Below are 112,160 nucleotides of genomic sequence, written 5' to 3'. Positions count from 1 at the left end.
TGCGTCCTATACACGGTAACATAGAAAGTGCCAACATTTTACCCTAAAATAAAGGGTGCATCCTATACTCAGGTGCGTCCTATATTTGCGGGATTACGGTAATGGAATTGTTTCCAGTATGTGCGACATTACAAAATGAGGGGTGTTTTACCTGGGAGATGGCGATGGGATAAGGACCCGGGAGGTTCTCCTGCAATCGCACGGGGTCAGGCGAGGCCCACGTATTCCCCGTCACTTCGACGGTGACAATGCCGGTGGTGAAGAAAGCGTTGGATTTCCCGGCCATGTCTTTCACCATCACTGACAGTTTATATCTGCCGCACATCTCAGGGTCCAGTGTGGAGGATCCTGTTGATAATGCATCGTGATGTATTCAGCGAACCTATTTGCAAGTACGTTCTATTCGTCTCATTCCATCCCAAAGACATATTTTTATGGTTTAGTTACGTTCGGACATTCAACTCCAGGTACTTTTCTACATCTCTTTCAATTTTCACAAGTGTTTTGTTAGACGAGTGTCTAAAAATAACTTGCACTAGATGAGCACTAAAATAATTGTTTACGTTGATTACATTGAGTGATTAGGTATTAAGGAAATCAATTAATTTAACACTAAAATACCTAAAGTAATCAATTACTCAAGTTTTTGATTACCAAGGTAAAGCAAGGTGGGCACCTCAGGTAAGTTAAGTAGATGGGCATGTAAGATTAAGGCAAGGTGAGTAAGTAGATAGGTAAAATAAAGTAAGTTGGTAGGTAAGGTAAGGAGAGATAGGTACATGGGCACGTAAGATAAGGTAAGTAGGTGGGCATGTAAGGTAAGGTAGGTAGGTAAGGTAAGGTAAGTAGGTAAGGTAAGGACGGGAAAGTAGGGTTCCTCAGAACACCGAGCTTTGATTTGACCCTCCATCAAGCTAACCTAAGCATAGTGTAACAGATATGACTTGTGTTTTGAGTTATGGATGATGTCAGACAAGTTTTGATTGGCATGCATGTCAACTGAAATACATGAAACGACATTAAAATGTCTTTAACTTTAATCTACAGTCGTACTACAGTGTCTTTTTGTTGGTGCATGTGTGGGGTTTTTTCCAGACTTGAGCCTTGCCCTCTGTTTGGGGCATGGATGAAGACTGCAGGTGTAACAAAATAAAGCCTATCTATCTATCTATCTATCTATCTATCTATCTATCTATCTATCTATCTATCTATCTATCTATCTATCTATCTATCTATCTATCTATCTATCTATCTATCCATCCATCCATCCATCCATCCATCCATCCATCCATCCATCCATCCATCCATCCATCCATCCATCCATCCATCTATCTATCTATCTTACCTCTGCTATTTTGTTTGACGTGTCATTGAAAATGAATAGGCTTAATGGTATAATATATGTACGAAAATGACACTTGGCACGCGGCAAGGACTGACCGTCCTCGGTGAGGGAAACCTCTCCGGTGACAGAGTCAATGAAGAACATCTGAGGGGAGGGGATTCGGGGTGTCTGTTCCATGAGGCGGAAACGCAGCTCGGCGTGGGCGGTGTTGCGGTCATCACGATCCAGCGCCTCCACCTGCATGAACGGGATCCCTGAGAGACATACGTGACAAGTACAATGTCAAAGGAGTTGTTTAATCTTAGGACAAATCCAATTTACACCAAGAGAAAACATCAGGCTAACCTTCGACATTCGTAAATGAATGTTGCACGATCTAATTACAAAGGATTCAAATAAATGATCCTCACACGGTGTCAAGTACGGAGGTGAAATCATTTACATGTTATCCCGATTCTCTTATTGTTTTAACTGTTGTTTCAACTCACATTATGGGATTTTCACCGTTTCAGAAAAACGTAAGTCAGGGATGCCGTAAGGCAGTGGTCCACTGTAATAGAATGCTTTAGGTACTCAAGTACTAAAGTGATTGCTTTAGCTTTTAAAGTACTGAAGTAGTCTATTACTTTAGGGGTAGTAATGAATAATTTCAGGTGCCAAAGTACTAAAAGTAATCAAATACTTTAGGGGTAGTAATTATTTATTTCAGGTGCCAAAGTACTAAAAGTAATCAAATACTTTAGGTGCTAAAGTAATTGATTACATTGGTTTACTTCAGTAATCTATGAGCCATGTCAAGAATTATTCTTAGCACCTGCTTGGGACCGCAAAAAATGGAAGATGGACCACAAATGGCCCCCGGGCCATAGCTTTGCTTAGCTCATCTCGATGACGAAGCCAAACAATGTCAATCAAGCCGCCATTCACTGTAACGAGCGCCATTCAAGTTGAAAACGCGCCCGGGGTGAATCAGACAGCAAGTACGTCATACTTAAACGAGACCTTCAAATAGCATCTGGATGTAAAGTGGCCGGAGTTCTTGTTGCCGTGACCCGGAGGATCCTCGTGGGCGGGGCTCTTTTTTACCTTTGAGAAGGCCCAGCTGCACACTGCCCCGCATGCTCTCCTGAATGAAAGCGGGCACGTTGTCGTTCTTGTCGATGACGCACACTTCAACCGTGAAGCTCTGGCGCTGCCCTGACGTTCTGAAGGACACCTTGCAAGACCCACAAACACAACCTGTGACTTTCATACTGCATGTTGTGTGACTGGCAAAACCGCAAGGTGGCCCGCAACCCTCAATCGGATTCTTAACGCATCTCCATGGAAACTGAGTGCTTTTAGAATACACAGCTGTGCTTTGAAATGAAAGCGAATCGCATATTTCTATACGTGATGACGAGATAACCTGCAGCGAGTAGGACGGCTGCTTCTCTCGGTCCAGTGGTTTGAGAGCGTAAAGAAACTGCGAGTCCACACCAAATATGCCTTCGTCATCTCCTGTTACCGCCAAGTCACTGTAGTTGCTTGGAAGACTGTGGAGCTGAGGAACATACAATGTAAGTCTGGAAAGCAATCACAAACTTGAAATTTTAAAACTTCATGTACTGTATCTACAGGGTTTATATATATATATATATATATATATATATATATATATATATATATATATATATATATATATATATACACATACACACACACACTTGGATTAATAGAATAGGGCACCACCATAAGAGTAATGCACCTGATGCATTTACATGTCACTATTCTTGTCACAAAATATGATTAAGGTTTGCTTTTGAACGTCACAGTTTGTCTTTAAGCCCTATATTTTGTCTAGTATATAAATGGAATTTCTTGTGTGAAACCTCTGGCGAATTATAACAGATTCTAACAAGCACTCTCCTGGACAGGATGTTTGTGCTAAAGTTTTGCTTTGTTTTTGTTATTAAAGAACAGAAATTAACTCTGTGCCAGAAGTTGCTTCTAGATCCTACTACATAGGATACAATGTGATACAATGTGGTGTACATTGGGACATTACTTGTTGAGAGTGCCCCCTGGTGGCGAATAAAACTCTTCTTCTTCCATCTCCTTTGTTTTCTGGGATATTGCCCCCAGTGGCAAGTAAAAAAACTGCTCATACGCCGTTATATAATATACCGAATAGAAATGAGAATAAAAGCGTGTATTCCATTTATAGAACATCAAGTGGGTTTATTATTCTCATTTAATAATAATAACAGCACTTCTTCCCGCAAAGAGTGACGGTTTGTTGACATGAGATGGCAAAGAAATGCAAGCGCGCTCCTCCAATTTCGTTGCACACAATCCAGGGGCCGTTTGAGTGACACGCATGCACGAACACGAAATGCCGCCTGCCGACCGGACCAGCTGGACTGAATGAAAAGGCGCAGTGTGAAGTCTTCAAAGCAATTGGCAGCCAGGTGATGACGCCAGCATGCGCACTAATCTTCAACCTTGAGTGCAGCGTGAGAATAAAAGAGGCAGAATACTTTAGACTTTTCCATTTGATTTGTTAGAAGGTAGGATGCTCTCACTGTTTGAGGGATGGATGGAAATATTTTATTCTTTTTTTTCTTACTTTTATTCATACTGACGAGGTCTAAATTAGTTCATTGTAGTAGTATGTGTGTATATATATATATATATATATATATATATATATATATATATATATATATATATATATATATATATATATATATATATATATATATATATATATATATATATATATGTATATATATATGTACACATATATATCCACATACTACATACACATCCATATATACATATAAATATTCATTTACACATTTATGTATATATAAATATGCTACACATGCTTGTACATACACACATGCATAGATAGAAATATATACATACATTAACGCCCATATGTACATAAATATATGCATATATACGTAAATGCATACATATATACATGTACTGCAAACATGCATACAGTATGTACAAATATATACATACAGACATATAGCTATGTAAATATATACGTACATAGACTAGACATGTTTTGTACATACATACACAGTGTAAGTATATAAATACTGTATGTATATACAGCATATATGTATACATATATTTATATATATGTTTTAAATATATATACTGTATATATACATACACACATATATCTATATACAATACACACAGTTGATAATGGTGCTTAATGTATACCCTGTTCGTATCGGTCTTAGTTCTTATCCTGCTGACACAAATTGCCGCTTTTTACAGTTTTACAAAAATAGACGCTTCTGTGTAATGGAGGCACTTTTCTCTTGTAAAAGAAAATCGCCTTACCTTGGATAAGTACCATGGGAAAATGCCATCATAGTTCTCCGGGACGCCTATTTTAACATTTGCACCCGAACAGAATGCAATTATGTTCATTGAAACCTGGAAAACAAGAACAAACATGTTTGTTTCCTTTTCTATTGCATGGGGTACAAATGATTTTTTTCAATTATATTAGTTTCGAAGCTTACTGTGATGGCAAAAATGAGTGTAGGTCCAGTTCCGCAGTCAGCCATGATTGCCTGCCTATGTAATAGCACAGTGAGTCACAATCATTTTTCAATGATGTACCCCCAGTCAAGAAGACTCTAACCACCAAAATGCATTGCCAGGAAATTGCGTCGCTGTGCATCCGTGCGAAACTTAACAAATTGCATTCATGTTTTGCGAAGGAGCCACTAAAACACAATTTAACAAGAAGTTGCTTGGTTTTCCAATCAATTTGCTCTTAATTTGAAAAGGAAAATCTCCCACATCCTGTTGCAACATAAGAATGCATTAAATTAGATTTGGCGATACCCGCAGAAAGACTTAAAATCTCATGTATCCTGTGCGATCAAATATTCGCAGGAGCACACGAGATGAAATAAAAAACCTTAGAAAGCGCTGCACCATAAGCTTCCGATTTAATAAAATTTTGGAAGTATTTTACTGGTCAATTCCGGAAGATTTCAAGCTTGTCCGTCAGAAAACCATACGAGTAAATGACAATGTGTATCCATGAGATTTGCGTCATGTTCCAATTAATTTGCTCTCAACTGGCAAAGAAAAATAAATTGAACAATTTGAATGATGCCAAGTTGAAATCCCGAGTTTTAGAGACAAACACAAGTTTTTCCACATTCATCTACGCATCTCTTACTTTCATACACTGAGATTACAATTTGAACCTTGTAGAATTTATATGTGTGTGTGTTTGGCTGAATCCTACCTTCAAATGATGAGCGTGTTCCCTGTGAGAGGTGCGAGCAGAGTTTAAAATGTCCGGAAAAAGAGTCTTGTTCTTGTACTCCTTGACTGGATTAATGGTTAACATTTTCAAATGTTTCCTTTCTGTGAAACCACAGCCGTTATAGCAGCGTTTCGCTTATCGCCCGAATGAATATTCAAGACCATGCAAAATCAGCGCACTCAATCCCACTCAAGCGAAACATCTCATCTTGGAGGAAAAACAAGAGTTTTTATGTTTTCCTTTGAAAATTTATTGAAAAAAATGTCATTATTGAAAACAAAGAAATGTCTACAAGACAAATATTGCTTGACAAACTGAATTCGGTGCTGCTGCTTCTTTGAACTCGTCTGAGGCACGAACCTGCGTACCGGCCTTCAAGTCAATCCCGCTCCAGACTACGTGTGATGTTTTATGTCCTTGAGCATAATGAGATGGATGTATGCTGCATTCAGCATCCTTCATGGCACATTTTTTTTTTCAGCATGAGTCCTTTCCAGTCAATTAGGAAAGGCATGCTCTGCAATCCATTTGGGCGAGAGAAAAAAAAAAACACCTTTTGTGGATTTCTGACTCTTGCTAATCATTGAGTGACAGCAACGTTTTAAGGCAAAGGAAATCAAATAAATATGCAAAGCATGCACGTGAACACCGTTAACATAATGACAAGTCCGTCTATTAATCAAGACTTTGCTTTTGGTGTCAAGAAATCAAAAAAAAATATTTTCTGTACAGCTCAGTCCATTTCAGGAAGTGTTCAAATAAAAAAAAAAAAAAAGAAAAACACACAGCGTTGGGTCTTCAGAGGCCAAAGAAGTCCATTTTAGCGTCCCATCTGGTTCTCAGAGAACCGTGAGGTCATGGCAGGATTTGGACTTCTGGCGAAAAGCCATTTTCTTGTTCTTGCGCGCAACCATGCGGCCCAGGAACCTTTTGGCTTTCTTGCTGATGCTCTCTCGACGCCTGCAGTTTGCCATGCGCCGGGCGTTCTCCTCCTTGCTGTCCTTCCTCAGGCGGATTTGCCTGACGATGCCCTCGAACAGGGCCTGCACGTTGTGGTGGAGCGAGGCCGACGTCTCGATGAACTTGCAGTCGAACACCACCGCGCAAGCGCTGCCCTCTGGAATAACAAAGCAAGAGGAAAACGTGACTTATTTGACAAGATAAACATTTCGTTCCCAGAAAAGAAAAGGGAGACTATTAGTAGCGGCGGCTTTGTAATTCTTCTTTTAAATGTAAACATGGAGGGAACAATGTGTCCAGATCTAACAACTTAGCACAACGAACGTCCTATAACATGCTGCCGGCGTGGTGGAAAGACCGACTTCAAAATAAACCGTAATCTTGGAAATGATACATTGACGTCAATCTTACTTTTATTTTGAAATATATCACGGCCTAATGGCGACATTGACTCGACATTGGCATCAACAATGTGTGTATGTTGTCCGGAAATCAAATTGCTAATAATGCGAACTAAGAATGCTTAGAAAAACAATAATGCAAGAGGCTAGCAACACTAGCGGCTAGCAGCATTCAACTACCCCATATCGGCTGGTCAAAGGCAGTTTAAGAAACATTCATGACTTAACTGACACGATTGCTGTTCCTACTGATAACTTATGATTTTCAAACGTACCGTTTTAGCTAGCAAACGCGCCTAATGTGGTGTTGACTTAACCTCACGAATCAAATGAGAAAATATCCGTCTCGATTAATGATGGCGCCAACAATGCCAGCAGTGGCGAGCAGCACTAGCGGCTAGCAGGAGTCAATGACCTCGTATCGACTGGTAATAGTCGTCGAGCTACTTTTAAGGGCGGTTTAATGGATGTTAATGACTTTACTGACACAATTGCTGTTCCTGCTGATCACTTTTTACGATTTTCAAATGTACAGTTTTAGCTAGCAAACACGCCTGATGTGATTTTGACTTCGTTTCAGAAAGCAAATGCTAACACGCCAAAATGCTAACAGCAGCGAGCAGCACTACAGGCTAGCAGCATTAGCGACTATGTTGTTTACTCAAGTGACACGGTTGCTGTTCCTACTGATCACTTTTTAAAAAAACAGACCTAATCAAATGCACCATTTAAATCAGCAAAAAATCTCTACTGTGTTCACTTAATTTAATTTTTAAATAGGTCACTTTAGAAGAATTTGATTTTTCATCCAAACACCTGATTATTTGATCGAACTTTCAGTAGTATTTTTAAATCCCAATTGGACCCAGTTTGTCTGCTTTGTTTGGAATTAATTTGATTGACTCACCATCAACCGACACTTCTCTGGACCTCACCAGGTCGCTCTTATTGCCCACGAGGATGATGGGAATATCTTCAGACTGCCTGGCCCTGCGCAGCTGGATCCGCAGCTCCGACGCCTTTTCGAAACTCGATTTGTCCGTCACCGAATACACAATGATGTAGGCGTCGCCCATTCTCATGCACTGCTCCTTGAGCCACTGACTGTTGTCCTTCAAAGTGCCAGAAAAAAAAAAAAAACAGTTTTCAATTTTGTGCACAGATTATGGGGACGGATAATTGGATAATTGTGAATTATCATGAAACTCACCTGCTCCCAAATGTCGTACAGAACAATAGCAGATTCTTCTTCATCAACCACAATACATCTGTCATAAGTGTTTCCTGAAAAATAGAGAAGAAAAAAAACATTTTCAGGTATTTTCTTGTGCAATGTCTCACCGATTAGCACAGATTATACAGGCCTGGCCTCGAACAAATGTTCTTTCGTTATACACTGCTGTGATGCATTTGTGACGACTGAGTGCAGCGCTGGTGAACGGCTGGATGGAAATAGCAATAATCAATATGTGTACACTCTTGCGTGCAGAAATAAGAAACCAATCAATGAGAGCAATTTGCCAGCGCCCATTCACGCAATAGTTAGAAGCATCCGTTTTCTATACCGCTTATCCGGTTATCGGATAAAATATAAAATAAAAATCTATGAGCTATTACCGCTCTGAATTGAAGCAAAAGATGAACTCGCTAAAACTTACAATTTCATTCCGCGAACTACTCTTTCTCCTATTACATTTATTCTATTTATTGAATATATTTAACATGCGCAATCCTTATTTCAGACGAAATATATTCTATAGTATACTGTAAGTGTTTTACTCGTCAAGAAAAGGCAAAAATCAGAGAAATTATGTACAAATAGAAAGGCCCTTCAATTCACACTTTCACTTTGTGTGACTGCACATTGAGTCAGGCAAGTAAACCATCGGGTGTTGTATTTGGGAAATATTACTAAATAATCAAATTTGACTGAATTTACTATTATTGTATAGCTGGTATACAACTAAAGTGTGCATATTAAATATGAACAATAAATAGACCAAATATTATAGTATAAAAAACACAGTTTCAGAGTGCAATTGTTATTTTCGGTGTATCCTTGTTTTGTTATAATTCTGAGTCTGTTTTTCCGTTTTTTTTAGCCCTTTAGCACCGAGCAAAACACTGTATAAAAAATAATTTTAAAAACTGTACGAAGGGTGAATGAGTCAGTGCGAAGGGACCTTTGGTGACACAAAGAGCGTGAGAATGAGTCATCCTCCGCATGCCATCATTTACCTGCTTCATCACAGTCGTGACCGGGGTCCTCCAGTCCGCCAAAAACGCGCGCCAGGCTGGACTTGCCCACGCCGTGCTCCCCGAGGAGAACCACCTTGTGCACCTGCGAGTCGACCTCGCTGCCGGTAGAGATGACCGAATCGGAGGAGTCGGAGGCGCAGCTCCCCCGGTGCTGCTCGTTTCGGCGCAGCAGCCTGGACAACTCGTCGCTTTGTCCGTTGGCGTGGACCGCTGCGGCGCGCAGGTCCCTGTCGTCCACCGGCATGCTTCTCCGGTGCAGGTGGCTCATGTTCATCGGGAAGGGCGTGCTGCATCTCCTCTTGTCCATGCTCCGCAATTTATCGCTCTTGTTCAAAGTCATCGCGCTTAACAGGCGACCTGTAGATATACAACGGAGCGAGTTTTAATCGCTGGAATCCGGTAGCCTTTTTCGCGCTCGAACCGAACGATGCGTCGAATCACTTACTCGGAGTAATAAATCCGAAGATGTCTGGTCCGGTAATCCAGCAGTTGTGCTTTTCTCTCAGCGGCCGCCGCTCGGTGTATTTATACAGGAGCGAATGTGACGTCACAGGGAATCGCGGCCCATGCTTATTATAGTAGTGCGTAATGGCACCATCACCGAGCGGAGGGGGCGGGGGGAGTGACTGGAAGAGCGGAGGAATTTCCCTTCCGTCAAGCCAAATGGAGCGTACGCCTACGAGGATATTTTGTGAAGGGAAAGCCCGCTAAAAGCTAGAGCAGATAAATATTTAATTTCCAGAGGTGCATTTAGAGACGCGCGAGTAGGTATCTCCTGATGATTTGCGGGCAATCCATAAAACGCAATGTGCACTCGACTCGTGCGTGCGCTCCATCAGCATGTTAATGACAACAAAAACAGGCCTTAGTAGATCTGCTCGGAACAGAACTGTGCAACATGCGTAACCGGAGGGGACAGTGACAAATCAGAACATCTGGTTCTTACAAGCATTTGACAAAGATTACTTCTGGCTTGGAGAGTCGTCCCGCAATAAAGATTTTACGAGTTCTGTCGGCCTTTACAAAATAATAATGTTCCGTTAACGGCGTAATATAGGAAAGTCCGGCATACGGAAAAAAGAGAGATGAGGGCCACTTTATTTTAACTTCATTGAAAACGGTAAAAAAAAAAAAAAGGTTCTGTTATTTTTGCACCCCCCGCTAGAAATAGAACACATTCGGCACCCATCAGTACAGGTGCATCCTTTTGTTTATAACATTAAAAGAATTGAGCTACATAAATCAACTTTCAACAAATATTAACCTTACTTTTCACAGAGTTTCTACAGGTAAGTCTGAAACAGAAAAAAATAAGTGCATCAAACTGCCTGAAATACTTTAAAAAAACATCCTTATGTAAACTAGAAAATTTTTTGACTAACTCAACCATTTAAAGCTTAAATGAATCAAATCAATACATAAATGTAAATTGATCTGGAACGTTAATACAGGAGCACCGATTCTTAACCCGGAGAAAAAACGTAGAAAAGTGCTGATTTTTTTTTTGTATATCACATGAATCATTCATGTGATTTAGATTAAAAAATAATGTTGACAGTAAATTAAAAAGTTGATAACTCCAGCACAGACAATGCCTGTGCCACTGCACCTCCTGGTGTCATAGATGTGTAATTACACTTCAGACTGCAAAAGCAAAGCTTGTTTCCCTATGGCCTCACAATCTCCAGCTAGAGCCAATTAATATCATTTGGAAATAAAAACTAGCTATGGCAAGGCAAATTCTTTTTTTTTTTTTTTTTTACATACGAGGCTGCCTCCCATCAAAGCATTGCGGGCCATGTAAAAATGTATTTTTAGTTAATGTCGCGGGCCGTTAAAATGTGGACGGTGGGCCACAAATGGCCCTCAAGCCGTAGGTTGGATTATCTGATGGATAAAGTGTCATGTACAGTGGCTGCTTTGTAATTTTAGGATCAAATAAACCTCGCTCATGTCATGTCATATATCTTGCAAAGACTGCATTATGAGCACCTCAGGATCTCGAAAGCATAACGTTTAGTGGCTGTCATTTTTTCTGCTGAAACGTACCTAAAGTTTTCGCTAGTAATATACGTCATCGTTTTTCACGTCCAACTCTGAACTTCACCACTGGGCGGTGTGAACGGTTTAATATCAAGCGTGAGCGGCTGCTGCCCTCTACTGGCAAAATAATACATTATTATTATTATTATTATTATTATTATACTATTATATATATAATAATAATATAATATAATATATAATATATATATAATATACAATTATATATATTATAATTATTATAAATATTTTATAATAATTATAAAATATTATATATAATATAATATTATATTATTATAAAATATATTATCAATTATTATTTGGTTTAGATTTACGTTTTTTTCCCCTAATCAATTTTGCTTCCATTTCATTGTTGGTAGCTTTGACAACATGAAGCATCCAAAGATATATAGCTTGAGAATAATATTTGTTTGATATGAAATACATTCATTTGTATACCCTATCATAATTCAAATCAATTCCATTTTTTAACCGCTTATACTGAAATTAATTTTTACTGATCTGCTGCAAAAAAAGGGTGAATTTCATTTCTCAACTCGTCTCAAAAAGCTCCATAAGACACCAAAACGCTCACACGAGTTCACAGATTCAATGTTTTCTTTTGTTATGAGACTTTTAACAAAAACATTTGATTAAATATACAAGATCGTTTCACGAACCATTATAAATGGTTTTCTTTGCCAACTGTTCACAATCATTACAGACAATGAGGACTAAGCACCATGATTTGAGTTCTCGTACAATTCATGGACATGCAGACTTCTCATTCTTGGGAACATTGTGACACGTCCCCCGGCTACAGATATTTTCAATTGGGTTACATGGCAAAGAGAATGAGGAACGCGACCATCAGACAGAAGAGACCCATGGCCTCGGAAAGGGCAAATCCCAGGATGGCGTAGGAGAACAACTGTTGCTTCAGAGAGGGGTTCCTGTGGAGAAAAATTGACATATTCAGATACACGTTCCCAAATAAACACAGATCCCTGACAACTATCCAATTTGCAGACTTTTTTTTTTTTTACATTTGTTAATCATGGCACAGTTCCAATAATGTTGGCAAAAGATGTTTTACCTGGCATAGCCAATGATGAGGCTCCCAAACACGGTCCCAATACCGGCTCCGGATCCAGCCACTCCTACGGTGGCAGCTCCAGCTCCGATGAACTTGGCAGCGGTGTCGATGTCGCGGCTGACCGCGCTGGTCTGAAATCCGCGCAGCGCCGCCTGCTGCTGGAAAGCAGCTACCCCTTGTGGTGGGAGGAGCGCAGCGCTCTAGGATATGATAGATATCCGGTTAGTGGAAAACAGAGATGAAGGTTCATGAAGAATTTGGGCTATATATATATTTTTTTACTCCTCTAGAGGGTGCTCTTGGATAATAGATAATGGCGAGAAAAATGAAAATTTATTACATTTCCTATGCAACGTCAAATAGAGTGAATCTAATTTTTGATAAGAAACTTTTTTTTTTTTTTAAATGTCTAAAGAAGAAAATTGGCACTACATTTGCAACTCCAGAAGTAATATTGTTTCATTTCTGTTCTGTATGTGGGAAAAGGGTGTCTTAAACTCAACAAAATAAAAGGCATACAACATTTTACCAAAGAGACCCTTGTTGGACATTATTCATCAGTAATTTGCTTCGCATTCCAATTAATTTTCTTTTAAATTGAAAAGAAAAAAGGAAGTGATCCTGTGTGATCCTTAGATTTGCTGATTCCTGTAGAAAATGTTAAAATCTCACGTATCCTCAGAGATACCTGCACCCCAAATTTAAAAACCACTGAAAAAGAGGAGTAAAAAGAACTATCCCAAGTGCTTCATGAAATTTCCTTTGTTTACTACTAGGAGAAAGTAGTGATGGTGACAAAGCACTTTATTTATATATTATTTCAACCCGACACACTTTCATTATTGGCCGCTGCTCACCTCTGCCCTCTTGGCATCTGACGCTACGGCCGCTGAAAGTGGCCTATACAGAGCCCGAGATCCTGCACGGACCTGCATAAAAGAGGTCAAAATCAAAAGGTAGAGTTTTCGTCAAATAATACTTTTCACCACCAAATAAAGTCTTCATAAACATATGGGCCGCCGGCCGGTTCTATCTTGCAAATGGGTGTAATCCAGCAGAGTTGATTTAAAGTATGAAAATGAGCTTATTTTTTTTTTAAATAAATGAAAGACTTGAAATATTTCATGATTAATAGTAACGTTAATGTTCATAATTAATAACAATATTGTGATACCATGTGTACTATTTTGGATGTGTTAAAAATGAATAATAAATCTGATGATGTTGTTTTAAAGGCAAGTAAATATATACCCTGATTTTTGCGGAATAGATTTTCTTCTACGCTGTGTGCAAGCTAAACCACATTTGACATCTCTGTAGCGAAAGGGTCATTGACAGGGCAGTACAGCTAACGAGCTTATAAAGAGAGTGTTCACAAGATCAAACAAATTGATCGGACACTTAAAAAAACTAAATAAATAAAGATCATTCACGCGTTCGCGTTGTCAATTGCATTCACTTTGTGGAGCCTCACCAGAGAGGGCGTTGAGACGAACTTAGCACAGGCATACATCACGACAGGACGTCCTCGCCGGGTCAAGCACTGGAGTTAGGATTTGAGATCTGCGGAATGACAAACGAAATCCTTCAAATCAATTACAGCGTGCACATTGCTGAGAGCGCAGGTTACTTGCAAAAAAATATGAAAAACGCTTGTGTCGAGTAGGCACACACAAGTAAGGTCAGCGTCGGGTGCAATCGAAAAGATGGCTAACAACAGCTAGTGAGTTAACCAAAAAGAAAAACGCCGCTTGCACAAAATCATTATGTAGCGTAATGGCGATCAATATGATTTTTGAATAGTCATAGTAAAAGCGGTATGACAGAGAGATTAGCCCTTACCGGTGACGAGTGGAGGTCGAACGCACGGGAGGATTGCACATGCGCAATGCCCCCTTTGAGGTTGACTTCCGGTGTTTTGTTTTCGTTTATTTGATTTACTTTTGAATTTAACAAAGCGTCTATAGTATACAAGGAGAAGAACAAAAAATATAGACGAAAATAAATACAAAAATAAATCAGATTTCTGATGACGCTATTTGGCGTCGTGTTGCCTGCACGCATGCGCGCCAACAAGCGCCTTTCAAGAATTCAAACTGAGCCGTCGTCTTAAAATGAGAGTTTTCTTTCTCTTAACATTTGTTTGGACCAATTGGATTCTTTGTTTTTTATACTTCTTTTCTGACTTGTACATGGGTGGTTTGTTAACGATTTATGTTTTGTTTATGGGATATGAATGAAGTAGCTGAACGGGACATTTAAGCGGACATCCATCCACTTGGAGACGCTGTTCCCTGTAAAAAGGCTCACCGACAAGCCGCTTTTAAAGTAGAACAAGAAACGGTGGCATTTTTAGTGGTTGATGTAAAAATTATTTGGTCAAATTACCCCTTGAGCTTTTGAGGGCTTCATGGATGAATCAAATGTTTCATTTTCCAGTGTACCTACGAAGGACGTTAAACGACAGAAGTGGGAAGCTAAAGCTGAGACTTCTGTGTTCGTCACTTGATCACGATGCTGTTGTAAAACTAAAACACAAGAAGCAAAAACAAGCCGCAAGCCAGCAGGTATACGACTTTGTTTTCAATGTAGTTCTATCACGACAAACGTTAAAATACAGTAGCGTAACTCTGTTTTTTTTCCTGAAAAATATGTTTAATTTTATAGTAAGTCAGTGTAACACGATTCGATTTCATTGGTGTTTCTGTATTTAGGGGGAAAATATAAATAATGATTTGATGAATGTAATGTCATGCAATTTGAAGTTAACAAAAAATTGTAGCACAAAAAAAAAATCAAATTAGGTCTGAAAATGAAATGCAAATGACCTTTACTCAAAAGTTGACTTAGCTTTTAAGTCATAAAACGTCATTATTCTGTCTATTGCTAAATGTTTTTTTTTCCATGTACAATTATTACCTTTCGAAACACATTTCCACTCGCAGTCAACTGAATATGACGTCACGTGTGATCAGGGCTCACCTGTTTTTTGTTTTATCTGAGCATTGAGCACATATGATGTCGTTTTCGGGTAACAGAGAGACACAAAATGTTTTTCAAGGTATTAAATGTACGCGTAAAGCAATTTAATTTAATTATGCTTGTAAATGCATTTGAACTGAACTTACTACTAAGGCAGTGATTCTTTGACCCTCCACCAGAGGGAGCCCGCGTACCGCTCGTTCTAATATTAAACTTTTGAGCATGTCAACCTGAGAAGTGCGCATAATAATAAAGTATCCATTGTCAAAGGTCCGATCAGTTTATGAACATATATTCTGGATTTAAATACCAAAATACCGGACTGTACTTTCTGGAAAATTCTCTAAATGTTAGAAATCTTTTTGTCTCCTCCTTGTAAGGGGATCAAATAAGGTTACGAGGATGGATGACTCATCCCTTTATAAACATTCTGAGTTCTGTTCTTATGGGAGTCTGCTAGTCGTACATCTGATATATCTAAATAAGAATCTGTTCATAACAGGTAATCAGAACAAATAAAAAGGAACGAACTTCATGCCGGCTAATTTTGGACCATTTTGACCAGCAGTACAGTGAAGAGCTCGGGGACTTGTGGACATCTGCGAGGTTAGTATTGTCTTCTATAAATTGCTGTTTTAAAATGTCAAAGTCATTTTGGCTCAGGGGGCGTATGGAGGAAACTCTTTTTCTCAGACGGTAAAATCTTGCTACATAACTTTAAAACACTTGGTTTCATTATGTATGCTAAGCTATGCGCGCCGACCTGGTCCCAATTCATCACGAGAAAACAACTTTAAAAATATTTAAATGATTACAAAGTAACTCCCTTTTTTTGTGCCCTACATATTCCAAATAGCATCTTACCTTAAATTGCATAAAATGAATGGAAATGGTCTTTTTTTTCCATTCGGTCATAAAATACAGATTTTAGAACACATAATAAGATGGGTCCAGCCATCTTATCCAACATCTTGCATGAAACCTTTTTGCGGGCCGTATCCGACCCACGGGCCGCATATTTGACACCTCTGTGTTTTCCTACTGGATCATTTTCCGTTTCACAGATCTGTGCTGCTTGACCCTCGGTCTTGGCAGTACGGGGTATTGCTCAATCGCTTCACTGTGGCGACAGACATCAAGCGTGTCCTCTTGTCAAAAGGCTTTTCCACACTACTGCCTCCGAAAGAAGCCCTGACATCGCCCGGTGCTTTGCGCGCCGCATTCAAGGCTGAATGTCAAACGTCCGAAGAGTCTCTCTCCAAGCGTCCGATTGACACCTCCCGTATCGGGCTCGACGGCAGCTCTCCGGCCCCCGTTGAGTCGCCCGGATCGGGTCCGCCTCCTTCGTCGCCGCAGTGTTACATCCACCCCTATCCGCTGCGTTTCCCGTCGCAGGCTCACAGGCCCGGGCAACTGAAACAGTACTACCTCCTCAACGCCGCCTCCTTGCTCCCGGTGTTGGCTTTGCAAGTGCAAGATGGAGAAAAGGTTTTGGATCTTTGCGCTGCTCCCGGGGGCAAAGCTTTTGCTATAATGCAGTGCGCTACCCCAGGTGATTCCGCTTTACTTAAGCAGCCTTTTAAGAATTAATCCTCAAACAGAGCAACTTTAATGCCACTCGGTTTGTTCACTTATTTTGAGATTCATGACAGTCAGGCGCGGGATACGAAAAACATCAGCAATTAGAGGATTACATTTTTGTTTACCAGAAATATATGCAAGTGTGCCTTATTTTAGTTGAATGTCGTGGAAATTTTCATCTATTTAATTAGTTCTATTCAAAAAGTGAAACTTATGTCTCATGCCGATTCTTTAGTCACATGTGAGAATACTTCCTTTCAATTTTAAAAATCTTAGATCTTTTTCTTGTATGGGATTCTCAACAGGTATAAAACGTTGGGAAAATAAAGCCTCATTAAACACTTATTGTATTTGTTTTTTCCTCTAGAGGGCACTCTTTTTTTCAAAGATGCTTTGGAAATGTAATACATTTCCATTAAAGGGACACTATGTAAGATTTGACAGTTTTTCATTACGGACAGCAGCAGGTGCTGCATTTACCATTGTCCGTAGCTATAACAAACATGGCGGCCTCCGGAGGAGTGCCACCCCCAATGTAATATCATTACAGTACATTGTATATAATCGAGATGTAAAACATTTTCACAAGTGCTTCATGAGGCTGCATTTCCCCATCACTAAAAGCATAATCATCAAAATCATGAAAAAAATGATATGCAGGTGTACCTATCTTAGTAAATTATAACGTGGAAAAGTTCATTTAGATAACTATGCAAAAAGTGAAACTCATGTAATGGCTAAAAAAAAAAATCAGAGCACCAAATAAAATCTGTTATGAGTGTTAAGTTTTGAGACGAACTACGGAATTAAATTACATGTTCTACAAGAATCTAATGCATTAAGATGCACCTGTTCAAAGTTGAACACAGTAGCAGTGTTTCTTTTTGAATGCTGAAAATGGAACATTTCTGCATTGGCAGCACGCAAAAAAGTTGTCCTGTTTTCCAGCTCTCCTTTGCTGTAATGAACCCGATCACGGCAGACGGGACAGGCTGTCCAAAACCTTGGAGTCTTTCCTGCCGCGCTCATTAGGCAGCAGAGTGCTCATCTCGGCCCGAGATGGACGCTCCTTTGGACAAACTGAGCCGGGGGTTTACGATAAAGTAAGCAAAGAAAGACGTCTTCAATGGATTGTTTTTGAAAAATAAGGGAAACCAAACATGAAGTCCATTGATGTCATTAACACGAGTTGTGCAGTGAAATTGTTATAAACTTGACATGAACTTTTAAACAGGATCTTTCTCAAATTACCGCATTTTCCGCAGTATAAGGCGCACCGTATTATAAGGCGCACCCTCAATTAATGACACGTTTTAAAACTTTTTCCTTATAAAAGTTGCACCGGATTATAAGGCGCACCCTCTATTAATGACATATTTTAAAACTTTTTCAATCACAAATAGTAATACTCAATGTAATAACAATAACTCAATAACTCTAAACTCTCAATAGCATAATAAGTCAATGTAAATATGATCAACCTTCTTCAACTGTAAACACAGAAAAGAAACAGGTAAAGCTTACTTTATCACTTCATTACCCATCTACGGATCCCAATCTCAAAATCGATCCATATATAAGGCGCACCATCACCTTTTAAAAAAATTAAGGCTTTTGGGTGCGCCTTATAGTGGAGAAAATACGGTTTACATAATTTAAATATTTTTGATACTATATTTTCAAAACTTTTTTTGAGCAGAGTCATCGATTCACATCTTTTCAGTTCTATTTCATAGTTGTTCTATAAATTGACACTTTGAACAGATACCCACATTGGCTTTACTGGTGGATTGCCTCCTGCCAGCTTGTTTAAAGAAAAAAAAAAAAGACTGAACTATAAGCCGTAAGGGTTCAAATAATGAGAAAAAGTTGCAACTTATAGTCTGAAATTGACAGCATTTAAATAGACATATTGTTCCATGCTTGCTGAGCTGCCCTCAATATCCTGATTGTATAGTCTACTGGAGACATTTGAAATGGCTAACAATTTCTAAACACCCTAAATTCCAGACTTCATTGAACACCTCTCTCCTTGTCAGTCAAAATGAATTTGTTTTGGTTTTTGTCAGATATTTACTCCTACTTTGGATCACTATATTTTCAAGGTTGTATTGTTTGTAGAGGTCTTGCAGAGAAAAATGTATCCTCAGATGTTGCATGAGATTGCATGCACTAAGGATACAGATCAGAGTAAAAAAAAAAAAAAAAAGTCGGGGGATAAGAGAAATGCGGCGGGTGGGTTCTGATGGGGCACGGCGTGTCATATCTTTTCACGTCCGCGAGCCGAGCGCGGCTTTGAGCAAAGCAACGGAAAAGCTGGATCAGCAGCCGAGCATGAACAACATCTCACTTGCATATGTCGTCGTGTGTGTGACAGGTCCTGGTTGACGCTCCGTGCTCCAATGACAGGAGCTGGCTGTTCTCGTCTGCTGGTCAGCAGGTGGAACAGAGGTTAAAGGAGAGAGGCGGGCTTCCGCAGCTCCAGCTCCAACTTCTACGGCAAGTCCAGATGTCTCCCCAAATGTCATTTCCCGGACAGGAGCCGTACTTTTCCGACTAACTGCTCATGAGGCTTCGGTCCCTATGACAAATCGTTTTACCTGTACGCCAGGGAGTCTCACAGAAAGAAAGATTTGGGAGAAAGTGATTGAGCGAAATTACATTAGAGTCGCTCAATTGTAATCACTGACCGTTCCGTTAATCAAAATAATTAGAAACATGTCAGAGAGGTAATAATTTAACGTAATGTGTTTATTATCGAAGTTGCATTTCGCAGTGCTGTATAACTGCACTACATCATACCGGGAGTTTTTAAAATATTTATCCGCACGAACATACAGAATGTTAGAAACAGCTCGGGCAGTGCTTCTCAATTATTTTATGCAAAGCCCCCTCCCCTAGGAAAGAGAAAACCTTGCACGCCCTCCCGTTTGCAGCGCCGACTATAAATAAGATTATCTGTTAAAATAGTTTACGTATATTTAAAACTGTGTCCTCACAGAATAAGAATTTCATTGTATAATACAACTATACGTATGACACTAAATCTCTTGACTGTTGAATCTTTAACATTAACAGAGGGAAAAAAAACAAATTAAAATTAAAATTCAGCATATATAATTGCTGTTTTTCAACATTTATACAGGTTAAAGGTTAGTCTCAAACTGAAAAAAATGTTTTAGCCAATTTCATCAAAGTACCCAATCCTTATTTTATTGCAATTCGCACAGCAAGAACAAAGCTCCACTATTTGAGAAGGAGCAAACTAGGAATCCTGTCCCCTTTTGAGCCCAAATCGGCTTCTTTTTTGATCCAGCTTTTTGGATGAACCCAGCTGTTTTAGACTGTGTATTTGGTAAGCATAGGATAAAATATCGTCAAAAGTTTGTTGTCAGACTATTTGTCTTGAAGTGCGGCGTTGATCCCCTCCCCGCAGGTCTGCACTGTCAGCGGTGCGTCCGGGGGGCTCGGTGGTCTATTCAACATGCACCATGTCCAGCTCTGAGAACTTTGCCGTGGTTGAGGCTGTGCTCAAAGAATGTCCTGAAGCTGAACCCGAGGACCTCTGGGAGGAGATTGCTCTTCCCTTATCGAGCTACTTCACATTTAGCCCCGCTCGCCGCCGACCGGTACGTAACAGCCAATCTCTGCAGCCGCAGCGTGGCCGCGTGTCCTCGTCTGACCACAAACTGGGCATCCTGGTGATTCCCCAACCTTGTAAAACCTGGGGGCCAATGTTTTTGTCTCGGCTTAGAAAGAGGAAGTAGTGTCCTCTGCGGAAAGTTTATTTAACATGCCATTCTACTGTTCACCCGTTTTATTAAAAAGTCTTTTATTCTCACACTTTTTTGGGGTGTGCTACTCTTTCCACATTGTTTAACCTGTTCTCAGCGTTCCGACTTGAATATCTGCCTAATGTTCACAAGGTGTTAATTCCCAATGACACATTCAAAATACCGTATTTTCCGCACTATAAGGCGCACCATCAATGAGAGGCATATTTTACAAGGTGCATCGCATTATAAAGCGCATAGAATAGAAGCTACAGTAGTGGCTGTGGTAGTGTTACCCATCCACTAAAGGGAATGTCAACAAAAACAATCAGATAATTCAAAAGTAAAGTAAAAAAAAAAAGTAAAAGTAAGGTATACTGTCAGCTTTTGAGAAAATGTCTTTCAGGTGCTCCTTATAGTGTGGCAAATACATTAGCACATTCAGAATGTTCACATTCGAAATTTAAATCATCCTGCTCATTCAATTCACCTTGAGCATGCTTTCCAACTAGCCAGAATTTTGCATCTAAATTTTGCATTTTCCAAAATTCCTCTATTAGGGCATATTATACATGATTCACCTTTTCATTAAAGTGAGCTGACCAATACAAACTATTCCGATTTCAACATGTTTTGGTGATTGTATATCATTCCAAATAATTCTGCAAATTTTCATTTAACCTCTTAGACTTGACAGGCAATTTTTTTCACAATTTGTTTTTTCTTGTTTGACTAATGTTTTTCTTCTTGCTACATATCAAAATATTCACATCACTTTTAATTGGTCCCCGTGATGACTAAACATCAAAGATCTTTTTTTTTTTATTATTATTTTTACAGTGCTCGACTGATAGCTAATAAATCAAGTATGCATAAAACAAATAGAAATTAATTTTTAACTGGGATGGCAGTAAATGACTTAATTAACAAGTTCACTTAATTACATTTAATTCAGTTCCAATTTTCCTCAATGCAGCCATTATTTTATGTAAATCAATAGAGATGCTGCATGTTTCCCCTTTACTCACAATTAAAAGTATGACATTTGCAGACAATAAACGGACATTTCTTATCGTCCTCACCTTTATGCGCTGATCATTCCCCAAAACTAAAAGGATGCGGGCATTTACTCCCAAATCTGAGGCGCACTTTTATCAAAACAAAGTGGCTTGCAAATATGCCAAGCTCTTCACGGGGTTTTCGAAAACATGTCGTCTAATTCTACCTGAAAATGTAAGAGCTGTAATCATATCAAGAAGTTAAAGCTCCCCTGTGCTGTCCTACACAAAATTAGCAGCACTTTTAAGTAGCACTACATCAAATTATACACCCTTCAACAAGTCATCAAGTTCTATCATCCCCCAGAAGCTCGTTACCTGAATGCTGTCATGCCAGAGTGGTCAGTACAACTCTTAGCCGCCTCGAAATGCTCACACCTTAACTACTAAATGTCCTTGAATGCGGCATGCAAGCAAGCGCCGGCCTGCGTTTTATCTCCTCAACACTAAACTGGCGCCGAGTGGCGCGGGCAAGGCCAAACAGTCCTACTTTGAATAAGCACCAACTACTACACCTTTTTAAATGCCTTCTGCATGTGGCTGATTTATGCCGTTAAGATTCACGCTTGAGGAAATGAGTACGATTTGGAAAAATGTGCAGAAGAAAAAGAACCTGAATCCAAACAGCTTTGTAGGTTGGCTTTGCACGTTTTTTTTTTCTTGGTCCCTTCACCCTGCATATTCTGCCTGGCAACACCTTTGTCTTGTTGAGGAAAATAAGTAAAAAATGTACGGCTGAAATGAGTCCTCGATTAATTTGAGTACCCTGATTAAAAAAAAAATGCTTGAGGCATTTCTTTTTTCTTGCTCGGATACGCGCTTATCAGTGTACCCGCCAGCAAAAATACGTTGTGAGAAATGCAATGAGAAAGCCAACTTCAAAATAAACCTTACTTTACAAATCAATACATGGACACAATTGCATTTGAATGCTTTTATTTTGAAGTTGGTCCCAATGGAACAGCTTAACTTGTCTCTCTATTGCAACTGTTGCTCCCCATTCACGATACAAACAACACCATTTTCTTATGAAATCATGTTCAAACACCAATTAGGAGACTAACGAACGATGTAATTACTCCAATATTGACTGCACGTGTTGTCAGTGTTTATCGGCAGCTTGGACTCCCACATAGCGAAATCTGCCATAAATTAGCCACTAGCTAGCATTGCGCGGGTTAGAAATATGACAATTGACTCGTTTCTCCCATTTTTCACTTCGACACGTTTCTACGTTTATCGTAGGCACGGAATTACTCATTTTTGGATGTTTTTTCTTTAAAAACGCAAGACACCAGTCCTGCTTATTTACCGTACAAACAAATGTTGTTTTTTTGTCACTAATCGTGTGCTCGATATAGGCTGGCTTGGACGTAATTGACTGAGAATTTTGATCCTGACGCCGTTCGTACTGATCACTTTTTAGAGAACCTTGCTGACTCAAACGGCCAAATCTAATGTTTCTCCAGAGTAGTAAACTGCTAAGCAGTTCACATAAAAAATATCATCAAAAACGGATCAAAATTGTTCATTCATAATGAAGTGGAAATGTTTGTAATTGTTATAAGAAAAACAGTCTTTTGAATACTTGATATTTGATCGTAAATGTGTTATAGGCTATCCGAATAGCGAAAATACTCGATAGCTGCAATGGTAGAAACCGTTCTGTTGAGTACATTTCTGCGGCGATTTTTCTTGGCTGTTCTTGGCTACTTTTGCTGAGCCTCTTTGAAATCTACTAAGCACGTCGTACGCAAAGGCGCCGAATATGGCGACCATATGCGTCGATGAGTGCGGGTACAAAGTGGTCGGCCATCTTGCTGACCTCCGTGTGAACTCTGGTTTGTTGATGTTCCCCATGTTGCCGCGGTTCCTCGAGGGGGGAATCTCTAAGCAGCTTTGCCTCCACTTCAAAGAGAGAGAATATAGGCCTGCTTTGCATAATCAGGTGGGGAACAGCTTTTTGCCAGAGAGGCAGGAATTAATTTGTGGCACCGCCAGATGCAATCATTAACACCCTAGTCATCGACAATAACGAGAGGAGGAGGGGAAATTAGAGCAGGAAATGTAGTTTGAGTTAAGGAGAACGCGAATAACAATCACTTGCCTTGCCAACAAAGTTGATTTTCATTGCTCATACGCCTTCATGTTGTTTTTAAGATTCTTCAGATTGTATTTTAATACGAGATCTTACCTGTGGTTCTAATGTTTTTCTTCACTGTCCTTAAGTTTGTTTGACATATTTGGGTCGATTTGAAAAGTTGAATGTAGGTGTGGATAGAGACAAAACATATATTTTTGTCGCGTTTAAAATTCACAGCTAACCGCATGTCTTGTGAAAAGGAGAGTTTGGACCGAGGAGCAGACAGGACGCAGGAGTGAAAAAGTAGAATGTCAGACTCAGAAAGTAAACTCTGGAGACAGCTTTACATGACAGCTTGAGAGCTTGACTTGACTTGATGTGACTTAAGGACGCTAATTAAAGAACGAAAGCTGCTGCATGCAAACGAATGAATCTCGGAACAAACCTGTTATAAGCGGTAAATCAAGTAAAAAAAAACACATTCAAATTGCTATTACGACTAATGGCGATTACAAATACATGACCATAGCACCCGACCAGTGTTTGAATGACCATTACTTTACTTTATAGGGCAAAAGGAAGACGTGAAAATGGAAGAGCTTGTAAGATTTGCGGATCTAATTAAAAGATCAATTTAACTTCAAAAACTCGCTTACAATAAAAGCAATCAAGTTTAGTCTGCCGCATCAATGCAAAGCACCTAGCAGCGACTGCCGCTACAGCTAATGTAAGCAACTAAGGCGCTAATGTAGTGAGCCACACCCCTTTTGTAATATTTGTTGGTCTGATTAAAAGATAAATTTAACTTCAAAAACTCCTCTTTTGTAAGAATGTGCTGGCTTACAATAGAAGCCGTCAAGTTTAGTCTACCGCATCAATGCAAAGCACCTAGCAGCGACTGCAGCTACAGCTAATGTAAGCAACTAAGGCGCTAATGTAGTGAGCCATACCCCTTTTGTAATATTTATTGGTCTGATTAAAAGATACATTTAACTTCAAAATCTCCCCTTTTGTAAGTGTTTTCTTACGATAGAAGCAGCCAAGTTGAGTCTGCCAAGTTCTCCAGTACGCTTCATCCGATTTTCAGAATTCTTTCTGTGTTGTACTCAGGTTAAAGTAGCCTTTCCAATGGCACTGTGTATTTTAACAGATTTTATGATGATACTAAAATAAGTCATTCAATCCCAAAGACGTGTATTTACGTATATTTCAAGAGTAGGCATTTTTTTTTCCGATGGCTGTTCAGTGGCTGAGTGACTGAGTGAATCTGAACATCAGGCACACTTGAGTTAGTTTGATAGTCTTTACTTGTCCAAAAGGACCACAATATGATAAAGTTTCAAAAGATTTGTTATTTGTCTGTCAATCCAAGATTTTTCCAGCCGGTGAGTAATGCTTGACTCAAAGCATCGGGAGTGGCTTGGATGGTGCTGGACACTTAACAAGTGGCCTCATAGATTTACAACATTTCAGGGCAGCCATCATTCTTCTCAAACGTCGTAATTTGTCAATATTCCATCAGTGGATGTGAGAGACAGAGCTGGCTTCTGGTGATTGATCGTTACATGGCCGACCTCAGAGGGGATAAACAGCAAGAAATCAATAATGATAGGACTCCAGTCACGCCACATTTTGATTTCTGCCTGGAATTAAAAAAAAAACACAAGCCAGTTATTCACTAGGTCGAGTTAATTACCAAAAAAGGATGTTTTAGTGCCGCGTGCCATTTCTTAGTGAAAAATCCACTGGGGGACCGTCATACTGGGGCCTGGAGCTTGGACAGCCATGATGAATTAGCGGCGTGACGTTGTCACTCGGACGGATGCTGGATCATTTTTAATTTCGTGCAGAGGAAAAGAGGAAAAAAAGAAAAGACACAATATGGTTTGGGTTTACCCACAGCGAGCGGAGCCGTGTTTTGCGCTTCCTTTGGAAGAAAACATTCCTCTTGTGTTTTATTATTGAGACATCAGGTAACATCAATGTCAGCGGTGACAGGAGATGCCAGAGGAAAATTAATGGAGAGGGGGGAGAAAGTTACTGATGCAACTTCAAGTTGAAGGAAATGAAAAGGCAAACCCCCTCAGTTGGTGTCTGTCACACGCGATATACACACGCGCTCGCACAAAATAGATTCAAGATCAGGGCTATGCAAATTTTTTGCAACAAGGGAGAGATTTGGGGAAATTGTAGGAGCCAGCTATTTCGCCGAAAAATTTTGGCCTCCTTTTTTTTTCTTGCATTGAACACCTGTTAATCGAAACAAAGTTGAGCAAAGCAGTCCGTCTTTCATATTTGACTTTCTTGATTAAAGCTCAAGGTTCGTAACACTTTGAGTGCCGCTGACGTGAAAAGACGTCAGCGGGAAGCGCCATTGACTTCCAACTATTTTTTGGGCAGTCAGAATACTTCAAATTGCCTGGAAGGTTCTCGTTTTTTGTTTTTTTTTAAACGGCCGTCTTTGAGTTCATTTGAAACATAAAATCGCCGGGAATTTAGATTAAATAACCAAAAGTATTCATCAAATACATTTACATTTCAAAAATGAAATATCACCATTGTCAAAAGTTTTCCGAACTTTGTAAGTCGAGAAATACATGCAACTCATACCACTACTACAACTGATAATAATAATATTTACAAGTGGAAATACCAGTAGAAATAAGCGATGTTATTCAGAAGTGCGTTTCAAACCTAATAAAACAAAAACAAGTCAGATATTTTGAAATGATCATAAATGGCCGTCTTTAAGCTAGCCCGTTGTCGTTATTAATATTCGATCGATATTCGATCCTCGCACCTCAATACGCATTAACACCAATTGAGTGTGTGAAATCAACTTACAAGTTGGGTTCAACGTTTTAATGGGGGAGGAGCTAGGAACGTTGCAATTAAGGGACTTTAGATGAGCCTAGATTCGCTGCTGCCCTCTTGTGGTCGAATGTGAAATTGCATTTAGCTTATATTTTTTTTTAGGCTGGTCAACTGGGCGACTGGCAATAAATCTTTATGATCGAGAATGGGGGCTTGATAAAATTTCACCACGGGCCGCATTTGGTCCCCGGGCCTTACTTTGGACACACCCTGCTTTCGCTTATTTATTTTTCTGGTCTATTATATGTCCACTAGACATTCTGTCTTTCAATTGCTTAATGGTCGAAGAGAATCATTTACTCTTCTGTATACCAAACAAACCAAAAAAAAAAACGTAATATTTTTATCTAGGTATCCTGGACACCGAAATGTTTTAATCAAAATCAACACTGAAGTTGGAGTGGTTTCAAGTGTAAATCTGCATCCTTAATTAGCATAATTCATGCCTACTTTTACTCATCCTCTGCTCCACTTTGCATTTCATTGTGAAGAGATGGCCTACACTTCAGTATAAATGTGTTTTTTTTTTTTTCTTGCTGCAATACTGCTTACTTTTTTTTTTCTAATCAATTTTGTTTGCTCAATACATGAATGAAAGTGTGGACTGTGGTAATGTGTCCTAGCTTTAGGTCTGCACAGTGTGCGCTTTGTCTTCTCATGCAGCTTTTATGCATTGTTTTCACTTGCACTCTCTGTCTCCACTCTCTCTCTGGATTTAAAAAAAAAAAAACAGTTGGGGCACTCCATTTCTGAGTACACTTTGTCAAGTACAACTCTACAGTTAGCTTCGTACGAGCACTCCAAAAAGTTTCTGTACTGTACTCAGGTGTGTTGTGATGGTATTTCTAGAAGTGAAATTACAAAAACACAAAAGTACTTAAATTTGAATCACTTTTGAGTAGGACCGTGCTTCTCAATTATACTTTGTAAAGCCCTCTAGCTAGGAAAGAGAAAACTTTTGCCCCCCCCCCCCCCCCCCCCCGCTGCGCCAACTGTAAATACGATTAATATATATAAAAATTCTATTAGTATTCATAAAACTGTGTCCTTTTTAACATTAATAAACACAATGGAATATAAATCAATGTTTAACAACTGTTAAATACTTTTTACAGCGTTTATACAAGGCTACAGGTTAGTCTAAAACTGAAAAAAATAAACAAGTGCATCTAAATTCCAGGGGGTAAAAAAAAAAAAATCTGTATTTTTTGCAATTACAGTTTACATGGGAAAACAAAGCCAAGTCGCTGGGGTCATCTGCACCTGTCATTCAAATTTTGAATTTTTATAACACCCTGTTTTTTCCCCCCAATTTTGAAGCAATTTATCCTGGGACAAGGCACAAAAAAAACATGTGTTTTTGTCAAAGAAAGCGTGATTTCATTATATATATCCAGAAACAGTTTTTAACTCAACAAAGGAATGTATTTTAAGGTTTTTGGTTGCAATTTGATTAAAAATATAATTTACTATTTAAATGAATCATAACTATATTCTTTTAAACTTTTGATTTGTCTTGGCATTGATTTAAACAGTCTTTTAATGTAATTAAGAGATATTTTTCCCCTCGTTCTTAAGATATTGTGTTCCACAAATCATCTTTATTCTTAATATCTGATTGAAAAGTATGACTTACTTATCTGATTGTATCATTGACATTCCCTTTAGCGCAGCTGCATAACGCAACCCCAGCCACTACTGTAGCTTCTATTCTATGTGCCTTATAATGCGGTGCGTCCTATTTATGGAAACAATATTTAAAATACACCATTCATTGAAGTTGCGCATTATAATCCGGTGCTCCTGATAGTGCGTAAAATACTGTACGAACACTAGCCGGTCCAAACTGAAAGAAGAAATCTCCCAATTTTGTTCTGCTAGGCCTTTCACGACCTGGCACCTTGATTTTCAATTATAAAATTTTTTGCTGCAAAAACACGAATCCGAAATATGAAAGTTCAAATTCCATGTCGTTTGAATGTAAGTTTGAAGCCTCGGAACTTGACTTGTGACGGTCTCAAACTTAATAATGGCCATTTAGAACCAAAGGCCACCCTTAATGATGTCAAATACATATTGTAAAAACGGGAACCAGTTGATTAAGTGCACCCGGACTGCTGCGAGCTTAGGTCATTTTCCTTTTATCTCACTTAAATATGAAACGTCTCTCTTAGCTGCAGTCCACGTGAAGCTATTCTGGACCACACGAGGAGTCTTGCGTGTAAGATTTTATCCACACTGTAGATTCACTCACAAATAACGTATTCACGCAAAGAAGATGCCTGAAGATTGAGTTCTTGTGTTTCACTTTTTATTTCATTTATGTCATACTTGCAGACTTCAAACATTCTCGGGCTGAGCCCTCCTGGTGTGAAGAGAAAGTATGAATAATAGATTCCTAACCCAAAGGGGAAAAGGCGGAAAGGAAGTCAAAAGGGACTCTTTTATAGACTGCAACTTTCAGTTTTATGTAAAATGTTTGAGAGGGGTTTAATTCATAATTAATTAGGAGAAATATAGCATTGTTTTAATATGATATGCTTATTTTCAATCACACGCGTATATAAGTACGCCCATGTACGTAATATCTTATTAAAACGGGAACTCGCCTCGATAACGGGTACAGAAAAAAAAAATCGTGTTTATTGAGTTAGCAGAAAGCTGACCAATTGTCAATCCTAGAAGAAAAAATAAAATGAATCAGTGGGTTGGGAGAGCACCACAACAACATACGATGCATGCTAATTGGCGCTAGCAATATTAGCTAAATCCTTCGTGTGAAAGCGACTCCAAAACGCCACCTTGATACAACAACATGAGCCCAAACTCCAGCTTTCGTCATGCTAGCTTAATCCTTGGACGGATAGTGTCTTCAAAACAGCACCTAGCGACTACACGAGTCCGATATCCGGCGTTAGCCGTTTTTGCTTATTTCTTCGACAAACAGCAGCGACGACATGAGCCCAATATCTAGCGTTAGCCATATTCGCTTAGTTTTATAGTAATAGAACATAATTCTGTTATAAAAGGTTTTCTTGAACCTAATAATAACCAAAGTGTATTTGGTGAAACGAACAACTAGCGGTTAGCCTTGTTTGTGCCTGTTTTTGTTTTGTAAGTTACGCTACCAATAGTATTTTAGCGCATTGAGCACCCCTGGTCTTAGGTCGTTTGTGAAACTCCGTGGAGATAATTTCATGGCTAGTAGATGCATGGCTCCTTTTGAGCTCATTAATCTTCATTGATGTAACACATGATGGCAGCAATGAAATCAACTTCGAAGTCTCTGGAAAGATCAAAGGAAGATTAAACGGATTGGAAGTTCCTTCATCATGCCGATAGTAATAGAACTGAGCAAATATCAATGCAACAGTTTTGTTTTCTCTCTTATATTCTGACTGGGAAAACGTGGTAACCCAAAAATCTTCTTGACAATGACATTCGATGTTCACCCACTAGTTTATAAACTGCTTTCTGATTAATATTAAATCAAGCGGCAAAATTCTGATATTTTTATGCATCTTGGGAGACGGCCATTTTGCCACTCGTCGTCGACTGAAAATGACATCACACTTTCCTGTCCCTGTCTTGGGAATGTCACATGACAATACTCAGAAATAGGACAACCGTCGCAGCTAACAGCAGCTCGTGTTAGCTGAGCTTGTAACGGTATTCTTTTTAACAAAATAAGCAAGCAGACTGAACCAAAGCCCGAGTTCAGTGGTATGCTTCGAGCGCATTCAGTGATACACTAGGAAAACTGAAACCCACCTAACTTTACGCTCAACAAATACATAACTTATGGATACGAAGGCAAGAATATATAAAGTGTTTATGAAGATGAAATCTACTCTGTTTTGCTATTGTTTTCACATTGTCGCCAAAGTGTCAGTGCGTCCTATACACGATAACCTAGAAAATACTGTCTTTTGACCCCCAAATTACGGGTGCGTTTTATACACGGTAACCTAGAAAATACCGTAATTTGCCCCCCAAATTACGGGTGCGTATTATACACGGTAACATAGAAAATACCATAATTTGACCCCCAAATTACCGGTGCGTCTTATACACCGTAACCTAGAAAATACCAAAATTTGACCCCCAAATTACGGGTGCGTCTTATACACCGTAACCTAGAAAATACCAAAATTTGACCCCCAAATTACCGGTGCGTCTTATACACCGTAACCTAGAAAATACCATAATTTGACCGCCAAATTACGGGTGCGTTTCATACACGGGTGCGTCTTATATTTAAGGAACGATGGTATTTTTTGACGGCTCAAAATCACAACAGTTGCATGTCAATTCTAGTTGCCGGGGATCCAAATTTGGCCTCGCTGGGACCAAGCAAAAAAATGTTGGATCATGGTGAGTTCGTGGACCTGTTTAACGTTGCTGAACCGTCATCCGAGATACCATTAGCTAACCACCATATCAGCTAGCGATCAGCTTTGTTAGCAACACTTCCCGCTGAGAATGAATTGCACATTTCATCGTCATCAAACTAGTACGGTTTTTAGTTTTGAAAATCCGGTACCCCTAACCAGACACATCCACCATAAAGTTTCCTTCTGTATATGTTTCCTTTCCCAGAAAGTTTTGTCTGACTGAGTTGTCAGCATCCTGGCCATATGCATTCACTGGCTGGCTTTTGCTATGTTTTTCACAAGACACACGCAAGGTGACACGAGGCCAATGAAGCGCATAATCTGGAGTCAGCAAAGGCAAGTGGCAGAAGGAACATGTCTTCTATTTATCCTCCCTCCCTGTCACTGTTTTCTTTACCGTCCTGCCTGGCCCCTTCTGTGCTTCTCCCTCTGTCTCCTTGTCACCAGCTAACTTTTTTTCCCTTTTTATGTCTGTATCCGCCCGCACCCCTGCATCCCCGCACCCCGCCCCGTCTCCGACTCTCTGATCTGGCAGGCCCTCGCACGCCGGCTGACATTGACGTCGCCTGGCTTTTCTCTCCCCATTAATGTCTTAAGTCTTACCCGGCTTTGCGCCGCGGCTTTACTAAGACATCACTTCCCCATGCCGCGCTGTCTAATGACAAGCCGGGGACAAACTTGGGAAATTTGTCACGGGCCGCATGAAAAATTCGTTTTATAATCAGGAAAATTCATATTAGGTGTTCACACTTTTTTTATCAGTTGGGGTTCTATATTGAGATGTTAAATTTTATATTATACTTCTCATTATTACCGCTGTACCTGACTTGCAGTGTGGAGATACGGGTTATTACATATGAATCAGTCCGTCTATAAATTCCAGAAAAGAGAGTTGCAAATTATTAACACCTCCTTTTGTGTTAGATTGCAAGGAACAGCAATAATGTCTCTGGGTCAATATGACCCGGGGCGTAGTTAGTCCCCCAAACTTGTCAGAAATGATAAAATCCAAATCCAGTACTTTGTTTTAACCAGTGATTTATGTTCATTTTCCAAGAACAGGAATAATATCTCTGGGTCAATATGACCCGGGGCGTATTTGGTCACCCAAACCTGTCAGAAATGATAAAATCCAAATCCGATACTTTGTTTTAACTAGTGGTTTATGTTGATTTTTCAAGAACAAGAATAATATCTGTGGGTCAATATGACCCGGGGCGTAGTTAGTCACCCAAACTTGTCAGAAATGATCAAATCCAATCAATCAATCAATCAAATTTTATTTGTATAGCCCTGAATCACTGAAGTCTTTCTCTGGGTCAATATGACCCGGGCCCTATTTACTCCCAAAATTGTCCGAAATGTGTAAAATCCAAATCCAATATTTTCTTTTAACCAGTGATTTATGTTCATTTCTCAAATACAGCAATATTATATCTGTCAGTATGGATCAGAGGTGTATGCATTTATCCAAAAGTGTGAGTCCAAAGAACCTCATTCAGTGCCAGCGACGTATATTTTGGACAGAGTCTTGACATTGTTAATGTTAAAAAAGGATATAAATTTAGGCAAACATAACATTTTTTAATAGATAATCTAATTTATTGGCAGCGAATCTGGGGCATGAAAAGTTTTCTTTTTAAAATATAATTGAAAAGCACTGTATTAACCCAGAAAAGCATAGTATAGTATAGTACACAGTATGTAGCATATTTATTTGTGAACAACCATAGATTTTCCAGTAATTGAAGTCACTCATTGAAGTTCCCGAGTTAACATTCGGGGTTCAAAGTAAAGTCTTTCCCCCCCGAATAATATCAGCAAAGTTACTTTTCCGACGTACTGTATACTTTTAAATGGCACCTCCGGTTTGAACAAAAGCCATCTATTATACACGGCATTTTTCATTCATCTATTTTCAAACTTCTCCTTTTTTTTCCCCCCCTAATACCTTCAGTTCCTTTCCTCCTTTCCCTCCCCGGATCCCCTCTTACCCTAAGTGCTGACTCCCGGCCGCGAGCCTCAGGGATCCGCGCAACTTGATTGTGTTTTGATGTTCTTGTGAAACTCACAAGTGCACTCAGCACTCAAGACCCATAACATACATTTTCAGGCCACGCACCCAGAGGAGATGAGACCGAGGACCAAGGAAGGACTATTTACTACGACTCCGGTCAGAGGCGCGTACGCTCTCCGTACCATAAATACACTCAACTCCCTGTATACGTGTATACACGCGAGACACCGTGTACCGTATAATCATTTACAATATGCTGCTGGATGAATCTCTGTCACTCCCGTGTAAATAGTTGCTGCACTGTAATCCGAACTCTGCACCCTCAAGGCTCAGGTAAGTCTTCTCAAACGTCACAACTCCTTGATTTCAATCAAAAGTTCGTGGATAGTTTTCCATGGGGCTCTATTCTCCTCGTTGGGCTCACGTATTTTGATCATTGAGATATTTGAACGCGTCCTCATGATGGGCGATGCGGTTTCACCGCTTATGTCTCCCAAAAAGAAAATTGAGAAATAGGTGTGGTCTAATTGCATACTAAATTCCTTTTAAAGGGTCTATAACATAATATTTAAAGGGACGGTGTTTAGGATTTCGACTGTTTTTCATTAAAAAGGAATAAATTGGGGACATCATCAACTTGCAAAGGAATGTGTTCTTAATGACTATATGATTATCATTAAAATATGTCACATGAGGGGTGGCACTTCTCCGGAGGCGGCCATGTTTGTTATAGCTACAGACAATCCCTTTAAGTGTTTTCCATGGTGTAATACGTGCGTATAAATTACGTTTGCCACATTGGTGATTTAATTTATTGTTAATATGAGTTTATATTAGTAAATATGAGTTACTGATCTTTCTAAACAGGAAGTAAAATGTCTCTGGTAAGTAATATGGTAAAAATAACCATGCAATTTTTACCAGGAACCATAAAAAAACCATGTGCAGTCAACAAGTAGTTTTTTTTTTTTATCATTTTTATCATTTTTTTTTTATCATTTTTTGATTGCCGTATTATTATATGAGAAATTTGTACAATACAATTCCTTCATTTTGTGAGCTCAGTACACAATCAGAGCCAATAATGCAGTCGAACTACAGATAATTACTAATTTATTTTTTAGTCATTGTTATGCATTACAATTAGCATCTGATCAGGAAGTTTTTATTTTTAAATCGATGATTGGAAAAGAAAATTCGGATTGCTGATTCATCAGCCGGTTCATTTTAAAAATGACAATGAACAAATCGCCATATTTTTCCTCCCAATACATTTTAACAGGGGTCAATTATGTATGAATTTTCACAATTGCCTATTCCCCGCAAAACAAGGGGTCAACAGTTGTTATTGTTTAAAAAAAAAAATCCTTTTTTGAACAGCGTTTACAGTACTTCAAGTGATTATTTGAATGGAAATAATGTAGTATTTTGGATTGTACCTTTCCGAATAATTTTTTTTTAGAAATTCCAAGTCATTCGCGCAAATTTAAAACGTAAAAATGCACCTTGTACCAAAACGCATCTTTCGACAAACCGCAGTGTTTTTGCTATTTAGGTTTTTCTATCACAGACACAAAATTACAAGCAGCGGACGGAAATCAAACATGGTATTAAACCGCAAATTTTCGGTTTGCGTTTTAAATTTTGACGGGAAACTAAATCAGACGGTTTGAAGAAGTGTCTCCTTGGGGGTAGCGTAATCAAAAGAATGGGCGTGAAAACATAAACAGAAGCTTCTTCTCGTCGCCGCTGATTTGCCACATTCATTATGTGCAGCTCGTTATATGAATAATGCATACGAATAAATGCTTCGACACAAGTACTTCAGTTATCATGATGAATAATAAATTTATAATCAAAAGGTGCTTGGAGATTTTAGTGACACACTTAGGCAGTGTATAATTATTCCCAGCCAGCCGTATCTGTGTCAGCTTTACAAAACTTTCCACCTGTTGCAAGGGAAAAAAAATAACCTAGAAAAGAGGAGCAAAAAAGTCGACGGGAAAGTAAAATATGTCAAGTTGCTTTCAACTCTTCTCACTGAGTCACTCGCTTTGTTTATTTGGCACGGATGCCTTTTCTGACACAGTTTGTCTATTTTTATTCATTTTTTAAATCCAAATATGGCACTGGCCTTGGTTGGGTGTTGGACGTGAACCAAATCCGCACAATTTTTCAAAAAAATATCTTAAACTTTCTTCTAAAAAGAGACAGATTTTTTGTGGTGACCATGCCCGTCATTTTGTTACTTTCTGTCCATTCTGTCGGACGTTGGTTCAGCCCGCTCGCTTCTTTTCGTGAAAATAATGTTGTAACGATCTCAGCTAGCACGAGCTGCTGTTAGCTGCAACACGCCCGGTCCGCTAACAGCTAACTGACGTCCACCCTTTAGCTCATACCGTTACGGTAATTACGGTAATTACGGTAATTATTAATAAGTAAGAATACATCCGATATAAAAATGCACATCTGTACGCCAAAACTCGGCTTATGCGACGGATCAATCTTCTTCAAATGGCGTCGAATAAGAAAAAAAAAATACATTTTAATGATCGCGTTTATAGGATGCACCCATACTTTTGGTATTCATTTTTGGGGTAAAAAACGGCGTCTCATTTTGAGAGGGTTACGGTATTTATTACACGTAACGTAAGACACGAACGACCTTTACTAGTCCTTGGTCGCATATACAAACAGACAAGCACCCACTCTCGCGTTCACACCATCACCGAGTGGGAACTGAACCCTGTCAAGTTAAGCAAATCGACCGTATTCATATTTTGCTGTTTTGCGCTCACTTTGCCGTCTGGGATTTGAGCATTGCTCAAGGGTCCCTTGGCAGAAACAACCCAAGCATCCTTGGATGTTAATTCTACGGCTCGCCCTTACCAGCATTTCGCTGGAATGACTCTAGATGCCCTGCGGAGCGTGCGAGGGATAGATAGACGCTATACTAAATCGTTTGATCTTTTTTTTTTCGTGGAAAATAAAAAGCAGCTGCAATGCTTTCCTGTTTGAAGAGCTAAAATATTGAACAGCTTGACTCCTTTGGTGTAGGTAGGAGCCGACTGCGTTGGCAGTCCATGTGGTCAACGAGAGGGCAGGATCCTGCTGCCACCATTTAAAGCTCCCCCCCAGAGAACGGATACACGTGTCTCGCCGAGTCTTCTTTATCAAACCCAGGCTGCGGCTTAATCCTCGACACAACACATTGCTCGGAGAGCAAGAGAGTCCAAACAAAGAAAAAACAATGCTGCCAGGGAAGCTTTTCAAAACGGAGTCTATCTTGCGGTCTCTGACGTTCGACTTTAAATAAACAGACCCGCTGTGAAATATAACGGCGACGGCCCGGGATTGGCGGAGGATTGCCGAAATACGCGATTTGACAGATAACGCATACGATGGAGATTAATACATAGAGAATTGAGCTAGTTAGAACCAGGAAGTGAGCAGATTTTCCAAATTAAAAATCTTCTGAATTTGGTTCAACAAATAAATGTTTCCACATTCATGCCGTTAATACAGTATTTAGCTAAAAAAAAAATTTATCCCAAATTTTTAAAGGCTTGAAATGTATAATTACCATAATCCCCCGAATTTAAAATGTATAGGGCGCACCCTTAATTTTGTGGTCAAATTCTGGAGTTTTTTACCGTTATCTTTTCAAATTGAGAGCAAATTAATTGGTAAAGGAAGCAACCCATTGCTTATCTTTTTTTAGACCGTCTACTATCATGAATATATATCATGTTTAGCATGATGGCGCCCGCTGTGGCTGCCGTCTTCCGTTCGCTGAGGTGAATAGAGTAAGAATTTCACTTTGTGGTTTCATGCAAAAAAAAAAATCTGCGATGCACTAAGGGCGTGATAGGGGAGGTGCGAAATAGCAAGGATCACTGTTTGTTTTTCACCCATCCATTTTTTTAGAATATCCGATATGTCCTACTGTGTGAGTGTTCGTGAATGCATTGCGAGTCTTTTCCTTATCCACACAGCTAACGATCGTTTAATGCAAGTACTTTTATTTCAAACCTTGTGCATCATCCTAAAACTCAGGCGACACCTTTGGAAAAGTGCCGCCAGAAATGTTCAGTTTGAGTTTGCTCTGATGACATTTCCCATGATTATTAGACACGGACACCGGAGCTAGCTCTCATTCCAGTTTGACGCAAAGATTGATTTGAAAGTCAATTCCACAATTAAATTCCTTATGGATCGCCACGGCGACCGTGTGATCGACATACACGAGGCCTAAACATTTGGCTGGTTGACTGGACGAAAAAAAAACAACAAACGCAACATCGGAACGCGCTTTACGCAGAAGACAAAACAACAGGGCAGGCAAAATCCGCCTGGAGACAAAGGTCAAAACCGGGACTGTCCCAGTTAAACCGGGACTTGCGGTCGCCCTACCAGAAGTTACCTATCGTTTCTGTCAAAGATTAGCGTGTTTTTCAACTTTTGAAGGACACCAAGCCTTTCATATCCCATAATGACCCAAAGAATTGAACATCCTACTGGGCAATTTGGACACAGCGTCAGTCAAAGTCTTTAACCAGCAATCTGGCCTTCCTTCCCGCTACCAGAATCGATGTTCAAACAACAGGTGCTCAGATCTGCTCGCGCGTCAACCCGAAGCCTCGCTGGGCTTTAGAACAAAGGCAATCAGCTCGGTGGGACGCAAAAAGGGAGGATGGCACTTTATATGAGGTCCTGACCGCGTGTCACCTTGCCGCTTCGCTCTAGCTAACGAGTCGAATACCGAAAACGTCCTCTGGCCACGAGAAGAATAAAACCTATAGAATTCAAATCTAAAGTCAGAGGATCCGGTTTTGAATTCTGACCGGCTCGATCCGAAAACATACAGAACTTCACGCTCGCCCCCGCAGGCGCCAATGCGCGGTTTGTCTATACGTGCCTCGTGATTGGCTGGCAACCGAATTCACTCTTGGACGGGCTCCAGCCGGACCGTGAACCCGACGAGGACAAGAAATTGCAAATTTTGTTGCTTATCTTAAAACGCCGTAACGTCACACCCTTAAAACGCGGATATCTCACGTTGACGTCCGCGCACCGGTTCCCAAAATAAAAACGTATCAAACATTCACAAAATGTTAATTATGACCTTTTTGTTTTCAAGGGAACTGAAATACAACCCTCGGGGGTGCTAAAATACACTGTATATTAATCAAAGTCTTCGGCTTGGCGAAAGGGCAGCGTGATCCTTATGGATATGAAACTTAACATACAGATGACTTTTTTTTTTTTTTTGGGATGCATGACAATCACATTCTAATGAGAACAGCTGCAGATGCAGAGTCTTAGTTCTTGCCGAGAGTCGAAACAAAGATCATTATTGCTGGAATAAAGAGCGTGGCTTTTTACACTGTAATTTGGTCCAATTATGGCCTGATTACTTAATTGCAGTGGAAAGAAATCCATATGCGATTCAATGGCACTTTTGTGTTATGCAGTCTTTTACAGTATATGAAATAAAAATTTGGCTGAGGTAGCGGCTCATATTCGATAATGAATTTCTGCGCTTGCTTGTGAGTGACAGTTCCTTATCAAATGTTCAGTTTTGATATTTATTACTGCGTTTACAAATGTGGCTAGAGCGTAGGCCAAATTGGGATATTTATTGGACTTCCGTGACAAGTTTGCAAAACTCTTTTTTTTTTTCTTGCAGAGCGGTTTTGTGAAGCATTTACTTCATTTGAGGAGCCTTTTTTGTTGTTTTTCGTAGGTTAATCCCAGGGGCCTGAATCATTTTTTATTGAATAATAATAAGCACATCATTATGATAATTATTATTTTTCTTACAGATATTATTGTTATATGCATTAATGGCCTTCATTTTCTGTCTGCGTTTGAATTGTCTGACTACATTTGAATGCACCGTATGTCGCACCCTCCTCACATTAAGCAGCCAGCGATTAATGCGTTCACGAAAATTTTCATCGCAAACAGCGAACCGCATATTTCGATTTTCTGTCTGCGTTTGAATTGTCTGACTAAATTTGAATGCACCGTATGTCGCACACTCCTCACGTTAAGCAGCCCGCGATTAATGCGGAAATTTTCACCGCAAACAGCGAACCGCATATTTCGATTCTTGGTTCAATTCCCAGTCAGAGACCTTGTGAATGTTTGTCTCTATAAGGACTTTGATGGCTGGCGACCAATCGGCGGTTTAGCGTGTGAGCAGCTGGGATAGGCTCCAGCTCCTCACAACTCCAAACAAGATTAGCAGTATAGAAAACGGATGGACGGATTTTCATCTGCGCTCGCTTGATTACTTTTCTGCATAATAATTTTGGATTGCCTGTATTATACCAGACAAAGGGCTCTATTTTTGTAGACGGCACATCTGCTGCGCGGCGCGGAACCCGACGTGTCTTCATTTTTGTGCAAGTTCAAGGCTCACTGCATGTGTTTACCTGTTTGGCAGACTTGTCTCTGGCAAGCTGGACGGCACTCTGTCGCTGCAAGATGTACGCATGGAGATGCACTGGGTAGTGACAATTTGTTGGCAGAAAAGTCAGTCCGAGGTCTAAAAGAGCTCCGGAGTCCAAAGACGCCATATCCCGTACGCGTGCAGTGAAAGGAAAAATGTCTGAGTTAGACGCTTGACCTTTTCCCAGCCAACCATTTCATGTTAGATGTTACTCAAAATGACTCATGTTCTCGGACGTGGCGGAATACTCAACAATAATCCGTAGAAGCACCGGTAGTTCTGACAAGAGCCCGGATCCCAAACCTTTACCCCGTCTAGCACTTTGTTACCTACGTCTGTAATAGTAATCTAGAGGAGAAAGTTTTCCTTCAATTTAAAAGCAAAGTAAGCGTCGATTGATCGGGCATTGTCTCTCGTCGCATTTGGACTTGCAGGTGGTGAGAATATGAAGCCTGGGGATCACCAATGTCATTAGCATTCATTCGGCGGCCACCAAGGGTATCTGCTCTGATGAAAGTAAATCCACTTTATAATGTGATGAATCTGTAATAAACTTAAGCCGACCTATTTTCTTCTTTTTGCTCGCACATAAACCAAGACATGCCATCCAAATGATTGCTCCTTTTCCATCACTTCTCCATTAATAAAATACAATTATTTCTCGGAGCTTCTCTGTCAACTTCCCCAGAGCCTCCCTCTCTTGTCCTTCTCTCTTTGCCTAGCTCCACTCCTCCTTGCGTGTCCTCACTCTTCTGCATCACCGCTTCCATGTCAGCCCTTAATTGTGTTTTGATGTTCCTCCAGACCTGCAATTGAGCTTCACTTTTGCCTGCCAAAATAGAAAAGACATTTGCCAATAGGAGGCTTTCTTTGCCCTCCACAACAATTCTTGTCCTCTGACCTACTCTATCTATCTATCTATCTATCTATCTATCTATCTATCTATCTATCTGTCTGTCTGTCTGTCTGTCTGTCTGTCTGTCTGTCTGTCTGTCTGTCTGTCTGTCTGTCTGTCTGTCTGTCTGTCTGTCTGTCTGTCTGTCTGTCTGTCTGTCTGTCTATCTATCTATCTATCTATCTATCTATCTATCTATCTATCTATCTATCTATCTATCTATCTATCTATCTATCTATCTATCTATCTATCTATCTATCTATCTATCTATCTATCTATCTATCTATCTATCTATCTATCTATCTATCTATCTATCTATCTATCTATCTATCTATCTATCTATCTATCTATCTATCTATCTATCTATCTATCTATCTATCCATCCATCCATCCATCCATCCATCCATCTAGCAGCTATATGGCTCGCTAGCTAATATCTATCAATCTAGCTAGCTAACTTGCTCACTCACTGGCTAGGTAGAAGATAACTAGCTAGGTAGCAGCTAGGTAGCTAGCTAGCTAATATCTATCTCTCGATCTATCTACCAAGCTAGCTAACTTGCTCGCTGGCTAGGTAGAAAATAGCTAGGAAACTAGCTAGGTGGCAGATAGTTATGTAGCTAGCTATGTAGCAGATAGCTTCTTAGCTAATATCTGTCGTTTTCTTTTATCTATCTATCTATCTATCTATCTATCTATCTATCTATCTATCTATCTATCTATCTATCTATCTATCTATCTATCTATCTATCTATCTATCTATCTATCTATCTATCTATCTATCTATCTATCCATCCATCCATCCATCCATCCATCCATCCATCCATCTCCATCTTGGAGAGGGTGAAATGGAGCTGTATCATCAACAATGTATGATGGGACCAAAGTTGTCCTTTCCCCTCTGGGAGCCATGTCACATGTAATCATTGTTACATAGATGACACACGCGCGCACACATACACACCTACACGCGAAAACACACACACAGTTTGTCCCGACACTCAACTAAGCCCAGTTCAGAGCGTAAATATTTGTGCTGTGCAAGCTCTAGACAGGCTCCTCACCTCAGCACTTCGCCACCAAATCATGAAATATTCAGAGCGAGAGAGAGGGAGAAAAGAGCGGCGGCACACCGAGCGAGAGGGAGAGAGTTCATATAGAAGAGAATAAGATGGACTGAGGGTAAAAAGTGTGTGGGCAGGTGCCTCGGCGCTGCAGCAGAGGATCTGAGGGGAAGGAATGGATTGTTTGCGGATAGGAAGAAAGGAAAAGAAACGCAGAGGAAGGTGCTGAGGGAGGCAGAATGAGCGAAGGCTGTAAAGTGAGAGAATAAGACCCAGCGAGGGGCAAGGCAGAACAAGGGAAAGAAGCAGAGGGAGAGGAAGGGTTGCTTCTTTAATAGAGATATCGGCTGACAGGTCGAGGAAATTCATAATAATCAGGCTGCGCTTTGGTGAGGAAGCTGTGTGAACAAAGAAGGTGAAGGAAAGGAAGTTCTCAAACCTGCCCTGGTCTGCAGCCGAGTTGTGATCGTACCTTTGCAGGACTTGTCACCGGTCATCTTACACTGATGTCTTCAGAGACTTCTAACGCTGTCTCACTGACGCCGAGTCACCTTTGTCAAATCAGAGTCAAGTTGGACCCACAAAGGTCCGAGTCCAAGTCGAGTTATTCCAAAAAATCCAAGTCGAGTGTGTTGTTAGCAGACTATCTCACTGCAGCCAATTGCACCTCTATCAAATCGGTCAGGTTCGGCTCGCTAAGGTCCAATTCGGGTCTGTCACAAAGGTCCGAGTCCAGATGTCATTGGCAGACTATCTCGCTGTAGCAAGAAAAAGCTCTTAAAAAAAAAAAAAAAATCTGTCTTAATGGCCATTGTTCCACAATCCTCCAGGTTTTGGAGATTTTCAAACATGTTTCTGATTAGGGCAACAACAAAAAAACCCTGATGCATTGAGTAGGGCTTCTGTTTACGCTTGCTCTCATATAGACTTGGACTCTGATCCGGAGCTTGTGGACTCTGACTTGTCTTGGCTTTGTTTTGCTTGGATTGGGAGCTTTGTGCCTTTGACTCAACTTGGACTCAAACTTTTGTGACACTGACTCAACTTGGACACAGACCTTTGTGATTCTGACTTGGACTCCGATCTTTGTGACTCTGACGTGTCTTGGACTCGGACCGCTGTGCCTCTGACTCGACTTGGACTCAAACCTTTGTGACTCTGACTCAACTTGGACACAGACCTTTGTGATTCTGACTTGGACTCTGACCTTTGTGACTTTGACTTGACTTGGACTCGGACCGTTGTGCCTCTGACTCGACTTGGACTCAAATCTTTGTGACTCTGACTCAACTTGGACACAGACCTTTGTGATTCTGACTTGGACTCCAACCGTTGTGCCTCTGACTTGACTTGGACTCAAACTTTTGTGACTCTGACTCGACTTGGACACAGACCATTGTGATTCTGACTTGGACTCCGACCTTTGTGACTCTGACTCGACTTGGACTCGGATTGTTGTGCCTCTGACTCGACTTGGACTCAAACTTTTGTGACTCTGACTCAACTTGGACACAGACCTTTGTGATTCTGACTTAGATTCCGACCTTTGTGACTCTGATTTGACTTTGACTCGGCCCATTGTGAGTTTGACTTAGCTTAGACTCAGATAAGACTCGGATAAACGAAAAAGTTGTGTAGTTTTGGTTGACAATTATTTTTGAGAAAAAAAGCAACTTTTAAGGTCATCGTCAAGGGATTTTACTGTCAGATTAGTGTGAATTGAGGATTTTTAAGGCGCCAGAATGCAAAAGTAAAACTGTTCGAATAAGTTAGTATCGAAGGAAAGACAAGTCTTACAGTTAAGTACTGGCTTGTCTGAACAGAAAATAACATGGTGATCTTTGAAGAGCTTCCTTCTTTAATAGTTTACACATTAGTTCTAACAACATCTACTATGGATAGACACATTTGGATCATAATATCTCTGTGCTGAGAATAAGAGCGCCTTACGGAAATGCAAATGCAGTGGTTGACATTTGTATGAAGTGGCTGGTTCTATGATGCACTGCAGATGTCTCGCATAGCTCCTGAATTGCTCAATTACAGCTAAGCTGTCTGTCAACAACTGCTTCCCACACAACGGTGTATGAGAAACATGTTCGCAATAGGCAGGTGCAAATGCTTGTGTAATTCTGGAGCGGGCGGATCCAATTTCAGTTCAAAGCTATGACGCCGCTTCAGCTACGAGGGTTTTGCTGAGCTGATGTAAAGTCACCGTCAACCACTGGGAAATGCGGGCTCGCCGATTGACGCGGCTCCTCTTTTAAACGTGGGAATTAAGTCTGACTTTGCAATACGGTCCTGGAATGGTGAGGCCGCGGCCTTGATTTTGGCTTTTTTTGACATCGAGAGATGATGAAAGCAATAATGAGGTCAACAAAAATATTGAAACGTTTGACTTTTTTTCATCCATCCTTCCAATGCAATTTTGCAGCCAACTGATTTTTATTGTTGTCCACCCGTTCATCCGATTTTTGTAGTTGTCCATCTGTTTATTCTCCATCCATGCATGCGTGCATTCGTCCGTGAAATTTTGTAATCTGATTTTCATTGTCCGCCAACGCATCTGATTTTTGTAGTTATCGTTATCCAATTTTTGTAATCCATCATCCATCCACCTACGCATCACCCATGTTGTCCATTTGTCCGATTTTGTAATTGTCATCCTTTCATCCGTCCATCTTTCAATCTAGCCATCCATCCATCCGTCCGTGCAATTTTGTAGTCATGATCAGATTTTTATTTCCTGTCTCTCCATCAAGCCATCCAGTTTTTGGAGTCTCACCTTTCGTCCATCCGTCCATTGATCCAGCCATCGATCCATCATCCTGTGTTTTTTAGTTATCCTTTATTACATTTTTGTAAGTATTCTTCTGTCCTATTCATCAGTCCCTCCGTTTGTTCAGGACGTTATTCAGCGAAAAAAGAAGACAAATCTCGGTTCAACTTGCGAGTTCTCATGTATGTGAAGTAAAAGGGTATTTTTAACAAAACCGCGCGGTAACCAAAGTGTAACGTTTTCCATTTCTGTATTAAAACATTATATACGATCCGGTATATCTTCAGTATGCAAATGAGGCTCTTGTCTGAACACCGAATACAAAGTGAGGCCAAGGTGCGGTAAACGCAATAGGAATAGAAAATGTTCTTTGCTCCAAAACAATAACTAAATCCCTGCTTGTAGTGGTTGAGGGCTGCGATATTTGTCTGCTAAGAGCATTATCAGTCGCAAGCCTCAAACAACTCCATGGTCAAAAGGCCTCCACAGAAATCATCTGGCAGTCTGCCTGTTTCTTTTGTTTGTGGAAAAATGCTATTTTGTTCGTTTTTGCAACGGGGAAAACTCATGCGGCGTTTGAAATAGAAATGTGCTCATCCTCCAGTAAGCACAATTGGCCTTGCTATTGATGCCCATTTGCTTTCAATCACAAATTGTCCAAAATCTAATCAAATTGACCGCCGCGACAGGTGACTTGAAATATACTGTATACGCCTGCTGTTCATGTCCGGCCGCAGTCCGTTACGGCGTCACGCTGTTCGAAAATTCCAAGATTCGGCCACTTTAAGAGCAAAAATAGAAGTCGACGCATGTAGTTATGCTACACAGCAGGACTTAAATGCTTTGCAATTGGCCATTAGAAACAGCAGGTACTCCATGAAGGAGCTGGTTTTTTTTCAGTGAGATAAGCAGATAAAAAAAATATCATTTTAAAATGTCTGCAAAGTGTTTTAATCATATGGCGGGAATTTTACTCCGTCTAAAAGCTTCCAAAGTGTTTTAGAGCTATGTTCAGGCTGAATTTAATTGTAGCCAACAACAAGTGATACCGTTGCAGTTCTATTTGCCTTTTGGCTTAACACTGGGTAGCGAGTTGGGTGTTAATTTTCACACATGACAGGTGGACAGCCATTTATATATCATGTGTGGGTTTTATATATACATTTTTCATATATGGCTGCGTGTTTGTGTGCATTGTGTGTATTTCTATCCATGCATGTGTATATATGTGTATTTATGTATATAGGTTGCAGCTAGTCGGCTCATAAAATGCGGTCAAACAGACTGAGTGACAGCTTATTCCCAAGACCTATAAAAGCTCAGAACTGCAAAAAAACAAGAACAGGCTGAAAGCGAAAGATTGCACTTTTGTGAATGTATAATTCCATTAGATTCTATTTATTTTATTTACTGTTGTTTAATATGGATAAATCAAAGCAATGCTTTCAAGTCTACTATATATATATATATATATATATATATATATATATATATATATATATATATATATATATATATATATATATATATATATCAAGTCAAATTCTAGCCGAACTCGCCATACGTCACTGTCCTTGGTGCTGAAAGAGCAAATGTTTTCTGAGTTGCATAACTAGATACGTAAAAATAAGAACGATAATTAGGATAATTAGGGAAAGATAATCTACCGATACGTTGATCCATGAAAAAAATAAAGCTCAGTAAGTTAACAATACACAAAATAGCTCAGGGGTTCAGTCCACTGCAGTATTTAGAAACTACACATCAAAAACAAGTCCTGAATAAATATCAGGGCACTCAATAAGCACTTTTCACAGCAGTGGTCCTACTGACCTGCTGGCAAGTCAAGAATGTTTTCTTTGACAGGAACATGATTAAGTAGCATATGTAGTCTATGTATATTTAGGATTATCGCAGTAATTTGACATCAAACTTTGATTTGATTTGATTTTTTTTTCTTTCTTGAACTTGCCGTGCCGGTGCTGGTGACGGCATGCATCATATGCATGACTTCACATGCAGCGCCGCGTTTTAACTCCCGGGTGAACACACAATGAGTGTTTGCACACAGAAAGAAGCGTAACTGCTTTCAGCAATTCAATAATGGATGAAATACTGTCATTATTTGCGCAATCTTTATTGGAAAGCGCGGTGATTAATTGCCGTGAATACTCGCAAGCACGTTGTTCGTTTGATTTTTTTTTTTCTTTCGTCAAAATCTCTAACGCGGCGATTTTTGACTTTGTGTTTCTTATGTGCAAAATAGAAGCCCGTCGCTTGTTATCGCACGCAGGAAAGCCGAAAACACGAGACGGAAAGAAGATCGCACGTGCAGCCGACTTGTTCTCTCCTGTTCGTGTAGGAGAGAGCGAGAGAGCGGAGAGAGAGAGACAGACAAAGAGACAGACAGTCAGAAAGCGTGAAAGACAGACAGAGCAGACGAGAAGCACAAAGTCTGCATCTTCTTCCTCCCTCTGCCTCTTTCTCCTTTCTTTTTTTCCAATGACAGACGCTGAAAAGTTCGCTTGTGAACAAGAATCCGAACGAGCCCGCTAAATCTTTTATTTTGGAACTTTTTTTTTTTTTTTTAGCTTGTGCAATGGCATCGCGAGCCCATCGCCAGTTCGCGCACCTCCACCAAGATCTCCAGATGGACGAATAAGCGAGGAGAAGACCGGACGACGACATCGTGAGAGCGTGGATACAACGGCTTGTTTTGATGTGAAATTCCGCAGCTTTTATTTTGGAGGGTCGATTGAGGGCTCCGAGCGCGGCTTTGGCGCCTCCAGAGCGCACCTGTCTTGACTCAAACATGCTCTCCTGTGGGAAATATTGCCTGCTTCTGGTCCTGCTCGCCAAAAGTAACCTGGCCGACCCAGGAGTCTCAAATCAAGGTGAGAACGCGTGCCCTGCACCTTGGACAACCGACGACCTCATTAACGCCCACAAAACATGGAGATTCCATTTTAGATGGACCATACTGTAGTTCATAAATAATGTTATATGTTATATAATCCCTCTGGGGCGTGTGATTACTTTTAATTATGATCTATGGGTTCTCTTTCCACGACACCACTCGTGGTTACGTGATACATAATGTATGCATATACTGCACGTATATACATGCTTTTGTGTTTATATATATAATATATATATATATACTGAGCATATAAGCACATTTCTAAATTAGAGAACAACAAAAAAGAAGCAAGTACATGTGTGTGTGTATGTTTGTACACACACACAAATGTGTGTGTGTGTATATATACATATATATTTGATCTTTCACAAGAATGAATATATATATATATATATATATATATATATATATATATATATATATATATATATATATATATTCATTCTTTTGTATGTACTGTTTATACATATATAAAATTGTAAACAAAAGTATGCACCCACACATCAACATACACACACACTCACACATACTGTATGTGTGTGTTGTACACACAGTATGTATCTGTTTGTACATCGCAATAATTTATATTATTGTTGAAAGGTTGATTTCTCTTGTTAAATTCAAAAAGTCCCTCATAAAACTATGAAACAAAAAAAAAGACAATTCCCATGGCTAATTGTTGTTTCCAACTACAAATGGTTCTGTTTGTTTCCAATGTAATGCTCTTTAAATCAAAACAAAGTTATAAACTGCATGTTTTTTTGCTGTCAGCGATAATGAAACTAAAATAGAAACAGAATATTTGTTTTGGTCCAGTGAAAGAAGTTGATTTTTTTTTTAAATACATACTATATTTAGGAGCAAAATTGAGTAGGTGGTACATTGTTACTTAAGCATTTACGATTATTTGGACTACAATTTCTAATTTTCATTACCGTTGGGCAAGTTTTCTCCATACACAGTTTTGTACACATCCCTCCCCCAAATAACTTCATAAACTTCAGTGGTTTTCAACCATTCTTCATGATGAAATATTGTTTTCAGACGAGTACCCCCTAACCAGCGCCGAGCAATTTTGGATGACAACAAATTACTTTGCCGTCCATGTCTAATTTAATCATTTTTGGAACTGCATTTGTAGTGATATCTCCAGGCATAATTTATTCAGCAGCTCCACAAAATATATTGCGTAAGGTCATCTGTTTTATATCTGGCTCGCCTGTTGAAAAATTGCATCACTAATGGTGAGATGCATCTGTATAAAAATGGACAAAATCAACGCAATTTCACCACCTCTCACTTTTAGCCACTTGTGTACTGGAAATTTTTTACAGCGTACCGGGACTTCACATGAACCCATATAGTACCCAAGATGTCTCATTTTTCCCCTCCCACCCCCCCAAAAAATAAATATAATTAGAAACCCTTCAAGTTAATAACATTGTTGGATAACTAGCTAATGGCTAACGCTAAACTGTTGACGTCTTGCTATGCGGACGAGAAGTGCGGTGCTTTCAAATGCATCCTGACATTTCAAATTTAGGCAGAATTAATTGTATAACATGTATAGTAAAAATAATGTTGATTTTTATTGATTAATGACCTTTATGACCTATGGTACCCACTGCTTAATCTACCCGGCAACAGTCAGACTGAGGATCGGCACTTTTTTTTCCCCTATATAAAGCAATGTGCAGAAAATGTGCAGAAAAAATAACAATCCGTGATAACCAACCATGATTTGTTGAGGAAAAGGTATATAATCACTTGCTTCATGTTACAGTTAATTTGCTCTGAATTTGAAAAGAAAACCATCTTATTCCTGTCACAACATTAGATTAGAATCGCTGATACCTGCAGTAACCTTATTAAAATTTTATGTACCTCCCGAGGTGCGTTCATGCACACTCATAAAACCACACAAACCTTTACGTGAGAACCACTGGATTTGGTTAGTTAGATAATTTATTTATTATTATTATTATTATATTATTATTATTTATTATTTATTATTATTATTTAATATTATTTATTATATTTATTATTATTATTATTATTGTTTATTATTTATTATTATTATTATTTATTATTAATATAAAATACAGTGTTCCATCGCTGCGGTTTGGTTATTGCAGCTTCACTCTGTTGCTGATTTTCATTGATGACGATTGATATTTTTTCCCAATTTTTCTTCCTTTTAAGTCAGACGAGTCAAAAAAAATTGCAGTTTTATATTCTAAGGAAAAAAAATCACCTTCTACTACATGGATTTTTATTCATGACCAAATCCATTGCAGGTACACTTTTGCAATTTTGCTTGATATTTTTCCTCCTTTTATGTCAGACCAGACAAAAAAAAATGTTGCTTTTCTGTATGTTTGGAAAAAAAAGCAAAGCAAAAAAAAAAAAAAGGATTCTCTGCGGGTATTTTTGGGAACGTAACCCCTGTGATAAATGAGGGAAGACTGTATTTAGTTAATTGTTTGTTAGTACGGTGCCTCTCGCTCAAAAAACGTCCTGAATAGTCCCCCAGCTCTTTCCTGACCCGAATAAGCGCTATAGAAAACGGATGCTAAATCTACCTTTCCACCTGCTTTGTTTCTATGAAATATTTGTAAGAGCGCGCTAGATAAAGTGCTCGTCAATCTCCGCAGAGGTGCCGAGGGTTAAATTATGAAAAATGCAATGACATTATTCTCCACCTCCACGGTCTTGGGGCCAGAGAAACGTCGTTCCGGTGACAGGGAGCGTGAGAGTAAACGCGAGCCTCTGGCAACTTGTCAGGCTCGCCCGACAATTTTGGTGCTATCAGACGCGTCGGCTTCTGCGGCCCGAGCCAATCCTTGGCGAGCTTCGGTAGAGGGGAAAAAAATGGGAATGTAATGCTAAAAATCAGAAAATATAAATATGCTACAAATATATCCACAAAGCTGAATAATTGCGCAATACCTTCATGCTCCATTTCCATCAATAATAGATATTTGTTTTATTTTCGATATTTAGGTCACACTCTACAAATATTACTCACCCGTACATTGCTGTATCTCGTGTTTTTTTTCATTTTTATTCATAAAAAACAAGTGAGTAGGACTAGATACCTTGTGAATTTCTCCCTACTCCTTTGAACATACAATTGCACTTATACTAATATGTATTGATCCGTTTTTTTAGATCACAAAAAGCATCAACAGTTTTTTTTAATGAAATCTAGTTGTATTTTTTCCCTTTCCTAAAATAGTACTTTCCACAAATCATCTTTATTCTTAATTTCTGAATAGTTTAACCGATTGATCTGATTACTTTGTTGACGATCCCTTCAGCGCAGCTCCATCTAGTGGATGCATAACGCAACCGCAGCCATTACTGTAGCTTCTATTCTAGTTTCCTTATAATGCGGTGTGCCCTGTATAAATGAAAACAATTTTGAAATAGGCCATTCATTGAAGTTGCGCTTTATAATCCAGTGCGGAAAACACGGTATTAAGACTTTCTTCTGACTTTGTTAAACTTGCTGAAATTTTTGTTTGTATATGTTAAAAAAAGGACTGCTGAGCGGACGCGATACGAGCCGCATATGTATGAGCAAAGTCGGGATATCGTAATAACGTTATCAGCTTTGACTCGTGCTCATAAGCCGCACGGGTAAACGGTCTCCATGCAAATCTCTTGAAATCTTGCGCTTCGCACGCGGACAGAGGTCAGTTTCATATTCCCGGTCGAGGGTTTGATGTTTGGGATAGACGTTTTCAAAGAGGACAGACAGCTCCTTTGGCTCGCCAAATGTCAGAGTCTCCTTCACTTCATCGCAGTGCGCACATCACTTTATGTAAGTGCGCTGAGTTTTCCCCACAGGATGCGTGTCTGCCTGCCTGCCTGCCTGCCTGCCCGCCTGCCTGCCTGGGCTGGAGACAGGCTTGAAGGGGAGGGAAGGCATATGGGGGAAACTTGAGAAAACTACAACGTGAGGAGTTTCAAATGTACTCACAAAGAGGCGATACGGACCAGGTGCAATGGGGCCGGAATATCAAGTAGGGCGCAAGCATTGGGCAAAACAGTTGAGGATTAAAGAAGCTCCCGAATCTATTCGAAATGTATCTATCGTGCATGGGTAACGTATCGAAATGGACAAAAAAACAACAACAAAAAACAAAGAAATGTTTGCAGTTTTATGTCCAATCTTTTCACTCAAGACATTTCATCTCAAAGAGATAAGCATTGAAAGAAGACACTAGGGAGCTGAAATTTCACCCACACCTCGATAACATGTTCAATATGGCACGACCACTTAGTTATCGCAGTCAGGAGTGTGCCATCCCTTTGAGGCTAAAATATTGCGAGAATCACGTGGAAGAAAATGAACAAAAATCCCTTGATTTCCGAGGTTAATGGGGACCGGAACCCCCCGCCATAAGTGAAAAACCGCAAAGTACACTATGACTATGCTGCACTATTAATACCACTGCAACTATATATATATATATATATATATATATATATATATATATATATATATATATATATATATATATATATATATATATATATATATATATATATATATATATATATATATATGTGTGTGTGTATTGCATTTCATCTACTTTAGCAATATTGCTAAAACTAAAGCAATATTGCTGGACATAAAAAAAGAATACTTACAAGAATACCCATTTGATCTTTCAAATAAAAACATGCCCTCTTGATTTAGTTTGGCATAAATATTTGCGTGTCGCAGCTGCAGTTCTTAAATGAGACTATAACATATTTGAGCGCAATCAAAATTTGGCAAAACACAGCAAATATCTGCTGGTGCCCACATCTGTTCCAAGTCGTTATTTTATTGCCTCTATGAAGCTTTTCACGCAGATTATCTGACACAAAACACTTGGCATTTATTGAAAATAATGTAATAAACACATACACTATATATATATATATATATATATATATATATATATATATATATATATATATATATATATATATAGATATAGATATATATATATAGATAGATAGATAGATAGATAGATAGATAGATAGATAGATAGATAGATAGATAGATAGATAGATAGATAGATAGATAGATAGATAGATAGATAGTTATATGTATTAGTATAATATAATATATAATTGTAGAATGGGTTCGAGTGCAAGCCAGCGGCCACCCTCGCCTCGCTCGCTCTCGGTAAATATTCCCGGTCCGATTTGGATCCCGGTGTGCCCTTGCGGTTTTGGGGTGTTTTTGTTTAACCTTTGTTTAAGCAGAAATGTCCCATTGAGATAAAAAACAAACAAACAAAAAAAAACCTCTCTTCGAGGGAGTCCTGGCTCCTGGCCAGGAAAATGTACACAGTGAGTTTACAGTATTCTTAATTATTTCCTATTCAGGATCTGCGGTTGTGTATTTTTGATTGGACCAACGTAGTCTTTCGGACAAACATCCCCGGTCAGGAAAGATCAATGCCAGCGTTCAATGATCATTATCAGTGAGCGTTTCTCCCAGTTTGTGATAGAAGGCGACCGGCCCACTTTAGGGAGTCCGAATCCTCCCGATGTTATTTGACTTGACTGACAACTTTTAAAGAGCGGGGTCATTGTAGGATAAAGGATGTCATTGATTGGAAGAGGGCTATAAATTGGCTGAATGTTAGCATCTTAATTGCATTGATTTTCCCCGTCTTCAACATGGCTGTGTAAAAGTTCGCCTGACTCTGAGAACAAACATTCGGGCCCTCTCTTTTTTTGACTTCTTCTTTCCCGTTTGCCCTCTGTGAATGAAAGTTGTTTTTTTTTTTTAAACTGTCTTTCTGCAGCGGCAGATCCGTGTGCAGAGGAAGCATTTCGTCAAGGACATTTACTTTGACGAGGGATGACAAAAACATTTTAATAACGACTAAGGACTAAGCCCTACTTATGCATACAGTACAAATGCTTGTTCAGTACTAAAAATATTATCCATAGAAATTGCATAAGTATACATTAATCTGTATACTTTTAATATACCTGTAATATATATATTTATATATATATACAATACAATACAATACAATACAATACAATACAATACAATACAATACAATACAATACAATATAATATAATATAATATAATATAATATAGTCTTTTACATTAACAAAAAAAAAAAAAAACAACTTTCAACAAATGTTTACTGTATTTTTTCTCATGTTTTGAGCCCTGCGGCTTATAGTCCAGTGCGGCTTATCTGCGTTTTGTTGTTGTTGTTTTCTAACAGATATCCATCCATCCATCCATTTTCTGTAAATATGTTGGGACTAAATATGCAGGCATGTTCAGTCTGTTAAAGAGAGGATGTTGATTCCAAAAACGATTAAATAACGAAAAAAAAATCATGAACTTCATATACCATCTTTTTGCGTAAAGATCTGATGTTATATACGGCTTATACACCAGTGCGCCTTATAGTCCGGAAAATACGGTACTTTTTAATTGTTTACACGGGTTACGGGTTAGTCTCAAACCGAAAAAAGTCACCAAGTGTACCAAAGCGCCTTAAATTGAAAAGAAAACCAAAACCTAGCTGAAGACACCACTCTGTGTCCGGTCTCCGAAGTCATGCGGTCAAGTGGGACTAGCGTTATTGATAGAGATTGGAGTTAACTGTGTGTGTAAAGACAAGGGCAATTGCACATTCATCATATTAAAAGGTCTCACAGGGCTCAGTCACGTAACCACTCCCCTCAAACCTGAGCCGTGACCGGGGCGCACAGCACCAGATTAGTCTTGTTTGTACTCATGCGTTAAAAAAAAAAAAAAGCGATCAGTCAACTGATGAACGGGCTCATTTTGGAAACTCGTTTGGATTCATGCACCTGCGCGATTAACATGAGAATCTCCAGTGAAAATATGTGTCATGCGTTTCATTGAACAAACTCGACTTTTGAGGGCAAATCGCAAGGTAATTACGATCTCTATTTACGCTGGCAAATTCTGATTGGACGGCTGATTGCTTTTTGGTTTTGGTCCAATGTGTCGCATTTTCCCAAGAGGAGGAACAACAACAAACTAGCCGCCAAGAAAAAAAAACTATAGCGGATTTAGTGCTTGGTATTAGCACTTTTACAACTTTCCCATTGTCAAACACTGTGAAAACAAAATTCTTCAGTGCTATTTAAACTTTGACTTTTTATGTTACATGATGTAGACCTCCGCGGGCCACATACAGAAAAATATTTAATTCATCAAGCAACATGTCATAATCATAAATCTAAATACTATACATAAATATAGGAATCGAGAATTGACTTGAGATGGAACAGAAAATTTTGAAATGTTAAGAGTTGTACTTTGGTTTGATTTCTGATACATGATGTATACAATTAAATTAGTGTGTGAATTTGACAAAATAATAAAGAAATAACAAAGGAGAGGACGTTTTTGAACTTTGTCCCACTCATTTTGAACATGTAAATCACAGGTGTCAAACTCAAGGCCCGGGGGCCAAATCCGGCCCGCCACCCAAATCATGTACATATTCATGACCCTTGCAAAATTCAGTTCTACAATTTTTAACTTGTCCTGTGAAATAAATAATAAAGATGGGAATTTGTAAAATCGATGGATGGATTGATGGATGATCAATTAAAACATGGGTGTCAAACATACGGCTCGCGGGCCAGCTCTGGCCAGCAAATGGGTTTAATTTGGCCCGTGAGATAATTTTGTAATGTAATTTTGAAATGTTTTACGATTAATAGTAATGTTAATGTTTTACGATTAATGGTGATGTTGCATCTGTACTATTTTAACTGTATTAAAAAAGAATAATAAAAGTTTTAAAAAGTTAAAAAAATACATATCATGATTTTATTGGTACGGCCCACTTGGTAATAGATTTTCCTCTTTGCGGCACCCCTGATTTAAGATCATTACAAAAAATGTTAAATGGCCCATATAACCTTTGCTTATTTTTTTGGTTGTAGCCCTCAGAGGCAAACATTTAGACACCTGATGAAAATTTTCTTCTTGTAGCAATAATGAGAAAATGAGGCGCTTTATTTGTACGCTTTGTTTAATTAGCAAGAGAAGGTTGAAACTTATGAAATGTCAATACGTCATATGCAAAATATATATACATGATGTTCTAATGGGAATTGAATACGAAAAACATACACAAATAAACATACTGCATTTTGTTTATTTGCAGTAATTTGATCATTTTTGGGACATTTTCTTCCACGTGATTCTTGCAAATGGCACAATCTCAGTAATGTGAACCCTAAGTGGTCATGTCATGTTGAACTTTGACATGATGTCAGCACTGGGCGAAATTTCAGCTCCCTAGTGTCTTCTTTCGATGCTTTCCCTTTGATGTGATCCGGCTTTGATGTAATGATCAAAGGAAGGAAAAAATACTGCACAAGGGTTTTTTTTTTTAAACACAATGCAGAGGATATTCACAGTCATAATAATCACAGAAAATCAATTAAAAAAAACTCATCAGTGTGAGTATTGGCGGGTCCTTTCAGGTGATTGCAGGAGGCCAATTTTGCAAATGTGATTTGCAGGAATGACCTGGGAGCGAGCGAATGAGTGTCATTTGCAGTAATTGTCAGTGTAAACGGTTAAAAACGCAAAGTGCTACAATCTCATCCTGCTTTGCAATTTCGGACGAAAGAAGTCTCAGCATGGATTGCGTACGCGGGCCATAGTGGCTCTCTTCATTTCATAGCGCCGGGATCGGATTTATTTTTAGCGGGCGACTCATTCAGGCACAAGTGGCGTCTTTCTGCAGGCTTCTACCGCAGATGTTTGTGAAATGAATTTTTTCCCAGTCTTTTCATTCAAACGTCAATCTCAAAATTTGCCAATCAACATGAGAAATGTTGGAAATATGAAGTATAATACTAGATTAGAGCAGCAACCTAGCAGCAAATATTGAAGAAAATTGTATTCAAATAAATTGTTGATATTATATGAATTGGGTATTCCAATAAAGAACTACTTTAGGAAATTAAGTACTCCAAAATGATCGATTTTGTTATACATTAAAGAAATCAATATTGATATATTACTGACCTACCTAAAGTACTCAATCATTTTAGTACTTATTTCCCTAAAGTTATTGATTAGTTTAGGTGGGTACTAAAATGTACATATATATATATATATATATATATATATATATATATATATATATATATATATATATATATATATATATATATATATATATATGTATATATATATATATATATATATATATATATATGTATATATATGTATAAATAAATGACTGATTAATTAGGTACTTAAATAGCTATAATCCTGTCAAAAATGTAATGTAAAATCCAAGTGTTTAATCTGGTGGCGACATCATTACAAGAGAGTTTGGTGGTTAACATGGCTTCCTGTTAATTACTCTTCATCTTCCTTTAATGAGAACAATACTTGTCAAAAATGTTGCTTATTATGCACCATGGAGGTCATAATTAGGGAGTAGAACAAACTCCGTGTCCCTCAGGGAGTCTCTCACTTTTTTTTTCTCCACTATCCCACTTCCACACTGTCACGTATAAAATGCGTATATATATATATATATATATATATATATATATATATATATATATATATATATATATATATATATATATATATATATATATATATATATATATATATATGTAATTTACACTTGACAAAAATTTAAACATACATTTATATATAAGATCTTTTTATACAATATTTATGTTTTTAATTCTATATTTTAAAACTTTTTTCTCCTACAGCCATTGATTCACATCTTTTCAGTTCTATTTCATATTTGTCCCCCAAAATTGATACCTTCAACGGATACACACAGTTGCTTTACCGGTGGATTGCCCCCTGGTGGACAGTAAAAAAAAAAAAAAACTGCAGATATGGCACACTGGACTATAAACCGCAGGTCTCAAATCATGAGAAAAAAGTTGCGGCTTATAGGACGAATTTTACGGTAATCATCGACCAAATTCTTTCAATCTTCTCATCTTTTGTCCTCCAATTTGGACAAATCCCCCACCTCTTCCCGGGAGCCTTCATATATCTTCCCAACTTTCTGTATAGATGAAATCCAGGTGTCTAATAGAGCTGTGTTCTCGACCTTCAAAAGAGCTGTTATTTCACCCTTGGTTGAATCTGTTAAGGCCGTTACCGTTGCTTCTGCTGCTCATTGACAGCTTGATAAGTATTGTCCGTCCTCTTCCCATTTTGTCGTGTCCCTTCCTTTTTCTCTTTAACTTCCACAGCAAACCTCTCCGTATTTTTTTTTTCCGGCGCAAATTTGCCGCTCGCTGCGTTTGTCCCGCCGCGCTCGGGCTCTTTCTTCTCCATTTTACATGACTTTCCCTCTCGCTGCTCTGCTTTTTCCAGTGATTCTTTTGGACACCACAGCAGTGCTGGGGGAACTGGACTGGAAAACCTATCCTGTCAATGGGGTGAGTGTTAGTAGCATCGACTCATCTGAGAATGAAACATTTCTTGAGGAACATTACCCTCAATAGGCTGCAAATGATGAATATACAGTGCACGCAGAAAGTATTTACAGAGCTTCAGTTTCTCCGCATTTTGTTACAAAGAGAAAATGAAAACAAATTTGCATATTTTATAGACTTTCCTTAATACTTCGTTAATCTACATTTGGCAGAAATTACAGCCTCAAGTCTTATTGAATATGATGCCACACACATCATTAGGAAGTTGAGTCCATTCTTCTTTGTGGGTGTCCTCAATCACCATCAGGTTGGATGGGAGATGTCTGTGCACAGCCATGTTGAGGTCTACAGAGATGTTCAATCAGATTCAAGTTTGGGCTCAACCGTTCCGGGACAGTCACATAGCGGTTCGGAGGCTAATTCTTTGAGATTTTGGATTGTTTGAAGTCAAGAGCGTTCTGGAGCAGGTTTTCATCTTTGTACATCGATTTTTCCTTCTATCCATATTATTCTGCCAGTTCCTGCTGAAAACATCCCCATAGCATGATGCTGCCACCCCCATAGCATGATGCAGCCACCCCCACGCTTCACTGTGTGGATGATATACGTTCCTCCAAACATAAAGATTATCAACAAAGAGTTCAATTTGTGTCTCATCAGGCCAGAGAATTTGTCTCTCGCGGTCTGAGAGGCATTCAGGTGTCTTTTGGCAAAGTCCGGACACCTCTCTGAATGTATGTCTCAAGGCAATCCCGTCTCGCAGATCAACAGACAATTTGTTTGCATTCATGCTTTGTGTTTGTTCTCTGACATGCACGGTCAAGTGTGCGACCTTACATAGACAGGTGTGTGCCTTTCCAAATCATGTCCAATCAACAGAATTTACCTCAGTTAAGCTCATCTCAAAGATGATTGGTGGATGCTTCATGTCAAAGCCGGTGAATACCTATCTAAATAATATCTTTTTTTTTCCACAACGTGTGTAGAATTTTGCAATAAGTGATATAATGTATGCAATTTGGAATGAGGTGTAAGATCACGAGACGTAGAAGAATAAAGCGGCGCGATTTCTTTCAGGACGCACTTGTGGACGACTTCCCTTTGATGTCAAATGATAGGCTGCAAACAAACAAACACTGGGATGTTTAACAGTCATCTAAACTTGCACTCTGTTTTGTACATCAAGAGCAAACAAAATATCCAGGCATCAAGGTGACCTCCCCGCCTCCTCTCCTCTCCTCTTCTCTCCTGTATTCATGCACTGATTGAGATGAAACATTTGCGGAATATCACATGTCATATCATCCATCTCTAAACAGCGGAAATCCATTAGATCGTGATGCAACGCCACATTCAAACAGCAAGGCGGCTTAAATTCAGCTGATTCAGGAGATATTGCAGACTTGATGAATTTAGCTCCTGCCGGAATGTTCTCATCATCTGTACATATAAATGTAACATTCATTTATTGGATGTACGTTAAGGATAAATATGCAAAGTTCTGATAATATCAAATACAAACTTTGTGGCAAAAATTATGAAGGGATGAGTATCACTTTTTTGCCACCCTAGTCACAATCCCGATATATATATATATATATATATATATATATATATATATATATATATATATATATATATATATATATATATATATATATATATATATATATATATATATATATATATATATATATATATATATATATATATATATATATATATATATATATATATATGGAACAGAAAACATCATGTGTTTCACTTTGCGCATTACCCACCTAACTTTCACCCATGACAACAACGGAGACTGAGCTGAATTTTTTTTTTTTTTTCTTTTCATAAAAGTGGCTCCAAAATGTGACATGGCTTTACATGGCTATACAGGTGTGTAATAATAAGAATGAATTTTTGAAACCTAAAGACAGAAAAAAAGGACCTCATGAATATTTTTTTTAGTAACTTTTGATAAGCTAAATGAGAATTCATAGCTGATTTCATTCCCATCAACACATAAGATGAAACTGCGTGGCACGGAGTAGCAGTCATTTTTCTAAAATGTCAGGTTTAATTCAGGGCATGAAACGATAGCTGAATATTTTGTGCTTTGGGCTTTTACTTCAAAAAAGAAGCTGACAGGAAGTAACAACATTGAGAGAAAGTTTGTGGCCGACTGCTGCAGCCACCTTTGAAAAACTTCAGTCCAAAAAAAACAAAAAAAAAACTCAGGAGGTTTGGCGTCGGCTGTAATTGGTTGAACAATAATAAGACAAAACGTCAGCACGCAGATTCACATCAAATCAATAATTCATCACCATAGCGGAGATTTAACGTTATTTTCATAACGCTTCTCTCTCTCTAGCCTGTAGGGAGACGATGACAAATTGGGCTGTTGTAATTTAAATCTCGCTGCTATTTGCCAGGTTGACTTTCTCCTCTCTTGTTATTGATATCGCCGCTGTGTGAGTTTGCCAAGCTGAATACGCATATTAACTCATTCATAAGCTCTTTATCAATTAAATGTCTCACATCTTAATCACCTTTTTGCGTAATTAGGTTTTTGATTGATAATCTGGCAAAGTTCACATTTTATGCCTTTCTTGCCATGTTAGTGATGCTTTTCATATCGTCACAGATTGTTTGCTAAAAGGCAATCTAATAAAATATTCCATTTACCTCATCGGTCTAAGCAAGGCATTAAGAATTGCGTTAGCCATCTATTTCTTAGTCATCTCTGGTGGCGGCCATGTTGCCTTTCGCTGTCGACTGAAAATGACATCACAGTTGGTCAGGGCTCACATTTCGTCACGAGATCTTAATCAGAAAACCGGAATGCTGTATTTGTGATGTCATTTTCAGTCGACAGCAAAGAGGCAAAATGGCCGACCCTCAGTTGGATGACCATACGCGGATTTTGCTGCTTAATTCAGATTCCAAATGCTTAAAGCAAATTAATGTAAACAAGATTTGTTGGTTGACTTCCCTTTTAAGAGAATAAACTACAATATATATATATATATATATATATATATATATATATATATATATATATATATATATATATATATATATATATATATATATATATATATATATATATATATATATATATATATATATATATATATATGTAAGTAAAATAACTTCCTTTTTGGTCCCCTATCTATTCCAATATAACATTTTTCCTTAAATTGCATTAAACAAATGTAAATCTCTTTATTCCATTTATTCATAAAATATATATGTATAAAACGGATAAGATGCACTGATAATAAAACAAATAAATATTATAAATCAAAAATTTCCATTGGTAGGTAAAAAGTAATACAAGGCTTATAATATAATAATATATATAACATGGATAATATAACAACTTATAATATAACATGGACCACAAACTATAATGATTTGTCTGCTTTTGCAATTGATGCTCTTAGTCTGATTAACTTGTATTCATTTAAGAAATAATGCTATTAAATCATAGTCGTTGTTCATACCGGGTTTCAAAACTTCATCCGAAAAACCCCCAACAACAACAACAACAAAAAATATTGAATGTTGCTTTAAAGCTCTCATCCACTTTTTAGCCAGCAAGAAATTCTCTTGTTTGAGCTCAGTTGTCAAAGACGCTTTTTCTCTAGCTGTATCCAGGCCCTTTGGGGGAAAAAAAAAAAAAAAAAAAGTGCAACAAGATCAGTTCGAGAGTTGCCAGAGCTTATAGAAAGTTTGCAGGATTTGAATGCTTGCACAATGATCGGACTTCACGCGGGCTTCTCGACGCCGCAAAAAAAAGTCACCAGAGAGCCATGTGAATTTGAGAGTGCATTAAAGGCGGGCCAGAGCCAACATCAGCGTGTCAGAAAACAATCTGAACAACCGGAATGCTTCACCGAGGCTCGTCTTAATGGAACTAATTGCGCTCCAAGCTATCATCCAAGCTTCGCAAAAGCTAGCCGCTAAATTAGAATCTGAAATTTGAATATCATTACAGTTTTTTTTCTGAATGCTTTAACTCTAAACGCGAAATAAATATTTTTCGGTAATACGTATATTTTAAGATCTGCCTGAGCACTATGAATAAGTCGCAGGTAAGCTGTTGGTGAGGACTACAATGAAGGGAGCAGGAAGAGTGAGCAGAGTGAGGATTAGAGGAGGTTTAAGAAGAAAACATGAAGAAATAAGAGGGTACAAGGAAAATAAGAAATAAAATTATGGAGGACATCAGCGCATGTCGTGGCTTTTTCGAATTTTGGAATTTTCATAGTATTTCTGCATTGGTCAACCCCACATCATCAAAATGTCTTCCTGCTCCTGAAAGTTGGCGGGACTTAGTCAATCCTTTAACTTCCTCCCTCTGCAAAAGCCATTTTTTTTTTTTATTCTTCCCATCAGTATTAGTCGCCTTATTGTATGCTTATTAATGTGATGGCTTGTGTCAACAACAAAAAACAAAAAAGTAGAACGCATTGACGAAATAAACCTTAAATTGGCGCGGACACATTTTTGTGCTATCAATATTTGTGTGAAAAAGAGATGATGAATAAAATGAAAATGACAAATTAAAAACGCTATGAAAGAAAACAAAAATGAACCGTCAGAAAAAAAAGCTTGTTGTATTGGAATTGATGTGTACGCGTATGCGTGCGTGCACATCCGTACGTGCGTGCGCAAAAACAGTTAATAGGCTCCGTGATTAGTCGGTGCATATCTAATGCGGGCCATCTTTCAGACTTGCTTGCCGGAATTGTTATTTTTTTTTTTTTTTCCTCCTTCCTTTTTGAACTATGTCACCTCCCAAGGGTGCATTTTAGACCGCCGAAGAACAACGAAAAACAAATCATCGTCATTTCCACTTTGAGGGCATAATGGAGCTCACATTACTTCATGTTGATCATATGCAAAATACGCAATGCTTTTCAAGTTACTGTTTTTGCGGCAAATTCACTAAGGAGGCCATTACGGTATTTACGTATGCTTAACAGATTTCACGTTGAGTGTTCCCTCGTCACTTTTATTGAGTAAATATACATGTCGACCGTCATATATTGATAATACGGAAAAGCTATGCAGATACGGTATTTACGAAACCTCACGTCACTGCTTTAGAGCTGCCTACCCGATGTACTGCAATAACAATCATACGCCCAGTCTAACAGCCTGTTAATACTCGGCCTTGTTCAACCGCAAATGAAGGCGCTTTTGCTTGAAAGTAAAAGTAACTGCGTCAGCTCACGAGTCATGTAAAGGTGTGGAACTCCAGTCCTCGAGGGCCGGCATGCTGCATGTTTTCCGGTTTTCTTCCCCCAACGCACCTGATTCAAATAATTAGCTCATTAGCAAGCTCTGCGGGAGCTTGGAAATGATCCCAATCATTTGAATCAGGTGTTTTTGAGGGAAAGGGTTTGAAAACATGTAGGATACCGGCCCTCGAGGACTGGAGTTCGAATGGCAATTTTGCCATTCAAAATTGGAAATATTGTCAATTGTACTCTTCTGTGAAATATTTTCGGGTGGTAAATACCTTTACATTGTAAAGGATTTATATAAGGACATTTTGGCAGCAAAAACTGCTCCACGATTCTTACAGGCGAGCTGCGGGTGTGGATGTGTGGCGGAGTTGAGATGGGCGAGTTGAAAAAGTGAGTCACGCACGTGTGTTGAATCATCGTATCAAATGAAAAGAATTCAAATAAATCAACTGCTGCATTGTGAACTCGGCTTTTCCGCCGTCCTATGGCGGCAGTTTGGTCAACATGCGATGGCCGCTACCCCGAGGGCAAAAGAGAAAGTGTCTTATGGTGACTTAATAGTAAAATAAACAACACATTCCATTCCATTACAGAAAATAGGCGTTGTTTCAGTCCCTCCCTGGAGACTGTGGGAGAGTTAGTGGCTGCTCACCAAACTCTGGCGCACCGTATATTTTGTGTTGTAAAAAAAATATAGCATGTTCCAAAATAAAGACACATGCCTAGAGTTAGGAGATCACTAGGAATGGAGAAGACACACTCATACACTTTATGTCCATACGATGACCGTCGGGGGGCAATTCCTACTTATCACCGAGGTTCCCTGGTTTCCTTTCACCGTGAAAAACGAGGGAACTATTTATTGTAAATATAGTGATTTTATTTGATTTGCAAATGTGTTTGGTTTTGTGGATTATAAAATGTCAATGACTGTAGTCTTCCATTGAGAAGACGGAACAAATGGTATGCAATGAAAAATCTTAAAGTAGGTCACTTTTTACAAAGCACTGAGGTGCGCAGCGGCAACTGCCACTCTGGCTGACTATTTTCATCACTTTGGTGACAGACATTTAAACAGACCTCCAAGCTGGAGAAAGATTGCAGAGGAATGTATTTAACATAGTGAGACAAGCAGCTAATGTGTTTTAACCCCTGCAGTTGTATACATGACAAAAAGCTTCCCAGGCACTTTTTTTTATCTTTATGTCAGTTACTGAAATCATAATGCCAGTAAGACCAGTAAACATTTAGAAAACCGGCAGTACTTAACAAGAGAAGCTTGCTTGAATTCAAACCCTATCTGCTTATATCAACGCTTATGCATACATGGTACCAATGTGGGGCCTTTTCCACGATTTCTTTGTAAAATCAAAAGAGAAAGCGTTGAAAAAAATAAACTAGGGAGCTGAAATTTCACGTTAATTATATAATCATGTTAACGTTCAAAATACAACCATGCTGCAATTTCTAAACTGTTGCAGCTTGGCGTACTAAATAATTACAACGCATATGTTAATGAGTACCAGGTTGGACATACCCACACTCATAATAATTCACGTTTTTTTTCCATGGATGTTAAACATATGTGTTATATCGCAATTCCTGCGATTTTTGAACCAAGCTCTTTAGCGGTGGCTGAGATAGGCCGACACAGAAATTTCTCGATTACTTGTTTGTAACACTTTAAGACAGTAGGTGGCGCCAAAGGCCACTCAATGTTTTTTGTTTTTGTCCTCCCATCAACTCCTAAACAAAAAAACTTGCTTCAAACCAGTGCGAATGCACTTGTAGTTACTATGTATGAACGTGGTAAAAGCGGCGAGCTTGATTCATTTTTCAAATTGTGTATTTCGCCTTGTGTTTAAAACTACAAAACTACATATGTATGGATAGAGCACTGAACATTTGGTAGTTTAAAGAAAAAAAAAAATCATTAAAAATGTTAGTTGTCCCGCCCTCAAAAGAAAGTACCATTTTGGTACAAAAAACACGAGAGTAGTCTTTTTAAAAAGAAACGACACGGGTTAAGATCCAATCACATAAATAGAATAAAATAGAATACCAAAAAAAAAAAAAAAAAAAACCCAAAGGCATGCTGTTCTTGGTTGGACTTTGAATACCTCTCAATAAACATGTTGAGGCAGAGCTGACAAATAGGATTTGTCTGATGCAATAGCTTGAAAACATTATCTCAGAGTAATGTTTTTTTTATATTTCTACTGAAATCATATGAGGGTGATACAGGAGTTGAATATTTCAAATAAGACTACGTCTGCGTCGAGAGAGGCATCCCAAGAATATATTTTGACTTAGCTCGGCAGATTTTGGACAAGCGCGGTGCTTTTCGATCTTTTTTTCATGATGTACTCTACTGTGAAATTTTTTCGGGTGGTAAATACCCCCAAACTATTGTCAAGCATTGCTGGAAAATTGCATCAATAATAAGGCCTGGACTATTGTATTCGCGCCTCAAATTACTAGGAAATGGCCGTTTCCTAATTTCGCCACGTAATCCATTCGACTCAGGGCGTATTTGCCGAAAAATGCATCGCAGTTCAGCAATTGAAAAATACAATATGATCACAATAATAAATAGGATGCACTTTATCGGCACCATATGTTGTCAAAAGCCCTTTACCAAGCTGTATTATTCATTTTTAGAGAAAGGTTTGTTGAATTAAAAAGATGAAAATTTTGACCCAACTCGGCCTTTTTGATTAATTGATGTTTGATATCAAAGGAAAAGCATACAAAAAAACACTGGGAGGCTAAGATATTGCATAGACTGTGAAAACACTCTCTATATGCCATGCTGCCGTCCCTTCTAAATGCTTGCAAACGTGTGGTGGCGAGGTACACGCTGCGGATGTCAAATTTCGCCCCTGTCAGGCTCATTTACTGCCATTCAAAATTGGAAATATTGTCAATTTTTGATATATTGAAAAGAATATTTTATCATGCATTTCCCTTGATTTTTGCCTTTCAACGGGAACTCAACACAACTAATTTTCTTCATGTTCCAATTCATTTGCTCTTAATATGAAAATGCACTGATCCTGTCATGGCCTTAAACCATAGTGCGGTATTCTGTCCAGTCCTCTGATCTTTACATTAAAGGCATTTCACAACAGAGGGAAAGCATTGAAAGAAGACACTTGTGAGCTGAAATTTCACCCAGATGTTCACAACATGTCAAATTTCAACATGGCACCACCACTTAGTTATCACACTACCAAGTGTGTGCCATTCCTTGGCTCAAATACTGCCGGAATAATGTTGAAGAAAATGACTCAAAATGGTCAAAATACTGCACAAGGGTTAAAAATCAATCAATTAAATTTGCTGATTTGTGCAGAAACCGTATTCAAATCTCACATAGGCCCTGAAGTGCCTTCATCTACCCCTAGTGGTTATCATACCCCCACGAGAACCATCGGTCATACTTTGGTCGATTCAGTCTTGTTTGTCTGCCTACTGTATACTGTAGCCCTCACTACTTTTGTAATACCGAAAATTCAACACCCGAAATACAGTGTATGATGACTCAATTTTCCTCCCAAAAAGTGATAAAATAAAAAAAAAGAGCCTCTCTCTGATATATTTTCATCCTCTGCATATTTAAACCCCCTCACCGCATCCTGGTGCGCCTCCTTTTTTTTTTTCCAGTGGGATGCAATCACAGAGATGGATGAACAGAACCGACCAATTCACACCTTCCAAGTTTGCCACGTCATGGAGCTGAACCAAAACAACTGGCTTCGATCCGGATGGATCCAGCGACAAGCGGCGCAGAGGGTCCGACCCGCTTTACTCTCTCAATACACCCGAAATGTTCCTTTATCAAAAAATAGGGTTCAGGTCGGTGGTCTGTAAAACCAATCAGAGAACAGCCGTGGGCTGGGTTTATCACCGTGTGTCGCATTACCATTTCATACACTCATACATACATTCATAGTCATACCGTAATTGTGTCGCTTAGAAATTCATAAGTGCTGTAGGAGGATGTAGAAAATATAAACCCCGAGCAGGGAAGGCCTTCCAAGTAATGTATCAGAAAACAGATTACGCAAGCCTATGCCAAACATATACAGGTTCATCAATAAACATAATTTTAAATCATTCATGGCACAGGAAGTCCTCCTTAATGGAATACAGCGACAGCACATTTTTACACACCCGAGCGTTCAAATTTAAGACCAATGAATTATTGTCCGTACCGCCGAACGTATTTGTAATCCTGAGAAATCTTCATTTAAAAGCGATAAATAATCTCGCCGATTCCCGCGAATGTATTTACGTTTCCTTGCAGGTATACGTGGAGCTTCGTTTCACTCTGAGGGACTGTAACTCCATTCCTTGGGTGTCTGGCACGTGTAAGGAAACCTTCAACCTCTTCTATCTCCAGACGAATGAGCCCTTGTCTTCGTCCACACGTTTTCGGCCCACTGACTATGCCAAGGTTAGTATCGGAGTCGTAGTACCATTTACTGTCCCGTCGGTACGTGAACCCCCTTCCGTTGTCGTCGGTCTGTCATTTTTGAAAGTTCAGCCAATCTGTAATCGTCGCTCCCAAAAAGCCTTGTCCAACATAATAGGGATCAAATTCAGTCATCCTAAAAGAAGCCAAATCTTACAGTCTTCACTTTAATCACTCAATCGTCCTAAAGAGATGGACGTACTGTTAGGTTCAAGAAAGCTAGAACGTTCAATAAACAGCAAACAGAAGGAAGACAAGGACCTTTTACTCGCGAGGAGAGCAGATAGGAGCCTTCACCTTCTGAAAGCTCCTTCCAGTCTGGTTCCGGACACAAAAATATCCTAATAATTTATCCTAAACATCGCATTTGATTTTAGTCGTGTATAATGAATGTGTTGAGCAAGATTGTGTGCAGTGTGCATTTCAGTTCATAAAATCCTGACTGAATGGAAAAATCTGGACTCCTCGTTGGCGCAGTGGTTAGCAAGTCCACCTTGCAGTTCCATTGCCTTCCATTGTGGAGTTTGCAAGTTCTCCCCGAGCCTGTGTGTGTTCTTTCCAGGCACCTTTCCCACATTCCAAAAACTTGTATTGGACACTCTAAATTGTGAATGGCTGTAGGTCTCTGTGTGCCTTGCAATTGGATGGCAACACTGCCCGATGCCACCTGGGATAGACACCAGCAAGCCTGCGTCCCTTGTGAAGATAAGTGACTAGAAAATGGATGGATGAAAAAATCTGACGCAAAACACGGACAAAATCCATCAGGCTTAGTCTATCGTTTTTAGAAAGTTTTCCTCAATTGGAGGTCCGCCTGAGAAAATACAGTCCGTCCATCGGTAACGATGGACTGCGCACCTTTGCTTAGTATCTCTAAAAATGTGCAAAAGATTGTGTGTTATTACAAAAACAGTAAATACATTAAAAAAGCCTGATTTTTGTCATTTCCATCCAGGTTGATACCATTGCAGCAGATGAGAGTTTTACACAGACGGACCTCGGCGACCGCGTTCTTCGCCTCAACACTGAAATCAGGGAGGTGGGGCCATTGTCACTGAGGGGTTTCTATCTGGCCTTCCAGGATGTCGGAGCTTGTATAGCTCTTGTCTCGGTCAAGGTCAGTAGAAAGCATTTTGCAGAAATCGTCCTTTTTTATTTGTCATGCTGACCGACGGACTTGCCTATTTAGGTATTCTATAAGCGTTGCCCGTCCACCCGACGGAATCTGGCAGTATTTCCTGACACTGTGCCACATCGGGACTCTTCTTCTTTGGTGGAGGTTAAAGGCGCTTGCGTGGAAAACGCTGAAGAGAAAGACACGCCCAAATTGTACTGCGGAGCTGACGGAGACTGGTTGGTGCCACTGGGTCATTGCGTATGCAGCATCGGCCATGAGGAAATGGACGGCTACTGCCAGAGTAAGAACTTGTTTTTGCCTTTTTTTTTCCCTGTACCGCGGCTGGTTCGAATAGTTATAAAATCGGTCGTTCCATCGATTGACCGAATATTCGGGTAAAATTTCACTTTACATCAAAACCTTTTTTGACCAGATTATTGTTAGGGTTAAGATTTATTTTTACGATCCGTTTAAAGCGTATTTGTTATTATTGTTTTGGTGATAACAAAATTGCCAGTTCAACTATCACTGCAAGTATTTACTCATCAAACGTTTTGAAAATGATTCAGGTACTGTTTTGGTTTTTTGTTTTCCAAGGTGAATCGTCTATTATTGTTGGCATGACAAATAATCAGTCTTTTTTCTTGAAGTTATACAAACGATAGCTCAGTGCCATTTGTGACCCGCTGTCCATATTTAAGGGGCCCGTGACGTATATTAAAAAATGTGTTGAATATTTTGGAAGGCTTTGCAGAATATGCAAAAAATTAAAATGACTTTTTACAACTCAATTAGTTAAAACTTTTCACTGTGGCGATTGAGGAAATTCATTTTTAAAATGCAAAAATGGTTTTCTCTACTTGCAGTATAAGTTGTGAACGAATCACATGAACAATTCCCAATTAATCTTTTTAAAATTTTAGTAAAGATGATGTGTTTGTTTGTTTTGTGACCTTGAACAACCGTTGAAAGAAAAAAAAGAAAGCAATTTTTTACGTTAAAATAGCCTTAGACATAATCCAGATTTCAGTTCAAATCCAGTTCAAAATTTATAGTTAGCGAGTCCCCGTTTTTATTCATTGTTTTAATTTAAAATGATCTGAACTCCAATTTCTGCTTCTTGACCTTAGTTTCACAGATTTTTCTAGTTTTTTGTGAAAGTTGTTTGATTATCTTTTGTGTTTCTTCAAAATTCGACATTTGACTTTATTTTGGGAAAACAATGAGCAGACTATTGAGTGAACACATATTTAAACGGTTTGCCAGTGCACAAGTGCTTACACTGAACAATAGTATTATAATACAAAGATATTTATCAATTATCATAAAAATAAACAGCAATAATTGGTATAAGAAATTGGTAAAATGAAGGAAAAATAATTTCACAATACACTTTAATGCAAAAAAACCCTTTTATCGGATTATTCGATTAATCGGCAGAATAATCGTGACAGCCTTGGTCTAAACAAACAGAAAATCTTGCAGACAAATACGTTTGCCGCTCTGTCGGTGGAGAAAATATAACAAAAAGCAACATATGAGCAATAAGCTTCCATCACATTAACGGACCTCAGCGGTCTTCCGGTTCTTACTGGAGATGGACTTAAATAAACTGCCTGTCCCAGAGGCTCTTCTCAGGCTCTCCATTTCATCCCTCATCATAATTTCTTCTTTTCTTCCTCTCAATTTCCTTTCCCTTCCTTCCTTGTCGACCGCGTCCTTTCGTTTGGATTCTCTCTTCGCCGCCTTTGATTTGCGTTGTCTCTCACGGCCGTTATTTTTTTCTCCCGTGCGCAAAATGGGGCAGTGTGTCAAGTGTAGCATACGTTGCGACATTTCGAAATCCCGTCTCGCTCCATAAAGGACGTCCCTGGCCTCGAGTACGTCGCGAGGGACACGGAGTTGTTTATTTGTCCGTTTTTCCAACAATTGATGGCGAGCCGCATCCGCGAACTTCTATTATGAGAGCGGAGAAGCGTGATAAATACCGCAAGGTTTCTGTAAAAGGCTTTTTGGGATATGGAACTCTAATTAGTCGTATCAGCATTACTTAATGTGCCTCGAGAGTCAGACGAAAAGTTTACGGCAGCTGTTGGCTTGCTCTGGATAGTTGCTGGCCTGGTTTCTCAATTAGTGCAGACAGAGTGAGGGGCTAGCTTGCTAATTGCCTTCATTTGTTAGTTCCACTGCTAATTTAGCTTGCGTCTTGTCCTTTCGACAAGTCCCCCAACCCTCTTTTTCATTTATAAGGCTCATACATACTGTCGTAATGAAGGCGCGCGGTAAATTAAGATGCCCGGCATGGTTACACTTGAAGTGCGCGTACTGTCATTTATTTCACGGACTGGAAGAAGAGTCTCTGTAGACTCGGTTGAAATTCGCAGGCCAACCCAGTGGAAATGCGGTAACCGCCGTTATTACAAAGAGCCAACGGTCATTAGCGTAGCTCGTATGTAGGGCGAGTTCTAATATCTCCTTTATTAGCAGCCGCGTTTGTACTGTTTCATCTTTGTATCTTTCACATTTATGCTCCGTGTATTTGCGACGGTTGAAAGTGTGGTTAAACACCGCCGAGGCCTGTCACAAGTGATTACAGATGAGACGGGAGACGGTGCCCTACATTTATCCTCCCTTTCGCGCGCCCCCCTGCCGACGGTAGTTTGACATTCTCTTTTGTACCGGAGTTGCGCCAATCTTGACAGCCGCGGCGATGAACGGGACAGTCATTCCTGTGACGTCAAATCACCTGGCCCTTGCGAAGTTACGCTACGCGGCGGTAGCCTGGTTAGCGTAAATACCCGAGTGGTTTCTAAGTTGTTTTTGGGAAAGAAGAAAGAGCGTGACAAACTGTCATTATGGCATCAAATCAGCTGGTCTTTACTAAAGTTACAGTAAACGTCGCTTCTACGATGCTTCAGTCAGTCAATCACATTTTATTTATCCAGCCCCGAATCACTGAAGTTTCAAAGGGTGAAAAAAGGTCATGTCGAGACTTAAGTCGAACAGAGACATCTTTTTGTTATAGTTACTGTATTTTCTGCACTCTAAGGCGCACCTAAAAGCCTATTTTTTTGAAAAGCTGGTGGTGCGCCTTATAATCAGGTGCGCCTTATATATGGATCAATATAGAGATTGGGATTCGTAGATGGGGAATGAACTGATAAAGTAAGCTTTAGCTGTTTCTTTTATGTGTTTACAGTTGAAGAAGGCTGTTCATATTGACATTGCGTTATTATGCTATTGAGAGTTTAGAGTTATTATTTGAGTTATTATTGTTATTACTATGAGTATTACTATATTGTGATTAAAAACGTTTTAAAATATTTCATTAATTGAAGGTGCGCCTTATATTCTGGTGCGCCTTATATATGGGAAATGTTTTAAAATGTGTCGTTAATTGAGGGTGCGCCTTATAGTGCGGAAAATACGGTACATCCCTTGCTCAAAGCTACAAGAAGGGGAAGGAAAATCCCCAAAACCCCAATTTGGGGAAAATCAGAAACCTTCAGAAGGGACCACAGGTGGGAGGAGGCTCTACAGGTTGAAGTGGATGCGGCGTGTACCAAATACAAACAAATACAGGTGCGCAATACAGATTATAGAAAACATTGTGCCATAGAGTGCAATGATGTCTTGACAGCATTATAATCCGGAGCGCCTTATAGTGCGGAAAATACGGTACATCTGTCAAACTTTGTTGTGACGCGAGTTGCGGGCGTACGTGGTAAAATGTCATTTTGACTCATACAACTTTTCATAATTCATTCTCTCAGCATAATTGCTCCATCAGTGATGACATTTTAACGGGTAAGATTTCTATTAGAAAATGTGATCAATGCTAATCCTTCCGCATTGCCATTTAATCAGCGCTTTAGTCCAAATTAAAAATTGTCCTCGGACTCTGTGAACTTTTGCAGTCAAAAAAAAAAAAACGCAGTGCACTTCGCAAGTAGTTGCAGCAAGTTTAGGCGTGAACTTGCGATGACTTCTGCTTTCTCCTCGTTTTCATTTTGGAACACTGCTTCAAAGGGAGCTGTGATCAAAGCTGTCTGAGAGGCAGCATGGGGAACGAGCGAGAGCCGGAGAGGGGGAGAGAGAGAGCGAGCGAGAGAGGACGAGCGAAAATAGGGAAAACCCCAGCGCTCCCCAATACGAGCGCGGCTTCTCTCCGACGTGTCCGTCTCTCCCTCCCATCAGCCTAAACAAAGGTATCAGTCCTTATCAAACCGCGCTTTCCAACCCCATAGCTTGCCGCCAGACTGTTTTGACATCTCTGTCGAGCGCCTGATTATTCTATTCCTTTCATTCGCCGTCAGCCGCCAGAGGATTACTCAAAGATAGGCTGGTTATATCATGACCTAGATAAGGCAACATCATAGTATTAATGCTATTTGTTGCATATCCTTTCATCGCGCCATCGTATTCCAAAGGAGACCCTGAACTACAGGGGGAAAGCTAATAGAGATGTCTTTAGAACATGACTCGAATCCCAATATAGATGCAAATAAGAGCAAAAACCCACACGCGCGCTAAGCGATTACGCGGTTTCACGTCCAAGTATTCCGGCTCCGCTCTTTTTCAATGTCGCGATCCGCGGCTAACAGCTTGCGTTTCATTTGCGAGATAAGATGTGCTACTTCTCGTTGTTTAACCCTCCTAATAAATTTGTTTCGCATTTTGGCGCGTTGACCTGGAGCGTATTAAGTCATCCAAACTTGTCAGAAATGCGTAGAATCCAAATCCAAAATTTGCTTTTAAAGGTGCGCTAACATGAAAAGCCAACATTTTGGAGCTTTTGACCAAGTTCTCTCAAAGTATTATTTGCCTTTATCGGTGCGTTTCGAAGCATTGCTGGCTTATCGGCAGATGAAAACGGCTTGAAGTTTGCTTATGACGACGGGAGCAATTCGCAACTCCCCGACACCTGTCAAACCTGTTCCAAAAAAAAAAACAATAATAAATGAATATTTCATAGTTTTTCTCAGTAAAATATACAACGTAAAGTTTCTTCTTTCCAAATCATAGCAGAGATGTGTCATCATCTTGACAGGTAACGAGCGGTGCACACGACAAGTTGGGTCGAACCATTCTACTATGTGGAGAATCTGGGATTTTACAATAATTAAATTGAATAACCTACTGAACATGAAATTCATTTTATGAACTTATATTTTCCCGCAACAAGTAATTATTTAATAATTAATTTTAAAGTAATGTTAGCGTGTTTGTTTGCTTGTTTTATTTAAAATCTCGAATACCCCCTGAAGTTCCTTCAAGTACCCCCATGGGAACCACTGTTCTCAACAACGTTCAATAAAATCCTTGCAAGAACCACACCGAATTGAACGTTGAAGCATAAAAAACGAGTTTGCCAAGATTCAAGAGTTTTATTGTCATATGTATAGTATTAATATACCACACAATAAAATTATTCCTTTCACTTCCCGGGCAGCAGACTACATTCCATAATTGAGCAATATATAGATAGCTATAAGAATAGCTATAATTAGCATTAAAACAATAACAGAAACAATGGTGCTAATAATATTGTGCAAATATCATGTAGTGCAAAATATTATTTATGCATGTAGTAAGAGGCAGATTAGTGCGTGAGAGATTTGTTGCGAATCCGGCTGGCTTGTGGGTAGAAGCAGTTTTCCAGCCTGGCAGTCCTGGCCCTCAGGCTCCCATAGCGTCCACCTGATGGCAGCAGTTCAAACAGATGGTTTTGTGGGTGTGTCTTGTCCATGATGAGATTGGGTGTCCTCCACATAACTCCGGTGTGGTAAATTGCAGTGAGGGTAAGTAAGGCTGCTCCACAGATACCCACGCAGCCTTTCTGTTTCTCCTTCGGCGGTGACCTTCAATACCAGAGGTCAGTTTACCTCCCTTGGTTGGCACTGTGCTCAGCTCGCCTCTAGAGCCCCGAGGCCCGGGATCGATCGGGTTGGACGAGCCACGGGGAAATCAATGGATTCTCTTAGTTGTATCGGAGTCATTGTCCATTAAGGACTGTGTTTACTGCGGCCTCCCAGACTGGAGCATCACTCATTCTCTGTGAACTCTCCATCTGCATATCAAAGCTGGGAGAGCGGCGTAAACACGTTTTCCGGCTCCATCTGTTTCTGACAAGCAAAAGCCAAGAGAAAACTTCCAGCTCCTCGCGTCCAAACAACTCTTATCAAGAGTGTCATAACATTCATGCAAATGCGCGTGACAAGCCCCTGCAGGTGATCTCGTTTAATCAGCGTATTGTCACTGTCCGTGAACGTCTCATCCGTTTTCAACGCGTTGCCTTTCCAGACGCAATTCCATTCACAATTTTATGATTTCACCGTAAGTGACTTTATTCGACTCATTTAAATTCAAATGGGTTTGAAAGTGTTTGTAAATACGGACAAATGTAGTTGTAGGCTAAAAACTTTGCATTTTCCCGTAATGCCACAGTTCATGGGCCTATTTACGAATTATGGGTATCAGGTTGAAACCTGGCTGTCAAGATATCTGTACTAGCGATGGAAGCCCATACTAATCTCTTTGAGCAGTATTATGATCACTAGTAAAAGAGAAAATTGTCATTTTCCGCACTATAAGGCGCACCTAAAAGGCTTTTTTTTTTTTTTTTAAAGCTGATGGTGCGCCTTATAATCAGGTGCGCCTTATATATGGATCAATATTGAGATTGGGATTCATAGATGGGGATGAAGTGATAAAGTAAGCTTTACCTGCTTCTTTTGTGTGTTTACGGTTGAACAAGGTTGTTCATATTGACATTGACTTATTATGCCATTGGGAGTTTAGAGTTATTATTTGAGTTATCATTGTTATTACTTTGAGTATTACTCGATTGTGATTGAAAAAGTTTTAAAATGTCATTAATTGAGGGTGCGCCTTATAATCCGGTGCGCCTTATAGTGTGGAAAATATGGTACTTTAAGGACAATTTTAAGGAAAATGCAGTGTTCAAATATATAGGTCTGTGTTTAAAATGATCATTGTTTTAAGGGCGAAATTAAAGTATTAGTGGTATCGGTACTAGGTATCGATATTTTGAGTACTCAAGAGTTGAGTACTTGGATTGGGATCAGTTTGGAAAGAAGTGATACCAAACTTTCCTAATACAGATAAATTAAGTTATTGTTTTTATTAGTTATGGTGGCTGTTGTGCAGGATTTCCATCCGTCATTTTTTCCTATAATTTTACGGGCTATTGACTTACATGTGCAACGGAAATCATGCACTGTAGACATAAGAAATGAATATAAATCTCTTAGTCCATAGTCCATTTACAACAATTTACTCGTTTATAGGACCATATGTAATTGACATGTCCAGAAAAAAAAGACGATTTGAATACATCATTGAAGTATCAAATCGGGACATGATATCTGCATATTCTTAAAATTAAGTCACTTGGACTCATTGCTAATATGCAACAATATCTCTTCATATGCATTGTGAAATGATATTAAAGGGACACATTACAGTCTCATTTTCATTGTGGAAGTTTTGCTCTTTTAAAGCGAAATGTCTTATTTTTTTTTTTTATATGGGTCCATCAATGGTTTGCATTATGAATACATATTTTTTTATGAAAATTGTGCCTTTCATGAATAAGAATGCCCCGGCGTATAAAATGCCATAGAAGTGATAGTGAACAAATTGGATTGAAATTGCTTTCTGAAGGTGATCTTTGTAGCTTGAAGCAGGGTGCAACAAACAGCTGCAAACTCCAATAAATCTTTTTCTTGCCTTTGGCACAACCTCAACATAGGCACGCGTTAACGTGCAAGCAAATACGGTTGAACGGTCAAATAACTTTTTCATTAGGAGTAAGCAAGGCCATTAGATTTCATGACTCCCTTAGCAAAGATGAAAGTATTCCTGATCATCTGTAGAACGTACGATTACCTTTACAGACTCACTTTTTTCCTTATATTGGAATTTGAATTTTGAAATTTGAATATCATCAACGGGTAATGAGAAATCCCCAGTTATCCTGAATGCATCACACTTCTTTGGTTTTTGTGTCTAGGAAGCTAGCTGTTCATAATTAAGGATGTTCGATAGCACATTTTTTTTATCAAATCATAGCAGTACGTATCCTCAACTCTTGCATTTATTGATACCGATACCAAGTATTGATACCACAAGAAATTTTGAAACACAAAATCTTATAATAAACAATGCCAGATCATTTGAACTCATCCACCGCCAGTCAAACAAAAAACATTTCTGACTTATAGAGCCGTCAATGGCAATAAATGAGTTAATTTATACAACGCCGCCCCAGTAAAAAGCAATCCTTGCCGTCTATATCCATCAATAGCAGTGAGTTAAAGGTACATTAATACTTTTTTTAATACTAATTTGAAATGCTAAGTGTATTTTACACCACAGCGTTTAAAAGCTCTGCCGTAGTCACCGCAACAATCGCAGTATTTTTGGCAGACTCAAATGCTGCTTACGAGTAGGGTGGGAAGTCGGATTGATCCCGCTAAGATTGTGCCAATTCCGACCTCAAAACGTTCAAGGCAATAGCATCATTGCAATAGCATCTTTGATGCTCTCGTTTACTGTGACTGCAATCACAGCTGGATGCTTTGCATTGATGTGGTAAATCAAACTTGAGCTGTTTCGTACAATCCACATCAGTCTGCCTTAATCAAAACAGCAATGCTCTTTGTTTGTTTAGAACCTACATTATGTAAGATTATTGACCGTAATTTTAAGTCTTTCATACATTCGAACTAAATTAATCATCACTGCAATATAATTGCAAGAAATTATGCAACACACACGCACATATATATATATATATATATATATATATATATAAGGGAAGTTTGTGGTGGAGTAAAAAGCATAAAAAAATTAAACTGTCTGTTGAATGAAGAATAAATTGAAGGAATAAATATGCAGATAAATTTTGTGTCAAAGTGGTCCTAATGTCCGGTTATTACTATGCTAATAGCTTTTTTAACGTGCGTGAAAACATGAATTATGATACAACCTCTTTTGAAAGGCGAGGGCAAACGCTATTATTCCTGGAGCGTTTCCGTTTTGAAGTAGGAAATAAGCCAATACCTCCGATAAATAAGTCGATAACGACGGCTGGAAAACATTTTCCCGTCAATCACTCCCTCCCGAGAGAATCCGGGCAGCCGTCGCCGTATTTCCGAGCGAGTTTGTTCTACATCAGCATCGTGGGATGGATATTTGCGGCTCGCGGTAAAATATCCCTGCAATATTCAGATGGACCGCTATGAATTTTACATCAGATATTCAAGGTCTATCCCGACTGCATGCGGCACATAGGCCTTTTATAGACTCCATTATAACACGTTCTGAAAGTTGTCAACAAAAAACTTTGGGCTTCCTGCAGCAAAACATTGTCAGTCTCCTCCTCACTTCAACGGGTCGGAAGGGAAAGCTTCTCGGGGGAATTGGTAGGGAGTTAAGAGAACATTTTAGCTTTTTAACAGGCCCGCGTTTGGCTTGTGTAAATCTCGCGTGAATGTCCGAAATTTCCATCCGCATACGCTTTATTCTTTTATTTTCTCACGTAAACACGCGCGAGGTAGTGAATTTCGACTGGGTTTATTTGTGATGCGTTTTCACAAAACAGGCGTATGACTTTTGAGTTGTTGACGAAAATAAGGATTTTTGACAGGAGTGGGTCAAATTTTTTAGGAAAAAATCGAATTTGGATTTTTTTCTGACAGTGAAACAATTTACTACACATCCTATTTAAGGTACAATGCAAATTTCGCGATGAAAATATATGTGATGCATGTGATAACATGAAAATTCTTTTCTATTCTAATTTGACACTTATTTCCCTGTAAAATGAAATGTAATACATAGAGTTGGTTTAAATGATATTTACTGTAAATTTAGGACTATAATCCGCACCGGTACATAAACTGCAGCAGCAAAAACTGATTTAAAAAAAAAACTAAAACATTTTTTTGTCACGGATAAGCCACAACGGACTATAAATTGCTGGGCTCAAATCATAAGAAAAAAAAAGATGCGGCTTATAGTCCTAAATGTACAAGTTGATTAACTTGAATTTTGCCAAAGTGAAGTTCCTGGTTTTGAGAAAACCCGGTTTTAAATTGTATCCACATTCATCTTTCAATGGTGCATATCATTGGCTAATGAAAGCCAATGAAAATGAAATGAAATGAAATGAAATTTGAAATGAAAGCCGCCACATTAACCCCTCGATGCCGATGGTCATACATGTCCCCAATGTAAACTTTGCAATCAAATAAATCCCATTTGAAAGCACTTAGTAATGAACGCATTGTACCATCTTGAACCTCAACCTCAACGATAAGATGCTTCATTTTCCAATTAATTTGCTCTTCATTTGAAAACGACTGTTCTGCGATACCTACAGAAACCCTGTAGAAATATCCCCGCACCCCGAATTACTTTCACGTACCTCCGAAAGTTTGAGAACCGCAGTTCCGGTTCGTAAGAGAGCGGATAAACAAATGTTTCATGGCGGGAACGAACGGGATTTTCTTGTCTGCCATTTTTTTTCAGCGTGCAAGCCCGGTTTCTTCAAGCCGTACGCCGGGAACATGAAATGCTCCCAGTGTCCTCTGCATAGCGCCAGCCATGACCAAGCGGCCACCATGTGTCACTGTGAAAAAGGCTTCTACAGAGCTACCAAGGATCCGTCCACCATGGCTTGTACACGTAGGTACTTTAAAGGACAAAGAAAAACCAAGGACTGCTTTAGAAATGCAGGAATCAATATCGCGACACGATTAAAAGTTGAATTTTCAGGATTTTCTTCTCGTTATTTTATTATTTTATTTTTTTCCCGAATCTTCCCGCCATCTGCGAAATGTTTGCGTTTTTCTTATGCGCTATGTTTTACAGCAGCCGGAATGTGAACAATGTAAATACGCGGCTTCATCAAAGCCCGTGCATGAGTTGAGGTGATTTTCTAAATATCGTTGCGATTGGCAAGCGCAGCGCTGGAATAAAAATACCCAAGCTTGTGACCACCACCCACCAACTCACCCACACATGGCACTTAAATATATACTTGCTGCTTTAGTTGTAGTGCCTTTGCCAAAAAAGATACTTCATCACTAAGAAGCTTCACACGTGGATTTCTTCCGTTAAAATTAGACTGCTCAAAGGCTTTGGTTAGGGCTTAGCAAGAAAATGGAAATATATTGATTACAAGTTTAAAACATGTCTTAAACATGTGAAATTCCTAAAACTTTTTTGATGTGTTTTTTTTTGTGTGCTCTTTTTTATGTATTTTTTTCTTTGGTGCTGCTTTTTCTTGCTCGTTCTTTTTTCTTAAGTGCTTCTTTTTTCACGCATTCTCCTTTTTTCTCGCACGGTCTTTTTTGCATGCATGCATGCTCCGTTTTGCATGCTCTTTTTTTCTTTTGTGTTTATTTTTCTTGCATACTTGCTTTCTTGTGTGCTCTTTTTGTTGCGTTCTATTTTTTGTGCTCTTGTTTTCTTGCGTCCTCTTTTGAGTGTGTATTTTTTTCCCTTTTTTCTCGTGGATACTTGCTTTCTTCTCCTGTGTGCTTTTTTTGGTGTGTTCTATTTTATGTGCACTTTTTTTCTTGCATCTTCTTTTTAGTGTCCACCTTTTTTTTCTTGTGTGCTGCTGCTTTTTTCTTGCACTCTTTTCTTCGCAAGTGCTCATTTTTTGCATGCTCCTATTTTCTTGTATTCCTTTTTCTTTCATGTTCTTTTTTCATGCACGCTCTTGTTTTGTTGCGTGCTCTTTTTTTCTTTGCGTTATTTTTGTGTGCTCTTTTTCTCTGTGCGCGTCTCTCTCGTAATGTGTTTTTGTTTATTGTTTGCGATCTTTTTGTTTGCTCACTTTTTTGTTTTTGTCGATTGCACTTCAGGGCCAACATAAGAACCTCCTCTGCCTTGCCGCTTACAAAAAAAATGTTCAAAGTAGTCTTGAGTTCTGACCAAAAAAAAAGCGTATTGCAGCTCATTTCATCATTATAGTCACTTCTTGAAAGGTGTGACGTTTTGGCTTCTTAAAATGTGAGCGTATCTACTGACAGTACGCGGTGACCATGCCAATGTGATACATTGTCTTTTTCCTGGCAGGGCCGCCATCGGCACCCAGGAACCTGGTGTCATTAATCAACGACACGGCCCTTTTCCTGCAGTGGATGCCTCCGAGTGACACGGGGGGCCGCAGCGACATCACCTACAATGTCCTGTGCCAAAGATGCGACGGCGACGGCGCCGGGATGCAGTGCCATCCTTGTGAGCCAGACCTCAGATTCATCCCGCGACCGCTGGGTCTGACAGGCATCTCCGTGGCCATATTGGATTACGCAACACCGGCCAACTACACTTTCCTGGTCGAGGCCGTCAATGGGGTTTCTGGCCTCGGAATGGCCGCGCGTGCGCTGATAAACGTCACTGTCAATACGCACCAAGCAGGTGAGTGTCTATTGTTTTTTTTTTTTTTTTCACCAAGCGCGGAGGCCTTGAGTTTATTTCATTTTAATTTAAAAGTTCAGTTCCAGCTTGTGGTTGCATGATTGGAATAGAATTGGATGCAACCCATTATTTGAGTATTAAATAATGGAATAAGCAATTTCGCATCACTGTTTGTTGTGTAAATTTTGGACTACGCCATCACTTGGAAATGCTAAGGCAGTGCTTTTCTATTTGTTTTTTGCAAAGCCCCGCCCCCCCCAGGGAAGTGAAAAAAATTCACCCCCCATCACCATGGTGACAACTAATAATATCATAATCCATAAAAAATGTATTTATACCTAGAATTGTACCTTTTTTAACAAAACATTAACATTAACAAAAGAAAAACTATATAAATCAACTTTTAGTAAATGTTTACTTTTTAAAGGGTTTATAGAGGTGACACATTAGTTTAAACATGAGTTGACAAAAACTTCCCGTATCAAAATGCCTGAAATTAAAACTTAACTTTTAGTTAAACCAGAAACATTTTAGAGGGGTGGGGAAACATCGTGGGTTATACTCTGAAAATAACAGTGATAATTTGTGGGTTTTTGTTGTTGTTGTTAATTTTTGAAGACTAGAACCATTTTGAAGAGATAGACGAGTACCAATACCAAGGTTAGGTATCGGGCCGATACCTAGCCTTTTTTCAAAATATGGGTACTTGCGATGGCCGCCGCTCACTTGGAGTTAGTTTTACGATCGTGAAGTAGGAATTACAAATTAGAACAATTAAAATAGTTTTTATTTGGATATATAGTTGTTTTTTCAGGTGGGTAATTTTGTATATCAAAAGTATTATTGGTATTGAATATTGATACTGGTATCGGTGACTACTGAATAATTGAGTACTCATCTGAAAAAAGAAGTTTCTAATATCTCTACTATTTGGTTAAGTTGAAATGATCATTGTGAGATAAAATATGTGGTTGTTATTATTATTTTTTTTTTCAATTTAGCAGCTAGCCAAACAACGTAAATAGGGCCATAAACGCACACTCAAGCTCAACTGCCAACAACTGTGTCCACAATATACCTAACACAAATCCACCTGCAAGATTGGATCATCATTTTATGAAGCATAGAAATCACACTCATGAATATTTATGTTACCATTTTTGGCGTGACGTATACATGCCATTATTGCCAATGGACGGTTCCGGATTTGTTTCGCCTCCATATTCGGTCCCCTGAGTTTTATGTTATAGTTAGCGCAGCTCGTGTTTGGGTTTTGTGCTGATAATGTCAAAAGGTGAAGCCCGTGTCGGCGCTTGGCTCGGGCATTGTGGCGTTGAACTTTGTCTTCATTTGCAGATCCCTGCTGATCTGAGGTCATCCGCTCCGCGCAATCCTCACCGGTGCTTTGTCTCGGCCTTGGATTAGGAACCCAAAGTTCACTGGAAATTTGAACTCGCTATTCTGCGGAGACAAATATAGAGTGAATAATTGATAGATCAGCATAAACTGCAGGAAAGCTGGAGAGTTGATGAATAAATTATAAAGGTTGCAAATACATGCGCTCATACCTTTGCTTTGATAGTACAGAAAGTCCGAGCTGGGATAAATTTGCCGTTTGTTTGGTTCAAAGCCAAACTTCCTCTTGTTTGCGGTAAAAGGCATTACCGCAAAAATAAATCATCGCAGAGCCATGGATTTCCATTAAATTATTATCGTTGCGTGACTGTAGATTTGATAACAAAAATCTAGCGAGATTGAAGTCATGTTGAATTTCAAACATCCATCCTTAGCCATCCCATACAGACTCCAAAAGGTCAAAATGGAGCCCGGAATTTTTTGACAGTTATGCTAAAACAACGCCTAGGAAAAAAAAAACGAGTCTTCAGCCATGCCTCCAAACAAAGGGCGTGGCTCAAGCCCAGAAAAAAATCCCTGCGCATTGTGTCAATAAAAAGGTTAAAAACGTTACCGCTCCGCCATTTTGAAACAAGTGAGGCCGACCAATAACAGACCACTATCTCCGCGAGGAGACGCCGACCAATAGCCGAGTTGTAGTGACGCGTTGCAGGGACGGCAACTGAAAAGAAGTGTAATTACCTAAAAACGCCTGCAGATGGCGACGAAACAACACAAATACAGCCAAGCCCCTAGGGTCATGACAGTTGTTTTGGTCGCATAACTTGGAAAATGTCGCAAAGAGGGATGAAAAAACTCAGTATTCCACGTCGCAACATAAAAATAACATAAACGCTGTAACACGGGGGTCCACTGTATTTTGAAAGCAGGTTCCAAAATGAACATTAATGATTGGGTGATACATCTCAGAAGCTATTATCAACTTTACTAATGATCCAATTATTTCTAGAACCAAAATCCCGCATCTGGTTGTCCTGAATTTGACCTTTTAAGTTGTATGGGAACATATTTATAAGTCGGTACCTTTCCAAAGCGAAATCTCCTGCTTTCGGGCTGTCATCATTTGGAAAGCAGATGTCAGGTATGTGTGTCACAAAGCATCCTGAGGCCAGCAGACTGACAGGAGGAAGTCGGGATGCAAAATAATCTCTGGAGAGGAGAAGCGGCCCCGGGGGATGTTCCCATTAGGGTGCCGAGAAAGGATTAACTTGTCAAACTGCCTCTACTCAATTGACATACTGTACGCACACACACACACACACACACACACACACACACACGCACGCATTGACACCTTTCGCGCTCACCACCTACAGTCTTGCAAGTGTAGTAAGACAGCAGCCCACCTGCTCTCTTTATTAGCATATCGTATATATAGGCTACCCGTATTTTCCGACTTGATATTGAGTCGCCCTCTATTCGCCGAGCGCCATTATAAAATTGCAGATGAAAATGCTTTCGTTTCATTATTGCGGGTTAAGGAAGTGGGATTCGGTTCAGCCAATAATAAAATGATAAAGACGAGAGCGTCGAAGTGTAATTGATATTTAAGTGCGGCGGCGAGAGGAAGTGGATTACGTCGTCTTGTAAATGAAGGGCTTCTTGTGTGAAGGAGGCTCGTTCTCACAAAGCTTCATACTGGAAAAAAAACGGACTGCTGGAGGAATCTTCATGAGGGTTGACTTTGGGGGGATGGAGTATGAAGGAGGAGAGTCGGAGAACAGTTTACATACCGTATTTTCCGCACTGTAAGGCGCACCGGATTATAAGGCGCACCCCCAATTAATGACATAGTTTCAAACTTTTTCCATATATAAGGCGCACCGGATTATAAGGCGCACCCTCAATTAATGACATATTTTCAAACTTTTTCAATCACAATAGAGTAATACTCAAAGTAATAACAATAATAACTCAAATAATAACTCTCAATAGCATAATAACTCAATGTCAATATGAACAACCTTGTTCAACTGTAAACACACAAAAGAAACAGGTAAAGCTTGCTTCATCACTTCATTCCCCATCTGCGAATCCCGATCTCAATATTGATCAATATATAAGGCGCACCTAATTATAAGGCACACCATCAGCTTTTAAAATAAAAAAAGGCTTTTAGGTGTGCCTTATAGTGCGGAAAATACGGTAGTTTACTGCGAGGTTTAGAATACAATTAATTTCCCAAATCTAAGATGCATCTTTTTCCCAAAAATGAAAGCCAAAAGTACGGGTGCGTCCTATAAAAGCTAACTTTAAAATTCGTTTTTTTTGTTAGTGTTTTTAATTCAACACCATTTGAGGAAAATGGATCCGTCAGCCAAATAAGTCTTACAAATAATTATTTACAATAAAAGTCAGTTAGCTGTTAGCAGCCAGTGCCTGTTGCAGCTAACCGCAAACTCGTGTTAGCTGATATTGTTACTGCATTATTTTCAACAAAAGAAGCATACGGACTGAACCAACATTCGAGTCCATCTATATATATTTTTTATATATATATATTTTTTTTAAGTAGCTGGATGTCTGGACTCGTAAGACGTAAAAATATGTCTTTAATTGATTGATTAAAGTTAAATTTTAAAAAAAGCAATTTGCAGCTTGCACCCCACTGAAGTGGACCAGATACTTACGTACACTTGAGTCAAGTGAAACTAGACATATTTGGACTGAAGAAAAAAAAAAAAAGACACAAAGCCGTGACAGTTTGACAAGTGTTTTTGATTCCAGAGGGGCGATGTGTCTGATCCGGCTTCCCTATGTGGTCAGCATACTAAAAACCTCGACGATAATATTTGCAGTCTCTACAAGCACATGAAGTGGACACGCTGAGTGATGGCAACAGAGAGAAAAAAAAATCTTCCCATTTGCATTGAAAGGCTCATTGTTATGATTTGAAGCCGGTTGAAATTTTCACAAGTTTCTTTTTGATTCGCCACGGTTTATTAGCTCGACGGTCGGAGGTGATACGCGACGGTTCTCGATGCTTCGGCGCACGGGGGGAGAGCGCGGGACGACGCATTCAACGGTGAACTGCGCTCGCCTGGAAATAGACCTCCATTATTGCTCAGCAAAGCGTTATTCAAACTATATTCAACCCTCAAATTTCACTGCACCGCCACGAGGCGCCCGGCAGTCAGGGCGGCCATTACATTTATGTCATTAAACAAAAAAAATGAGCATTAAAAATGTCAACTAGCGGATTCAAAATGACACACATCAAATCTTTTGAAAAGTAGAATCAATTACAGGTGTCAAAATAAGAGATCGAGGTCACGTGGTTAGAACGTCATGTGTTTTAATCCCGTTATTGTCATTTTTTAATCAGTCGTTTTATACTTTCTGTGTGCAGGGATTCCATCTGCCACGATCATATGATGTATCGGAATAAAACGTGTTTTTTATGTTTTGTTTTTCACGTGAGATTACAAGAGATTAATTGTAGCAATTTATAACACATCACACATGTATTCCTTGGTGGGTTGCAAGCCATACATATGCAATATAACGTCATGTTAAATGTGGCCAAAGTTTCAACTAACGAGGTCATGTGTTGCGTTTTTTTTTTTTCTTCTTCCCTCGGCGTAATGCGTTGTCCTTATTCGTGGGATTTTCTGGCTTTTGCTCATCGCTTTCCTGCTTGTCTCTGGTGGGCTCGCTTCTGTTTTCATCTGGCTTCCTTTGGGAATAAGGCCCACGTCTATTTATATGCTGGCATGCTGGAGAGATGCAACCCCATGGGATATCTTCACAGCTCCCTCCTTCGCTTCTTCTTCCTGATCCACCTCTTGTCCTTTCTATATAATACCAGGTGTCCAAACTACGGCCCGCGGGCCATTCGTGGCCCACCGTTCAAATTTTAGCGGCCCGTGGTATATCCTCAGGCGTATTAGAACCTTTTTTCTGTGATTACTCCCCATCACTATAGTAGACTATGGTAAGGTGCTAAATTCCCCACATTGTTACATCAAAAATGTAACATTTTTTTTTTCTTTTTTTTCAACTATGGAGAGCCAGGCATCTCTATCATCTCTATCTATCAGGTATTTATATCAGAGGTGTGCAAACTACGGCCCGTGGGCCATTTGTGGCCCACCGTTCATATTTTAGCGGCCCGTGGCATATCCTCAGGCGTAATAGAACCTTTTTTTCAGCGATCACTCCCCATCACTTTAGTAGACTATGGTAAGGTGCTAAATTCTCCACATTATTACATCAAAAATCTAAACTGCACCAATTTTCTTTTCTTTTTTTCAACTATGGAAAGCCAGGGAACTATCATCTCTATCGATCAGGTATTTATATCAGGGGTGTGCAAACTACGGCCCGCGGGCCATTTGTGGCCCACCGTTCATTTTAGCGGCCCGTGGCATATCCTCAGGCGTATTAGAACCTTTTTTCAGCGACGTACCCATCACTATAGTAGACTATGGTAAGGTGCTAAATTCCCCACATTATTCCATCAAAAATCTCAACTACACCAATTTACTTTTCTTTTTTCAACTATGGAGAGCCAGGCATCTCTATCATCTCTATCTATCAGGTATTTATATCAGAGGTGTGCAAACTACGGCCCGTGGGCCATTTGTGGCCCACCGTTCATATTTTAGCGGCCCGTGGCATATCCTCAGGCGTAATAGAACCTTTTTTTCAGCGATCACTCCCCATCACTTTAGTAGACTATGGTAAGGTGCTAAATTCCCCACATTATTACATCAAAAATCTAAACTGCACCAATTTTCTTTTCTTTTTTTCAACTATGGAAAGCCAGGGAACTATCATCTCTATCGATCAGGTATTTATATCAGGGGTGTGCAAACTACGGCCCGCGGGCCATTTGTGGCCCACCGTTCATTTTAGCGGCCCGTGGCATATCCTCAGGCGTATTAGAACCTTTTTTCAGCGATGTACCCATCATTATAGTAGACTATGGTAAGGTGCTAAATACCCCACATTATTACATCAAAAATCTAAACTGCACCAATTTTCTTTTCTTTTTTTCAACTATGGAAAGCCAGGGAACTATCATTTCTATCTATCAGGTATTTAAATCAGGGGTGTCCAAACTACAGCCCAGGGGCCATTTGCGGCCCGCCCTTTATATTTTAGTGGCCCGTGGCATATTCTAAAATTTTAGCATTAAAAATTTGATGGTAGATACGGCTTGAAGTGTGTTAATGTGTGTTAATTACTGCATTTTAGTTTATATTGTAGATTTCTAAAGTCGAGTTGTGTATTTTTGGCCGATTTGACCCGAGTAACCATCATAACGCAACCACTGAGAACTGAAGAGGTGATGAGAAATTTCACAAAGTTTATACCAAATATAATGGCTTCTCTTGGCCCATAACTGACGTGCGTATGAACTGGAATGTAAATGATTTGAGTAAGTTCCATACATAGCCACCTCAGAGTGAAATAGCTGCGCAGTTTAAAGTGCGGCGATATGTATGCACGATGATACTCGCGCATTTCTAACACTTCTCTGCAATGAGAGATCCCCTCTAGGAATAAATGCGGAATTTGGCAGGGATGTGAGCTATGCATTTTTATTTACCCGACACTTTTTTTGCATAACCGTGATGAGTGATGCACCTGCTGAGTGGATTTTAAATCTTATCTTCATTTTAGCAAAATGGTGCGTGTTGTGTTTACTCGTGTAATTGGGATTTTGTTTGAAACAATATTTGTGCATGTGAGCGTCGGCATAGGCTAAATGATTCTGATTGTGTGCATATTTTGGAGCTTGTGCGCTTTTTTAAAATGACCATTGGCATTTTTTTTTTTGGGGTCTGCAGAAGCTTGCAATTTGAAAAGAAGATGTGATCGCATACATCCAGCACTCTTTTATCCCAAGCAACAGTCAAATCTGTTCTAATTAGCAACTTATTGAAATAAAAGATCATTTAGTGTTGTAGGCTAAGAAGTTTTTTTTTTTACCTTGGGGATGGGGTACACGTTAGAAAAAAGCCTAAACAAAATGAGAATTAGACTCAGTCATTGTCAGTTTATTGTTGCTGTTTTAATTGGTCAAAATAGGAGGAAATATAAATAGATGACTGGATATTGTCTGGTTATGCATGCGTTTATTTTCATCAGAAAATGCTCCGAAAAACACCATTTTGAATTTGATGGATATTATATATGTTGTTTACCAATTCTTACTTTTTGGCCACCCCATCGTGAAGTATTCTTTCCTTCCGAAAACTCTTTCATAATTTATTTGTGATGCTTTTTCATATATATATATATATATATAATATATATATATATATATAATACAATACAATACAATATAATATGTGTGTGTGTGTGTGTGTGTTTTATTCTCGTAAGGAAACATACCATACGAGAATAAAATGTGCTATCAAATTTATTTACCTTTTTTCAACTGCAAAAATGAACATCTTGTCGATGATTAATTTAATCTTCACCTTTACATTTTCCAGTTCCATTTTACAGTTTGGTCATGTGATATTCAGGAGCTGAACCATGATTGGTCGTTACCCGAGCCTCGAGCACATGTGTGCTTACTATCAGTCAACAGCAGGTGGAAAATATGTTTTAAAAGCAATAAATTGTCCAAGAAAGACTTTTGGGGAATTCAACTAAATCTAGACATAATATGAAAATTTTATTGCTGAAAATGGGTGAATAATTACATAGTAGTGCTTTAAAGAACTATTAGTAATCCCGTTTTACACATGACCCACATTGGCAAGGTAACCAGGATAATAGTTTCATCTTATTTTTGCATTTTTGTGTTTATAGTGTACGGTTATGGCGTGAGAGCCATTAATAACTGGATTGAGATATTGTAGGTTTCCATTACCGCCTTCCTCCGCAGCAGGAGGGGTGTGTGTTACCAAGAATACCACACATCAGCAGAATGTGCGCAAAATCAGGCCTTGCCGCAGGAAAAAATAACTGGTCTGGTTTCTGTAAAGATTATTATCAATAAAAATTGTATAAATATATCTAAAACTCTCCTTTTAACATTAGCAAAAGGACAAAGCAAAATAAACCAACTTTCAACAACTGTTAAGGACTTTTTACAGCGTTTATACAAGTTACACGTTCGTCTAAAACTGAAAAAAATTACCAACGGCATCAGAGTGCCTGAAATAAAAAATAAAATTATGCCTTTTTTTTTTTTACGTAATTACACTTCACAAACCCCCCCCTAATATTTGAGAAGGACTGGGCTCCATTAAGCCACTTTGGATAGTGCGTGAGATTTTAAAAAGAATTCTGTGGGAATCAGGAAAACATATTGAAGGCTTTTTAATGCCACTGTCGTGGCAATACATTTTCTTTCCAAATTAAGAGCAAATTAATTGGAGCATGAACCAACTTACCACTAATATTGTATTACAGTGTTTTAACCCTCTACCCCATTCAAAAATGCTTCTTGGCCGAAAAAAAAAATTACAGGGGGTACATTATTGAGCAAAGTCATTCTAAATTCAAGAAATATTTATTTGTTACATCCACTGAATAGTCCTAATTTCTGCGCTAGGAATCCGATGCTGGACAAAGCTTCCGCTGACATATTTTTGCACCTTAAGCCTGAGTTTTGCAGCAGTCAGCATCAAAGTTGTATATCCCGTACTCCCCCTCGTCCCCCCCCTGCCCGATTTCGCTTAAAAATAGCTGCTGCAGTCTAGCTGCTGAACTGTGAAGAATCATGTCGGCTTGAGTTGTTGCTGAAAAATCCTGGTTTTATGACGTCCGCGCCCCACCGCCGCCCGCGACTTCATAAGACTCAAGTGCTGATTTCTGGCTTTTGGCCTTTTGTACCTTCTAGGTCAGCGCTTCTCAAATGGGGGTCACTTCAGGGGCTACGTGAGGTTTTCACAGGGTTGCTGCAGATAATATAGTTTCTCAAGTCAAGGTTTTGCAAAGTCGATGCATTTTAATGTCGCCGTAGGAAGAGCCATTTGGTTTTCAAATTAAGAAGAAATGAATTGGAACATGAAGCCACCTGTTGTTGAATTGTGTAAAAATTGAGAGATTATGATCCGTCATTAATTTATTTAACCAGTTCAGAAACAGAAGTAGGTGCACCTGTGTGTAGGATGCACCCTTAATTTTAGGGTCGAATTTTGGTATTTTCTTTGGTATAGAACCCACCGGCACTTTAGCAACAATTTAAAAACTATAGCAAAACAAAATAGTCAAGACAACCAACTCAGGACAAACACCTATTCATCGGTACGGAAAATTAAGGATTAAAATTGATATTAACATGATTAAAAAAACACTACAGGTATGACTGTGATTAATGGATCGCAATGACATTCATATTCATTTGATAAAATTTTATACCAATGCACGTTGTCATCGGTAAAGCAATTTTCCTGCAGACGACCCAGAAATCAAACAGATAATGTTCCACGAAGCCTTATATTGGGGTTAAGGGGGGCCTAGCACCCCAATGTTTATGTTATGCCAGCAGCACTGTTTTCAGGGTATTTGTGTGTGTGGGTGGGTGTGTTTATTTTCGATTTCTAAAAACTTTTCCTATGATGTCTGAAGATGCTTCAGAAATGATATTCTGAAAGCACCTCTCTGAAACACTTTGGAGTCCACTTCAATCAATGAATAATATCTGATGTGAGCTTCTTAGGACATTTTTGCAGACTGCAGTCAATTTTCTTGCTTGAGATGTGTTCTTTATATTTTTTGTCCGTATTGACTATGTGCACCTACGTTTGACGTATAACTTATTGGTGTACTGCGGTGGTTCTCAAATGGGGGTACGGGTACCCCTGGGGTACTTGAAGGAACTTCAGAGGGGCACTCGAGGTTTTAAATCAAACAAATATGCAAAAATCCTTGAAAATGATTCTTCAATAATTATTGTAATTATTGTATTTTAAAAAGCCAGAGTCTCCCCCATACTAGAATGGTTGGACCCAGCTTGTCACGTGCCTCCTCTCGTTACCTGTCAATTTAACGTTAGCCTTATAAAAACACATCTCTACTATGATCCTAAAAATTTGAATATTTTATGTGGACAAATATTTATTCATATTATTTATTTTTTTTAGAATAGTTTTGACACTTTGTGTTGATTATTTTTTTGTGGCAACATATTTATTAATAATTAAGTCAATTATTTATTTCTGCGAACCGATCTCTACTGTAACCCCAAAACAGGAAGCTTTATGTTTAATATTTTTCTTTGGACAAATATTTATGTAGATTTTTTTTTTTTTTTTTTTTGGGGGGGGGGGGGGGGGGGGGGGGGCGGTCTGACACTTTATATTCATAATCCGGTGTCCCATGTGTCCTCAGGTCCCGCCCTGGTCGGTGTCATCAAAAAGGACTGGTCCTCTGATAGCAGCATTGCCCTCTCCTGGACAGAAGAGGAACATCCACCTTTAGACATTATTGATTATGAAGTCAAATATTATGAGAAGGTGATTCAATAATGTATTTTGCGGTCTGTAAATGTCTTAAATTTGATGACGCTACTGTTTAACATCTCACAAAATGTCGGATAGTTTATTTTGCGTTTCTCGTATTCGTAGTTTGAGTGTTAAAGGGGAAGTCAAGTCAAAATATGTATTTACAATAATATATATTATTCATCAACGCGAGTCTATATTCGGCGTTTGGATTAATATCACACAGTGTGGACTGTATGAATGAGTGAGTGAATGAATGAATGAATGAATGAATGAATGAATGAATGATTGTTGTGGCTTTTCATTCAATCCCAAAGAAGTGAAACTATGTTTTTGGGATCCTCATTCAGCCCCAAAGACGAAGTTTTTTTGTTGTTGTTGTTTTTGTTTTTTTACTTTCTTTGAGATTGAAAAAGATAACCAGGATGCTTAGTTTTGAATAGAGTGGTTTGAATAAATACATAAATACTTGGGGATCTCATTCGATCACAAAGCCATAAAAAATGTGTCATTGGGCTTCCCATTGAGTCCCAAAAATGTAGTATTTTTTTTTTTTTAACTTTTTGGGGGATGGAATAAATGAATCAGAATACTTAGTTTCGAATTGTGTGGAGTGAAGAAATAAATAAAAGTAAATAAATAAATACTCTGGATTCTCATTCAGTCCCAAAGACGTTTTTTTTCTTGCTTTCTTTGATATTTAATAAGTTAATCATAATGCTTGTTTTAGAATGATGTGGACTGAAAAAATAAACAAGAAAATGATCAATAAATAAATCATAAATAAATAAATGAATGAATAAATAAATATTTGTGAGTTTTATTCACTCACAAAGCCTTAAAAATGCATCTTTTGGGACCAACCCTACTTCACTCAATACTTGATAAATAAAGAAATAAATATTTGTCAATCATACTGCTTGGTTTAGAATAGTATTGACTGAATCAATAAATCAATATTTGGGATTCTCATTCATTCCCCAACATACCTTTTTTTGTTTTTTTTAACCTCCTTCGGCATTGAACAAGGTAACAAGAATTCCCAGCATGCATTCCAACTTTGACGTGTGTTTTATCGTTTCTGTTTTTTATTTGTTGATTTCAGGAACAAGAGCAGCTAAGCTACTCATCCACGCGCACCGCAAATCCTAGCGTGGTGGTAACGGGGCTCCGACCCTCCACCGTCTACGTCTTCCACGTGCGCGCTCGCACAACGGCCGGCTACACGGCGTACAGCTCCAACTTTGAGTTCTCCACGGCGGCCGAAGGTATGATCAAAAACCATTTCCAATCACCGCGCCTTATTTAGATCAACGTTTCATTCGCGCGGCTCGCCGAAAGTCATCGGCGCTTATTCCGGCGTGAGCCGGCTCTTGAGAATTATTATAAACGAGAAGCTCGATTCGGGCTGGGCAGATGTATTTAAAATAGTTTTCATGGCGGTGTGAGGCCCTCCTGATTGGCCGATGATGTAAAACTTCCTCGGGGATATTATCTGAGCGTTTACGTCTGTATGTAAACACTCCCACACTCGCTGCGGTATTATGCAAATTTGCAATGTGAGATGCTATGCAAAGGCAGTACAAAAAATAAATACGGATACTTATAACTGACACAATCAGAAATGTTTTTTGTTTGTTTTGTTTGGAGATGGGGGTTCAATGTTTTACAACTGTACGCTTGACACAGTTCCCTTGAAAAGTAGCTTAATAAGTATCTAAGTTACTTTTTCAAGTACCGTATTTTCCGCACTATAAGGCGCAGCGGTTTATAAGGCGCACCCTCAATTAATGACATATTTTCAGACTTTTTCAGTCACAATATAGTAATACTCAAAGTAATAACAATAACTCAAATAATAACCCTAAAATCTCAATAGCATAATAAGATAGATAGATAGATAGATAGATAGATAGATAGATAGATAGATAGATAGATAGATAGATAGATACTTTATTCATCCCCGTAGGGAAATTCACAATATATAATAATATAATAAGTCAATGTCAATATGAGCAACCTTGTTCAACTGTAAACACACAAAAGAAACAGGTACTTTATCAGTTCGTTCCCCATCTACGAATATCTCAAAATTGATCCATATATAAGGCGCACCTGATTATAAGGCGAGCCATCAGCATTTCAAAATATTAAAGCTTATGGGTGCGCCTTATAGTGGGGAAAATACGGTAATTGTTGTTTTTTTTTTTTGTTTGATTTTTTTTTACTTTTTTGGTGACGTGACAGATTTTTTTGTTTACCGTAATTACCGTAATAAAAGGCACCCCCCCCCCAAAAAAAAAAAAAAAAACGAAATCCTAAAGTATGGATGCATCCTATAAATGGGAACTTAAAAGTTATATTTTTTTTTTTTACATCTTTGGAGGAAGATCGATCTGTCGGCCGCATAAACTGAATTTTGACGCACGGATGTGCATTTTTATATTAGCCATGTTCTCATTTACAATAATTACCGTAGTAGGATGAGCGAGAAGCTGAACGTCATTTGGCTGTTAGCATCCAGTGCCTGTTGCAGCCAACGGCAGCTCATATTAGCTTCTTACAGCATTATTTTCAATAAAAGAAGCGAGCAGACTGAACCAACACCCGAGTCCATCCATGTTCTCACACACTGGAATATGACAAAAACGGAGAGGATTACGTAACAGTTATGATGTCTCCAGAAGATTGAGACACGGAGAGGTATTCCATTTGACTTGTTTAATATTCGCGGTTTTTCGCCATATGCACACAATCATAAACTTTGTAAAAAAAACAGATGCGACGTCAGATATTTATAGTGACATGAACTCGAGCTGTGTCGCAAGGAGAAAGAAAAACAACTGCTTCGAGCAGAAGCAGTTGGTGAATAAAAAGGGCACTTATGTTTAGCATAAATGATTTTTTGTTGTTGGTGTGTATCCTCAATTTGCAAAGGGGTTTCTTAGATAATTTGATTTCCAAAATATGCCTCCAAAATATTTGAGAGCTCCTGATCATTATGGTAAAAATAATGAAAATTCCTTTGATTTTTTTTTTTTTTATGATATAAAAGAATCTATGAGAAAAAAAAACAAAACAATAGGGAGCTGAAATTTCCAGCAGATGGTTAAAACATGCAAAATTACTCAATTCTGAAACATCTATGGGATTGCAGCTGGTCGTGCGATATTTTGTGTACAAAAATATTCATTGTCCAAATTTTGGGCCATAAAAAACCATTATAATTACAATTTTTGTTCAGTTATTTTTATAGGATTTATGACATTGATTTTCCTAAAAGTTTTGCAACATTCCGTTGAGCGGCAGTCAAACTATGTTAGCAAACAGAAAATTTTTTGTTGACTTGTGTTTCACCTCAAGACAGTAGATGGCGGTAGGGACCAGATAATGGCTATGTCTTCACGATTTTTTGTGGGCGTTAATCAATTTAACCTCCATATTTATGGATAGAAGTGATGCCGCTGAACAATTTGACTGGCGGAAGGAAAAGACTATTTTTTCTTCTCATTCAGATCCCGACGTGGCCGATCAGGGTCAAGTCTTGGTTGTGGTGACGGCATCGGTCGGCGGCTTCTCGCTCTTGGTCATCCTCACCCTCTTCCTCCTCATAACTGGACGGTGAGCAACCTCCCGCGCACACAAAATAGCAGAAGTCTCCTAATGGACTCTCTTTTACCAGCAAGCGGGCACTCTTATTTTCCAAACGACTGAACAAATTTTCTGCTTAATTACTCAGCATGTAATGCAGCAACCAGCCATTTGATCCATTCCATTAGCTCCCTCTGGTTAGCTGAGATTCAAGTTATTAGCGAGCCTTTGCTTCGCGGAGTTTTGTCATTAGCGCCGGTTCGTCGTAAACAATGAAAAATGACCAAGAAGCGCTCAATAATTTTGTTCAACTTTAGCCGTGTGGCTGCTTAATCTGAGCTGACAGTTTTCTTAAACCTAACTCGCTGCAAATTCGCGAATTTAGACCTTGCCCGGTTGAAAATTTAGAAAAAAGATGTATGGATTCGGTCGGAGTGGTTTGCAGAGAATCTGTGTTATTTGTGCCTTTAATAACTTTGATCATTTAAAGTCATTCATGTCCTCAGATCTTTTCAGTTAAAACTGTGTGATTTAAAGCCTACGTTAACTTTCTTTAGGCGCTTTCTTAAAGATGAATAGACTTTATCTTCGTTTACTTTATAAAACGCTTTTGACCAGGAACTCGTTAAAACCCAAAGACTTATTTTTATATATTGTTTCAAGAGTCTTACACAACCAGGTACTTCAATTATTTAGCTAATGTAGTTTCCGCACTATAAGGCGGACCGGATTGTGAGGCACACCTTCAATGAATGGCCACTAGATGGAGCTGCGCTAAAGGGAATGTCAACAAAACAATCAAATAAATCAGTCAAACTTCACTGATAGACAATCGGAAATTAAGAATAAAGACTTGTGGAAAGTACTATCTGAAGAATGGGAAAAAATACTTCTTGATTACACTAAAAGACTCTTTATATCAATGCCAAGATGAATCAAGAGTTTAAAAGAATATAATTAAAATTCAATTCAATATTAAACTTTGTTTAAATCAAATTACAACAAAAAAACTTTTTTTCGGATTAAAACTTGCTTTTTTTCCGCAATCCCCCCCCCCCTTTTTTTTTCCAGACCCTCATTTATCCTAATAGTTAGAAAAAAAATCTGTAAATTAGAATTTGGTATTGGATGTCTGGACTCTGTAAAGACATAAAAATATGCCATTGGGATTGAATGAGTTAAATCTGGAAAAAAAATCAACTCCAAATGCACAGCTCAACAGACAAACGGTGGTTGAAATTTTCCAATATTGTCATTTTGGGTGATAAAAATGCGTGTCCCCCCCTCACAGGTGTCAGGGTTATATCAAAGCCAGGATGAAGTCACAGGAAAAGAGGAGGACACGATTTCGTAGTGGACATGGTAAGAATCTGTTTTGTTCCATACTGATTCTGTTCTATTCTCTTTCTGAGCCACCAAATGTTTTCTTTTTGTTTTGGGTGAAATTTCAGCTCCCAAGTGTCACCTTCCAATGCTTTCCCTTTGTTGTAAAATGTAAACATCAAAGAATAGAACAAAATACTGCAGAAGGATTAAACAAGCTAAAGCAAGGGTGTCCTTTTTTTTTTCCTTTGAGGACCACTTAAGGAAAAAAAAATAAAGGATTCAGGGCCATTTATTTATTTATTTATTTTACCTAATTTATCAAACACATCAGCTTCAAGTGAGTGCTCATTTATTACAATTTTCAAAGCTGAAAAGCCTTTTAGGAGGCACATAATTCCATATTTTTCATAAAAAAATATCAATCTTGCGGGCCGCTTGAAAATGGATGGCGGGCCACGAACGGCCCCCTGGTCTTAGTTTGGACACCACTGCTCTACGGCATATAAAACAAACTCATTAGTCGCAAATTTTATTTTTTAGAACAATTACTTCAGTACCTAACATAATCAATTCCGTTTGCATATTTACATTTAAATGTATACAATGAAATATATTATTTTATTTGATAAAATCGTCAGCGTGTATGCCTGGCAAAAAAACAAAAAAAAACTGATGAATGGATTGCGGTCTTTGCTTATTGTTATTTGTTTGTGTTCTTGAGAGGCATTTTTCATCATGTCATTATTCACAATAACACAAACACTTGGCAATATCGGAGACAAATAAATCACCCAGATTTGCTGGGATGTACAATGTTTTTTCGGCAGAGCTTGAAACTAAAGTCGAAATTAACTTGTCTGACTGCACAAAAGATAACTCAGACGGCCAAGAAAAATTAGAGGAAAATTTTGTCTTCTGAAATGCGCTTAAAAGCACTGACATGTTTTGAAATCCAGTCCAGTCGATTTACCATTCTTTGCTATTCAAATTGTGTGTAATTGTTACATTAGAGTCAAGTCAAATACGTTGTGTTTTTTTTTTCTTTCCCTGCCAGTTCCATTTTCGGGGATAAAGACTTATGTGGATCCAGACACGTATGAAGACCCCACTCAGGCTGTGGAGGAATTTGCCAAAGAGATCGACCCCTCATCAATATGCATCGACAGGGTGATTGGCACAGGTGAATGTAAATATTTTAGACGGACAGGTGTCCACCTATACCGGGGGTTACTAAATAATTGACAAAGTCCTGTATAATAATATCTAGTACTGGATACAAAATGACCCTCGTCTGCCTTCCGGCATGTTGCAGAAAAATGCCCGAGAAGCTGTAAAGTGTCTAACAAATTGTGATGTCATCGAACATAAAGTTTATTTCACCTTGTATTTACTTCTAGTAAGACATTTAAGCGGCCATTATTATGGAGGACCGAAAGTGCCATCATTAAATGCGTAAACGTACCATTAAGTCATTAAATAACATTGTCATTGATTGAAAATTTCATTAATAAATAAACTGTTTCATTATTCATTAAATATATGTTTTATTCAATGATACGTTTATTTAAATCGATAATGGTACGTCAATTCATTTAATTTTTGGCACTTCCGGTCCTCGACACGATAGCAGAGCGATGTATATTTTATGGTAAAACAGCGCCATCTGCTGTCTTTTTTTTGTACTAATCTTGGATGAATGAATCGATGTGTTGACAGATTTAGCACAGTGAGAAAACTTGAAACAAATCATCTTTTTGTGTGCTAGCGCTAATCGTGGTAAGTTTTTGCTTTGAAACGTATTCACATCCAATGATTTATCCAACAGGGGAATTCGGGGAGGTCTGCAGCGGTCGCTTGCGCATCCCTGGAAGGTTGGACATCGCCGTGGCAATAAAAACCCTGAAAGGCGGCTATATGGAGCATCAGAGACGAGACTTTTTACGTGAAGCCTCGATCATGGGACAGTTTGACAGCCCCAACATCATCAGATTGGAGGGGGTGGTCACCAAAAGTAAGATGTTACCTTGCTTCTGTTTTTTTATTATTAGTTATTTGTGTGTTGGGGGGGTCTCTCTTCTTGGGGGGGCTTTGTAAAAAACTCATTGAGAAGGGCTGCCCTCGTGGTATGCATAGGCACTTCAGTGACATTTTTATGATCTTAGATTAGATTGTTTTAGATTAAATTAGAAAGGAATCGATTTAACATTACTACAAGATTCCCATAGGTATCAGGAAATCTAATCAAATGCGTTTTAATGCCATGACAGGAACAGTACAGCTTTCTTTTCAAATTAAGAGCAAATTAATTTGAACAAGGGTTAAATTATTGCTAAATTGTTATATAGTGACTCTTCTGCAAACCGTCATGTGTTTATTGAGTGAGGTTGTATATACTGTATTGTCTACAGCATAGGTGTGGAACTCCAGTCCTCGAGGGCCGGCATCCTGCATGTTTTCCGGTTTTCTTTCCCCAACACACCTGATTCAAATAATTAGCTCATTAGCAAGCTCTGCGGGAGCTTCGAAATGATCCCAATCATTTGAATCAGGTGTTTTTGAGGGAAACGTTTTGAAAACATGTAGGATACCGGCCCTCGAGGACTGGAGTTCCACACCTGTGGTCTACAGTATCAGAATTTACTGGATGAGTTTGAAATATTCCAGGTGGTGTTGCAAGATTTATCTTATGGAGTTTAAATCAAATACACCACTACATTTTTTTTTTAATTCATCCAAAACTGCTTTTTATTGGACAGTGGGCAGCCTACTTAGCAAGAACATTGACAGAGTGTACTTTATTGAAAATAACATTCTTTTACAGCCTATTTCTACGCCTTTTTTCCTACCTATGATCTGTAATGACTCTCATACCTCACGTGTCTCTCCAGGCAGGCCTGTGATGATTGTGGTGGAGTACATGGCGAACGGGGCACTTGATTCTTTTCTACGGGTTTGTATAAATTATGACCAGGAAGTGGATGAGATCTTGCAAGATTCCAACTTTTAACAGACGTAAATGACTCATTTGACCGAGTCGCTTTATTATAGGCATTAAATTATACGACATATTTTGCAGGAATCTCTGGTCCCATCCCTAATTATCAACTAATCTTTTACACAATCTTGCAATTATTCTTCGCGACGAGGTTTTCCATATCCCCCTCCAGACTCGCGACGGTCAGTTCACGGTGCTCCAGCTGGTGGGAATGCTGCGCGGCGTGGCGGTGGGCATGGCCTACCTCTCGGACATGGGTTACGTCCACCGGGACCTCGCCGCCCGCAACATTCTGGTGGACGACACCCTGGTGTGTAAGGTGTCCGACTTCGGCATGTCCAGGGTCATGGACGAAGACACGGAGTCCGCCTACACCGCCACGGTCAACGTGAGTGTTCGGTCACGCTCACCTGCAAGTTTTGGAACGCCCCCCGAGTTCTGCATCCTCAATCCATTATTCAGTCTTACTTTTCTCACCAGGGAGGAAAGATACCAATACGCTGGACGGCGCCGGAGGCCATCGCTTACGGGAAGTTCTCCTCGCTCAGCGACGTCTGGAGTTTCGGCATCGTCATGTGGGAGGTGATGTCGTACGGCGAGAGGCCTTACTGGGAGATGTCCAATCAGGATGTAAGACGGAGACGTCGGCTCGACGGCGGCGGAGGAGGAACGCCCTTCGGAGATTCGTTGTCTTTCCCATCTTCTCAGGTCATTTTATCCATGGAGGAGGGATATCGATTACCCGCTCCCATGGGATGCCCGCTCACGCTGCACCAGCTGATGTTGCACTGCTGGCAGAAGGAGCCCAGTCAGCGACCGCGATTCAACAATGTGCTTTGTTTCCTGGACAAACTCATCATCAACCCCAGCGGGCTCCTCGCGCTGGCCAACGAGTCACATAAGTACGTGTGGGCTTCTTTTTTTTTTCAATAAATTTGGGGCAATTCATGTAATATTTTCTCAAAACATTAATAAATGTAATGAATGCATAGATTGACGTTTCTCTATTATTATCAACAAAGCCAAACTACATTTTTTTCTGAATATCGTGACGTCATTATCAATAGTATTGTGAAAAAAATCACATCAACTTTGCCGTAGTTAATTTACAGATGGACAATGCCAGTTTTTGGGCATTTATCACAAAAACTACAGTTCACGTCTGTATCTTTTTTTTTGACTTGTTCCTCTCCAGCGCTGTAGCTGCAGCACCATCTGCTGGATCTGCTTGGTCACTGCACCACATCGCTCCAATGCAAGTGGACTGCAATGGTGACAAAAGAAAAGCGTTATTATCAGAGTAAGTTCAGTATAGCCAACATTTCTACCTTATTTTTCCTTATTGCAAATCGTGTGATATAATCAAATTTAAAAAGCCGGAAAAAAAATTAACAAAAGAAAATGGCGCTGCCCTAAAATTTTGTGACAGCGTTTTGTTCTCTTACTGTTCGTAAAATCGATTTATTCAGACTTTTCAGCGCGTAATGAAAATCCGTGGGAAATGGATGCTAAAATGAAATGTTCATTTGTAATCCTTGCGCTCCTCAGTTTCCCCGATACTCCCGACGAAATGCCCGACTACCCTTTGTTCATCTCCATCGGAGACTGGCTGGATTCCATCAAAATGAGCCAATACAAGAACAACTTCATAGCGGCAGGATATACAACGCTGGATTCCATTTCAACCATGAGCATCGAGTGAGTCCGCCCTTAAAGGGACGCCGTGTAGTTTTTCGCATGCGCCCGTGGGGACCTTTTAGGGGCATTATGGTAAAAAGTAAATGCACATTTATTTGCAAGTTTTTGGAATTTATAATAATTAAATGTATTCATTTTTAATGAAAAAGTCAAAATCTTTGGGGGGGGGGCAGAGAAAAAGCTTAGTTTTACTTTTTTTCTTTTCTTTGTTGTGTCTTTTTAATTGTGAGGCCCCAAAAAAACATCAATAACAATTTTATTATTACTTTTTAGAAGCGTTCTTCACTCAAAAAAGACGGCTATTTATTGTCCCAATCCCCTGAATTTTAATCTGCGCTGCGCTAGGGCTACATGATTATGACCTAAAAAATAATCACGATTATTTTGTTCAATATTGAAATCCTGATTATTCATCATGTTTGCTCAAAAATGTCTATTTATTGCCTTTTTTAAAAAATAAGCTGTGTAGAAACAAGACTTCAAGGCTTGGCACTTACAAATAATCATAATAAACTGAAATAAAGAATAATTTAAAAAAAAAAGGCAAAACTTGGCAACACAGCTAACTTGCTGAAAAGAATGAAAAAAATAAGCTTACTTTGAAGCAAGCACATTATTTCCTTGTAAACAAATGTAATCAATTAGTAGTCTAAATCTTATTTTCGGTCATTTCAAACCAAATTTATTCCAATTTTTCGGATTTTTCAAAATGGGTCTCAATTGACAGAATTATATATAAGGAATCAGGTGGGAAACCTGATGCCATTTCACACTGGTAAATAATATTAGGGTGAGAAAGCAGAAGCTTTTGTCATGCAAACATGTGCAAAACAATGCCCCCTGGTGGTCGATTCCCTCAAGACGTGTTTTTTGTTTTGTTTTTTTCCCCTCTCCAGCGACATCAGGCGAATCGGGATCTGCTTGATCGGCCACCAGAGGAGAATCATAAGCAGCATCCAGTCCCTGCGCCTGCAATTTCACCACATCCAACGCAGCGGCTTTCAAGTGTGAGGCGGCCATGCGGATTGCGCGCGTCGCGCACCAGACTGCCGGCTTTTAGCGAGCGTCACCAGCTTGACAAGGCGGAGTCCGCTCAACACCCCGCGCGGATCTGGGTCAACGGCGCCAATCGGCAACAAGGAACCTCACTCCACTAAATGTGATCTCATTCGCTCAGCAAGTATCAATAATTCATTCCAATTGAAGACTTCCAGTATTTTTCCTCCAAGTGTCGATTCAAGTGCCAGATGAATGCCTCGGCTCTTTCCAAGTGACAATCCGAAACTTTTTCCATATTGACTTTGAACGGTCTCAAATTGGATACCTCAAGACCAGAGAGAAACGCGGAGAGAACGTTTGCTAATGTAGGACGCGCTAGGTTATTTTAATAATAAATGGTTTATGAAATATTTCACCGGGGAATATGGATGGTTAAAATGTAATCTTCTTTTTGAACTCGAGACGACTGAATGTCAAAAGATTTTATAGAAAATGATGTTCTATCCTCATGGTATTGCGGTGTGTCTTGTAACGAAAGTCACGTGAAAGCTGTTGCGTTTCTTCCTTAATAAACAAACTCTATTTTAATGTGTTTTTATGATTCTTGACTCCACGCGGGCACATTACACACAGTCCTTCTCGAATAGTGGGCGGGGCACGATAGGATGCCGGAGAACAGGCTTTGCTTTTGCTGTGTGAAGTGTAATTGCACATCCACGCCACCAGGTGGTGCAGCGGCGCTATCGTCAAAGCCTGTTGAAGAGTTGGAAACTTTTTACATTTCGGCCAGCAACGTGTTTTTCATTAATCACGTTCATGATTAGTGTGATTTAGAAAAAAAATAATCTGCTCATTGTTTTATGCTGTTTTCTCCAGGATAAAACGTTTAAGATAGTGGTGCTCCTGTTTTTAAATGTTCAAGATCATTTGACGCTTATTGATTATTGAATGATTTTTATTTTTTCCATCATCAAACAATTCAATTGGTCAAAATGTTGCATTTTGTTTTTTTTCCAGGTTTTTGCTATGCCCTTTTTTGGGGCATGGCTGTTGATTTTTTTTTTTCCTCTAAACCCATTTTTCTCTGTTTTGATTTGATATCTATCCATCTATCTATCGATCTATCTATCAATCTATCTATCTATCTATCTAATCTATCTGTCTGTCTGTCAGTAAAAAAGCTAAAAAAAATAGATTTGCTATAATTTGAACCTATTTGTGTCAACTCATGTACAGCTAGTATATTTATTTACGATCTATATTATTCTTTGACATAAACTAATAGAAGAACGTCCTAATAGAAAATCCCACGTGAAATGTATTTGCACACCCACGCCTGCAGGGGGTGCAGTGGCGCAGTCATTGTCAAAATCTGCGCGATTATCAACATTTTTATCTACTTTCAGTAACTTTTTTTCCCTCGATCACATGAATCACATTAAGAAATGTGATTGAGGAAAAAAATGCACAATGTTTTATACTGTTTTTTTGGTTGAAGTGTTTAAACACTTGAAGTTTTTTTTCTTTTTCAGACTAATCTATAACCTGTGTACACGCTGTAAAATGAAAACATTTGTTGAAAGTTGATTTATATTGCTTTTTTCTCTTGTTAATGTTAAAAAGGATACATTTTTAAAAAAAGATGATGATCTTGTTTATAGTCACCGTGGTGAGTGGGGGTGCAAAATGTTTTCTGGTTGTTTGAAAAAAAAATCGATAAGCAATGCTGTACACGCACACATGCAGAAACAAAGGTTTCCATGGATGCGCACACAAGCACATACAACAATCGTTTCCTCTTAACTGTCAGCCAAGAGACTGACACGTTTTCTGGACGTGAAGAATTGTCAGGTGACTTTGTCAAGTAGGTGCTTATGCGGGGTGTCCACAGGAAGATGCCTCGCAGGTTTTCGTGTAAAACATTTCAGGGTCACACATAGTGACTAGTTTTTGCTATTGACTCACAGAAAATTTGGGACATTTGAATGAAATTCCGCAGTGGACGTAAAATGCATAAATGCATAAAATGCAATGCCTAAAATAAAAATAAAAAGTAAGTACCGCTAGGTAGGAGCCTTTCATTTTCTGATGGCATCTAATCATCAAACATATTCTTAAACAAACGTAATCGTATCGATTTTATTGATGAGTATGACGCTACGTCATAGTGGATTCAGCGACAGCGACATTTAAAGGTCGTTGTAACTTTGGGTTTCCGGCAACAAGTGTGAGTCGAGCGCTGTTATTATTGATAACACGGTGTGCAAAATTACAACACTAAATAAAGCTCACGCGTACATCAAAAATCATGAAGGAGTTTTATAGCATGTATTTATGAAGACAAAGAAAGCACAAACGATTAGGGTCACGAATGCAGGTGACGTTCCGTTTACAACCCGAAAATCCCGAGCTACCTGAAGGCAGCATAAGTAAGACGCGTATCCTGGGCACCATGGAAATGCACGCGAGAAATGAATGAAAACAATGGACCGGACTCGCCGATGATGGCATAAACTCGGCCTGACTGCAATCCAGCGCACATCGGCGTCAAGAACACGACGGATAATTAACGGTAAATTGGTCTCCAGCCAGCACATATGAGCAAAACCGTCCGTGCATGCTAGCTAACGTTAGCGCAGCTAGCTTTGACGTTAGCTGTGTTTGTGACGTCATCTGTATGTTTCGAGCAGGATTTTGCTCATTTAAACCCATTAAAGTCTTATTATCATATGTATCTTGCTTACGTAGATTTTTCGATCAAAAATGTAAATTTAGCATTACTATCAAGGGTTTCTCTTAGGCTAACGTGTTTGGTGACAGCAGAGAAGATTAACTAAATAGGACCGTGACTGTTAATTACGCTACAATCTCTTTAACTGGGTTAACGGATAACGAGCTGATAAATCTATGCATCTCTTCCATGACACTTGATGTAGCGCTAGCTCGATAATTAAAATGTTTAGCTTGGATTCCGCACATTGATGGCGTGCTTTTGTTGCAGAAGTGACGACAGTGGATGTTAGTTGTCAATGGGGCTGTTCGACAAGTTGGCAGGATGGCTGGGCTTCAAGAAAGAGGTCAATGTGCTCTGCCTCGGACTCGACAACAGCGGAAAAACTACAATCATCAACAAACTCAAGCCGTCCAATGTAAGGACAGTACACCCGTCCGAAAACCAAGCTTGTAGTTCAGGTAGAAATAACACAACGTGCCCTCGTTTTTCGCGGGGGTCACGTTCCTGAAAATCTCGGCAGCAGTCGAAATCCGCGAAGTAGAGATTGAACCCTTTTTTTGGGCTTGTGTTCCCCTTTGTTAGTTTCTTTTACTAGACACTCAAATTTTCTTTTGCTTGCTCTATGTTTTTATTTATATATTTTACTGGCCCAACTTAAAAGGATGACAATTAGCAAGAAAATACGAAGCCAAATCTGTTACTTAGAAATGAAAGTCCACAAAAAAATGGTTATTTATTTATAGCTTTTCTTTTTCAGTTTGTCTTTGTTTAAAAAAAAAAGATACATTCTTAAAATTGATATTTTTCTGGTTCTACTTATAATAAGGAATAAAATCAAGAAAATTAGCCAGGTAAACCTGCAATAAAGTTTTGGTTATAAATGAAAATCCACCTCCCAAAAAATATTCAATTGTTTATTTGACCTTTTTTGGTTTCTTTTGATATAAATAAACACATTGCTGTAATACATACCTAAAATCATATTTTTTTTTTGTCCGGTCGGATTCAGAAGGAGGAAAAACGCAGCCAAAGTCAGCCATTATTGTGGCATGCTTCCGTCAAGAATTTAAAAATAAATAGCCTGATACTGTAATCTCGTGACATCTTGTCACACACACACACACACACACACACACACACAATATACATATTCAGCTATGGATTTTCTAACGCTGGAAACTATGCGCCATACAGGCTCAGGCGCAGGATATTGTCCCAACCATTGGTTTCAGCATCGAAAAGTTCAAAACATCCAGGTAGGTTTGCATCATAACAATAATATTACGTTTCTTATTCTATATAATTGAAAACCATCTTGTCTGTGCGTAGTCTTTCGTTCACAGTGTTTGACATGTCAGGCCAAGGCAGATACCGAAACCTGTGGGAGCACTACTACAAGTCAGTCGCCCACACAAACATTTTTCTTATCTTCTTGACGTGTCGGATAATTAATATTACACCAAATATGTCGTTCAGGGAGGGCCAGGCTGTCATATTTGTCATCGATAGTGCCGATAAGCTAAGGATGGTGGTGGCCAAAGAAGAATTGGACACATTATTAAATCATCCTGGTAAGTGTGCCTGCATGTTTGCAATTTGCGTAACGGAAAGGATATTGAATAAGAATTAAAGTCGACCAAGTATGGTAAGTCAAATAGGTCGATTAAAAATATCCGCCTAGTACATGGATCTTTCTTGCCGCGCCAGACTGTCGCCATGGCTGCAAGAGAAACATGCTACTTAAAAATGGGATACCACAAGTTTGGGATTTTTTGCAATTACAAAGAAGATTGACAAAAATAAGTGGAATCACAATAGCTGGCACTAATTCTAATCGCGGTTGCTAACCGGTTCGAATAGACAAATTGAAATTGAAATGGTAATCGCTTGCGCACTGATGCAAATTTTCACTGTTAACTAGTTAGCATAGGTCAATTTTGGTTGTCTAAATGTTTCAGAAAATTAATTATAAAAAGGAGTGTTTATGGGATACTTATAACTCTGCAGATCAGAAGGCAGTTATTGTTTATTGACCTGAAATGTAATTTTAACTGCTTAGCATAGGCCCAAAAAAACCACGTCGATAAATAATGGCATGGTAATCGCTAGTGCACTCATGCTAATTGATACTGCTAGCCGATTTGTATAGGCAAAATTTTGTTAGTGTCTAAACATTTCTGAAGGTTTTTTTTAATTATGACTAGTTATGGGATACATATAGCTGTGTAAACTAAAAGGTAGTTTTTTTTGTTTGTTTACCTGAAATGATCATTTCTAATGCTAGTCATGATTGCTATCCAGTTAGCATAGACGCATTTTGTCTGTTTTTAAAAAGTCTGAACATGATAATAAATAAATAGTTGTACTGTGTGTAAATCAAAAGGTAGTTAAGGTTTGTTGAGCTGAAATGTTTAAAATTGCTAGTGCACCAATGCTAATGATTCCTGCTAACCGGTTAGCATAGGCGAATTGTTATTGCTAACCGGTTAGCATAGGCACATTTTGTTATTGTAAAAACATTCAGGACAGTTCTATCCGCTCCCTTCAAACGACGTTGAGGAAGAATAGGTTATGAAAAAAAAAATGAGCCATCTGATGACATCATCGCATGTCTCCCGATAGACATTAAACACAAGCGAATTCCCATCCTCTTCTTGGCTAACAAGATGGACGTCCGAGACGCTCTGTCTTCAGTGAAAGTCTCCCAGCTGCTGTGCTTGGACAACATCAAGGACAAACCTTGGCACATCTGGTACGGACCGCAATCGTCAATTCGTCCCCTCTCTCTCTCTCTCTCGTCCTCCCGCGGGGTCACGTGACCTCATGATTTATATTTGGAATTTCAAAGTTATCATACAGCGATATTTCATAGAACGCCGGCGTGTCTTTCAGCGCTACGGACGCCCTGAAAGGAGACGGTTTACAGGAGGGGGTGGAATGGTTACAAGGTAAATTGATGTGATTTTTCCTCTACAATTTGCTCATTTGTCGAATTTCTGTGAGTTTGTGTGATTTGTTTTGACTTTGGATGCTCGTTTCAGATCAAATCAAATCGATGAGAACATGAAAGCGTCTCGCAAGGAGGAGGTACCGAAAACTTTTGTTGACGTTTGTCTTTTACTTAAAAATCCAAGGTGGTGATTTGATTACTCAGTTATTTTTGATAAATGTTGTTATTGCGGTTATTGAGCATATTAAAGGAATCCTCTGTTTGTATCATTTTAAGACAAATGATGAGAAAAATAGTTTACCCAAGCATTTTAACGTTTTCCAAGGCTTAACTGAATTGTGTCGTATTTCGCAAAGTTAGCTGTGTAACAAATTGTGCCAACGTCCTTTATTCTCACACCGGCTTTGCATATTAACTCATTCAATGCCAGGGACGTATTTTCATGTTTTCAATCCCAGATACTTAAGTATCGATTTAAGACTTAAGTATCTGGAAATCAATGTCCTTAATGTACTTAAGTATTGATTTAATGCTTAAGTATCTGGGATTTCATATCAAGACGTGAAAGTACGTCCCTGGCATTGAATGGGTTAAAGAGAGACCCATTTTTTTTGTTTTGTTTTTTGGGCTAATAACCTATATTTGGAGGCATGTTTGTTTATAGTAAATGCTAAAACATAGCCATAAAAAACTTTGCAATCCTCTCTTAAAACGTCTTTAGGCAGTTTATTAATCAGCTGTTCAGGGTTGCATGTTTTATTTGTTTTTATTCTTTCCTGACCAGCCATTTTTAGATTCTCTTTTACTTTTATTGCTTGATTTTTTTTTTTAAATCTACCTGACATTAAATGTCTGTCTGTGATTATAATTACTAGCATAAGAATGCCGTTGCTTGTTTTGTTCAGCTTGTAGCGACACAATTCAAAACAAGATATAGCGTCTCCCCTGATGCTTTTTTTTTGTTTGTTTTTTTTAATAGCTATCTTCAGGAATACGTAATCCCAGCCTGGTAGTCATGGAAGCATCCAAAGCATTGTCTTTCACACGTTTACAGTTTCTCGCCAAGCGCGCGTCTGTCTTCGCACGTGTTTTTCTATACGGTTGCGCAACTTGCCGTCCTTCAATTGTGAATGTAAAAAATGTGCTGCAGAGAATGAGGAAAAGCTTTTTGGACTCACTGACATACGTCATGTCAGTTGCAGCTAACACTTGTGCAGCTTTTTCGTATTTCTAATGTGATTTTTTTTTTCTCTTTTTTTTTTTGTGTGAAGCTTGAACATATTCTGCTTTTTATAGCTGTCACTGTTACCAAATGCCCACTATTTTATTTCCATGGCTCCATGAAAAATTCTCCTTCACAATCAGACTACAACAGTGTGTGTATGTATGTGTATGTATGTGTATATATATATATATATATATATATATATATATATATATATATATATATATATAGAACAGAAAGCATTGCTGTACAACATCATGTGTTTCACTTTGCGCATTACCCACCTAACTTTCACCCATGACAACAACGGAGACTGAGCTGAAATTTTTTTTTTCTTTTCATAAAAGTGGCTCCAAAAATGTGACATGGCTTTACATGGCTATACAGGTGTGTAATCATAACAATGCATTTTTATATATATATATATATATATATATATATATATATATATATATATATATATATATATATATATATATATATATATATGAAAAGTAGGTAACTTTACATATATACATATGTAAAGTTAAAAACCGTTGAATGTAATTTTTCATGTATAATCAACATATCCATTAATGGCATTCGTTTGAGTTTTTGTTACAATGCTGTTGAAATAATTTGCAACTTTTGATGTTTGCAAACCTTGGAAGGTAATTACATATGACTCTGTATGTTCATTTTTCAGATAAACTTGGGTTTTGAGTGTAAAAATTGCCTTGGTTACTTTGTGAGTGATTACCCACTACCCACCCCCTCACCCCCCTTTAAAAAAAAATAAAAAATCGACTCTTCTGGATAATTACACCCATCAAATGTTGTATTTCGTTTGGGAAAATGTGATGATTGGTGGAGCAATGTGTTTAGCTGTCAGCTCAGTCTTCAATGTTCTCCAATGTAAATTGTATATTTTGACAGAGGGCAGTGCAAAGCTCTGCACGAGTTTGTTTCACTTAAATGCTTTATAGACTACAAATTACTGTATTAGTGAAATAGCTATTATGCAAATGAGCATAAAATTGCTAGCGCAATGCTAGAATTCTATACTGTATTTCAGTGTAAGATGTTTTCAAAGAATAAAAAATGCCTTTTTTTAAAAGATTTAGCACGAAGGTCTCTTATTAACTCACGCGCCGCCATTGCCGGGTTCGGATGTCGTTTACACTCTTAATTGCTGTTTTGCGGAAGAACGTGTAATTCAGTGACTGCCAATAACGGCTATACACGTTATTTTTCAATGACTGGCAGTGAATGAGTTAATTAGGTAATGAGTGAATATCTTGTTCCTGGCTTCTGCTCACATTTCCTTCAACAGCCCTGCCAGCAACAGCTGCTCATTAAATGTCCAGCCGCTGGAACCTGAACTCTCAAATGAAAGAAAAAAAAATGTGAGTCATTCTCTCATTCCTGTTTAGCTCCAAAGTCAATAAAAATTAAAGAATAATAAATAGGAAAAATCTGTTCGTGATACTATTATTATTATATAGTGTCATAATTATATTTTTATATATGTTCTCCTACAAGGTTATAATATGTTATGATATAGATTTTGGGACGTTTTAAATCGATTGCTAAATGAATATCCCGATTCTTGGGATTTTTAAACAACTTAATCGTCACTAGCAAATTGTCTTTCCATGGCACTGAAACCATTCCTGAGATTAGCCAGCAGGGGGCACTGCGTGTACTGAAGTTTTTCCTATCTTTCGATTAGCCAACAGAGCAGAAATGTGGCCTCTGTTTTTCTATGCGTCTGCTTTGTGTGTGTGTGTGTGTGTGTGTGTGTGTGTGTGTGTGTGTGTGTGTGTGTGCGCGTGCCAGGAAGAAAGTCAGATGTGTCATTAGATGTCTCCCATGCTGCTCTCCAGGAGTCATCCTAATTGGGAAGCTGTCAGCTTTGACACGGCTATCGTACAGTACAAGCGGGGCGCCATTAGCCGCTCCACTTAATTGATGGATTTTTAACACCATATCCTGATTCAACAGGCAACATTTAGGTGTACTTATCTACAACTCGATTATTTTCATTTGGTCAAGGAGCCCTAATTGATACACTGTTTGAATGGATTAGGTTACATTTAGCAATTAGCTTCTTGTCAAGCGTTAGTTCATGGAAGATATTAACTCATTCAATCCTATATATATATATATATATATATATATATATATATATATATATATATATGAAATGTGCTGTATTTTGGCCAATCCTTTGATATCAAAAGGATCTTTTTGATTTCAAATCAAAAAGAAAACATGGAAAATTTTCACCCAATGGTGATAACATGACAAAATTCAACACTATTGTGTAATTAATTAACACATTCAATTCCAAAGATAGCTTTTTAACCCTTGTCCAATATTTTGTCCAATCTTTTGATCTTTAAATCAAAAAGGTTTCATATTAAAGGAAAAGTATTGAAAAAAAATGCTAGGGAGCCAAAATTTCACATATACTGTATATATTTTTTTAACTCATATGCTGTATCTTGTTCAGTCCTTTGATTTTTACATCAAAAACATTTCACATCAAGGGGAAAGCATTGACATAAAGGACACCAGGGAGCTGAAATTTCACCCAAATGGTGACAACATGCCAAAATTCAAAATTATTGCAGGAGCTATAAATAAATTAAATCCCAAAGACAATTTTTTTGTCTTTTATTAACCCTTATGCAGTATTTTGTCCAATCCTTTGATATTTACAAGGCATTGGTACTAATTCATATTCATATTTTTTATTTCTATTTATTCATTTATCTATTGTATAAAGATTGGTCTAAAATGGCTGACATTAAATG

The 112,160-nt window shown here is 38.8% G+C and overlaps 6 protein-coding genes across 8 annotated transcripts in view; 3 read left to right on the top strand and 3 right to left on the bottom strand.

Annotated features, from left to right (window-relative positions):
- cdh16 (cadherin 16, KSP-cadherin) overlaps positions 1-4,926 on the bottom strand; it is a 25,292-nt gene extending 20,366 nt beyond the window's left edge. Inside the window, exons 1-6 of the mRNA XM_088413590.1 lie at positions 4,876-4,926; positions 4,691-4,786; positions 2,754-2,888; positions 2,432-2,561; positions 1,441-1,599; positions 152-348 (exon numbers count right to left, since the gene is read on the bottom strand). Of these exons, the coding sequence (XP_088269716.1) occupies positions 152-348; positions 1,441-1,599; positions 2,432-2,561; positions 2,754-2,888; positions 4,691-4,786; positions 4,876-4,920 (762 nt within the window). The 5' untranslated portion in view covers positions 4,921-4,926. The remainder of the gene's footprint in view (positions 1-151; positions 349-1,440; positions 1,600-2,431; positions 2,562-2,753; positions 2,889-4,690; positions 4,787-4,875) is intronic.
- A 936-nt stretch (positions 4,927-5,862) lies between these two features.
- Positions 5,863-9,788, bottom strand: rrad (Ras-related associated with diabetes). Its single transcript, XM_088414129.1, has 5 exons — positions 9,702-9,788; positions 9,236-9,613; positions 8,208-8,281; positions 7,905-8,109; positions 5,863-6,753 (listed from the first exon to the last, which is right to left on the bottom strand). The coding sequence occupies exons 2-5, from the start codon at positions 9,594-9,596 to the stop codon at positions 6,476-6,478; spliced, it is 918 nt and encodes a 305-aa protein (XP_088270255.1). The 5' UTR covers positions 9,597-9,613; positions 9,702-9,788; the 3' UTR covers positions 5,863-6,475.
- A 2,108-nt stretch (positions 9,789-11,896) lies between these two features.
- LOC148424278 (ATP synthase F(0) complex subunit C3, mitochondrial-like) lies at positions 11,897-14,305 on the bottom strand. The gene is made up of 5 exons (XM_088413698.1): positions 14,235-14,305; positions 13,867-13,955; positions 13,250-13,321; positions 12,393-12,592; positions 11,897-12,249 (listed from the first exon to the last, which is right to left on the bottom strand). Exons 2-5 carry the CDS (start codon positions 13,903-13,905, stop codon positions 12,135-12,137), a joined length of 426 nt encoding a protein of 141 aa, XP_088269824.1. The 5' UTR covers positions 13,906-13,955; positions 14,235-14,305; the 3' UTR covers positions 11,897-12,134.
- A 303-nt stretch (positions 14,306-14,608) lies between these two features.
- Positions 14,609-20,780, top strand: nsun3 (NOP2/Sun RNA methyltransferase 3). The gene is made up of 6 exons (XM_088413697.1): positions 14,609-14,959; positions 15,877-15,980; positions 16,439-16,926; positions 17,904-18,058; positions 19,333-19,454; positions 20,392-20,780. Exons 1-6 carry the CDS (start codon positions 14,807-14,809, stop codon positions 20,720-20,722), a joined length of 1,353 nt encoding a protein of 450 aa, XP_088269823.1. The 5' UTR covers positions 14,609-14,806; the 3' UTR covers positions 20,723-20,780.
- Positions 20,781-46,727: 25,947 nt separating this feature from the next.
- Positions 46,728-103,041, top strand: LOC148424276 (ephrin type-A receptor 6-like). Of its 2 annotated transcripts, none has more exons than XM_088413764.1 (21): positions 46,728-47,243; positions 57,658-57,722; positions 66,635-66,763; positions 67,278-67,427; positions 68,401-68,562; positions 68,635-68,863; positions 79,120-79,275; positions 80,677-81,018; positions 91,732-91,856; positions 92,950-93,112; positions 95,360-95,465; positions 96,727-96,797; positions 97,816-97,941; positions 98,587-98,772; positions 99,650-99,711; positions 99,929-100,144; positions 100,237-100,386; positions 100,465-100,658; positions 100,952-101,056; positions 101,305-101,454; positions 102,351-103,041. In XM_088413764.1, exons 1-21 carry the CDS (start codon positions 47,162-47,164, stop codon positions 102,463-102,465), a joined length of 3,084 nt encoding a protein of 1,027 aa, XP_088269890.1. In that variant the 5' UTR covers positions 46,728-47,161; the 3' UTR covers positions 102,466-103,041. The 2 variants fall into 2 exon arrangements, with proteins under 2 accessions (XP_088269890.1, XP_088269889.1); XM_088413763.1 differs by having other exon boundaries at positions 100,219-100,386.
- Positions 103,042-104,841: 1,800 nt separating this feature from the next.
- On the top strand, positions 104,842-110,460 carry arl6 (ARF like GTPase 6). Of its 2 annotated transcripts, none has more exons than XM_088413768.1 (9): positions 104,842-105,025; positions 105,458-105,602; positions 106,382-106,443; positions 106,517-106,585; positions 106,664-106,758; positions 107,810-107,939; positions 108,080-108,135; positions 108,229-108,274; positions 109,117-110,460. In XM_088413768.1, exons 2-8 carry the CDS (start codon positions 105,483-105,485, stop codon positions 108,252-108,254), a joined length of 558 nt encoding a protein of 185 aa, XP_088269894.1. In that variant the 5' UTR covers positions 104,842-105,025; positions 105,458-105,482; the 3' UTR covers positions 108,255-108,274; positions 109,117-110,460. The 2 variants fall into 2 exon arrangements, with proteins under 2 accessions (XP_088269894.1, XP_088269893.1); XM_088413767.1 differs by having other exon boundaries at positions 104,845-105,025; positions 105,455-105,602.
- Positions 110,461-112,160: the final 1,700 nt, after the last annotated feature.

Source organism: Hippichthys cyanospilos, chromosome 4 (genome assembly GCF_059441005.1).
Source record: "Hippichthys cyanospilos isolate Australia breed blue-spotted pipefish chromosome 4, RoL_Hcya_1.0, whole genome shotgun sequence".
In the NCBI taxonomy this organism is placed as follows: domain Eukaryota; kingdom Metazoa; phylum Chordata; class Actinopteri; order Syngnathiformes; family Syngnathidae; genus Hippichthys; species Hippichthys cyanospilos.
This window is presented reverse-complemented; position numbering and strand designations above follow the sequence as displayed.

Coding starts and splice junctions, on each gene's coding strand:
- rrad (XM_088414129.1), bottom strand. CDS start 9,596: ATGACTTTGAACAAGAGCGATAAATTGCGGAGCATGGACAAGAGGAGA. Junction 8,282..9,235: donor TCACGACTGTGATGAAGCAG/GTAAATGATGGC, acceptor TCTATTTTTCAG/GAAACACTTATGACAGATGT. Junction 6,754..7,904: donor CAGAGAAGTGTCGGTTGATG/GTGAGTCAATCA, acceptor TTGTTATTCCAG/AGGGCAGCGCTTGCGCGGTG.
- LOC148424278 (XM_088413698.1), bottom strand. CDS start 13,905: ATGTATGCCTGTGCTAAGTTCGTCTCAACGCCCTCTCTG. Junction 12,593..13,249: donor CAGATGCCAAGAGGGCAGAG/GTGAGCAGCGGC, acceptor ATCATATCCTAG/AGCGCTGCGCTCCTCCCACC. Junction 12,250..12,392: donor CTCATCATTGGCTATGCCAG/GTAAAACATCTT, acceptor TTTTCTCCACAG/GAACCCCTCTCTGAAGCAAC.
- nsun3 (XM_088413697.1), top strand. CDS start 14,807: ATGAATCAAATGTTTCATTTTCCAGTGTACCTACGAAGGACGTTAAAC. Junction 14,960..15,876: donor AACAAGCCGCAAGCCAGCAG/GTATACGACTTT, acceptor TGTTCATAACAG/GTAATCAGAACAAATAAAAA. Junction 15,981..16,438: donor GACTTGTGGACATCTGCGAG/GTTAGTATTGTC, acceptor TCCGTTTCACAG/ATCTGTGCTGCTTGACCCTC.
- LOC148424276 (XM_088413763.1), top strand. CDS start 47,162: ATGCTCTCCTGTGGGAAATATTGCCTGCTTCTGGTCCTGCTCGCCAAA. Junction 79,276..80,676: donor GTCCACCATGGCTTGTACAC/GTAGGTACTTTA, acceptor TTTTCCTGGCAG/GGCCGCCATCGGCACCCAGG. Junction 100,145..100,218: donor CCTACACCGCCACGGTCAAC/GTGAGTGTTCGG, acceptor TCCATTATTCAG/TCTTACTTTTCTCACCAGGG.
- arl6 (XM_088413768.1), top strand. CDS start 105,483: ATGGGGCTGTTCGACAAGTTGGCAGGATGGCTGGGCTTCAAGAAAGAG. Junction 106,444..106,516: donor GAAAAGTTCAAAACATCCAG/GTAGGTTTGCAT, acceptor GTCTGTGCGTAG/TCTTTCGTTCACAGTGTTTG. Junction 106,759..107,809: donor CACATTATTAAATCATCCTG/GTAAGTGTGCCT, acceptor GTCTCCCGATAG/ACATTAAACACAAGCGAATT.